This window comes from Cetorhinus maximus, chromosome 26, assembly GCF_964194155.1.
Source record: "Cetorhinus maximus chromosome 26, sCetMax3.hap1.1, whole genome shotgun sequence".
NCBI classification, from domain to species: Eukaryota; Metazoa; Chordata; class Chondrichthyes; order Lamniformes; family Cetorhinidae; genus Cetorhinus; species Cetorhinus maximus.
Window position 1 is genome coordinate 4,278,625 of NC_135904.1, and position 144,179 is coordinate 4,422,803.

At 41.4% G+C, this 144,179-nt stretch overlaps 2 protein-coding genes across 6 annotated transcripts in view; one reads left to right on the forward strand and one right to left on the reverse strand.

Moving 5' to 3' along the window:
* Positions 1-18,778: 18,778 nt before the first annotated feature.
* Positions 18,779-102,671, reverse strand: LOC144668230 (monoacylglycerol lipase ABHD2-like). 2 transcript variants are annotated; one of them, XM_078530000.1, is made up of 11 exons: positions 102,588-102,671; positions 87,319-87,408; positions 85,738-85,946; positions 67,848-68,023; positions 66,699-66,866; positions 58,069-58,252; positions 46,265-46,357; positions 44,775-44,888; positions 38,932-39,001; positions 37,153-37,237; positions 18,779-29,531 (listed from the first exon to the last, which is right to left on the reverse strand). In XM_078530000.1, the coding sequence occupies exons 3-11, from the start codon at positions 85,938-85,940 to the stop codon at positions 29,329-29,331; spliced, it is 1,296 nt and encodes a 431-aa protein (XP_078386126.1). In that variant the 5' UTR covers positions 85,941-85,946; positions 87,319-87,408; positions 102,588-102,671; the 3' UTR covers positions 18,779-29,328. The 2 variants fall into 2 exon arrangements, with proteins under 2 accessions (XP_078386126.1, XP_078386127.1); XM_078530001.1 differs by lacking the exons at positions 87,319-87,408; positions 102,588-102,671 and adding an exon at positions 78,221-78,333 and having other exon boundaries at positions 85,738-85,874.
* A 39,088-nt stretch (positions 102,672-141,759) lies between these two features.
* The window catches only part of mfge8b (milk fat globule EGF and factor V/VIII domain containing b), a 77,965-nt gene continuing 75,545 nt past the window's right edge, over positions 141,760-144,179 (forward strand). Inside the window, exon 1 of one of the 4 annotated variants that reach the window (XM_078530003.1) lies at positions 141,760-142,094. In XM_078530003.1, the coding sequence (XP_078386129.1) occupies positions 142,025-142,094 (70 nt within the window). In that variant the 5' untranslated portion in view covers positions 141,760-142,024. The remainder of the gene's footprint in view (positions 142,095-144,179) is intronic. The other 3 variants (XM_078530005.1, XM_078530002.1, XM_078530004.1) reach the window with 3 other exon arrangements.

Here is a 144,179-nt window from a genome sequence, read left to right on the forward strand (position 1 = left end):
CAGACATTTGGCTCAATAAAGCGCAAGACTAGATACTAATTATTCCTGGATACAGGGTGTTCAGGAAGGAAATGGAAGGAAAGAAAGTTGAAGGGGTGGCTGTATTGATTAAGGAGAATAATACAATGTACTGGAGAGAGAGGATACCCTGGAGAGGTCAAGGACAGAATCTATTTGGTTTGAGTTAAGAAACAGTAATGGTGCCATTACACTACAGGTGTCTTCCATTGGCTACCAACTAATATGAAAGGTATAGAGGAGCAAATTTGCAGGAAAATTAGAGGGAGGTGCAAAAGCTATAGATTAGTTATAAAGGGGGACATTAATTATCCTAAGGCAGCAACAGTGTACAGGGAAGAGTGGGAGATGAGTCTCTGAAATGTCTTCAGGAGAATTTTCTTGACCAGGATGTTTTTGTCTCAATGAGGAAGGAGGCTTTGCTCGATCTGGTTCTGGGGGATGAGGTGGGTCAAGAGGACCAACTGTCAGTTGGGGAACATTTAGGGAACAGTGATCATAGTGTCAAAAGGTTTAGATCAGCTATGGAAAAAAGACAGGGAGCAACCTAGAGTAAAAATATTTAGTTGAAGGACGGCCAATTAAAATGGATTGAGAGCAGATCTGTCCTGGGTAAATTGGAATGAACAATTGGCAAGCAAAACTGTAGCAGAACAATGGACTGCCTTTAAAGAGGCGATGGTTTGGGTACAGTTATGTTGCCACAAGGGGGAAAAGTGGTCAGAGCCAGAGTTACTTGGATGATGAAAGAAATAGAGATGTTAGGACAGGGAGAAGTAGATGCTAAGCAGCGTTCTGGATGATCTCTCACATTCTATATTCAGTAAACTTGAGGCCATCCAAAACTCTGTTTCCCGTATCTGAACTTGCACCAAGTCCTGTTCATCCTGTGTTTTCTGACCAACGCGGGTTTCCAGTTAAACAGCGCCTCGATTTTAAATATTTCATCCTCATTTTCCAATCCTTCCAGTTTATATTAGAGTAATTAAAATCTCTCTTAATCTATAGTTTTTGCACTTCTGTATAATTTTCCTGCTTCCCTATCTCTGTAATTTCTTCCACCTCCACAGCCCTGCAAGATCTTTGCACTCCTCCAATTCTGGCCTCATGAATGTCCCTGATTTTAATCATTTGCCACCATTGGAAGTGAGAGACCTTGGTGTGCATATCAACAGGTCCCTGAAGGTGGCAAGATAGGTGGATAAGGTGGTAAAGAAAGCATATGGAATGCTTTCCTTTATTGGGCGAGGTATAGAATACAAAAGCAGAGAAGTAATGATGGAACTGTATAAAACACTGGTTAGGCCACAGCTGGAATTTTGTATACAGTTCTGGTCACCACATTACAGGAAGGACATAATTGCTCTGGAATGAGTACAGAGGAGATTTACAACAATGTTCTCAGGGCTTGAAAATTGCAGCTAGAGGAAAGATTGGATAGGCTGGAGTTTTTTCCCTTGGAATTGAGGAGGCTGAGGGTTGACCTGATTGAGGTGTATTAGATTATGAGAGGCCTGGATAGAGTAGATAGGAATGCCCTGTTTCCACAAGCAGGGAGGTCAATTACCAGGGGGCACGCATTTAAGGTGATTGGGAGAAGGATTAGAGGGGACATGAGGAAAAGCTTCTTCACCCAGAGGGTGATGGGTGTTTGGAATTCACTGCCTGGTTTGGTGGTGGAGCCAGAAACCCTCAACTCATTTAAAAGATACCAGAATCTGCACCTAAAGGGCTGTAACCTGCAAAGCTACGGACCGGGTGCTGGAAGGGGAGGTCCCCATAATCACAGATGCCAGTCTTCGGCCAATTCGATTCACTCCACGCAAAATCAAGAAACAGCTGAAGGCACTGGATACTGCAAAGGCTATGGGCCCTGACAATATTCTAGGAATAGTACTGAAGACTTGTGCTCCAGAACTTGTCGCACCCCTAACCAAGCCGTTCCAGTACAGCTACAACACTAGCAGCTACCCGGCTATGTACAAGTATGTCCTGTACACAAAAAGCAGGTCAAATCCAACCCGGCCAATTACCGCCCCATCAGTCTACTCTCAATCATCACTAAAGAAATGGAAGGGATCATCAACAGTGCTATCAAGCGACACTTGCTTATGATGAGCTAGGGTTTCTGGTATTGATACCTGCTCATTGATGCCAAGTTTGGGTTCCGCCAGGGCCACTCAGCTCCTGACCTCATTACAGCCTTGGTTCAAACATGGACAAAAGAGCTGAACTCCCAAGGTGAGGTGAGGTTAGGAATCGTGTGACGAGTAACTCACCTCCTGACTCCCCAAAGCCTGTCCACCAGCTACAAGGCACAATTCAGGAGTGTGATGGAATACTCCCCACTTGCCTGGATGAGTGCAGCTTCCACAACACTGAAGAAGCTGGGCACCATCTAGGACAAAGCAGTCTGCTTGATTGGCACCACATCCACAAACATTCACTCCATCCACCACCGACGCACAATAGCAGCAGTGTGTACTATCTACAGGATGCACTGCAGAAATTCACCAAGGCTCCTTAGAGGAGTAGAGAGAGTAAAGAGACATAGGAGGGACTTCCAAAACTCGAGGCCTGGTGGGGCAATGGTGGGGCAAATGAAATTGGGGTGAACAATGTTCATTGGAGGAACACAGATTTCTTGGAAAGATGCAGGGCTGGAGGAAGTTAAAGAGGCAATAACAGCAGATATATTCACCTAAATTTTCACGTTTTAAGTCTGCAAATTTTCGATGGCATGGGATAAACGGCGCCTCAGAAGTATCTCAAAACATTTTATATTTTACTATAAAATATTGAGCGGTTTTATTTTCACTTATTTTGACCAGCAGTTTTGCAGGGAATCTTTCCAACAGGTTGTTCAGTAGTTGAGAACTGACCAACATCAAACAGTTCAGTGTTGGACCAATATTTTAGACGCACTTCTACTGAGCAGATTGATAGGTGCTAAACCGAGCAAATTCAATACTTTCAGAGACTTGCAGCTAAAATTAGCACCAGTTTTGAGATCACCTAAATGTGAGCTGTCCTGGCTGGTACATCAGTGTAGTACTGAGTCATGAGGGCCAGAATTTGCAGATTGGGGAGTGTGGAGGTAGGCAGTATAATTGTCCTCAGAGCCCCAGGGCCAGGGAGGGAAAAGATGAGCTAGGGTTTCTGGTATTGATACCTACTCAGTGACCTTCCCCTCCTCTGCTACTGGTAAGTCTATGTGAAAGTTCAGCAGTTGAGGACAGGATTGAAATTAGACAATCACTTGACATCTAGTCTCGCATATGAAGGCCAAACACTTGGATGAAGTACGAGACAGTGTTTGGTGGATTTGTAACCCAGCACGAGGCCAGTGGAAAAGAAGAAGGGAGAAGATCAACAGAGAATGTAGAGGACAGCAGTAACTAGAGAGAGGCTAAAGCTGCTCACACAATACTCAACCACAGAGAAAGTGTTAAATGTATTTGTTAGACTTGCTTGCTATTGGAAAAATAAATAGAATTTGACATGAAACAAATGCAAAAAATTTGAGTTTGCTGCCAAGTGCTTTTCAAATGCTTTTTAACCTTCTTTCCTTCCTCCAAGTGATGCACTCTTTTCTGTGCATACAGAATTGTAATGGGCACTTGTTGGGGCAGAGTTGAGGAAACTTTATTCTGTATCCAGCAGCAGTGAAGGAACGGTGATATAGTTCCAAGGCAGGATGGTGTGTGTCTTGGAGGGGAACTTGTAGGTGATGATGTTCCCATGCATCTGCTGTCAAAGAACAAAGAACAAAGAACAAAGAAAAGTACAGCACAGGAACAGACCCTTTGGCCCTCCAAGCCTGCGCCGATCATATTGCCTGTCAAACTAAAACATTTTGCACTTCCGGGGTCTGTATCTCTCTATTCCAACCTTACTCATGTATTTGTCAAGCTGCCTCTTAAACACCACTATCGTACCTGCTTCCACCACCTCCTCTGGCAGCAAATTCCAGACACTCACTACCCTCTGCGTAAAAAACTTGCCCCACACATCTCCTCTAAAGTTTTCTCCTCTCACCTTAAATCTATGTCCCCTAGTAATTGACTCTTCCACCCTGGGAAAAAGCTTCTGACTATCTACTCTGTCCATGCTACTCATAATTTTGTAAACTTCTATCAAGTCGCCCCTCAATTTCCGTCGCTCTAGTGAGAACAATCCGAGTTTCTCCAACCTCTCCTCATAGCTAATAACCTCCAGACCAGGCAGCATCCTGGTAAACCTCCTCTGCACCCTCTCCAATGCCTCCATATCCTTCTGGTAATGTGGTGACCAGAATTGCATGCAATATTCTAATATTCCGAGTGTGGCCTAACCAAGGTTCTATACAGCTGCAGCTTGGCTTCCCAGCTTTTATACTCATCTGCTACCCTTGTCCTTCTAGGTGGTAGAGGTCGCGGGTTTGTCGAAGGAACCTTGCTGAGTTGCTGCAGTGCATATTGTAGATGGTACACACTGCTGCCACTGTGTGTGGGTGGTGGAGGGAGTGAATATTTAAGGTGGTGAATGTGATACCAATCAAGTGGGGCTGCTTTGTCCTGGAAGGTGTTGAGCTTCTTTAGTGTTGTTGGAGATGCACTCACCCAGGCGACTACTTAATAGCGTTTACCACTTTTCACATGTGAGGGAGCTTCATACCCCTTCAGTATCACAATGGCCATAATTAGCACACATAACAAAGTCATTGAACCACTATTGTGATATGGTGCCAGCGCTGCTTCCACAGGGCGGAATATACCACCAGCTCTATCTCGATAGGCAACAAACAGAAACAGTTTTTTGTCCAAAATATTTACAATTTTCCCTCATCAATGCTCTAACTCTTACTGGCATGGAAATTCAGCAGGCACTGGCCACCTTCTGGTATCTCATAATGAGGCCTTCCATTACCTCAAGCCGAGAGGTTGATTGCCATCAGTCTATTCAACTGTGAGGAGAAGGATGTGCTTCACAGCGGAACTTGATTCTGTTCTTATTTAACTAGCCAAAATTGAATCTGGACAGACACAGAGGTTTCATGGACAGTGAGAGAGAGAGAGGGACAAATGTAGAGGGAGACAGGAAAACAGAAATAGAAGCATACCAGTGACAAATGCCTGAATTCATACAGCGTTGCATGGCACAACACAGAAACACCACGTTGGAGTTTATCCTCCCCATGAGCAAACTTCTAATTCCCTTATCCTCATTCCGTTCCCATATCCATCTGACCTTCTTTCCTTCAATCATCTATCTATTCTAAAATGTTGATAAGATCTTTGCTTCAATCATAAACCATTGACCAGAAACTGAACTGGACTAGCTGGACTGTGGCTACAAGAGCAGGACAGAGGCTAGGAATCCTACAGCGAGTAACTCACCTCCTGACTCCCCAAAGCCTGTCCACCATCAACAAGGCACAAGTCAGAAGTGTGATGGAATACTTCCTACTTGCCTGGATGAGTGCGGCTCCCACAACACTCAAGAAGCTCAACACCATCCAGGACAAACAGCCTACTTTACTAGCACCCCATCCCCAAACATTCACTCCTCCATCATCGACACACAGTGGCAGCAGTGTGTACCATCTACAAGATGCACTGCAGCAACTCACCAAGGCTCCTTTCGACAGCTCCTTCCAAACCCACGATCATTACCATCTAGAAGGACAAGGGTAGCAGATGCATGGGAACACCACCACCTGGAAGTTCCCCTCCAAGCCACACACCATCTTGACTTGGAAATATATCACCATTCCTTCACTGTCACTGGGTCAAAATCCTGGAACTCCCTTCCTAACAGCACTGTGGGTGTACCTACACCAAGTGGACTGCAGCGGTTCCAGAAGGCAGCTCACTGCCACCTTCTCAAGGGCAATTAGGGATGGCTAATATATGCTGGCCTAGCCAGCAAAGCCCACATCTCATGAATGAATAAAAAAAACACTCTGCTTGTGAATTCCACAGCCAAACCCATGTGTCAAAAAGATTTCTCTCCTCTCTGTCCTAAACCTTTTACATCCAATGTTCTACCCCTAACCACTCGTTCTAGACCTTTCAATCACTTCCAACCATTCATTGCTATCTACTCTGTTCCTTCCCTTCATAATTTTAAATACTTCCATCAAATCTCTCCTTAGGGTTTGGAGGGTTAAGTCTGTCCTGTTCGAATCCAGTCTCAGAGCTGAATACTCTCCCTGTAAGTGTGGATCCGGTGACCGTTATTTCAGAGAATTGCTTCTTGTGCTGTGTGGATGAAAGCTTCTGTATTTGCTGCACTTTCGGGCCAAGGGAATGGGGTAAGGTTCCTGTCAGGAAATGACCAGTGATGCAGTGGGACACTTGCCAACAGTTAAGAAATTTGCCCCAGACAGCAGAGCATTGAGGTGTTTAATAACATTATAATTGATCACTCTTCAGGGCCAGAGGTTTAATTTCAAAGAATTTGTTCAAATACGTTTGTGCTAACAGCATCTTCAACCCTCCACACGCCTCACCTCCAACATGTAGCATTTTCCCCTGCTCTGTTACTTGGCTACAAACAGTGATGGGAAAGGGGGGGAGTGGGGGGGTCATGTTGGTGGGGCAAGGCAATGTCTAATGACCCTTCCTACAAAATTCATCGACTTGTGTACTGTGCACCGCATGACAGAATATCCTTATGACACACATGGAGAATGGTCACTTGAATGAGTTCACCGGAGGCTGTATGGATCTGTACCCCAGCAACAGCCAGCAGAGAAGGGAATAAATGAGCTAAAAGTAAACAATTTATATTTTTATTACAAGCTATATCGGCATTTAAGTCTATCCTCAGTCACGGTGTTCAAAACACCCTCCTTACATTAACATCATAAACTACCCCGTTCAGAAAAGTATTTTTACTGGTTTTGTCTGAAAACAAAAGCGAACGCTTCAAATGTTTTTGCTGTTCGCCATATCCCAAAATCATGTTGGACATTCAAGCAGGACATGGCACATGCTCACAATAAAGCACAGCATGAAAAAACACCAGGGGGTGCTACAATCCCATCAGTTGTGAGAGAAAGGAGGCTGATTTTACAAAGGATTCAAAGTGTTCACTGGTCACCCTGTTGTAAACTTTTAAGCAAAGATTATAAACACATGTGTAGAGTGTTTGGAATGCAAGTTAGGGAGGTGTACTCATGCCCATCTCTTACGTAAAATCAGAAAATAATGAACGGAGGCTTCTCAGTATCTGAGAACAGAAAGGGCAGGTTAATATTTTGGATGTGAACTCATTGTTAGAATTGAAGACATAATCTAGGCTGATGCACTACTGAGTGCCATCCTTTGGGTAAGCTGCAAAACTGAAGCCCCGGCTACCTTTCCTGGTGGTTCAGGTGAATGTTAAGAGATGCCAGAGCACACTTTGAAGAGCAAGGAGTTCTCCCAGTATCCTGGTTGACCTAATTTCCTGTGCAGTTTGCTGTGTGCTGCGCTTGGGACTCTCCAAGAGATGTGATAAAGTGTTATATAAATAGATATTTTATTCCTCCTTCACAACATCCAAAGGATGCTCGGGAACACAAGTAAAGGCAATGACTAAAAAAAAGCTGATGGCACTAAGAATAGGAACACTTAGAAAAGCTTGGTAAAGAAGGTATTTAATTTGCCAGCACTAAGATCTCTCTTCTTGATTAACACAAAAATAGTTCAAAGAAAAATGATAGTTTTCACATTTTCAATAAGTTGTTAATGGGAATGACAGATTGAATTGTTACAATGAAGACACAGCGAGGTGAAGATGTATTAGGACTTTTAAAAACAGTCCCAATGAATGACTAACAATCTGAACCAAAGTTTTGATTGTTTTAAAAAAAATTCTTGACAGCTGTTGATTTAATTGGGGAGTTCACTGGAACAGTTGTTGATATAATAATGGGTGCAACAAAAGTGAATTTGTTTTTAAATACATTTTGTACAAGAAGCTTACATTCTCTTTCAGGTCGTGGTGTGATACCAGAGGATGTACTGGATGGTAATAACTGCAGGCACTTATAATAGCAGCTATACATAGTTACACAGATCTATACATTTGCACTGTTGTGCTCGTTCTCGAGGCCAGAGTCAATCTTAGTTGAGGGTCTGGGAGCTTGCAGGGAAAGATGAACGTGAGGGGCAGCAGGGAATGAACGTGCTTTAATCTGAAATAAATTGTCCAAGCGACGGAAAGCCTGGAATGAGTTAAGTCAATTCTTTCACACTGTTGAACTCTGTCACTCCTCCAGGTCTGATCAAGAAACAAATTGCCGTTGATTAATGGGAATTATTTAACAAGATCGATATGTTAAAAATGTATATCTTTTGACCAACTTTTTTTGCATTACTTTTTCTGATTTGCCTCACACCTATTTATTTATCTTCATGGTACAGGTTATGTGTCCTTATTTAAATATGTAGTTACTTTTGGACATGCCTATTTCTATTTTGGAGGGAGAAAGGTTGGGCAGAAAACAATACATTTAAGCAATAGGTGCTACATGGTGTCATATGATTCTGTGCCCTACTTAGGGATAGAAGCCTAACTCAGTGAGGTGTAACATTTTGGTTATTCACAGCTCTATTGTTTTCATTGTTTTGCTAAGGACTATTTAAGGACTGTAGAGATGCAGTTGGTTGCCAGGTACATATAACAATGCCAGTCACTAACCCCTACCAAATCCCTAGAGATTTTATTTCTGTACGGCCAACGAAGTTGGAACTCATTCACACAAAGTTGATGAACACAAGCTCAATTTCTTCCCCCTACTTCTCCAGACATTGTTGACTTCTGGGGTATAGTTGCATGGACACTGCCATCCTCCACTGCCTCATGCATTGCTTATGGGTCAGCATTGAGAGGATACTTGACAGAGGATCATTGCTGGACCAATCTTGCAATTCACCAACATGCCCACCTCTGCAGTTTGCAGCACAAGTCACAGGCCATCAGGTAACCTTTACAAAACATGAGTTACAACAATGACAATAGCAACTTGCATTTAGATAACATTTTTCATATAACAAATAGCTCAAGGCACTTTATGGGAGAGAAGGAGGTACTGTGCAGCATGTAGAAGTTACGGGCAGCAATAGTTAAAGAGGAAGGTTACAATGTGGTTTTGAAGGCATATGTATTTAGGAAGGGGATTCTAAGGTACTAACTTCTCTTCCACTGCTGGAGTGAGACCTGAATAAAGGGCATATTGGGATTCAGACTTAGGCAGACTGCAACAATGGCAGGTAAGGCCATCAATGGGTTTGAAAAGAATAACAATGTATTTCAAGTCAATTCACTAGGGATGAGGATGCAGTGGAAGTTGGCATGGGCATTGCTGACAGATGTGCAGAATAGGATGAGAGTTCTGGAGTGGGGAACACATGTAGGCTGTGTCTCAGGAGGCCAGGGTGAACCTTTTTTATTACATTGTGAGTGCAGCAATGTCAATCAGGGTCAACCTGTGTCAAAGCACAATAGGCTTGTAAAAAGGACTGTCGGATGTAAAAATCATCCCTTGGCATGTGAAGAATTTACATCTTTTAGCCAATAAATCACTTCACATCCTGGAGCCCTATCACCTTGAAAATGCTGCAATTGTCTCGGAACGTACAGCTGTCACAACACAGCAGGTAACAGTAATGTTAACAAAATGAATCATCCTTACCAACAGCACATGGTACAATGAGGAAAATGAAATACTGAGGACTCTCAGCAAAGAATGTTTCTGAACAAGAAACAAAAATGTTTCGATGTGAGATAACCTCACTACAACCTCCCTCTTTAAGACCCTTCTGGCTTCCATTCTATTGCTGCTATTCGTGCATCTCTGAAATGTCTTTTCTTGTTCTACCAAGAATAATCCCTTATCCTACCCCCTCTTCCTGCATATCAAGATTCATCACACCGTCTCCTATCATGATTCCCCCACCCCCCCCAAGAACCTGAAAACTACACCCAGCCAGCCATGAGGTACAATTGGGTGAGCCAAATGTGCAAAGCCCTCCTGACTAATGGGTAACAGCTGCTGTAGGAAGCCGTACTAACTGTATGAGATAGGAAGTCAAACTTTCGAATTAAGGATAAACAAAGAGCAGGATCCTAAGCTAAAAGCCTTGGTCTGAATCTAATAGAAAACAGAAACAGTGTGTGCAAGTGGGGCTGGTAAAATTTACAAGCTGACAATTATTACACGGCTCATTCCTGCCATTTAAATGTTTGTTTAAGTACAGAGCAGATGTTTGTGGAATAGTCTGAACAAATAACACCCAACATCTGGCAGACAGCTGGGGTGGGACATTCCTGAATTAACAAGTGCAGTGCACTGGTAGATAACAATGAGATTAAGTTCTGGTCACAGAATCCTAGGAAGGATAATGGCCTGGATTTTGCACTTATAAATGACAGAGAAACTATCAGCATTTGCTGTCAGTGCACTTTGAAACTGATAACTTCTGACATCCATCCGCACATGTGGCTAAACCTGGAAATCCAGAAGAACCTATAGATCTTTAAAAAACAAAAATGTTATATTAAAAGTTTATATTTCAGTTGCTCGTGCATGTGCCAATCTTTATTTTGCTCTCTCAAATTTATTTTAAAAAAGGATAGTCAGTGCATTTTGATTCCTGGTTTGCTGTCTGTGAGAATTCTTCAAAGTGATTGGCTGTTTACAATACTTGACGAAATTACTGTTTTTGATGCCCGGTGTTCCCTTAGCTTGGCACCAGATTCAAACTAACTTTAGGAAACGTGAAATTCACACCACAGAGATGGCTGGATCTTTGTGGGCTGCTTTCATTGAGGTCAGCATCGAATGCCCCTGCTTTGCCACAACCACAAAATCCAGGTCATTACAGCCCTTGGAGAGTGCCAATGGGGTAATGGCAAAGATTGCAGTATCATTAATTTAAGTTATAAGGAAAGATTAAAGATTTTTTAATGTGGAAATTGCAAGATTTTGAAGGAAATCAACTAAATTAATATAGCAAATTGTTCACTGTGGTGAAGGGTTCAAATCTCAGGGACACATTCAAAATTAAGAAGTTAGGGGAATGAAAGCAGGGGGGGGAATTATTTTTAACTGAGAGTTTTTAATAAACTGTTATGACTCCCATTTAGACTACATTTTAAAAAAAAATTTGAACCTCCAATGATTGACTGAAAAGATCATACAAGAAGATTTCAAGTGTTAAGACTTTTACTGTAACAAATTAAAGCAACATGGACTAAACACTATTTCAGTAGGTGACTTTTACTCTGAACCACAGAAAAGTTTCCCATTATCTTTTAAAATGAAGGATATATTTTACTCTGTCCTTAAGTGGGTATTTTATTCTCCAAGAACCAGTCCAAAGTGATTCTCAGCTTCTGCAGGCTTGCTACATTTATTTTCCTTTCCTAGCTGGGTAACTCCTAATCCCAAAACTGACTTTCACGGTGAGGGATGGATTGGAGATTCTTCCCTCTAGCCAAAACTAGGTGAATCTTCCAGCCTTATTTCAACCCTTCCAAACTTGGTCTCTTCAATCTGAGCTCGAGTTCCCATCTGCATTGTATGGGGAACAATAGAGACGTACAGCCTCTATCTCTTTTTTTGGCAGACTGCCCATATCTAAGGTGGTTCTAAGATCTTTAAGGAAAACATGCAACTCGATCCTACAAAGGCTTCCTAAGGATGTTTCCCCTCTCAAAAGCCATTCTCCATTGCAACATGAATCACATAGGCCAAGTATCCTGGGAGAAATGCTAATTAGCTATCCTCTAGACCCCCAAGTCCATTCTATCTTGGAATTAAATAGACAGTTTAAAATATAACCATTTATAAAACCTGACATTCCTAACACCTCCCTGTGACTTGAAAACTAACAATCTATCTACCGTCAACACAGCTGCTCAGGTCATTGTTTACAGGTGTAAGCCTTGCACCTTTGTCCCAGTAAAACAACCTGGGACCCCTTCTAACAAACAAAAAAAACTGCCCGGGCTTGTCGTCAGCAGAATTCAGAACAGGTCACATGACCCTTTCAGTCCTCCAACTTACCCTAAATTAAAGAAAATGTTCCAAAACAATAATTTTATTAACTTTGTATTTGTAACAAAACTATCATGGAAGGATCTTCATACAGGCGCTGTGGATGAGGGAAAGAAAACAAATTGGAAAGAGAGAAGGGAATGAGGAATACGGTCAAATGCTGCGTAATTGAGATTTGGGTCTATAAAGAAAATAGTTTAAGGGCTAAAAATTACATTCCCATTCATTTTTGGAGGTCCAAAAATGTCTGAATATTTCTAAAACCAGATCAAAACATTCATTCTTGATCATACCCTAGACAGCGAATCAACCCATACAACTCACTGACATAAATGTTCCAAATAGTAAAAGTCTAATTATAATTGCTGTGTTTAAAAAAAGAACTGCCCAGAACACTGAACAGACCAATTTTGCATATGCCCACAGGGCCACCTCTCAGCCATGTCTCCCCCTCCATCTGACACTTTGTTGGGTAAAAGCTCTCACCTCTAACTCTTTATTGGAACTGTTGGTGTGACTCTGTTTTACCAATACAGAGTCGTTGTATCTCGTTGCTTCTCCTAACTTTCCTCATGTTTTTCCTGATTTCTAAACGAATATTTTTTCCCCCAATGTTAAAAAGAAATCCAGCCAAACTTTGCCTCGATGGTAAGGCTGTTTGTTTTAGTACAGTATATTTCCTACGCTGTCCTCTGCTGATTTTTTGAGAGTGGACGGGAAGGAAAATAGTTTGGGTATAGTTTAACATAGTTTGGGTTTTCAGAAGTAACGAATGAATTGCATATGGGGCAAGGATAATTTTGATATTAAAAGGACACCTTGCTATTATTTGATGTATTCCTTGCCGCTATAGCAAACCCATGTTGGAACCTGGTATCTAACATTCTTGTTGTGATGAAAATAGGTTATTTAAGTTTAAATTCTATTAGGACAATGGATCACACACAAACTTACATTATCAAATCTGAAAACAATTTTGAAACTTTTACCAGCAGCACTGTGGCTGCCAACAACTTTACACTAACAATTCTCTACACCTCAATCCAGTTAGACTGGCCAGTGTAGACCGAGGAGCTCACTACAACTACATAAATGACTTAATGATTGAAAAATTGGCCAAGGTGGGGCATATCTCTGAGGTATGTGGAAGCCCCAAGATGCTGAAAACATGTCCCATTCTGCAAGAGAAAACCATCTTGATTCTAGATCACCAACTGATTTAATTTTGTGAAGGAAAAACTGTAGGGTTTGGTGATATGGTGATCAAACTGCACTGTCTTTGAATCCATCAGACACTAAGGTTCCTACATAAAACAAATTTGGAATGAACTCACAGCACAAAACCGTGCTAATACTAAACTGGCAAGCCCCATCACAGAAACCACAATGATAGTGCGGTCTCTGGCCTGGAACCACATAACAGGAGTGGAAAATGATTCAAAACCTCATCATAAACATAGCTTACTTTATAAACACATTTTATAAATATTCTAGCTGATCTCTCAATGTTGCTGATGGTAAATTGAAGGATAGTGTTTTGTAATGGGGGAGTTTTGATAAAATCTGGCAGCGAAACATGTTAAGTGCAGCACAGGAATTCTCACCGTTCAAGTATTTTTAAAAAATAGTTTAGGTTGTAGGAGTAAATAGATATTTTGGAATTTTGTTTATTTTTGGGGCTCAGGAACTAGTCAAACATAACTTTCCCTAAAATAGCTGGAGTAGAACCATCATTGGTGTACATTATATAAGGTTATAGAAGATAGAGATTTAGGTGATTTAATCAATTTTTTCCTCAGTCGGTTTTCTTATAATCTTAGCGAACACAAGTCGAGGTGCAGTGGGAAAATACTAGCCAGGGCAAGGTGACATTTTTCACTGAATTTTCCTCTGCTTCAGTCATAAACTGCGCCTATCTCAGGTGTGGTCCATCTCCACCTGGGCCATGAGGCATACCTTCTGTAATAAGCTTTTTCTTGGCTTGGTTTTTCCTGTTCTATGTATTTGTACAATGTGATAAAACACTTGTGTAAATTTTGTGCAACCAAGTGATTGTTCAAACTTAGGAGCTAATGTTAGTGAGGATAGAATGAAAATTCCAAGCAAATGAGGTCTCAACTGATCATTTCCTTTGAACAAATTTGAGTTTGTGTTCTCATGAATGGCCACAAGAAGCCTTTAGCAAAAAAAACTCTCATTTATTTCACTGCTTAAAGGTTAAGCCTCATCAGGAGAATGTTAAAATATATATAACATTAGAATTGTGATAACCAATGTATCGTTGATAAGGTTGAGATTTTTGCATTCCTTCCAAAAGTGACATACACTTCTCTAGCGGTTTTGTTTAAGTAATGAGAAAAATAGGTTGGTACCAGTTGTGGTGTGAAAAAAGCAAAATAAAAGTTCCAGCCTGTGCAACTTGCAGCCTCTATGTAGCTTATCAATAGCTCTTGAGGTCAACAGGGAGATACAGAACTTCCCTACATGGAGGGAAGGGTGGGAGGGATGGGCAGGAAATCAGCAAGTCACCAACTGCCATTCCTATCTGTTGGCTCCATGGAGCATTAACAAAAAGTGCTGGAAGCAGGGCTGCTGATTGTACTTGTGGCACGACAGTCCTTGCTCACTCAGGTTTAGAAATGTTATTCTTGAACATGAAACAGCGAGTTTTTGAGGTTTGCGAACAACCTCTCACTTTCAGAACATAAATCTCACTCTTAGTATTTTCCCTCCCATACCAACAACTCTCAGGCAGGGTAGTGCAGGGACATTTGAGGCAGAGGGGAAAAGAACACATCTCAAAACCAGGCCTGAGGAGGAGTATCATTACATTCTGATTTACAGTCCAACAGCTCTGCACTTCCCCACTGTGACATGCCTTCAATTTAGAGCTTAGCATCCAACAGATAATTTCCTGCCACTCTGGTGCGATGCAATGGTTACCCAAATGGTGCAGCAGTTATAATGGATTGTCTGAAAAATAAATCTGAAGGAAATAAATTTCATTCCTATAAATCCAAAGTCAAATAGGTTCCGATCCTTGTGAAACATTGCAATTCACTGGCAAGGCTTCAGTTTCAATACTCCATGAGAAGGTGCCATTGATTCAATTTTCTTTGGGAGGAGGTGGTAAATCATCAAGGGAATGTTAAGTTAAGGAAAAAACCAGCAAAGCGAGAATCTGGCCTTGGTAAAGCAAAATGCATAACATTTATTTCCTCTGGAATCTAGGGCAAGGGAATTGGTCAAAATGAAAGCACTTCTCTCAAACGTATTATCATGCTTTTAATTCCACCTCTCTCATATTTTGAGACATACAGTCTGAAACTTGATAATTGAAGGTTAGTTGGCTGCAGCTGGAATTAGGAGGAGCCAACATCAACATAGGTGGGATTGCTCACTTTGCTGGATCTCTTCCATCATGAAGGTATTTGCAGCCCAGCGAAGCTGCTGTTGCTATAACTACTGCAATCACAAACAACAACGGGTTAGAACTTCAGTGATCCACCTCGTTGCAGATGTTGCTTCACCAAATATACCTTGTTTTGACTCTCAATTCTTCAAATATGACTGATGCCGTCTTCTTCAAAGATGGTAAGCATACAATCTGTAATTGGAGTACTAAGTCCAAGCCATCCAAGTTGGGAAGTGATGGTTTTACTCAAGATCTGTTGGAACTTTAAAAAAAAATTGATGTGCAAATATTATTACGCTTCATCTACAGACTGTTCCCCTTGTCCGGAGAAAACATACTTGACCTCATCCTCACCAACCTGCCTGCCGCAGATGTATCTGTCCATGACAGTATCAGTAGGAGTGACCACCGCACAGTCCTTGTGGAGATGAAGTCCCGTCTTCATAATGAGGATGCCCTCCATTGTGTTGTGTAGCGCTACCACCGTGCTAAATGGGATGGATTTCAAACAGATCTAGGAACTGGAGACTGGGCATCCATGAGGCGCTGTGGGTCATCAGCAGCAACAAAATTGTACTCAGCCACAATCTGTAACCTCATGGCCCAGCATATCCCCCACTCTACCATTGTCATCAAGCCAGGGGATCAACCCTGGTTCAATGAAGAGTGGAGGGAATGCCAGGAACAGCACCAGGCATATCTAAAACTGAGGCGTCAACCTGGTGAAGCTACAACACAGGACTGATTGTGTGCCAAACAGCATAAGCAGCAAGTGATAGACAGAGCTAAGTGATTCCACAATCAACGGATCAAACCTAAGCTCTGCAATCCTGCCACATGCAGTCGTGAATGGTGATGGACAATTAAACAACTCACTGGAGGAGGCAGCTCCACAAATATCCCCATCCCCAATGATGGAGAAACCCATCACATCAGTGAAAAAGATAAGGCTGAAGAATCCGCAACAATCTTCAGCCAGAAGTACTGAGTGGGTGGATCCATGTCAGCCTCCTCTGGAGGTCCCCAGCATCACAGATAAGTCTTCAGCCAATTCAATTCACTCCACATGACATCAAGAAACAGCTGAAGGCACCAGATACTGCAAAGACTATGGGTCCTGACAATATCCCAGCAATAGTACTGAAGACTTGTGCTTCACAACTTGCCGCACCCCTAGACAAGCTGTTCCAGTGCAGCTACAACACTGGCATCTACCCGGCTATGTGGAAAATTGTCCAGGTATGCCCTGTACACAAAAAGCAGGACAAATCCAACCCGGCCAATTACCACCCCATCAGTCTACTCTCGATTATCAGTAAAGTGATTGAAGTAGTCATCAACAGTGCTATCAAGTGGCACTTGCTTAGCAATAACCTGGTCACTGATGCTCAGCTTGGGTTCCGCCAGGATCACTCAGCTTCTGACCTCATTACAGAGTTGGTTCAAACATGGACAAAAGAGCTGAACTGCCGAGGTGAGGTGAGAGTGACTGCCCTTGACATCAAGGCTGCATTTGACCAAGTGTGGCATCAAGGAGCCCTAGCAAAACTGGAGTCAATGGGAAATCAGGGAGGAAACTCTCCGCTGGTTGGAGTCATACCTAGCACAAAGGAAGATGGTTGTGGTTATTGGAGGTCAATCATCTCAGTTCCAGGGCATCACTGCAGGAGTTCCTCAGGGTAGTGTCCTCGGCCCATCTTCAGCTGCTTCATCAATGACCTTCCTTCCATCATGAGGTCAGAAGTGGGGATATTTGCTGACAATTGCACAAATGTTCAGCAGCATTTGCGACTCCTCTGATACCAAAGCAGTCCATGCCTAAATGCAGCAAGGCTTGGACAATATCCAGGCTTGATCTGACAAGTGGCAAGTAACATTCATGCCACACAAGTGCCAGGCAATGACCATCTTCAACAAGAGAGAATCTAACCATCATCACTTGACATTCAATAGCATTATCATCGCTGAATCCACCACTAACATCATCCTGGGGGTTACCATTGACCAGAAACTGAACTGGACTAGCCATATAAATACTATAGCTACAAGAGCAGGTCAGAGGCTAGGAATCCTGCGGTTTCAGGAGGTAACTCACCTCCTGACTCCCCAAAGCCCGTCCACCATCTACAAGTCAGGAGTGTGATGGAATGCTCTCCACTCTACTTACACCACAGAAGGCAACTCACCACCACCTTCTCAAGGGCAATTAGGGATGGGCAATAAATGCTAGCCTAGCCAGCAATGCCCACATCTGGTAAATGAATAAAAACAAACTGTACTTGCTGTCTGCCTAGTTACATTGTTTTGGAATTGAGTCAGTGAGGCACTGTCTCCAACTCTAACTCTTCCAGAACCTCAAAATTGTGGAACTGTTGATCTGCTTCTGTTTTTACCCCATTCTTCCACAAACTATAGGCTTTTAACTCCGCTTTCATCTAATCGCTACTTCTTGATCTAACATTGAAAAAATAGGAGGAAAATTGATATTGTTCTGCATTGTCATTCATCAAGGCTTAAAAAAAACTTCATTAAAGCATTATAGATGTCAGCATTCTAAGATATTTTTTCACCATCTCCTTTGCCAGGTATTTTCGGAAACTCCAAATCTTGAGATCTTAATTTAAGATCAGAACTGGAATAAATTTGTTCGTGTCTTAATTGATTGTGGGAATGTGTGGGCAACACACTTTTGTCCAACTAAAGTTTATAATGTCTAGTTAAAAACGCTCATACGGAGTAGTCTCAAGCAATGCCTATGGTTCCTACTTTGCTTGATGGTTGCACCCTTGTCTCAGAGTCAAAAGGTTAAGGATTCAAATCTAGGCTGACACTCCTGTGCAGTATTGAGGGAGCGCTGCATTATCAGAAATGTCATATTTCAAACAAGACCATAAACCAAGGTTCTGTCTGTCCTCTTATGCGGGATGTATTCAAAGAGTGGAATTCCCCCAGGTGTTGTATTTATCCCTCAACCAACATCCCGAAAATGCATCTGGTCATCATTTGCTGTTTGTGGAATTTTGCTATGTGTAATTCATCTGCTACCTGTCCCACATTGCAACAGTGACTTGTTTTTTTTTAAAAGAATAGCTACTTCTGGCTGTAAAGTGCTTAGGACCATCCTGAGGCTGTAAAAGGTGCTATATAATTGCAAATGTTTTTTCTTTTTAAACTAGCAACCTCGCTCAATCCAGAGGACAGTTGGCAAAAGGGTGTTTCTCAATAACAGCTTCAGACTTGATTAGAATCCAAGTCAAACACACAGCGTGAATGAATTTACTAAACAAGGAGGAAAGTTGAAACACGTATACCAATCAGATTTACAACTTTTATTTCAACAATTGAGAATTCAAACCAACAAATTCAGAAAAAAAGTTCTATAAAATTCTGCAACAGTTTTAACGCAATAAAGAAAATAGTGTAACTATTTAAATACATTGCACAATTCCACACAAGTCAATAAGCAAATTGTTTTTAAAAAATCAACACAAAGAACAAAATTCCAACTCGAACATGTAGGTAAACATTGTGATGTTCAGAACTTTGCATTGCTAGTTGCTTCTTGCTGTAATTCCCTATCGATTTTGTGGTACTGAATAAAACTCAGAATCTCATTTGATAGTTTGACTCTCCTGGAATGACGCATCAAAAAGGCCATTGTGCCAGTGGGTTTTCTAAGGGTCTCCAATACCAACTCTCCAAAATGAATACATGCTCTTCAGCATGAGAGGTACCCTCTGGTGGATGCAGCTAAGGCATCTATATGTTACAATCAGGACTGCAACTGTTTTATTTTGGGTGAATTGGAAACATGTCACCTAAAGTACTTAGAACTTTCTCCTCCTCATATGTAAACAAACTTTGAATTGGACAGATCTACATATTCAAATACCATCTTTTCTACATCCTGCCCACCTCCCCGCTGACACCTTTCCTCTGCCCAGTACATTGTATTTTACTTTGTATTGGTACTTTGGACACTCCTGCCCCTAAGTCTTCAAGTATCATTCTAACACCTGTACCCTCATCCAAGGTCCTTTTTACATGCATGTTGTTTGTTCAGAATCTGATAATTGGCACTCTGGTATTAGTCATCTTTAGCTCTGTTTCAAGTCTGTCCATTTACATACTCCACTGATGTTGTGCAAATGTCAAAGTGTGAGACAAATTAAATGCAGCCATGCATTCAAATCATGTGAACCCAGCAAACATGACCTCTGCTCCTTCTATATACTGGACTAAAAACTACAGCATTGGCCACAAGGAAAACTGGACAAAATGGAGTTAGTTTCTCATTAAATTACACATGGAAACACGAAGGACTACAAAGAAACAGATTTATACTGCCAGTTTTCAAAAGGCTGTAATATTTTCATTAGCATTTCTCAACTTCATTCTTAAGTGAATACCTTTCAACATGAATAGACTATCTTCCAACTACAAAGGCACAAGTTCAAGCCTCAGGGCAGCTCAATCACTTGAATTGCTTGTTTCAGTTAGGTGAGTTTCATCTATAGAGTCAAATACAAGGAGCATTACCTAGAGACACAGGGAAGGTCAGAGAGCATTGCTTTCTTTGTGTATTTATTTCATATTTTGCCCCAGTTTCTGGTGTCCTCAGGCCATGCAGCAAACATAACAATGAAGCACAAGGAGGCCCCACCCTCTCTAGTCTCTAACTGTGCTGCTCTGAACCAGTTGTTAGTAATGGTGATGGTTCTCTGGTGAGCCCTCTGAGGAACAGCATCTGGCCTCTGCTCAATGCTTCTATGCAGCAATTTGTGAATCTAGTGGTTAGAAATTACACTCAAACTGGATTCCACCCTGCCATCTCTCTGCACATATGCAGCAGAGATTGCCAATTCTGTCCCCACCTCATTTCCTGGTAGCCAGGCATAGTGTGCCAGGATCTGGCAGTGGAAGATTGTGCCTCAGGCTCTCTCCTGACTGGAGAAATGCATTTGGCAGTGAATAGCCTGTGAAAAGGATGAAAATAGGAGGCATCAAGAAAATAATCTTCTAATTCTGTTCTACAGTGTTGAACATTCCAATATAGAAATTTTAATGGCATGACAAAACATACTCAAGGTTCTAAAAATTAAATGGTAAGGATGTCCAACAACAATGCTAACTCAATATATCAGAATCCAGAACACATTTAAAAGGCAAGTTATTTGTATTTTTCAGGTTAGGAACCAGGCAGATCTTCAGTACCAAAATATAAAAAGGAGCAAGGAATAAAATCAGTCAGTCATTCATTCATGCTTACACCTGGGTTCAAATCCAGCCAAAGAATCAGAAAGCTGTTATGCATGAAGGGGATTTTTAGAAACACATCAAATCTCAACGGAAGAGGACTTACAAATCTTACAATTAGAGAAGACTCTCATTTCCAATTCTTAAAAAATTAGAAAATACTGGAAATGCAAAATGGCTAGTCAGCATCTGAAGGTGACATTTTAAATATTTCAGTACTCATCCAAAGTTTTCTCCTATCTTTGCCCTGTTCAGTTGCTGACATAGTTGGTATGCGTTTCCTGGTTTTATTTAATATTTTCTGCCATTAGCAGATTTTAGTTTCAACTCTTACAAAATTTAAAACAGGCAGAAGGTTTCAAAAAATTCAGTTAGATGCTCTGAAGCTTATCTTTAGTTTGCTGTGGTAGGGTTAAGTATATAAAAGATCCCTAAATCTCACAAGTGAACATTACTGCATTATTCAGAAAGCTTTATTGTGGAACCTTATATGGCACAGGCCAAGACAAGCCAAACAAAACAGTGTTTCCAACCATACTTGTAGAAAGATAGCTATATCAGTACATCAGGAACCAATTGGGAGCTGGTAAAGGTTTGCTTACTGTGGGGCACTGCCAAAAATGCACTCTGATTTCAAGAGATTTTTTTTTTTAAAAAGCTGGTGGTTTTGTTTTTTCTAAATATTATGGTTAATGATTCCTTGGGTTCCCACCAATATTCCTTATTTCATTGGATGATACTGCAGATCAGAGACGATCATGTATACAATGTAAAAGGAACATTCAACGTGCAAAAAGTACTAAAGCTGTACACCAATTTTGAGAAGGGCTGTGGGAATTTTTTAAATCTTAAAGCAGCACCAGTCATACAGCTCTAATAAAATCTTTGTATTCTCACATTAACAGGGTCACATCAAAAGGTTGTTTTATTTGAAATCTGCGATGTGTGACTTAAATTCATTTCAATCTACAACATACATATCTCCATACCTAGAGATGAATATGACAAGCTTTTCATTAATATATACTTAAAGCAAACCTTGAAATTGTGTGTGGGTTGTACTTGTAATTTACTAAGTGTAAATGAAGAGATGTGTCACAAGGACGACATTGCATTCTGTTCACTGTTGTGTGCAATTCTTTTCCCTCTATGGTAGCTTCCTAAATTAAGACGAGACATTTCACTTTGCAGTCAAAGACTGCCAAAATTAGGAAAGTGCAAAGAGAGATTGGTGTAGTCGGCAGGGTTCACCAAGATGCTGACTGCCCTCTCAAGTGGACATTAAAGACCCCATGGCATTATTTGAAGTGGGCGATGGGGAAATTTCTTCATTTCTTGGCCAGTATTTATCCCTCAACTAATATTACTAAAAATAGATCAATGCTAAATGTGGAATATTGTCGCGTGCAAACTGCTGTGATGTAGAGAAACAGCAGTTACTACACTTCAAAAGTACTTCATTTGCTGTGAAATATTCTGTGACATCCTGAGAATACAAAAGGCACTATACAAATGCAAGTTCTTTCTTTCTATCAAATGTTAGTGGGGATTTCTGTCTCTGGAATTTATATTTTCAGTGCAAGCTATTTTTTAAAGTTCTATTCTGTGATGTGATTCAGAAATAAAGTATGTTTTTTACAAATGAGGAAAAGGCAAACTGGAGTTATTAAATATATGCTCACTCGCTGAATAGAACAGCTCAAGTACAGTGCATTTCTTGGTGCATCTTCGAGACTTACTTTCATTACACAAAAACAATAAGAGCTGCAGGAAATAAAACACTGTTCAACAATAATCCCAGGAAACATAATATGAAGGTTGTGCAAGTGTGTGGAAAAATATTTGTGCAATTTTTGCATAATTAAGCCCACAATAATAATATTTTAAAAGTGCACAGATGGAAGGGAAGGGGGTGAGAGAGAGAGACAAAGAAAGAGTATAAGGTTTGAGAAATCTGTGTTACTATATAAATGTTCACTGTTCAACAATAAATTACTATAAATTTTCTTTGTGATGAAAAAAACACCATAATTAGTCTCCATATCCTAAAGAAAGCTCAAAGTGCTTCAACTATAATTACTTTTGAAGTGCAATGACAGTTGTAGAAAATGTTGTACCGTGGTCCTATCCCTAGGAGCAATAGACAAAAAATGAACACGGGTTGGGTGTTCTATTGAGCATACAAAAAGACAGCTTGTTGATGCACTGAACACAAAATAGAACAAATACCATTTAAGATGCAGAACCTTGCTAAAGTCATGCCTTTCCACAATGCTGTGCTCATGCCAGACATTGCAGATATTAGCCCTACTCACAATTACAAATTTATCAAAAATCTTAAAATGCAGTCACACTTTCATATAGAGAATTAATGATTAACTAAGGGCGACTAAATATTACGTTATTCTGTATTACTCTAGAACCTTCACACTGTTTAACAAGAATGTGTTGCTGGGTCTAAATAGTCACAGTGAATAATTAACATTACATTTTCTGATATGGTCTCAAAAGAAACTACAACTCCCTAAAAAGAAATTGGAACACACTACCTACAATATTTAATTAAATACAAGTGCATATAATCAATAAACTCTGCTTTTATCAAAATGCAGAGTGAATTTTGTTACCACATGGGTATCTAAAAGAGAATCCCTGAGACATGAGGATACAAATGACAAAGTTCTCAAGGAATTATAAGTTATTACAGGATTTAGAATATATTTTGGGTTTCTGACTTATGGTTACAAATAAGTCTGATACACAGGCAGCTAAAAAAATTTTCCCCTTTTTATTCAGGTGATATGGGTAAAGGTCCAAAGAAAAAAAAGAGGATTAATAATGGAGAATTCATTGGACATTTTCTTCAGTTGGATTCACACAATATCCTGGCAGCACTGCTCCAGGAGTCGGTTTACAAATTTCAACTAACTTCCAGCTATACCATTGCAATGGTGGCATGAAGATCAAACCTCACTGCAAACACTAAGGATACCTGCAATTATGTCATTTGTTATATCTAAGGATATGGATTTCCTTTGCTGAGGAAAAAAGTTTCAGCTCTCACCAGTTGGGGAGTAGAACATAAACACTCAAATTTAAAATATTTTTTTGAAGTGAAGACCCTCTGGTCAGGGCTAAGAAGTTAACAAAAGGTGCTTTGTACTATTAAACTTCACTTGAAACAAGGTGGAGCAGGTTTATAGATTCAGATTTTGAAGCCACTTTTATATTATGCTTGTGCTGCCAACTCCCAACATGCAGATCCTCTATGGCTGAGGTATTAGCAAACTGTAAAAGTGGTTTATACACAATTTGTAAAAAATGTCTTTACTTTTACCTTAGTCTCACTCATAAACCAAGTTTTCTATCAATATTAATAGAAAAGGGAAAAGCTGAAGTCTAAATATTAATGAGAATAATGGCCAAAATCAATAACAACTTAGTCAATAACTGATAATTCAAAGCAAAGCTCCAGTCATTGTTGCAAAACTTTGACTAGATAGGGCACATATAGCTAATGCATCACAGGATTTGTATGCACATAGGAAAATATTTAAGGATACTGCTGTGCTTAAACTGGGATTTATTTAGTACAAGCACAGCCGCATTTTATGCTAAAATGCTCGTATAATGCTCTTAATTCTTCAAATTGCTCCCAAGAAAATCTCACATGCCCAATATACTTGATTGAAATCTTAGGGCCAGCTTTACCTAGCCTTTAAAGCCACAAGTGAAAATTGTATTTTAAAATGAACTATGTTACACAAATACAGATCCTGAACTAATATGCATTTGGTTTACTCCCCTGAAGCAAGACTATGTATAAAAACAGCAAATAAAATCCTCTTCCTCATGCCTTAATTTTTAGCAATGAGCTCTGGAAGAAAGATCTTGCATTGGTAGGCTGGTCAAAACTCTGCATTTTTACTCTGCACAAAACTTCAGTAGTTGAATACAAGAAAAAAAAACACAAGCTCACTGGTTTTCTAACTACGGTTAAAGGTCTAACTCTTAAATAAAAGACAGTAAAGTGCACTCATGTACTGCACCCCATCTCTGGAATATGCTTACCGTACAGGAGCAATTCCAATGCAACACAATGATGAAATATCAAAGCCAATGGGGATACTGTAATTCTAAAGGAAGTTTTTCATAAAGGTATTTGTTTTAAATAATTAGCTCCTGGCACAATTGTTGAAAATTACAAACTACTTCTTCAAACATGGAAATAGCAATGCTATACACTCAAAGCCCTCACTAAAACAAAAACAGTTTTATTAAAACAAAATTAACAGCATCTTGCAGTGTATGCCCATGACCTATTGCAAACTCATTCTCCAACATATACTGAAAATGAGAAGATATCTAATTACAAGATATCCAATATCCAACTTTTAGCCTTAGTTACAGAGACTAAAGTCTCGCAGTGAATTATTCAAAAACAAAGTGTACAATGTAATGAGGGAAATGCGGCATCTGTTTCATAGATAAGTTATCAGTGGTCCTTACTGAGTGAAACAAAAACCGCATCTAATTCCCTAAGTATCATGGAAAAACTCTCAAGCTGCTGGTCTTGAGAGGGTACACTTCAACACAGTTGGCATTACTCTCAACTGGTCAAGTTACTACCGACTTATGCTGTCATTACATTTACTGAATCACTAACTACTAATCCTGAAGTACATTATATTCATCAAGACAACCTCAACACTCAATTTCTTGCCACTGGAGCACTGCATTGATCTGCAGTGAAACTGAGAATAGGAAAATGCAGCTGAAATACACTTTCATCACTTAATTAACAGTAAATGAAACCCTCTTATTGCCCTCATCTTTATCCATGAGCCTTGGGAAATAAGATCTTGCATAGGAAGGCTACACAAAAGCAAACAAAATTCTGCATGCAATTTTACCTAGACTAAAACATTGTGTACCAAATATGCTGGTTAAGTATCTTTGGATTGCCAACATAAACCATAAGTGTAACCATAAACCTCGCTGTACGACCTCAAAACTTGAGAATACACCCTATGCAAGAACTGAAAGTCATATTTGCATGGATACATTTCAAATGACAAACATCCCAATAGATGTCACTAAAACCTCAGACCTAGCTAATCGTATCCCACTTCTATGGCACATCCTATAACTCTCATTCAGATGCAGGTTCAACTGAAGGATGAAACTGCTAATCATAAGATAATGAAAGTATGTTTTCTTTGGTCTTCACTTAATATAGATGGTAGGGTCAATGTAATAAGTACAAATGAGAAGAGGCACCCAAAAAAACCTAGCAAGAAAGTATGATAACAAAAACATTAGGGACCAAGGACATCATAAGAGAATCCAGGGAATGAGGAGTTTGATTAGAGAATCTTAAAGTTTCTATGTCCCTTCATTTAAACAGATAACATTAAGCAAATTGGTAAACAACTTAAAAATGTTGAGAATTGTAATGATTTTGTAACAGGTGACGAAGTCTATCGTTACTCACACATAAATAGTTACATTTTCAAGCAGGTAAGTTGAGGTTTTAAACACTATTCAAACATCACCCAGATACAAACAGCTTGGCATGAAGTAGAGTTTTGTCAGTAACTGGCTGCCTGGATGCCACTTAACAGTATTTGAGGCACTAATTACCTGATCAGAAGCAATGTTTCTTATGGTATTAGCAGTTCTAGCTATAATGCTAAAAATGCTTCAGTTGACCTAGTTATTACCAATGCACTTTCCTGCCCTTCTCCACATTCCCCAAATATGACAATGACATTAACTTATGTATCTATAAACAGGTGTTTGTACTGTCTCTTATCTTATAAGGCTAAGCTGACAGCCTTGAAAACCAGGGATTGTGAATCATAAGATAAATGCAAAATACTGTGGATGCTGGAAACCTGAAACAAAAACAGAAAATGCTGGAAAAATTCAGCAGGTCTGACAGCATCTGTGGAGAGAGAAAAACAAAGTTAGCATTTTGAGTCTGTTTCGAGCTCTGAAGAAGGGTCATATGGACTTGAAACATTAACTTTGTTTTTCTTTCCACAGATGCTGTCAGACCTGCTGAGTTTTTCCAGCATTTTCTGTTTTTGTTTGTGACTGTGAATCATAATCTATTCTCATGTCTCAAAACACCAAGGTTCAAATGAATGAGTTTCCTTCTCAAGTTGGAGGCAGCCACCAGTGTAGAATTGTACATATTTTGAATTTAGTGAATGAGACCCTGTGCCACAAAGACTGCTGCTGGTATCATGAGGTGACTAAATACAAATGTACTCAACAGTCTCTCGTTTACTAACCTACTGACATTAGCAAGCTGTGGTTCATTCCACATGACAGATAAACATTATTAGATGCAGCACAAATACAAGTTGGATAGTTTTGCTTTTATAATGGCTAAATGTATCTGAATTGCATGACCATTACAATAATTGACAGAATTTCTAAAACAGCTTTGCAAGTCATAAGGGCTCAAAAATCTGGATTAACTTCAATTTGAATCCTACCTTTCACTGGATATAGTTTTAATAGTCAAAATTGAAGTTCAGGCCTTTGGTTTCCTTACTGCAAAGTGAGCTGGTACTGACTCAAGGGGATGAAAAAACACTTTTGGGAAACATGTACAGCTTAGTATTGAATCCAGAGGCAACAGTGTTTGGTTCAACCAGTCAAGAGGAGTGTTGAGAATATAAAATCAGTATGAATGGATATCAGTTCATTCAAAACAAAAATGTAATGTGGTTTATCTAGTGCTTATGTACATTATTCAAAGGGAGAATTATTTCTGGTGACGCGAACTGGGTAATTTTGTTTAAATACATTGGTTTAATGATTTAATAATAAATATATTTTCTGTAGCGTGCTAGAGAGCAATTAAGCCTTTAACTCAAGAATCTCTGATAAGAGCCAAGTTGACTCTCTAACCAATGTTATACATCTAGGAAGCACTGAAACCCCAAATCATAACAAGATGTTCAATAAATCTCATGCTTATCTGCTGTTGGTTGACAGACTAAATATTATACAGTTTGGAAATGGACAATATAGGATGGGTCTGTTTGGTAATGGAAAGGGATGAGCCATCAGTTGTTCAACATTGGATAACATCGGTTTCTCAATTTTGTCCTCTTCTGTGGTGCTACAAATCCACAGACAGCAACTGCATTCTTGTATCTCACAGGCCATTCCTAGATAATGGATGTTGGTTGGCTGCAGAAGCTATTGGAAAGCGATCAGAGAGGGGAAGGCAATGATTTTTCCATTTATCCCTCGGAATGCAGTGCCCAACTAAAGCATTTCCTATTGCTTCTCTGACTGAAATTAGCTAACTCAGCACCAATCAGGAATAAACCTAGGAAACAGTTCTATAGTACTGACAACAAATAAGCTTTAAGGACTGATCATGAGTCAGCAATGTAACAAACCTCTCTGCAACTTACACTATTTCTCATTTCTTTGATTTGAGCATATTAAGGGCTATGCATACACAAAATATTGACCAGGCAACAGAATAGGCCATCAATCAGAATAAGAAGATTTAGGGCTAATTTCATACTAGCTGGAATGACTGAGCATATACAAAGTTCTCCAGTGGAATGATCTCTATATAGGTCAGCATTTATAAATGGAGAATACATAACTTTTTAAAAATTATTTTTCAATAAATGTAGATCTATCCCACATTTATGCCATGAATCAGTTGCAGCAGCTTCCATACCACTGCATTTGCAAAAATTTTACAAAAAGGTAGAAATTTATGGGTTCAAATGGAAATTGCTTGCGATCAGTTTATTTCAAAACAATATCTATCGGACTGTGTTTTTCTTTTAAAAGGCTAAATTGTGATCAAACACTGCAGTAATAAGTGCCATGGAAATGCAAACAATTGAGTTTGAGAGAGACTCATTCCAGAGGCAAGTTGCACCACAGCTGCAGATCATACAGCTCAACTGTGAATCTGGGCTACCTGTCAAGGAGGAGCAAACAGAAGTAATAAAATAACTTTGCAAGAGTTTCCGCTGAGTGAGAATTCTACATTTTGTTTCTCTAAAAAGACAAAAGCCAATGGAAGTCTTCACTTCGCAAATTTATTTTTTTAACTTAAAACACTTTGCTGCTTTTAATCTGATCAAATGACCAAAACTGGATCTCTTGGTAGGGCAGAAAAATAAATGCCTTTTTTCATAAATTAAAAAATATATAAGAGAAGGCACAATTTTTAAACAAATGAGCTCCTGCAAAACACACAGTTAACTTCTGGGAATCCTAAATGTTGCTCATTTGCTCCAAACCTACTGGTACCAGATATAAGTGTGGTAACAGTAACTCTTGTCTCATGTTCTATTCACTACAAAACTGTGTTGTTGTGCAAACGTAGTGAGTCATCATTTTGTGTGTGCTCCAAGTTGCTTTTAGCGGAGAAAGGCATAGAAAAGGGTCTTGCAATCATATTTAAACAGTTGTGATAAAAGAGTATAATTCTGCTGGTTGAACTACATTAATAGCAGGGATTAGTTTTAAGGTAGTCAGAACCCAGATCAGGAATGTAACGATGATAAAGGGCTAAATGATTGGAGAGAGAGTTTGGCAAATCAGGTCTGTGCAATAGTTAATCACTGAGGTCCGAGCAGCTCTGGTCTCCAGCTGCTGTGCACTGGGGCTTGTTTTTCTCCCAGTGACAGATGGCATTTGTATATTCTATAATAAGCTTATCCATCCAAGTTAAAGGTTTTGGAAAGAGCACTGCTCCTTCAAAGAATCCAAGGTGACCACCATGCAGAGTTAACACAAACATGACATTTTCTTTTTTCTCTGAAAAGAAAGAGAGAGAGAGTGAAGTTAGAAATTGCCAGTTATTCATCAACAACTTGCTATACAAAAGTAAACACTAACATAAGCTAGTTCAAAATATTTGCAACCTTGAGCCTTTGTATGATTGTATGTAAAGAATTAACTTGGTTTCATATTGGCTTTATAGCTTCCTTGATGGTTCAGTTGGTAAGTGCACTGGTTAGTGAAGTATGGAGCCATGGAGCCATATCGACCATAAAGATTTAAGGTTCAACTCAATTCTGGGTTGAATTAGTTGGTTTGAGCCTAAGGAATGGTACGGTTGTCACAATGGGCCTCAGTGCCCATCTGCTGGGAAGGAGGGGGCAGGGGAGAGAGACGAAGAATAGCAGGAGAGAGGAGGGGGCAGGAAATCAGCAAGAGTTCGTGATCACTATCAAGTGACCTTTTCCTGGAATGCTCACATGTGGATGTTAGGTGAGGACAAGATTAGTCCTGGTTGTGATGTCCACACCACAACAGTCAGATGTTGCAATCCTATTAAAGATGTAGATTAAATCTCCACTAATGCTCTGCAGTTTATCAAGTGACAGCTATTTAAATAATCTAATTCATCTGAATCTCTGTGATACCCTACAAAATTAAACATAAAACATTTCTATTTAACTATAAAACTTGCCTTAGCTCATGAATACATACACTTTAGAGTATAAGGATAAAGGACAACAGTGTCAGTAAGTGCAGTGTATTTGCTCAGGAGATGGCGCCGTAGCCAAATATTTACCCAGTAGCACCTGCCGTACAGCTCATTAAACTGCAGCATCGCTTCATAGTCAATCGACATACTGTGAGTACAAGGTAACCAAACAAACATCAGAGGGCTTCTGAACTCTCCACTGCTGAATGGCTTTTTCACTAAGCAGGCCATGTTTTCTCGTACATAACAGGAAACCAGCAGCTTGACTGATGGTGCTAAGAAGCTTCAATGTCTTTTACGGTCTTCTGCTCCAAAGGGAGGTTTATATTTACATCAGGCAAAATTAAATTAGTAGATGAAAGATCCAACCAAAAGCAAAAAAAATATTTTCCACTAACTTTCAACAAGGATAAAAATACATGTTTGTGCTACACTTGCCAGTGTTTTTATCCATCAGCATACTGCAGGCACACCAAACTCAACACAGGGGTCTAATCTGTTTCTGATTTCCACAGTTTTCGAGCAATTTTGTTTTACTAGTCTATAACAATCATTGATATGAAAAAACATGGTGATTAGGATAAATATTTTTACAGATTACAATAACCTTAGAATCCCAGAGATTGCCCCAATATTATTTTGGGGTGAAAAACAAACTAAAACAGATCTTTATTGTACTGTAGTCACTAATCTCAAATCAAAGCCTTAGCTAGCAACACTTTTTCATATTGCCCAACTGCGAATCAAACTCTTAGACAGTGCTGCCAAGGTGAGAGGTATTTAACTGTTAAGGCTGCTCCTTATTTCACAAATATATTGGCAGCTTTTCCAATTTGTAAAATTGTTTCAGTTCTGACAGGTGGGGAGTGTAAATATATTTCAATTGATCCCGAGCACTTTTTTAAACTAGCCTGCACACCCCAGTGGAGGTATACTCTTATGCCACGTCAAACGCATGTGGCATAGCAGGACTCTCCTCCAGCGATAGCTACACTAATCCTATGACAAGTTTATGGAGTTATTTTGTTACTCTGCACTGCTGTAGAATAGAAACTTCAGCATAACTCATCCTAGGACACATTTTAAACAGCAAGTTTAACCTCTTGTTTGGAATATTTTAAACTCAAAAGACAGCAACATTGTACAATGAAATGTGCTGATAAGGACCGCCTTCAGATGGAGTTTACAGCAGGACTGTCTCTGCTCGCAGGCTCATTGTTGGATAAGCCTGCAGCCTGTCAGCAATAGAAACAAGAGCTCAAAGTTAATTTGGGCATCACCCTCAAACATGAGTCCATGCTTGAATTCAAAGTTTAGGGCTAGTATCCTTAAACTACACAAAATATTGCTTTTTTGTTTGTGAAGCTGAGGAACAGGAATATACAACCCGAGCCTGCTCCACCATTCAGTTAGATCATGGTTTATCTGTACCTCAATTCCATTTATACACCTTTACTCAATATTCGTTTTTACACTTTTCTGACCAAAAATGTAACACTCTTAAAGTTTCAATTGATCCAGCATTCACTGGCTTTTGGAAGACCACGTTCTAAATTTTCCATTACATTTTATCAAGTGTTTCCCAATTCTACTCCTAAATGACCTGCCTCCTATTTTAAGATTATACTCTCTTGTTTTGGATTCCTTAAACAAACAAAATAGATACTTTGTCCCTATTGAATCTCAAATCTTTTTAAACACCTCAATTAGGTAACCTCTCAATTTTGTAAATTTAAGAGAATACAAGTTTAGTTTGTGTAATGTATCTTCAATGTAATCCTTTAAACCCAGTATCATTCTGGTAAATTTGTTCTAAGGCTAATCAATATATCTTTCTTCAGGTTTGGTGCCCAAAACTCAAGGCAATACTCCACATGCAGTCTGACCAAGGCTCTGTACAACTGAAACAGCACTTCCTTAGTTTTTAATTCTGGCCCAATTGAGATAAAGGCCAGCAATCCATTTGATTCTTGATTATTTTTGTACTTGTGCACTAGCTTCCAGAGGGTTGTGCTCTTCCATAGCTCTTAGTGTCTCATCACCAAGAAAATATTCCAATTTGTCTTAGATTCAAACTGGATGACCTTGCACTGCTCCACATTGAACTCTATATGCTATTGTTTTGCCTACTTAGATAATCTATGTCCCTTTTAACTTCCTCCTCCATCTAAATAATTTATTGTGCCTTTGTCATGACAGCAGTTCACAGCCCCGAATTACTTATGAGCATATTGAACTTTTTAAAGGAAGATATATGTTAGAGACATACAAGCAAGAGCTGGCTGAGAATGTAAAGTAACCACTTTCTGGAAAATTTCTAACTGGATTACACTTGACTGACTAGTCCAGCGAAACTCTGGAATGTCACATCTAGGAGTCAAGACCTACTTCTGACAGATACACTTGAAATACAAAAGATTGAACTTTAATTTCCTGTGATTGCAGAGACAATGGAGACAGGCTACCACATCTCAGCAGTAACCATCTCCTGTTGAGTTATCTCTCAGAATGTGGAAATGATCGGAGTTGAAAGAAAGCAGAGTCTGGGCAAAAAGCATATTTGCTTTTCCCTTCCAGGAGTACACAAGAAAATGGGTTAAAAGGCTAGCTGCAAACCAGATCGGGTGTTCTAGTTCTGGTGTGCTAATATGTGCTGTGAAGGTCACAGCAGAAGATCATCAACTAGACATCCCTGCAACTTTGGTAAAAGTCTCTCTCTGGCTGGAGGCATGTCAGCAAAGCCACAGTCAAGGAGGAAACAAGACAGCTCCTTCAGCTAACCTGCAGAACCAAGTGGCTCCAAACCAACTGTTCAACTACCAAAGTCAGCTCTACTGGAATCATCCAACTTAACGGCCGCACCGTTTCACCAACTACTCCTCATGGACAAGCCAAAGACTGATTTATATATCTTTTTAAACTTTTACTTTTGGACTCAACTTCTCATTTCTGATCTGTGCGTATGTGTGTTGCACTTTTATTATTTTTTTCTCCTCGGGGTTTTAGTAACTATTAAACTTACTCCGATTCAAGAAAGCCTGGTTAAATTGACCCCTTCTAAGTCATAAATACATTTGGACTGGGAAAAGGTACCCATGAGGAAAAGGATCCCTCTTGAATTAACCTTGTTGCAACCAACCGAAGGGGTTGAATAAAGGGGCGCCAGCTTATTCATCCTCACCCAGGAGCATAGCAAAATTGGGGTCCCGCTTGTGAGGTTAACAATTTGGGGTACTTTGTCTGGGATCATAAATTGGGGGACTTCGTCCGGCGACTGGTCGAAACACCTTGTAACTTAGTGTTATCTGCAAACTCGAATATACAACTCTGTTCCTTCATCCAATTTATTAATATATATGGTGAAAAATTAAGGCCCTAATACAGATCCCAAGGAAAACACCACTTGTCACATCCTGCCAAAAAAGCTTCCCTTTATTCCAGTCTTTGCCACCTACCTCCCTGCACAAGTCACAACGTTATCTTCAATTCCTTGTGCTCTCAATTTTTGAGAAGAATCTCTTGTGCAGATCTAGAGACAATTCCCCTATCCATCAAGTGCCACAAAAAAAATCAACTAAATTAGTCAGACAAGACTGACACTACACAAATTTATGTTGACTCTCTTTGGTAAATTGAAACTTGGCCAAATGGTCAGTCATACTGTGTCCGATGATACATTTGAGTCACTTCAACAGACACGTTTGTAGTTCACTAGTTAGTCTCTCCCTCCCTTAATTTTTTTTATTCGTTCATGGGATGTGGTGTTGCTGGCTAGGCCAGCATTTATTGCCTATCCCTAATGGCCCTTGAGAATGTGGTGGTGAGTTGTCTTTTTGAACTGCTGCAGTCCATGTGGTGTAGGTACACCCACAGTGCCACTAGGGAGGGAGTTCCAGGATTTTAAGTGATTTTAAGGAACGGCGATGTAGTTCTAAGTCAGGCTTGGCTTGGCGAGCATGACATTTGCAATTTTCTAACCCAAAAGGCACAATTTCCGAATTCACAGAATTTTGGAAATTTAGGGTTAACACATCCGCAATTTACTCATCCAATTCTTTTAATATTCTTTGGCATTCACTTTCCTTCCATCTCCCAACCCCCACCTGAAAGAACCTGGAATAAAAAACTTCAACAGCACAGGTACAACTGCTTCACATCCATGCAAAATCAACAGTAGAATTCCAGAGCCAAGTCATATCTCATTCCTGAAAGTATTCGCAGTTCACTCAGGTTCAATGAAGTACATCTCCACTTCATAACCTTAACATGAGTTTTCTATTTTAGTGCTTTATGAAAACAGATGCTCCCATCTGTGCTCTCAAAATACTTAAAATTGATTGGACACAAGCAGAGTTCTCTGCTGTTTTTTAAAGTGTGATTCACAGCACACAGATTCAGGTTTTGCTAGCTATATAGCACACTGTGCAACTATCAGTCTCAGACTTGTAGTACACCATAACCATAGTAAAAGAGACACTCAGCCAATGATTAAGAATTGAACAAATTCATTCCATCAGTGCAAAGAAGAGGATTTCATGGCTGCCAAACTTCTCTGGTACTCAAGAGCATACACTAATCAATTTTGCTGCAGTCCAGAACTATTATAGTTTAGAGGTACACACCATGCTGATCTCACGCTTCAATCTGTAACAGCTGAAGAGACTTTCCCATAACTACTTTTGTATTAATCTAGCTTTTAAAACCTAAAAATCCATGTGTTTTATTGCTTACATCCCTCCTGCTAGCGTTTTGTACTTCAAATTGTGCTCCAGACGAAGTCATTTATCGTCCTTCTATGGCCCCCCAGTTAACCCTGGTCACAAACTGGTTTAGTGAGGGCTACTGACTAAGATATGGTTACTGAAAGTTAGTTATGTTTGATATCTGATTTATGGAACATTAGCTAATCTATTCAGTTCAATTTTTTGCTCTGCTGCATCCATTTCAGGCATATTTCATTGGCAGAATTCAACACAGATGAAAAACATAATTGACTTCTGGGTGTTAAAAAGTGGAACAAAGTAACTCAAACACAGGTCATGCCATCCTGAAACCATCTTCATTCTTATAAAGTAAAAGATGTGTGATTAAAAAGGTTACAGGGGCAGCTAGTTTCAAGACGACATAATTGTGGAGTTATTTCAAGTGTGAATATTGCAAGTGCTGATTCATAAACTGCTTTGATATTGCAACGGTACAACATGCTCCAGATGCAGAGGTCTTACACAGCTGGTAGTGATATGGAATACAAGCTTACCAGATTCCAGGTGCTGGATCTGTGCACTTGTCCTTAATGTATTCAAATAATAATAAGTCTAACTCAATTTTAAAACCGTAAACTATGTTGGTGTATTTGAAAAGTAATTTTCTCAACATTAGTAAAATATTTAACCAGCTTTTAAATCCCAGAAATGGCATCAACAAAATCAAATATCCCAATCTTCAATGATTTGCTAGACTGAAGATCTAAACCCTTGTCTTCTAAGTTACTCAAAAATAGCTCCCACACAATTTTTCATACTATGCTAAAACATTAAGAATTAAGTTATGCATTAGATAGATAATTAGCACTACTTCTGAGCTGCAAGTATTTGCACCATGCAATCAATAGAAGATATGCACAGGCCACGACAGTAGGAAAATCGAACTAATTTTAAGTATGGTGCCATCTTTGTATGGAAACAATACATGTATAAATTACATTAGTTCAGAAAACAATGTTGAATAGTGTTGGGCCTCTACCTATTCAATATTACAGCCTCTGAAATTATTTTGCACACTATATGTACAGAATTTGTAAACAATGAGGACATTTTTGTACTTCCCTCTAGCCCAAAGAAACTCAACACTGCAATGAATTGTATGAAATCCTTATCCCTCATTCTATGTGGTGCTTCAGGCTACCTAAGTAGCTTTAACTCAAGTCCACAGTCTAATCAAGGACTATTAGAAGTCTTTTAACAGGTAAGGCCTTATGGAATCCTCATTTGATTTTCTTGGAAAGGTTTTAAAAGTGGGGTGGAGAAAGATATCTGGCCTCATCCATGGCTGGGGAACTTGACATCACACATCCCAGTGGAGTGGGAGTTTGAGCTCACAGCCCTTTGTTCCATGGCAACAGGCCTGCCATGCTTACCATCATTACTGTTTTTTCATAATCCCCAAAATACAGTTGGATTTTAAAATGATCAGAAGTTGAATCTGAGCTAGGCAGCACCAAAACATTTTGGCACTTAGGTTTAAAGGGAGATGTAAATTGCTTGAATCCAGAGGATGAGCTGGATCCAGAACATAGCTGCAACATTGTAGTCACTTCATGTGAATTGATTCCAAAATTATTTCATTTTAAGTTTTCAATTTTGTATCTCTAATATTCTTCATCCTCTCCTACAAGGGTATGGTGCCATAGGCAACAAGGGCTCTCCAGTGCCAATTCTTCAAGTACCTAGACAAGTACTTAGGCATCATGTACCAAAGCCTGAACCCTGTCCTCGGTAGACATCTACAAATTAATTTTTCCAGCCATTGTCACTGGAAGGCAATCAAGAGCAGGAAACCATGCTGATTTTCCCCTCCTTAGCAGAGGAACAATGAGATAGTTGTGTGTTAGTTACTCTCAGTGAAGGCAGAGACTTAAAACTGAAGACTGAACCCTGCAGCTTTCTGATCAGTGCAACAATTGGCAGAGAATTTAATCAAAGGGCAGCATTCTACGCAAAGATATTTATAAGAGGAAAGAAGAAACAATGAATCAACAAAGCAAGTTGGTTGAGGCCATGGATTGAACCTGGGGTGAATTTTAGAATTGAAACAGCTGTCAAACATTTTTAGCTGGTAAGCAAAAAACACTTAAATAAACAATTGTTTGAATGTAAAAGTATTAAAGATGGATGGGGACTTTGCTTTTTGTTTCTAACATGCAAAAGGTATAATTATTAAACTCACCTGCAAGTGAACGAGGGATGGTCAGCAAGCTTTCGTGCACTAGGGGGTCATCAGAAGCATTCACTAGTAGAAGGGGAATCTGGATCTGCGTCAGCAGGTAAAACAGTCATTACATTACAAACAGATGCCATCTACTGACAGGAATAGCAAAGGCAAGCCTTTCAAATAATTTCAACTTCTTAGTTACATGAAGTTTGCCTTCCTAGTTTGACTAACTTGCCCCTACCCCACTCCCAAGTATTCTTACTGTAAATATGTTGGCACAGGGATTTCAGAAAAGCTTCATGGCAGTTAAGTCAATGTTTTATGGAAAGGACTATAAATTTAATCTCCTCTTCCTTCCCATAATCTTTCCACTGCCCCCGCCACCCGCCACCCCCCCGCCCCCCCAAAAATACAACTGAAATTTCTGTAAAGGAGAATGGTGGATGTATGAAAAGTGTTTGCACTTTGTCTTCCTTAACGGTGGAAAATGCCCAGTATAGTTAGTTTTTTAAAAAAAAAAATTGGGGTTGTCCTGAGAGAACAATTTGCTCACGGTAGCAGTGGTTTCAGTCCTATGATGTATGGGAATGGTTTGGGAGAGAAAAGAATGGACACAACTTTAAAGTGAACTGACTTGTGCAATTCTAACATGTTAAATAATCCCAGCAACAATGTATAGTGTTTGAAGGACAAAAGCATGCTATAACTATTTTAATTAATTACTCTGATGGATCAGTTAAGAGTTCCCACATTCACTATGAAGTGCAGATGTTTAAAGTGTAGCTACTGAAATCAACATTAGTAGCATTTACAAATAAGAATATGCATTCCTCAGATGCACAAGCTTATTTTGTTACCAACAAAATCAATATTTTAGAAGTCAAGCAATACACCCTTGTTGATCAACCTGCAAGTATTTTATAAAAAATAAAAAAAGAATTGGGAAGTGGGGAAAAACACACCCTCTGTTCTCCTCATTGGACACCCCGCAATACTGACTACTTCATCTTTCTGTAAGATATAAATCTCAAGTCCAAAAAATATGCTGGGAGACAGAGATTTGCTTGCATCACAATATCAAGCAAGGGAAGGCCTTCTGACACTGTGGAATTTAGCTTTCTTGCCACATGACCCACAATAGAGTGGATTTTCAATACAGTCTAAAACCACAAGCATTTGGACAGGGGAGAAGCGGGAGAAACAAGACGACAGGCTAGAAAGCCAAAGCATCTGTACATATATAATGCAACTCAAACTCTGTGGGTTCTAATTAAGTTCTGTTGCCATGGTGATGTTTTGGGGCAAAATCAAAACCCTTCTGATTGCATTAATTTGCACTGGAACACAATACAGCTCAATAGCAATTTTAAATTTACCTACAAAACGAACGGTGAACTCATCTGTCTCCAATGTGTCAGATTGTTTGTCCTGTGAAAGTATTGTCTTTAAACAATTGAGGCTAAACTGCACCTGATGTGCATCCTCCAGTAACTCATTCCAAGCTGAGTGATATAACTCTTACACAGACAAACTGAATGCAGTGCTTGGTCTTTGAAACTAAACAAGGCCATTTCCATCACTTGAGTATTAATAGGAAGGGATATGGAAGCTACTGCAGCTGGCATTCCAGGAAGGTCAATTTGACCACATGCAATGTTTCATCCTTTATAGTGATACCTGCGCTTTTTGGTTGCCAATGGTTTTTTTTGAAGCTGGATAAAGTTAATACAAATCACACTGCAGTGAGGTGCAAAGAAATGGATTACAATTTAAACCCGAATTGAGATCACTTACATTGTGAAGATAGTGCATACAGCTTTCTTTTTCATAATATTCTTTCAGCGTGTCATACCCATGGAACTTTCTGAAATAGACCGATATTGCTGTAAATCCGAGATATGTTAGAGATAGGCTCAAATGGATGAAAAGAATAAGGTTTTGAACAAACATGCATGTTACACTCACTTTACAGTCATGCATTAAGTACAATAGCTACATATGTATTTCCAATGTAAAAAAAGTTGAATTACCAGAACATTTCAAATCAACATTGCTCACGTGACCATAACTCATGTATTTGCTCGAACAAAGGTTAAGGGGTGATCTAACAGAAGATCTAAAGTTATGAGGGTGTGGTGACTGGATGTATAGTCACACCTCCTGTCAATCATGGGACATGTGATGTACTACAGGGGCCCTGACCAGTGAGCTCTTAGGACGGGGCTTTTCCGGTGAGATCTGGTCGAGCGTGCAAGCACTAAAAATGTCTCTGTAATAAAGTTTAACTGTTTATTGACAAAACCAGTCTGCTCCAGAGTCATTGTATTTGGCGACGAGGTCAAATCAACTTCGACTCTGCACCTTGCCCTGTTACTGTGGGTAAATCGAATTTAAAAAAACTACTCACCAGCCATGCCGCTGTTTGGAAGAATTGACTCATGTGATGCTAATATTGAATATTGGAGCCAGTATGTTGATCACCTCGGGTTTTACTTTGTAGTGAATGAAATAACTGAAGAAAAGCTGAAAGCAATCCTCTTAAGTGTATGCAGCAGTAAAACATATCACTTGACTGCCAGGAGCACATCCAATTCCAAGTCATATAGTGAATTAGTGGACCTGGTGAAAGTGCACTTTCAGCCAAAGCCATCCGTGTTATTGCAGGGCTTTAAATTCAGTTCAAGAGATCGGGTCCTGGGAAAGTCCCTTGCAACCTATGCAGCAAACCTCAAGCAGTTAACAGAATACTGCGATTTCGGAGGCGTTTTGAACAATATGCTGTGGAACCCATTGGTATGTGGAGTCAAGGATGACGCCATTCAGCGCCAATTGCTAACCGAGGTCAATATTGATTTTAAACGTGCCCTAGAAATCTCCCTCGCCATAGAAAGTGTCATGAGAGACTTGCAGGCTTTGTGACACATGGCAATAAATGCTGGCCTAGCCAGCTACGCCCACATCCCATGAACGATAAAAAAAATAATAGCACCATACTTCCATGTTGGGTGGGAACCTGCCACTGAGTGTGGCACGAAAGCCAGATCTGCAGAATTAAAGCATGATTCAATGGCCACTCTGAAAAATATTAAGAAGCCTAACAGAAATGCTTCATCACCGGTTTTAAGACCAAAGTGCTATAGATGTGGAGGTGAACACAGAGCAGATACCTATAAATTCAAAGAGGCAGAATGCCATTACTGTCATAAGAAGGGTCACGTGGTTAGGCAATGCCGGACAAAGTTGAAGCAGTTTGCAAAACAGCAAACAAACATGATAGAAGTAATGGGTACAACAAAGACTGAAGCTGCTGCTCCTGACGCTTACTCCTTATATAATATGACTGTTGTGAAGACTGAACCTATTAAGGCGACACTACAAGCAAATGAGATGCCACTGACAATGGAAGTGGATACTGGTGCCTCAACTACAGTGGTAGGAGAGCATACTTTCAGATACCTTAATGAAGGAAGATGGCCAATAAACTTGGAGCGGACAACCGCTAAATTAAGAACTTACACAGGAGAATCTATTCAAGTAAAGGGCATCGCCACTGTCCCAGTCTCTTACAAGTGACAGACAGCCCAACTGCTGTAATAATATTGAAAGGTGAGGGACCCAGTCTTTTAGTCGGGATTGGCTACAGAGGTCAAACACGACTGGTCTGAGATATTTCACTTAAAATCAGATGGAGTGCAAAGGGACTTGGGAGTCCTAGTCCAGGATTCTCTTAAGGTTAACTTGCAGGTTGAATCAGTAGTTAGGAAGGCAAATACAATGTTGGCATTTATTTCAAGAGAGCTAGAATATAAAAGCAGGGATGTGCTGCTGAGACTTATAAGGCTCTGGTTAGACTACAATTTTGGACCCCGTATCTCAGGAAGGACGTGCTGACCCTGGAGAGGGTTCTGAGAAGGTTCACGAGAATGATCCCAGGAATGAAAGGCTTAACATATGAGGAACGTTTGAGGACTCTGGGTCTATACTCGATGGAGTTTAGAAGGATGAGGGGGGGATCTGATTGAAACTTACAGAATACTGAAAGGCCTGGATAGAGCGGACATGGGGAAGATGTTTCCATCAGTGGGAGAGACTAGGACCCGAGGGCACAGCCTCAGAGTAAAGGGAAGACCTTTTAGAACAGAGATGAGGAGAAACTTTAGCCAGAGAGTGGTGAATCTATGGAATTCATTGCCACAGAAGGCTGTGGAGGCCAGGTCATTGAGTGTATTTAAGAGCGAGATAGATAGGTTCTTGATTGGTAAGGGGATCAAAGGTTACAGGGAGAAGGCGGGAGAATGGGGTTGAGAAACTTATCAGCCATGATTGAAAGGCGGAGCAGACTTGATGGGCCGAATGGCCTAATTTCTGCTCCTACGTCTCATGGTCTTTTGGAATCCCAAAACTTCTAAGGAAATACAACATGGTTTTTCAGGATGAATTAGGGAAGTTAAAAAGGCATGCATGTCATGATATATGTTGATCCACAGGTGACACCATGTTTCTTTAAGGTCAGACCTATGCCTTATACTTTGAAAGAAAAGGTGGATGCAGAGCTGTGCAGGTTAGAAAAACTGGGCAGCATCCAACCCGTCCAATTCTGAGTGGGTCGTACACATAGTTCCAGTGGTTAAGCCTGATCACACCATACGCATCTCTGGAGATTATAAATTGACTGTAAATAAGGCAGCAAAAGTAGACAAGTACCCCAGTCCAAGGACAAGCGACTTATATGCCAAGTTGGCTGGAGGCAAGTCCTTAACAAAACTGGATATGAACCACGCCTACCAACAATTAGAACTGGATAGCACATCGAGAAAAAGCGTGACCATTAACACACACAAGGGTCTCTCTCTGTACACTTGTCTACCCTTTGGAGTCTCGTCAGCATGCACTATTTTCCAGAGAACAATGGAAAGCCTTTCGCAAGGAATCCCACGAGTGGTAGTATATTGAGATGATGTTCTTATCATTGGGTCAACCAAGACTGCACACTTGGCTCTACTTGGAGGAGGTATTAAGAAGGTTCATGGAAGCCAGTGTACGGTTAAAGCAGGAAAAATGCACATTGCAAGCACCTGAAATTACTTATCTAGGTCACAAGGTGGATGCCATTGGTTTGCATCTGGTAGAAGATAAAATTCAGGCAAGAAAAGATGCACAATCACCATCCAATGTAACATAACTCAAGTCCTTCCTGGGTATGATGAACTACTATAGCCACTTCTTACCCAAACTGTCAACTGTTTTGGCACCATTACACTTGCTGCTAAAAAAGAACCACCATTGGTACTGGGGTTCACAACAGGAAGAAGCCTTTGTGAAAGCAAAAAAATTGCTGCATCCGTCATGTTTATTGGTACACTCCGACCCATCGAAAGAGCTGGTATTAACATGTGATGCCTCTCCTTAGGGTGAGAAGCTGTGTTATCACAAATTGGAAAATGGATCAGAAAGACCTAGTGGCTATGTCTTGAGAACCCTTTTCCAAGCCGAGAAGGGCCATTCTCAGTTAGAAAAAGGATTATCAGTAGTATTCAGTGTAAAACAGTTTCATTAGTACCTACATGGACCACATTTCACCATTGTGTCAGACCATAAACCATTAACAAGGTTATTGAGTGAGGATAAGGCTATTCTGCCAACAGCATCAGCAAGAATACAACGCTGGGCTCTGGCATTATCTGCGTATGAGTATACTTTTACGTACCGCCTTGGCCAACACATCGCAAATGCAGATGCACTCGCCTCCCAGGTAGTATTGTAAATGCCAGATGGTATTGTAAATACTTCTGTTCCACAAGAATAGTGCTATTACTGAATTTCTTAGATTCTCCGCCTGTGTGTGTGAAACAAATTAGAAATTGGACAAAGAGATCCAATATTGTCGAAAGTCAGAGACTTTGTTTTGCAAGGATGGCCAAACTCGCCTGTATCTGAAGAATTGAGACCATTCCATGCCAAAAACACGGAATTAAGCTGTCAAGATGGAATTGTGTTGTGGGATCCAAGAGTTGTCGTACCATCACAAGGTAGCGAGCCACTCTTGACAGAGCTCCACAGTGCGTATCCAGGCATATCAAAGATGAAAATGCTTGCGCGAAGCTATGTATGATGGCCAGGCATTGACAGCGACATTGAGAGCATGGTCAAGCACTGTCTCCACTGTCAGCAACAACAGAAGTTGCCTGTTTCAGCTCCCCTGCATCTGTGAGAGTGGCCTGATCGACCCTGGGCTTGATTACATTTGATTATGTAGGACCATTCTTTGGTACCATGTTCTTGTTAATTGTAGATGCACATTCAAAATGTATAGATGTGTATGAAGTCAAATCGCCAATTTCGAACACAACTATTGGAAGCTACGTCATTGTTTCAGCATGCATGGCCTACCTGAAATTGTCGTTTCTGATAAAGATACAGCCTTTACTAGCACTGAGTTTCAGAAATTTATGGATCTGAATGTAATTCAACATACCTCATCGAATGGTCTAGCCGAGAGGGCAATATAAACTTTTAAGTCTGGTAAGAAAATCTCTTTGGTTCTGTGCTCATTTATTTTGACTACACCTCTGAAATGCCATGGAGTATTTTCCACATTAAATGTGTTATATAGATGCAAGTTGTTGATGCCTATTTGTCTGTTTTAAATGTAGGATTCTTCTGGGTGAAGACCATGAAGACAGAAAATGAGTAAGCAAATTTAGCAGAAATATTGAAGATTAGCTGAAAAATAACAGATTTGAGATCTAATGTAATCCACAGTTGTCACCTACATGTAAGGAAAATACAAAGCATCTTCAAATCATAACATTTTTGACAAAACAAAAATCTGTAATCCCGCTGCATCGATAAACACAGAAAAAGGAAGGTGAGAAGACAATTCAGAATTGACCGTCTAACACAAGAGGGCAAATACATGCCACAGACTGCCCAGCAAGGCAGACAATCATGGCAAATTCAAAAGCTGAACAGATATTTGGCAGAAGCAGTAATCAAGAATATGAAAGACAAATAGAGTGCATGGTATTTTTTGTTTTAAATTTGGTATCAATCAGTCTGGTCTCTTCTGGTCCTATACATTAGAAGAAAGCCTACAGCAATAGCACTGTTAAAGCATCTATGTGTTAGATTCCCATGAACCGAAACACCCTTACCAAAATTTTTTTTCCCCTTTCAAATGAACACAATATGAAGTATTTTGAATTAACACAAAACTGGGTCAAAATCCTGGAACTCCCCTCCTAACAGCACAATGGGTGTACCTACACAACATGGAAGCAGCAGTTCAAGAAGGCAGCTCACCACCACCTTCTCAAGGGCAACTAGGGATGGGCAATAAATGCTGGCCCAGCCAGCGAAGCCCACATCCCATGAATGAATTAAAAAAAAAATAGCCAAACAAGCAAGACTAAGAGAATCATCCTCTCAAACATGTATGGATTGAAACATAGATGAAATATTTGACAAGTTAATCTACCTAAATAGGTACCATTCAAAGAACAGTAGTAGCACTCCCTCAGTACTTTGCTGGAGCGTAACTTAGACTAAGAGATTAAACTCCTCGCAAAGTGCTGGAAACCACAACTTCTAAGAAGCAATATTACTATCAGAAACCAAGATGACATACTGCCACTTACCTCATGATGTTATCATCAATGTGCATCAGGGAAGTTGCTGTATAAAGTTTGCTAAGGTCTACATCTGCCAGAGGATTTGGTGTTCTGAACTCATTTTCTCCAAATAGCATTTTTCTGCAACATATAAAATGTTATCAACACCAACAAAATTATACCTATTTCTAATATTTACTCATGCCAATTGGAAGAGGACCTACCATTATGAAAAGTAACTACAGGCAAACACATGCAATGTTGACTGACATCAATTATAGCAGCCATGGCCGTCTCTTCTGTCCTTGAAAAGCAAGACTTCAACATTAAGCATGAGAAGACAATTTCTCACCCTTGCTTCGGGGAACTCAACCTATTAGTTATTTTCCTTAGCGAGAGAAGGAGAGGGTGCATGGAATGAATAGCAAATGACTAACAATGTCTTTTTTTTTTAAAGTATAGAATATTTGTCTTTAACAAAATATTAAAATCCAATTTCTGTTCTGTGAAATACAGTCAGCTCATATAAATGAGCATTAACAACCATATCTGTACTAAAATAATAGAACACACCTTGTCTTGTAAAGATTTGCCCCAAATTGTTAGTGGTAACAAGTCATATATACATCGCAGGTAAAAATGCAAGAATGAACAAAACATCTCGGTTGCCCCAGTCTCCACACTTCTGAATTTAACAGAACAAAATTCTAAGCAAGTAATGGACTATTTTATATGGCACCTAGGATACTGAGGAAGAGCATAGATTTCACAGCCTCAGTTCTATTAGGCCTACTGGAGAGTTAACAGGAAGGAGGCCCACATCTTCAAGTTCTCAGAAGCCATAGAAAATTAGTTCTGGAAACTGTTAGATGTGCAAAATTTCTCTCCCTATACTACTGGATTCTGGCAGCAAGATTATCCTCCACCTGCAGCTGACAATGCATCAATACAAAAGTGACATTATAAATTTGAGAAACAATTTGCCTTCAAGTAATATTAAAATCTTGCATTGGCCAATCGACAAGGGTTACTTTTATATGGCAATGAGTGCTAGCACATCGAACACAACTAGCATAGCAGCATCAAAGTAAATCTCCCTGGGCCAGTGATTTAGGAATACACAAGCACTGGTATTAGCAAATCCAACAAGTTTATTTTGGCATTGTGCAAGACCCAAATATCAAAGGCTCGGGGCATCACAATCGTAGCAAACACGATATTAAATCAGCTTATGTTTTCGCGTGTGCATGCTTGCATATGACGGTGCAATGAATGTTGCATAAGAAAGCACAAAGAGGTGCATAATAAGGGTAAGAATGAAAAGAATTCAATAAACCGCTTCATCGAGCACACAGTTATGACAAAAAAAGTTAAACATTCGTCGTTATTACTATGCAGCGGTTTATACGGCCAGTCTTGATCTCTAAATAGAACTCCAAATCCTTGGCAACATCTTTTACAGAATATATTCTACAATCACAACAAGCAAATGAATGACCAACAGAAATAAAAGTCACCTGTGAAACAATATAATCTTTTTCATGTTGTCTGCCATTAGAAAGTTATAAAACCTTCGACATTGATCCCATTGGAGGAATGTTTCCTGTGCCCTAAGCAAAAACAAAAGAAAATACCTTAGATACATGGCATCAAAATATAAAGCATAATTTGTGGAGAGCTGTGAAAACCTGTTTCTTCCAATGAGTAAGAAGTCAGCATTACAAATGTAAAATAAAATGAAGCAGTGATATTTTATCTCCACTGAAACACTTTGCTAAAGATTCTAATCCCATCTTTTAGGAAGCTCTTGCAACACCATTCTGATATTCTTAGTCTGGAGATAAGCAGCAACTTCCTGTCCAGTAGGCAATCCTTCAACTTATCTCTCCCTCAAGTTTTCTATGGTATATCTATTCTACTAATTGTCATTTGGTAGCACAGAACTTGAGCATTGCTGAAAAAGAGACATGTCGAAGCTTTTTGTCCTGCACGCATCAGGACACTTCGCAAGAATACCAACATAAGCTTTGTGTTTTGAATTTTGCAAGCATGGGCTGGTTGGGTATGGTTGCAAACAATGGCTGGGACATGCTGTTTGCAAAATTAAAAACACAGTGTCCAACATTAGATGTGATTCTGCGATTTGACAACATTTGCTGAATAATCCTCAATGTGCGAAGAATTATGCTGACAACCAACTTAAGGTAGTCAGTCAGGCTCGCAGTGTAGTGCGTGTGTGTGTGTACTGGAAGAGTAATACACAGATACCCTGTTCTTGCAGACAGAAAGAACATGTACACACACTGCACCTGTTTTAGCTAAACAAAATAAGCGACAGCCATTTGTTAACTCATTCCTCAGGGTATTGCTTTGACCAATCAGGGTCAAGCTGTAAATTTCAACCACGCTTGGCAGTTAATTTTGTCATTTGTTGTGCAAGGCCCATATATCAAAGGCTCGGGCATCACAATCATAGCAAGCACAATATTAAACCAACTTATGTTTTCGTTTGTGTGCGCTTGCATATGAGGGTGCAATGAATGTTGCATAAGAAAGCACAAACAGGTGCATAAGGGTAAGAATGAAAATTTTGTCACCATTACTGGTGCATTCTCCATGGCAACGCCTCTACCAAAGTCCACTTGGCAACCAATCAGCACATTCTTCTCAGTATAAATTGTTGCTTTTCCCTTACATTGGTATTCTTGCGAAGTGTCCTGATGAGTGCAAGATGAAAAGCTTTGACATGTCTCTTTTTTCCAGCAATATTCTACTAATCCTACTGTGTTCATTACTGGTCCAAACATAGTGAACAGTGCTACTTCTTTCAACCTGATTATACCACAAAATTAAGAGTCATTGCAGAGTTTTCTGCTTAAAGTCATTCCTTCTAGAGGCTAAAAACTATGGAACTCTTTCCATCACATACCAAACCATGCCCCATAAAGTATCCAGGTGTCAAGATCTGAAGATTTGCATTATTTAGTCACTAGACTTCCATTCACCTCATCTCTTTTCAACCTTAGTGGTGTTCTGCATAAATGGCGATTGGCCCTCAATCCAGGTAAACACTGCACTGAGTCCACACAACAGGTTTAATAAAACAAGTTCAGTAGGTGCCTTCAATAAATGCCTTGCAACAACAGCTCAACAGCTCCACTATAAATAGTAAATTACTGACACTCCTGGGCGATAGTAGTAAAGTGAAAAAATACATCTAAAATGATCTATTAACTGGATTCATAATGCAGCAGTAATTTTCACCATTAACCAAAAACTTTTAACTGATACAACTAGCTAATGAAACCAACAAAAGACAGTTTAAACCTGCTAATACAAAATGTGGCAATATTCAAAAGCCAGACAACAGGAGAGGTTCAAAGGTGGTGCATGAAGTGCCTTGGGAGAAACTGCTTCCTTGAAAGAAGGTTTAAAATCCATTTATGTTATCCAAGCAGTTCCTCATTCAATCATTCTAGAGACATGCTCAGTTTATACTAAAGCAGGAAAAAATAAATCTGTATATCTGCACGCTTGCAGCCATTTTTGTGATTGAATAAGTTCCAAAAGGGGTTAACATTCCTGTCTGCATTTCATCAGTTTTTACCCCAATTTTAAAAAGGACAATTCTCACAGCATATGATCCACCTTTATAGAAGTCAAGTCAGAAATTTATACAATTCTGGAGTAGCTTGGAGACACAGAGTAAGGAGTAAGCTATCACTGCTCTACATCAAGCATGGCAGCTGCTTGAGTGTATTGCATTAGTCTTCTAGTTTTGTTGAGTCAAAGGGGAATAAACTCTGGTTTTAGGTTCATGTTTTGATGTAATAATTGTTGTGTAAACACAAGAGAACTACAGTCACTAACACCAACACTAAGTGAAGTCACCCAACATGATACAGCAGACTTGTCAAGGTGCGCCTCAGGTCTATGAATGATTGTAATGCTAAATGTCTTATTTTATTGCAAACAACATAACAATATAGTTATTTCTGCAAATGATCAGAAGCTGGGGGGGGGGCGGAAAAAGAGAGAACACCCCTGCTCTTTTTTGTAATAGTACCATGGGACTCATCCGTTCACCTAAGGAGGCAGACAGGGGCCTTAATTTAACATCCCCTCCAAAAGGTAGCATTTCTAACAGTCCAGCATTGGAGTGTCAGACAGATGTTGTGCTCAAGGCTCTGGAATGAGACTGGAATCCACAGATCGAGAGGCAAGAATACTACCACTGAGCCACAGTAATATGGAAATCATACAAGGATTTAACATGATTGGTTTTCTCATGCTACAGCAACAGAGGAGCTTTACCTTGAACATCCATCTAATTACGCTTTATAGGAATATTGGGTGTAAAGAATGAAATGTTACCTTCTCCAATGCATATAGATGAGCAAAATAGAAACTAATGCCTAACATTCCAATTCTGAGAAGCACAAACATTTCTGTTGTTATAGGCCAAACAAATGCCCAGGGGGTAGGTTTTATTACCTGTTTATCCAGCGCAATGAATCATACTGAAAAGCCATTAAGGCCAAGTGTTATAGATCAACTGTTCATTAAAAATACTAGCCAGTAAGCTTACATTCTAGTACATGATTTTCATATTTAATTATTGAAGAGCTGTAAGCAGGAACTATTCCCTGGGAGTTCATAAAGTTTAAGGTCAATCATTACAAATTAGAGGGACAAACAGTTCCTTTGTAATGCCCAATCTTTGCTTGTATGAAACAAGGGTATGCTCGCTCAGTAAAACGGAAACCCATTTAGCTTGTATAACGAAAGGAAAAGACTGACACTAGTACAGTAATCAAATTGTAGGTGTAATTGGTACTAAAAGGATGCAGTACACTCATTCAATCACAAGAGATCTTATCGTGCTATGTACCAACAACATTTTATGGCATGAATTGCAGAAAATTTTCCTTTTGGGATTGTTAAGCAAACATCTCCTAGGGAAACTGTGTGATAGAGGTAAAGACTAGGAAGTGCACCATTTTGAAAATTCTCAATATGAACTTTGACAAAAATGTACTAATAAAGCTACCTCCAGTTTTGTACAGTTGACAAATTGTATTTAACATTGATAAAATCTGCTGGGGAGACGGTGGTGATTGGACTAGTAATCCAGAGGTCCAAGCTAATTCCCTGGGGACAAAGGTCCAAATCCCACCACGGCAGTTGGTGGAGTTTGAATTTAGTTAATAAAATCTGGAATTAAAAGCTAGTCTCAGTAATGGTGACCATGAAACCATTGTCAATTGTCGTTAAAACACCATCTGCTTCACTAATGTCCTTTAGGGAAGGAAATCGGTCATCCTTACTTGGTCTGGCTTATATGCGACTCCAAACTCTCAGTAATGCAGTTGACTCATAACTGCCCTCTGAAATAGCCTAGCAAATCACTCAAGGGCAATTAGGGATGGACAACAAATGCTGGCCTTGCCAGTGACGCCTGCATCCCATGAAAGAATAAATAAAAAGAAATAAGAATCAGCACTTTAAGGAGCAGGGGCGTAAAGAGAGGAAATCCTAAGCGGAGAATTGTGTCAACTGAAGAATTAGGTTAGGGAACAAGTTGACACTGCGTATTTGCTCCAGTTGCAACCTCTTATTTTACAATTTGTTCTTTCCTCAGGAACTTGCACATTCGCTGCTAAAGGCTACTCTGTAACCAGATTCTTAAGCAATGTGTTTAAGGAAGACTTTATAAACTTTCTCTTCCAATCCTGTGGGAAACTGCTAAGCATGAGCAAAACAGTTTTCCCTCAAAGGCCAGACCCATGCAGGAAATCACAGGCACAAAGTCACAATCTATTATTTTGTGGCACAATGATTTAGAGCACCATGATTCCTCGCTACACACTTTCTAAAAGTGTGACATTTTAAATCACCTAATTTACCGTTTTAATTTGGATTCGACCATGAAGTCGATATCTTTTGTCACACTTAGTTTAGGATAAATAACTCAAGAGCTGCTGTGCAAAACATTATCTCAACCAAATTCAATTAAGCTTCTGATGAATCAAATAATCTTAAATGTAACAATCCACAACACTCCAAGGAACAGCTGGGATGTAACTTTAAATTAAATGCCACCTCAGCAGGGATTGAAGGTTAGCACTGAAACATAATTGTACTTGTTCTATGCTTGGATTAAATTAACTTGCTTTCATTTAGTGTCCTACTTTGAGTGAAATAAACTCAGTTTAATTAATTTGTGCTCCCCATCCCCTTTCCCACATTAACTGCTCAAGACATGGCTTGTTTCAGTGCTGCAGTCCGGAACTAGTTAAACACTGAAGTAGTTAGTGTCAGCTCAGTATCACTTGTCTCAGTCAGAAAGGCTGTGGATTGTAGCCCCAATTTAAAAAAATTCTTTCATGGGATGCGTGCGTCGCTGGCTAGGACAGCATATACTTCCCACGCCTAATCTCGAGATGGTCATGGTGAGCCACCATCTTGAACCGCCGCAGTCCATGTGGTGTAGGTACACCACAGTGCTATTAGGAAGAGAGTTCCAGAATTTTGATCCAGCGACAGCGAAGAAACGGTGTTATAGTTCCAATTCTGTACGGCATGTAGTTTGGTGGGGAGCCTCAAGCATGTAATGTCCACATGCATCTGCTGCCTTTGTCCTTCTTGATTGTACAGGTCATAGGTTTGGAAGATGCTGTCGAAAGAGTCTAAGTGAGTTGCTTCAGTGCATCTTGTAGATGGTACAATCTAATCACATCTGACGTTCGAGTGAAGTACTGAAGTCTGTTGTTTAAGTTCCAGAATTGAGATACAGTAGAACTGTAGTCCTGTCTGCCCTGCCTGTTTCCATACTTTAAAACATAGCACTGTTCACACACAACAGATTATTTTGAGATGCAGTGACCATTATGTAGACAAATGTAGCAGCCATTTTGCACACAGCAGGATCTCAGAACGAAATGAAATTTAGTTGATGGAACAATGCAGTCAGCACAGCAGGAGAACCCTCTTTATCAAACAGTGGAACAATAATGGAATCACAGAATCGTAAAGGCACAGAGGGAGGCCATTCGGCCCATCGTGTCTGCACCGGCTCCTCAAATGAGCATTATGACCTAGTGCCATTGCCCTGCCTTTTCCCCATACCCCTCTACCTTGTTTCTATTTAAATAATCATCTAATGCCCTCCTGAATGCCTCGATTGAACCTGCTTCCACCACACCCGAACTACTCATTGTGTGAAAATGCTTTTTCTCACATCACATTTGCTTCTTTTGCAAATCACTTTAAATCTGTGCCCTCTCGTTCTTGATCCTTTTACAAGTGGGGACAGCTTCTCCCTATCTACTCTGTCCGGCCCCTTCATGATTTTGAAAACTTCTATCAAATTGTTTAATATCCACTGCAAAAGGAATACAATCTATCATATCAACCAAAGATCAAACTTTCACCAATGCAGCACTCGAAGAACTGCACTGAAATGGCAGTAAGTCCTAAAGAGACTTGAACTTACAACCCTATGACTGCAAGGCAAGTGTACTAACAGTGAGTCAACCTGACACTAAAATAGTGAAAATTGGGCATAGTCTGTTGGAACAAGATGGTTGGAGGGGCCAAATGATAACATTACATTCCATATTTTCAAAACATCCTATATATTGTCCACTGCTATGGCAGGGATATCTGTACAACTAACAACAGGGGCTCTAGACCAATCCTGGGATTACCATTGACCAGAAACTTAACTGCACTGGCCATATAAATACTGTGGCTACAAGAGCAGGTCAGAAGCTCGGAATCCTGCGGCGAATGACTCACCTCCCCTGACTCCCCAAACCCTGTCCACCATCTACAAGGCACAAGTCAGGAGTGTGATGGAATACTCTCCACTTGCCTGAATGAGTGCAGCTCCAACAACACTCAAGAAGCTTGACACCATCCAGGACAAAGCAGTCCGCTTGATTGACACCGCATCCACAAACATTCACTCCCTCCACCACCGACACACAGTGGCAGCACTGTGTACCATCTGCAAGTGCACTGCAGGAACTCACCAAGCCTCCTTAGACAGCACCTTCCAAACCCACAACTATTACCATCTAGAAGGACAAGGGCAGCAGACACATGGGAACACTACCACCGGGAAGTTCCCCCCAAGCCACTCACCATCTTGACTCGAAAATATATCGCCAAAAATGCGTCAAAATCCTGGAACTCCCTCCCTAACAGTGGGTGCGCCTACACCACACGACTGCAGCTGTTTAAGAAAGTAGCTCACCAGCATCTTCTCAAGAGCAACTAGGGATGGGCAATAAATGCTGGCCTAGTCAGCAATGCCCACATCCCATGAATGAATTTTTAAAAAGTTATCGTACCTGAAGTAACAAAGCTGCATCAGTACTGCTACTTTGTAACATTAGTGCTGAATAAAGAACAGGAATTAACTTATAATGCCAAAGCTGGTACAGAATTAGTTGCCCTTTGTAATCCTTGGTTTATTCCATCTTTCAAAGGGTTTTGAGAATCCTCTCAAAATCTTTTGAATTGTATTACAAAGAAAAAACTTGAGATCTAATTGAAAAAGAAACCCAAGCATAAAGGCATGAGAGGGACAACTTGAACTACAAATTAAATAACTGCAAATTTCAGAAATACCCAAACAAACCTTAAAAAGACCTTGAGTCTGCAGAACAGTATTCTGAACTAACCAGATTTTAAAGTGAAATTTTCCCAATGACTAGAAAAGGTTTACTGTGGAAACTCCCCCATACCCCCAACATCCTATTGGACTTTGTCATCCCTATATTGTTACAATCAGGAGGTTTATAGAATTATCATATTTTGGGACTGTAACTTTTAATTTAGGGTAAATGAAGGGGGCCATCCAATCTGTTTTCAAGCCTGTCTGACAATAGTCCTTGGGTGTTTGATTGTTAGAGATCAAAGGAGGGTCCAGGTTGTTTTTGCTGAGAAGGTGCAACATATTTATGCTTGGAGACCATGTAGCAGTCTGAGTTTACCATAAGTAGACCCTGCGTTTCCTAAGGTCTCAGAAAATAGCTGTAGGTTATCAGGCTGCAAACAGTTGTGCTGTAAATCATCAATTTCCTTTCTTCTAACAAGTAAATGGAGGTCAAGATAACTAATTAACAGTTCTACCTGAATGCAAGGTTAATGCGTTTCACGCTGCCATGGGGAAAGAGGGAAGTGGAAACCACTTTGAGATCAGGTTACAGGCTCCCTTATAAGTCAATGAATAGCACAGACAGCAACGGTTGTATGGCCAGCAGAGAGAAAGGCCACTTGATTTTTCAAGCCAACACAGCATGACGTGGAAGGGAGATAGTCTCTGGTTGAAGTGACGTTTTCTGCAGCCTTCTATTGTTTCTCACAGATTTGTTCTGGCCAGGGGAAAGAATAATTATCAGAACAGGCTTTAAGGTGGATTTAAGGAAAAAAACAAATAGTTTGGAGACAGTCACTTGAAGTTACTATTGGGGCAAAGTGAGGATACAGGAACCCACCGAAAACCGAGAGCAACTGCGGACTGTTTGCTAAAAAGACTAATTCTGTGGAGAGTGCAATGGGTGATAAGTACACAAAGGGAATGTCACTTTGTAGGTAAAGTATAAATTGCTTACAAAAAGAAAATACTGTTGTGTTTCAAAGTCATTTGTTAGAGTAAAAGTTTTAAAACGTGAAAGCATGTCAGGTCATTCTTTCAGCTAATAACTGGAAGTTTGAATCTCTTTTTTTAAGAAGTTATCTGTCTCTATGGAGTTTGTCAAAATGCTGTATTAAAATTATCGCACCATTGAGCTCACAACACATTGTGTCGGGACTTTGAGCCGTAAAACTCCTCACTGCCCTTGGTTTCCTCTATCAACTTGCTCAAAACTCAAGCTTGCCAACACTTAGTCACTTTCTGACTCACCCTATCTTCTCTATTCTTTTCACTTGGTGTATCCTATAAAATAGTCTTTAGCTTTCTACCAAGGTTCTCAAAACAAAAAGTATAGTACAATGTACTTGTATTAAAATATAAAACCAAATGAGAAATGCAGAAATCATATGTGTTCCATTTCTGTCCTAGATTGATGAGTTAATTCATAACTTCTGTATTCTTATCTGAGGTTCTACTACATTATCTAATCTGTAGTATAAAGTCTTTAATTTAGTACTAAGTGCATAAGGCCCACTAAATATACTCTCTTTAACTACAGTTCTTTGATTTACCAGAACCTTTGATACACCATGCTTTGCTTGCTTGCGATTACAGACTGTGATTTTATTTACAGAGCAAAACGTAATGTAAAAAATGGATCCAACACAGCATGAGAGGTAGGGCAATTAACATTAAAATTTTTGAATTGGCGTCTGCATCTTTTTTGTAACTTGCTCTTCACAATTAATTGATAAATTTCTGGAACAATTGCTGCGCAAAGTATCAATGCACAAGTCAGGAATGTGACGGAATGCTCTACACTTGCCTGGATGAGTGAAGCTCCAACAACACTCAAGAAGCTCAACACCATCCAGGACAAAGTAGCCCGCTTGATTAGTACCCCATTCACCACCTTCAACATTCACTCCCTCCACCACCAACACACTGTGGCAGCAGTGTGTACCATCTACAGGATGCACTGCAGCAACTGACCAAGGCTCCTTCAATAACACCTTCCAAACCCATGATCTTCATCACCTCGCAGGACAAGGGCAGCAGATGCATGGGAACACCACCACTTGCAAGTTACCCTCCAAGCCACTCACCATCCTGACTTGGAACTATATTGCCATTCCTTCATTGTCTCTGGTCAAAACCATGGAAGTCTCTTCCTAACAGCACTGTGGGTGTGCCTACACCACATGGACTGCAGCAGTTCAAGAAGGCAGCTCACCACTACCTTCGCAAGGGCAATTAGGGATAGACAATAAATGCTGGCCTAGCCAGTAACGTACACATGCCTTGAAAGAATTAAAAAATTACAACTTTAAGCCAGGAGTTATTCACATTTAACAATTTATATGAAATTCAGATTCCTATGAGAAACACATGCATCTTAAAACGATTTTTTTCCCCCCTCTCTCCTGAAGGGACGGGGGTGTATTCCCAGAGTGCTGGAAGTCATATGGTTCCTTCTACAAAGCACCATTCGTTATGCCTTGCTTTAAACACAAGTGTAAGCTTGCTATTCAAAAGTATGAGCCCTGACCTTTTCCTTAACTGATATCCTTAGCCACTGTCTGTTGAGTCATGTTACAGAGAGGTGGTTTGTTTGGTTTTCTTCCATTCTTATCTATTCAGCAATAGCCAGAGAATCACTTGCACAGGATATTTTCTTACTCGCTGGTGTCCCCCAAAGATCTGTGGCCCCCTCCTGCTTCTCTAATGCATACTATTGCCCAGCAACATCATCCAAAAACAGTTAGTTTGCATATGCACGCTGATAACACCAGCTCTACCTCACCACATCTCTCAACCCCTCCACTGTCTTTTAAATTGTCAAAACCTCTTGTCTGAGGTGAGATGAGCAGAGATTTCCTTAAACTAAATATTAGGAACACAAAGCCATCATCTTTGGTACCTGCTGTAATTTATGTTCCACCGATTCCATCCCTCTCCCTGGCAACTGTGTGAAGCTGAACCACTGTTTACAACCTTGATCTCATATTTGACCCCCAATTCTAGCTGCACACTAGGACCATCTATTTCCACCTCTGTGATATTGCTAACACTCCCCAACCTCAGTTCATCTGCTACTGAAACCTTGACCCATATGTTTTTCAGACCTCTAGTCTTGACTTTTCTAATGCACTCCTTAGCAGTCTTTCACATTTTATCCTTCGTAAACTTAAGGTCATACAAAACTTTGCTACCCATATCCTGACATCTTTACCCATCATCCTGTGCTCACTGACAGATATAAACTCCCAGTCCAGCAATATTTGATATTAAAATTCTCATCCTTGTTTACAAACCCCTCCATGGCTTCATCCCTCCCCATCTCCAATTTCCTCCAGCTGTACAACCCTCCAAGATACCTGCTAATCTCAGGTTCTGGCTTCTCACACACACCCCCGATTTTAATCTCTCCACTACTGATGGCTGTGCCTTCAGCTGCCAAGGCTCTGAGCTTTGGAATTCCCTCCCTCTTCTCCTTTAAGATATTCCTTTAAACCCATCTCTTTGACAAACCTTTGGCCATTTGCCCCAAAACGTCATGAGGCTTGGTGCCAAATTTTGTTTTTCTATAACTCTACCATTTAGAGTCATAGTGTCATAGAGGTCTACAGCACAGAAAAAGGCCCTTCGGCCCATTGAGTCTACACCAGTCAAACAAGTACCTAACTATTCTAATCCCATTTTCCAGCACTAGGCCCATAGTCTTGTATGCCATGGCATCGCAAGTGCACATCCAAATACTTCTTAAATGTTATGAGAGTTTCTGCCTCTACCACCCTTTCAGGCAGTGAGTTCCAGATTCCCACCACCCTCTGGGTGAAAAAATTCTTCCTCACATCCCCTCTAAGCCTCCTGCCCCTTACCTTAAATCTATGCCCCCTGGTTATTGATCCCTCCACTAAGGGGAAAAATTCCTTCCTGTCTACTCTATCTAAGCCCCTCATAATTTTACACACCTCAATCATGTCCCCCCTCAATCTCCTCTGCTCCAGGGAAAATAACCCGTCTATCCAATCTCTCCTCATAACTAAAACTCTCTAGCCCAGGCAACATCCTGGTAAATCTCCTCTGCACTCCCTCTATCCTTCCTATATTGCAGATTCCAGAACTGCACGCGATACTCTAGCTGTGGCCAAACCAGCGTTTTATACAGTTCCAGCATAACCTCCCTGCTCTTATATTCTATGCCTCGGCTAATAAAGGCAAGCATCCCATATGCCTTCTTAACCACCTATCTACCTGTCCCGCTACCTTAAGGGACCGGTGGACATGCACACCAAGGTCCCTCTGATCCTTGATACTTCCCAGCGTCCTACCATTCATTGTGTATTCCCGTGCCTTGTTTGTCCTGCCCAAGCGCATCACCTCACACTTATGTAATTACACGTTTGTATAATAATGTTTTATTATGTTAAAGGTGCTGTATACATGTTGTTAGTATTCTCCAGTCATAGACCACTGAAGCCAACTGTAGCAGTCCAAATGCTGTCTTCCCTGAACAATTGGGCATTGTACTGGAAAACATCTGGTCTGTTTGGCTCAGCATTACACTATATGGTACATTTAGCCTCACTGAATTCAATTGAGCATTTCAAGCTAAATTTTATTGCACACTGGAATGAATATGTGTGCATCCTTCATTTTAAAACAACTTACCGCAGCGCACTGTAGCCTTGACAGACACTGATGCAACAAAGCACCTTCTCCTGATTTGCTCGATTCTCTCCAAGGTACTTGCAAACAATGTTTCCACCCAGACTGAAGCCCACGACAACCAGCTGGGTCTGAGGGAAGGTTTTCCTTATGTAATTTACCATGGCGCCAAACTCCCATGTACAACCTATATAAAAAAATACCAGTTAACTTTCAAAGCACCAAAATGAGGCACCAAAATGACTGAAGGGAAAACAGATTTTAAAACAATTTGTACTAACACTTAAACCCACATTAATTCTATTCTACCTGAGCTCTTCTACAGATTCTACCACTTGGGCCCTAGCAATCTGACCAATTGAGAGGTGCAAGTAGTATTCTGAAACAAGTTAGAAACATATACATTTAAGGAAGCCCATTAATTGTCAGAATTATAATACTGCTTGAGTTAGGAAGTCACTTACAGGGCTTTTGAGTCTACTTACTTCAGGTGACCAAAATACAAACCACCAGAAAAAAAACCCACCAGGAGCAGCTTCGATCTTTCCGTTTTGGAAGCTGCACACAGCATGCCCTAGTAATGCAGACCAGATTGTATCAACATTAATTCTGAGCAAATATTTTCCCTGTCAGTAATAGGTCAACATATTCTGAAATTCAAAGATTTCTTACTCCAGATTGCAGGCTGTGCTGCTGAAAATGGGCAGATTTGCAGTTTAGACAAGTGCACAGTCTATGGAAACTATTATAATTGTGCCAATGGCCGTTGGCATAATTCTTAGCCACACTCTAACCATCTAGTCAACTGATACCTACACATATGTAATTGTTAAAATGTGAATGTAAAACAAAAAAACTCTTGACAACCCACTGCAGGCAAAGTTGTGCATATACTTCCTTCCAGTCGCGAACAGCATACCTGTCATTGTGCCACAATATTGTCACCCTTGTGCTAGTGCAATAGAAACTGTTAACTTTAAAAAGACTTAAAAAGAAAACAAACAACATTTTAGAGATACACAGTCAAAGGGAAAGATATTAAACAAGCACAAACCCTTTGTTTGAATACGTCAGAAAGTCTTTGCTCGAGTGTGCCTTTCCAATTTCAGAGTGGACATACAGAACAGATTAGTAGAATTTCCAGAAGTCTGCATGAAAGACAGCTGGGCAGGCTTGCACTGAGAGTGTCTGATCACATCACTGATAATAAACAGAAGTGATTCACAGAGTGAATTACTTTAAGAGTGCTGTGATCATTGTATGGGTAAAAATAGTTATTTAGTATCACCAATACCTCACAAAGCATTGAGGTGCCAATTTGTTTCAGTGATGTGTTGAGAATATATATGAAACTTGAAAGGGGTGCTGGAAATTTCCCTGTTCTTCATCAAATACTGTCAAGGAATCTCAAAATAATAGATGGAGAAGGCCGTTTGGTTTATTTTAGTTCATCCATACAGAACAACCTCAATGTCATCTTTTCCCCATGCACATCTTTATCCTCCACCCAAACAGGAAGATGGGACTTCAGTTTATCATCATATTTAAAGAATAGGATTGCTGCCAGAGGTGATAGTACGACCAATTAAGCTAATATATTTCCCTGTATATGAACGCAATAATTTGATTCAGGACAACTTGTCTTGCAGAAATAATACAAAAAGAGTTCCCTCGAGTCATGAACACTTCTAAACTAGATAATCTGGTCATTTTAAAAAAGGACTTAGAACCCAGTCAAGGCACTTGGAGCAGGACACCAGAGTAGGAGATAAAGGGGGAAATCAAATGCCATTTCAGTTGTTGAGATTTGAAAACCTTATAATTAGAGGAAGGGAAGGCTAAAATAGATAAAAAGAGTTCCAAAACTTTGAGTTCTGAAAAAGTGCAGAATCTGAGATGGTGCAATGAGAGTCTTGATTATTTTTAAAAATCAGTGAAGTGCAGGGAGGAGGAACCAAGTACATAACACCCTCAAGTGCCCTTTATTTAGCAAGTGACTTACTACCAAAGCATTCAACTGACATTGTGGGAAGGAATTACTAAGAAAATTTATGATTACAGCTTCAGTCCCATCCCCCATAGTAATAAGAGGCACTTCTGAACTATTGCAGGAGAATCAAGGCTATTCAGCCATTACCTATGTATTGGAAAAAGGAATGTTTGGGTGCACCAGGCCTGTAGGGATTAGGTTCATCAAACACTGGGGTAGGGGAATGTATTCAGAACACACATGTACTTTTGTGGCCAATTTCTTTCCATCTCTTCCAAGTCTACCTTTGATGTTGCAATTTCACAAATGACCAGTCCTTATCAAAGTAGCAATTCTTGAAAGGAGTGTAGTTGACAATCACAGTGACTGAAGAGCTATACAAAATATAATTTGCTACAAGAAAAATTTGTAAATGAAATGGGCATGTGTTCTAAATTTGTAACAAAATTAAGAGGTTCTGATGGCAAACTATCCAAGGCTTTGTAGTTTATATCAGAATCTTACAATTATCTGCAAGCTTTGTAACATAGAATTTAAAAACAGTTGGGTGTGTGCTAAGTGCAATGTGTTCACAACTGCTAACCTTGATTTAAGAATTATCATTTTATTTAGTCTTATGCTCATCCATCAGCATTATGTTAGACGACTGTATATTTACACTTGGCTGCTCTGCTGACCTGTAATGGAAATCAGTACACTTTTGTGGGATAGGGATGGTATGGAGTCGAGAGTTAAAATATCTGAAAATGAGAAGTTATTGGGAGCGGGCAGAATACCCTTATTGGAATTGCATTGTAACTTCAGAAACGGGATTTCTCTTCCCCAACTCTAATCAGAAGAGGTACATTGATCACAATAAAACTACATCAATACAATTATTCACCTGTTAAGAGATATTTGATTAGCATTTGGCTAAATTAATCTGGACAATGCATGAGCGGGCTATTGAAATGTTAATTTTTATTTTTATAAAGCAGGAAAAAAGTATTAAATAACTTCCAAGAAACAAAAGAAGCTAACAGGACTTTGATATGCAGAAATATCTGCAGCTAACAAAGTAGAAATTAAATATGCTACAGCCATAAGAGACACAGCATTACACTTCCATTCTGCTACTATGCTCCATGTGCGTGTTAATATTTTAGGCCAGTTCACTGCAGCGGTTATTATCCATTTGATTAAGAAATAATACACAGCTGAACACTGATCTTAATAATAATATTGTTCAGACATCAAGTTGGCCCTGGCAGTAGCATTAAAAAATTTACTTGAAGACTAAAAACAAATGGGCTGAAACTTGAACAATTGATTAATGTTAAATCTTTGAATAGTTAAACTCAGCGTCAAAACAAAGTTCAAACAGATTTGAAACCGTAGGAGCTTTTCAACTGATGAAGTGTTGCCAATAGTAGAAGCACTGTAATCAGATAGCTCCAGCAACTGACAAACAACACCTCCAGTGGCACGGAGGATTCAATTGATCTTGGATCTCCACAGTTGTCAAAAGCCTAGGAAACAGTGTTTTTCCTTTTAAAAACATTTATGAGATGTGGACATCACTCATAAGGCTAGCATTTATTGTCCATCCTTAATTGCCCTTGAGAAGGCAGTGGTGAGCCACCTTCTTGAGCTGCTGCAGTCAGTGTTGTGTAGGGTAGAGAAATTCCAGCAGCAATGCCTCTGCTGCATCCTCCACATCCAATGGAAGGACCGTTGAACAAACACTAATGTCCTTCTTGCAGCCAGGTCCACAAACTCCTGCAAAATTAACTTTGATAGACTGGGCAGTGTGTCTGGATGGCTGCAAACTGTATCCTCCACCAAGTCTTTTTCTTTCAACTTTTGAATGGTCAACATTCTTGAGGAGGACAAAGAAAACGCTTCAATGTCACCATCAAGCTCTCCTTGAAGTGCGGCAACACTGAACTTAAACAACTGGGAAGAGCTTGCTACCAATCATTCAGAATGACAACAACTGCATCATGCTTCAAGTCCCAACGTCTTCAGGATGAGGCAGAGTAGTGGCAGAGAAGGAAAGAAAAGGAAGCAAGTCTTGCACTCCAGATCCCACTACCTTGAGGGACGTCCTGCTCCGTGTGCCAAGATCCGTGGGTTGAGAATTGGCCTGTTCAATCACACGAAGACGCGTGCAGAAACTCGCGACTCACTAAATATCATCCTTGAATCAAGGGGCAGCTGACAAAGACAGTGTACAGCACGTCCAACAGATAGATAGGGAGTTCCAGGATTTTTACTCAGTGATGAACAAATGGTGATATTTCAAAGTCAGGGCAGTGTGTGACTTGGAGGGGAACTTGCAGGTGATGTTCCCTTTCACTTGCTGCCCTTGTTTTCCTAGGCAGTAGAGATCACAAGTATGGAAGGTGCTGTTGTAGATTGGTCTTGCATGCACTGTTGATGCATAGGTTGAAGTTTAACAAAAAAGGTCCTCGATTTTCCCTTGGTGCCCATGCACCTTATAAAGACAATTCATATTTCAGTTTGCACCAGCATATATGTAGCACAGATCTCAGATGAGATCAAATTTGGCAGTAACCACATCCCCGATTCCTTCCAGAAACACAAAGCACTTGCATTCATAATATCATGGCCTTTTTGCAATTGTAACCTACTTGCAATCAACATTGGTCATTTACCACAAATGAAAAATTTCAAACTATAAGAGCCCACTGTTTAAAGTGAGATTGTTATGCAGCATGATCAACTTTTGGAGTTAAACTATGTTGTAAAAAAAATAAAATGAGAAGCTGAGGTGGGAAGCCAAAGGATCAGAATGCAGGACACAAACAAGATTGCAGAGGTAGAAAGGGAAAAGAGGTAAGTAGTAGGTATCATGAAAGCTCTCAGCACAGTAGGAAGTCATGTGGTCTTGCCAGCTTTCTAGACAATCTTAAACAAATGTATCGTTTTCTTTCTCTCTATTTCCCATTAACTTCCAATAATGCGAATATTTATTAATACTTGAAAAGATGCAAAAGTTCTATCTATTTAACTATAAAATCCTTAATATTTTGAAAACACCTTTATTAAATCACCTCTTAGATTTTATTGCAATGGAATTAGTCCCAATATCTCAAGTCTCTCCTCAACCCAAATGTCACCCTGACAAATTTATGTTGAACACTCACTATAATTTTAGTGCATTTTCTATAATAAATTTCTCAAAACTGCACAATATCATCAGGCCTAATGACTGTCATGTGCAAATTTAGCATCATCTTGCTCTTCTTGAATTGTATACCTGATTTATAAAATCTAAAATGCTTATGGTTTAATGCACCTCCAATTGCACTCAAGGAATTTTGTCTTTCAACCTCTAGATTTCTTGCTGTTTACACCCTTTCATTTCCACTCCTTATTTTCCTCTCAAAATGTGTAACCTTATGCTCTTTCCAAAACTGTATTATAGTTATATTTCCTGAAGTCCAGTCTTCGTCCTCATTTTCCAAACTCCCTACTTTTGCACTAGCAACCAATCTTTAGACTTCAAAAGCCTGGAGATTATAAAATAGGATAGGATTATAGGAAGATGAAGGCATTCTTCTGGGAAAGACTAAAATTGGAGCAGCAGATTAGTTTGCTGCAATGAGTCTTAATTTCAACAATGAGAATGCAAGGAGGATTAAGAACATGCAGAACAAAATAAGTTCATAGGAGCAACACCCATCAATAAAATATAAACAAGGAAGATTGAAATAGGTTGTGGAAACACCTTTACTATTGTGGCAGGGAGGAAAAAAAACCCTATGTGCTGCAGGATTCATGTCTTGATAGACTGGGGCTTCTAAAGAGAGTTTTCTAATAGAAAGGGGCATTGTCAACAGTGGCACCAACTCTCCACCCTGCCCCTAATCACCAGTATTCAAATATGAAGATGGCGATCTCTGGATAACCAACGGCATCAAACACCTATATTTTTCTGGGAGTTGTCATCAGATCTTCAATTACCTCTGATCTCCAGTATCTTAACCACTATCAGTAACAACAAACGAGAAAAAGACACACAGTGATCACTGATCTCTATTTGAGCATCACTAGCCTGGTACCACATGACTTAATACAAAGCTTCTTAAAGAGGAATTTTTTTTTTCAGTTTCATATGGAACTCTGAAACAAAGTTACAGCAGGGAAGACCAACACTTCTGTAAAATCCATGCCGATTTAAATGAGAAACTCAACTACCAGAACACATGCAACACAGTTAGGAGCAGCATCAGGTATAAATACTATGGGTCATCTCCAACTTGGCAATCTTGAAAAGATGAATAAAATCTTTAGAAAAATGAAATATTGCCAGCGCTTTTGTCAACTTCTCTCCATCAGAAAGCATTAATGACTCCTTGTTGTGCAGCAAGGTTCCATGCATAATATAAAGATACTGAACCATAGTAATGGGCTTTAAGTTTGCTGCTTCTGTCTTATCACATTCCATTACACTATTTTTAATTGCTAACACATTTAACTGTTGCTATTTTTCACACATCAGCTGCTAGAAGTGTTCTCTGCAAGTTAAACAAAGCCAGCTGAATTCTTCCCAAGTAAAGAGGCTAACCAGTAAAAAAAACTGAGAAAGGAAGCAAACACAAACCAAGGTTGATAGTTACTGTTCGCTAGCTCCTTCTATAAGAAAGCACAATAATAAACTCTCTGAAGGTGTTGCTTATCTTAAGTATCCAAAGATGATCTCTGAACACTAACAATCAAGTTCATGTAAATGATCACACATTTTTTCCCCTGTTTTTTGTCCACATCTCTCCTCAGTGTGCTCTCGCTGAGATACACCTCTTGGTACCTCCTCCAAGCACCACTCCATGTACAGTATGAGCCTAAACAAGTGAGGTCAGGCAGATTATTCCACCATGGGAGAGATCAGTGCAATTCTCCATAGCAATGCCAGAACAGTTGTAATCCACCACTCAAGAAACTTTCAGGGCATGCACTTTCCACCAGGATAGCAGGTTTGACTCTTGGCTAATTTTCTTCCCTTGCCTAATGCACTGGTAGAGGCCAATTTGCCCATTGAGATCATCTCACCCAGCACAGATTAGGGATGGAACATTAGAACTTCTGATCTGCATATCCTGGCACTACACTGGAAGCTACCAGTTGAACCATTGGCAAGGCCATGGAAGATTCTGGTCACATTTTTAGAATCACTGAATCTGAGCAAATCATCCCTTGTCCAAAAATTGCCTCTGCTTCACTTCACAATCCTTTCCTCAAAGCTTCTACCCAATAATGCTGCTGCGCCAAGGGATTGAGCTGCATAGCCTGCTGTGCAGCACAAAACAGCAAAATCAGGATTTCTGCCCAATATGCAGCTGTGCTTGATTTGCCCGTGTAGCAGGTAGGAACTGGGAATGGTAGTGGTGGTGGTGGGGGTGACAGGGGAAAGGGTTTGGAAAGAAAAAGAAGAAAAGAGTACCAACATGAATTAGAGCAGGGGGCATTGGGGTTGGGTGGGGAAAGAAGGGAAAGAGTCGTTTCATCAACTGGGAAGAGAAGCGGAGGTTTCCTTTTTAAAAATCAATTTAAGAAGTTAAACAAATCAGATTTAGTAGCAAAGAGCAAAGATCCACAACAGACTAATTTTTCCACGAGAAATGGAAAATACCTGCAAATTTTAATCATATTGGACTGGCACTGGAAGAGCATTACTAGAAATTAAACAGAGCCTTGGCATATAAATCATTAAGTCTTATCTGTGCTTTCATTGTGGACTACAAACCCCATTTTTGCAGTACCCCGCAGTGTAGGGATTAAGCAAACATGGTATTATTAGCACTGTAATAAAATGTGGGCTTTCTGGCAAATGCAACGAGCCATTGAAAAGGTTAAACTATTTCAATTTTTTTATTGCACGTTTATTTTATGAACAATCCGAGTTAACAGAATGTTAGCTGTACCATCAAAATCTAGCATAAAACACAAATAGGAATTAACATTAAATCTGTGGGAAAAATAACACCATGACAATAGCACCTTCTGTCCAGTACACAAAGTTCTCTCCACATGAAATTCTGCCTCTCAGCTACAAACCTATCAGGAAGACACAATGATGCTGCTATCTTAAACCTCCTTTCCTCAAGGTCACTCCAAAATCATCATTGAAGGAAAGCAGCCATTAGAGTCTCCCAACGGTTTAATGGGGCATACTTTGAAATGCCCTCAGAGTTGATCTAGGCATGAAAACCCAAAAACATGTATGCGGTCTAGTTTGCTAGTAGCACTAGCTGGTTGCATTTCACCAAACAGGTGACTGGATCAGCTCTTGGTCTGAAGTTGTGGTACCTGGCATTCTTCCAGGGCTCTGCCTGTGACAACATCACCATGGCCTCAAGGCTGATTACTCTCCCAAGAGGCAGCTTGGGCCGCTTTAATATGTTAAAGCAATTATATAAATGCAATTAGTTGTTGCTGTTGAAGTGAAATAGGACTGAGATAATTAGCTTCTGTTGAAATGGAAAATTTACTTATGGTTATGGAATATTAGGATAAGTTTGTTTTACATAAACTGTTTAATTCTCCTGTACCTATGTCCATTACTGTATCGTATACTCATGACCACTGTATAATAAACCTTTTCCTCCTACTCAAAAATTCAGAATGAAAACTTCCTTACCGTACGTAAACATACGAGGAGAAGTGAGCTCAATGTTTGGCAATGCACCAAGATGGTTGAGAACAGCACATCGGTAGCCATGCTTCTGGGCATAGTCAACAAATGTTCGTATATACTGCTTTTCACTGTGATTAGCTATCCCAGGGCAAATCACCATAGTAATATCATCTAGCAAACATAGGAATATAGCAGCATTAACATAAATACAGTGAATTTCATTTAAGCATCAATTCACAATCATTTTATCCAATGTCGCAATTCTTAAGAGAAGATTCTTGTTTAAATCAGGAAAGCCATTTGGCATAATCAACCTCTTTCAGCTACACCACCTTAATTCCAAAGTTCTTTCTCCAGAACTCATTTGGACTGTACTTCAATGCCCTTCACTGGTAAATAATTCCACAATTCTAGTACCCTTTGAATGTAAATATTTTGCTCAACTTCCCTTCATACTCTTAACTTCTCAATGGCAATTTGAGATGAGTAATAAATGCTGACCTTGCCAGCGGCACCCACGTTCTTTGAATTAATAAAGAAAACTTCTTAACTTTTAATGTGTGTTCTTGATATTAGACCCTGCATCAATGAATAATTGATCTCCTTCAACCTCATCAATTCCCTTTGCAACCTTGCAAACGTAATGCCAACCTCCACTTTTCTAAAACATAAAAGCCCAATTTCACTAAACCTTCCTTATAAAATTTAACTTCCTGCTTTTATGAAACTTCTGTATCCTTTTGATTGGGTGACCAGAATTATAAGATGGAGTTCTCAAGATGGAGCCTGACCAATGCCTTATACAGCACTGTAAATCAGCCTAGCATGCACATTCTATTTTCATGTAGATTGCAGCACAGTGAGCTGAATACTGTCCTCACTCAATGTTCCTACATGAACATTTGAAGAGAGTTGCTGGATTGCAAACAAGAGCAGAAACCAATGCCAATTTCCCCTCACTTTCCCCAAACTCAGCTCTGCAAAGAGCAGTATAATGCCTTTGCCATTTCTGCTGTAGAGGTCAATTAAATAAACAGACTAGAAATTGAACCTTCCTGCCTTCACACCCATGTACAAAAGATGACAATATCAAGAAAGCTTCTTTGCAACGAATCTTCAAATTTACATTCACCACAATGTTGTTTCACTTACCTCCAGTGTTATGTTCTGCCAAACGCTCAAAAAGATCCCAAGTAGCAGTTGCCCCATCAGGCATAGAGATATATTTGCGGAGACCATAGGGATGAGGAGAGCTTACACGCCCCATTTTACCATATAATGCAGTCTGTACATGTCCACTCTTTCCCCAGATCAGGGGTGGGATGTATCTATTAATTAAAACAGATTTCAAAAGTACTAGTTACATGATATGTCCTAGTAAGTCACTTTAAGAATGCTTTATTCCTCACCCCACTTATAAGACCTTTATCCCTTTCCTTCCTGTCTACCCTCCAAACCAAAGACCAGGACCTCTGTAGCTGAGCGGGTGCTGTAGGCAGCTCTAATGATTCTAATAATCCTATCAGATTTTTAACATTCTCTCCCTCTCCATTCACAGCAGCTGTGACAAGGAACTTGGCAGGGGCCCTACAAAAACAACACTAAAACATTGCACACATACTTAAGTATTTGCTTTTCTTCAGTTTCCACTGCCTAAGTTTTGAATTAATCTTTTAACCTGGTTCTCCTTCCTGTTACACTAGGGGCAGAATCTTGCCCTTGATGGGCGGGTGGGCCCGACCAAATCGCCGGCAGGTGGGCAGCCGATTGCCGCCGCCGAAACAGGCTGCGCCGCTATTTTGTGCGGACGGGCCAATTAAGGCCCGCCCAGCGGGTTAGTGATTCCCGTGCAGAACGGGAAAATCGTCGCGGAGGTGGGCGTGCTCAGACCGCTGGTTCCAATGGGGAACCGGCAGTCTGTATAAAGAGTGGCCAGGCAGCCTCGAAGAGACAGAGAGGCCGCTCTCAGAGGACAGCAGCAGGAGCAGGAGGAGGTGGGGGGCAGGCTGCAGGAGGGGCCAGCAGGGGGCCACTGTGCCCCTCGCTTCTCTGATGCACGCCTTGCTTCCTCCTCGAAGAGGTGTCCAGCCGTCAGGGTATTTTGTATCTGGAGGATGAGAGGAAGAGGGCCCCCCATGTCACCAGGCAGTCGTGAGAGGAGGTGGGTGACGGAGTAAGCGCCCATGATGATGTGCGGCGCACAGGAACGCAGTGCCGCAAACAATTCAATGATTTGCTGCGCTCTGGAAGGGTAAGTACCATGTCGCCTTGGCCATTTGACTTCGGCAGGTAGCTTTAGCCTTTGAGTCCCCCCCCAACCATGTCTTAGTGTCGTTACTGCAATGGGGCATTTGGCGCATGCTGGGTGGGCAAACAGATAGTGACCATGCTTAATTAGCCTTAGTGGTTAAGGAGAAGATGAGTTCTCCCCGCAGCATATGTCAGTGCTTGTCGCATTTGAGTAGTCTGAGGGCAACCTGGGAGATAGCTAGGCACATACTCAGAACTCCAACACATGTCATATTGATGGTGATGAGATGGTGGAAGGGGAGCCTCAAGGTGTCATGGCCAAGTGCCATCTGCTGGCCTCAGCGCCGCACCTAGTTGCGCCTCCTTGCCATGGGCGCTAAGACCCGCGTGTTATTCAAAGTGATGGACGCCAAATGTGTCCAAGGTGGCTAATGGGGGAGGGGGTTGGGACCAGCAGTACTATCTTCAGGGGACTGATCACCAGTAGTGTGGACTTGGAGCTGCTGGAGGCCTCAGATAGGCCACTGTGGTTGTGGTGCGGCGTGCGCGTGCAGAGTACATGAGCGATCAGCCCCAATAAATCCTCTTCTCTGTTCTGCAGGCAAAAACTGAGCACAATCAAAGGGAGCGCCAGAGGACTGGTGGTGGGCACGCCCTGCTCCAGCGCCTCATTACCTTGGAGGGGCAGGCCATAGAGCTGGGGAAGAGGCAGGCGGCCAGGGCGGCAGTGAGGCTGGGGTCCAGTGGCCAGATATTTGAGGTCCACAGTCCCATCCACTCTGTCTGCCCACCATCCAAACCACTGATGGTTGCTGCAATCGTTAATGCTGCCACACTGCTCTGACTGAGACACTCTGACGTGTGGGTCATACACAAAGGTCTCTTGTCCCCTTGAGGATGCTCATCTCCAGCACCTTCCAAAGTCGCCTTATCCCATTTGTGACCACTATCCCCATGGCCTAACATGCCATGGCATCGCTGCTGCACAGCCAAAGGCATTTTGCATCTTAGGGGGGTTAGTACATCCACCACCCTTTCAGCCAGTGCGCCCCACATTACTCTGTCCAAAAGGTCCTCACCTGTGAACCTCATGGCACTCAACTTAAGTAAGTGCCACCACGTTACTCATCCCTGCACCAAGGGGAAATGTTGCCTTCTGCCCACCCATTCCATGCCCCTCATAACGGTATGAAGGTCAATAAATGTGACCTGTCAAACTCCTGTGCTCCACGGCAAATGTCGCAAGTGTTTGCAATGTTTCCTCAGCACCGCCACTATCCAGGCCAGCATGCATCCAGGTCAGGTACCTCTGCACTCTTCCCACTCCAATGGCACATAACATGCCATGTGGCATTCCTGAGGCCATCTGACCAGCCTGTCTGCATGCACATCTAATGTTTGGGCCTCCTCTTGACTCTTTTCCACCCCACCAATGTCCATCTCCTCGGGGTCTTGAAGGGTGAGTGACTTAAGAGGCTTGGGGGGGGGGGAAGGGATGAAAGGTTTAACTGATTGTATGCTAACTGATGCACTGTCCTTTTTGCTAATTTCAGCATCATCACCGCATGGCCGCACCCAACGACACCGGAGCCCCCCCTCCACACCTGAGGGCCAAGACGTGCAACTTGTGGCACATCATTTCAGCCAGCCAGGCACCAGTGCAGACACACACACCTCAGTGGGGAATTTAACGTCGGCTAGTGTCCCAGGTCACAGTGAAGAGGGGACTTCACAATCGCTGGAGGAGATGGCAGGGACAGAGTGCCGATGGCGCCAGCAGCTGGAGGGCTGCAAGGGACCAGGCACATGCTGAGTACTGATGAGGTGCCTCTGGACTTGTCACCAATGCAGCAGCTGAAGGCAAGCGGCAGGAATCGTGTTTGCATCTGGCAGGGTTGCATGAGGGTATACTTCAGTTGGTCTCTGCGATGGAGGAGTCCAGGCAGAGTGCAAGTGAAGGCATGAACCTTAGGGCAGAGCTTCACGCTTCCTCCATTGAGAGATTGGCGACTCTCATGGAGGGGGGCTTCAATCGGATGGAGGCTCTTCTGATTGGGTTACGCTCTGACCTGCAAACCCTCACAACGGTAATGGCCATGGATGGTCATTCCCAATGTGGGAGATGTCCTGGGCACCAAGTGTCAACGCTTGGTGCCCATGCATCTGCGGTGAGCAGGGAGGTCCAATGTGACCTCACGTTGGCGCAGCAGCTACCTGTCGTCGCTGCAAGCTCCTCTCAGGGCGCTCCGGATGAGGGCAGCAGCTCCTCTGCCCCTCTGCCAGTCAACGTTGCATCCATTGAGGTTGCAACAACTGGGGAGGTGCCAGTTCTGGAACTGGCCACTCCCTCCCAGGCGGGGCCATCACAGGCTCCATGGGCCAGAGGACACCCGCCAAGGTCATCGAGGCCAACAGGACAGCAGAGTCAGCAGGCTGTCTCACAAGTCACTCCGAGTGATGGGGCGGCACCTAGACGTAGCACCCGCAAACGAAAGCATAAGGCACGTTAGGCACTCCAAGGGTATGTCACTGGTGATTTTGTGTTGGCCTTAGATTAGGGAACAAATACTTATGCTTGTCATAGAGACGTTTCTGTTTTATGTTGGACAGAATAAAGTCTACTTTTCTGACCATGGCTGAGGGTGTTTCCTTTGTGCTGCATTTGTATTTTTCACAGACATCTCGTGAGTGTTTGAGTGGACATTGATGTTTCTGTACTAAGCCCTTAGTTACAGCTGATGAGCTGGAAGATGTAGCACCTAAGTGCCACGTGTGGAAGCGCCAGGCAATGCTGGTCCTGCTGATCCATGTGTGTGGAGTGAGCTGAAGGTTCGTTGGGTTAAATTGTCCCGGGTGTCCCTGCCTCCTTGGTGTAATAGCGGGCCGGCGTGCTGCCCCTCATCATTGCCCTGTGCTTCCTCATCCTGAGCCACTGCTGGATTCATCATGTGCAGCCTCATCCACTGCGTCAAGGTCTTCACCGTCAACTGCATCCCCCCTTTCCAGCGCAAGACTGTGCAGAGCACAGCATGCTACTATGCTATCACAGAGACGCGATCTGGGAGGTACTGGAGTGCGCCCCTTGAGCGGTCCAGGAAATGGAAGCACATCTTGAGAAGACCGATGGCTCTCTCCACCACAGCCCTTGTGATGCCCTGGCTCCTATTGTAGCGCTGCTCAGCTTCTGTTCTTGGACAGTGGTGTGGTGTCATGAGCCATCTTCGGAGGGGATAGCCCTCGTCACCCACCAGCCAACCATCCAGCCGAGCCAGAGCACTAAAGAGCCCCGGCACCTGGGAGTGTCTGGGGATGTAGGCATCGTGGGAGCTGCCTGGGTACCTTGCACAAACTTGCAGAATCTGCATCCTGTGATCACACACTATCTGCACGTTCATGGAGTGGAAGCCCTTCCTGTTGATGAAGGCACCGGGCTCACCTGCTGGCGCTTTGATGGCTACACGTGTGCAGTCTATAGCACCCTGGACGCAGGGGAAGCCAGCAATGGCCGCGAAGCCTCTGGCTCGCTGTGCCTGACTTGCCTGATTGCAGCGGAAGTGGATGAAGGTATGAAGGTCAATGCCCGTCTGAACAGAGTGTCTGTAACCTGCTCGACACGTGTGGACAGCTGATTGGAGACACCGTAAAGATCACCCACCGAGCCCTGGAAGGAGCCAGAGGCATAGAAGTGGAGGGCAACTGTGAGCTTCAGAGCCACTGGCATGAGGTGTCCACCCACACAGTTAGGGGAGATCTCAGGGCCAATCATCTGACAGATATAGTTGACTGTCTCCCTTGAGAGATGGAGCCTCCTTCGGCACTGCACCTCAGTCATATTGAGGTAGTTGCTTTGCCGCTTGTATACCCTGGCAGCAGGATAGTGGCGGCTTCTGCGGCCCTTTCACCTTGGACAACCTCTTGGCTCTGTGCCCCTTGTGCCTGGCCTCCCGAAGGTGGCTCCCCTGGAGACTGATTGACCACTCCTGGCCTCCTCCTTATTCTATCCCTCCTTTCCTCCTCAGAGGAGCTGCCTCCAGTGGAGATGTCAGAACCCATACCCAGGCTAAATGGAGGCCTCCGGAAAGCTGCAGGCCCGATAAAAATAACTGTCTGCAGACTGGTTTCAAAGTACACAAAAAGCTCTTGGAAATCGATGTGAACTGCTAACAATCACACAGGCAAGTTTAAAACACTTTCTGCATTAGGTACTTCATGAAAAACATGAGCAACCCCTCTGAGTCCACAGATCCCGCCAGTGCATGAGTTTTAATAAAAAATCTCCTACCCGCCTGTCCGTTGGGCCCGTGCACTGAGCCAAAGTTCACACGGGCCCCTCAAAATCGTTGACAATTGGCAAGTTAAGGGCCTTAACAAGGCCTTTAATTAATGGCGGACGCGCATGCCGCTGCTGTGCGCGCCCGCCGACCTAAATATCGCAATGCCACGTGTTGACGTCGGGACGCTCGCGCGACATTTTAAGCGCTGACGTGCGGGCCCGCCACCCGCACGTCAGCCAGAAAATTCTGCCCTAGGTGTTGGCAAGACCACACCCAGAATACTGCATACAGTTTTGGTATCCTTACTTAAGGAGGGAAATAATTGCTGTGGAGGCAGTTTAGAGAAGGTTCACTAGGTTGATTCCTCAGGTGAAGGGATTGTCTAATGAGGAAAGGTTAAGCCAGGTTGGGCTTATACTCATTGGAGTTTAGAAGAATGAATGGTGACCTTATTGAAACATATGATCATAATGGGGCTTGACAGGGTAGATGCTGAGAGGATCCTTCTCCTCATGAGGAAAATCTAGAACTAGGGGCTGTAGTTTCCAGCACAAGGGATCAATAATTTAAGACTGAGATGAGGGGAAATTTCTTCTTATACCAGCGTGAATCTTTGGAATTCGCGACCACAACTTTCCTTGAATATACTCAAGATAGGCAGATTCTTGAACTTATCAATGACAATTTGAGATGAAGAATAAATGGGGAGTCAAGGGTTATGGGTAACAAGCAAGAAAGTGGAGTTGAGGCCAAGATCAGCCATGCTCCAATTTCTTATATTCTTATGCTCTTAAACTGATTGCCCATTTCACTGGGAAAAAGTTTTACATTCACCCGAATGCTGTGTAACACTACTACAGTTGGTCCACAAAATAAAACTTCTTTTACCATTATCCTGATTTACCAATGAGGCTGCAAGTCTCAAAACCAAAAGCAACACTGCAAAGCAATACAAATTTACTGAACTGAGGGTCAAAAAAATTACTTGTTTCTTCAGGGAATGCCTTTTATGATTTGTATCAAAGTCCGAACAGCTACAATTAAGCTGATAAGTAATTTTTGTAGTCGAGAACATCTCCATTTCCCAGGCATCATTTTGTGTGCAACATACGCAAAATTAAAATCAGTTTTCTTTGGGGAAACCAGTGACCGAATTGGTGTTTTATACACAGAAGCCCTTTTTCTTTGAAAGTAGAGAGGTTGCTTTATATATAATTTCCTTTTGTGTATACTATATTAGAAATACGCCTCCCGTGAACAGAAGTCATATAGCACTCAGGATGGGGCTTGCTCCTCAAACTAATGACTGAACAAATGAAAACCTTTTTTTTAACTCTTCAGGTAAAGTTACTGACAGCATCCCCTATGTATCAGTTTTTACATAATTTTCTACACTCTATCCATCTGGTTACTTGACAATTTCAATCAAACCTCCAGTACAAAAAAAATGTACAACACCTATAAAACCAGGTCACATTTTGCTTTTATGTGAAACATTAGACTCAAGTTTTAGTATCAAGCGCCATTTGTTGAGTCAGCTAGAATTCAGGTCACATGAACACTGGGTCAGACTGTTTTAGACCTAATAATTGCTTTGATCTTCTGGAGTTTTTAATTTGTGCTATACTTCAAGGACATTATCTTCTACCTCTCTAAATAATAAATGCTGCATCACATACTGTTGACAGAAGCAATGCAATTAAAGTTAATTTAATACACAACTGCAATGCTGTCAACAGTTAGGTATATCTTCTAAATTCCTTCCATTCAGTGTAAAATGAAGTAGGGTTGGCACATTGCACTTACACTGCTGGCTCTTATAATACTTTACTCACGGACAACATAGGTGTACTCAAAGTAGATTCAATTGTAATGTTAGGAGAGAGTTGATTATTTGATGGCTGCCTAATGTTAAAAAAAAATCAAAGTTAAAAGTTTGAACCACAATTGCCTTGGACCAATGTAAAACATAAAGCCAGTTCCTGGAAGTAGTCGTGCACTCCTTGCCATAGTGCAGTCTATAGTTATGATTAATTACATCTTGCAATCGGGGTCATCGAACAAAAACAGAAAATGCTAGAAATATTTAGTCAGCACCTAAAAAGATGGTGTCTTTTTTGGGTGGAGACTGAATTTTGAAACCTGCTGCATATTTGCAACATTTTTGATTTTTATATTTCACATTTTGGTCATTCACCATTTATCTTTCCAGTTATATGAAATGCTTTGTCTGAACATTGAATTCAAAACAATTTACACTGACAGAAAAGCAGTACAATATAACTGACCATTAAAACCATGGCAGGTCACAATATAACACTGCACAAATTAGAAGTTGGTTTATAAACTACTACAGTAATTACACAGCCTGAGTTGTCAAGGTCTAAGTCACTAAGAGCAGTATCGAAATGTCATTTTGTCTAAGACGTTACAGGATTTAAAGAAAAAAAAAAATCGGAAAAAGCTCTTCAATTACACGATTTTAAGGTTAAACGGGAAATATATGGTATATCGCAAAATGCACAATTATCAGCAAACAAAGTTAATGGGAAAGGATATTAAAAGTTTGTCAGCCATGTGGGATTGTGTTGAACAGTATTCGAAGACCACAAAGCTCAATGACCTCTCTCCTCCTTTTATGAAACCCGGACATAAAATGGGGCAGAAGGTGAAGAAGGAAACAAGGTTGCAGATTTTACAAGGCATCAGGTTAATTTAGTGTGATTAAACATTTACCTTCAGAAACATAAAAAAATGAAATTTTGTAGGGTGTCACAAATGAAAATCCTGAATCTGTAAATATTGCATGGTCTTAGAATAGAAAGAATAGACTCCTTTAAAAGAGCATGTTTCCCAGGAGTGCAAAATTGAAAACTAGCTCCTGTACTACTTAACTGTGGTGAACGCAGGCATCAATATGTAAAAATTGAAGAAGAAGCATCACCATAAAATGAGCAAGTACTATGATTTAGTAATAAGCTCATATTTAAAGGGGAACCAATGTTAACATTTTAGGTGATCATGAGACAAATCTACTCTTGGGTTTTAGTAAAGTCGAATGGTAGCGATTAAAATTTTCATACTATGTGCACATACCTAAGAGTACAGTTACAGATTTGGTCCTTGCAATCTTGGGTCATTTCTGGGGCGTTCTACTCTGTACAACAGCAGAGTTGCAGGTCAGCCATTGCTAACTGGTGGTATTTTGAGGTAGTGAATGAATTACATTGACTTAAATGCAATTTTACAGTCTATGGTCTTGTCACATAAAAGCTATTCAACAACACTTATATGTCAAGGCAATTTATACATTATTTGTCAAGTTTATTAAACCAGGCTCTGGTCTATGATTGGCTTTCATTTGTAAATGATTGTCCACATGTCTAACATGTAAAATTGTCGAACTACCACTGAAAATATTTTTGATTTTGGCTGGAAAAGAACAGTCTGAAACTGACAATTATTTCTGCTTTCTTGCAAATCACACCAAAAAAATCCACCAGTATAGCTGGCAATGTAAACACAAAAAAGAAAATATTCCTCTCTTTGGCAGATTAAATTGCCCCTTCTCATTTTACTTTTCATATGGTCCAAAATTTGTGAAGCTGGATCTCCCAACAGGAACTAACCCTGCTATTAGAACATATGCTCATCTCTGCCATAGTTATGGGCCTGATTCAAGAGGAAGCTGTTAATTCCAACCTACTGTCCTTATGAAGCCTTAACAGTAGTTTCTCACATAGTCAACATCACAAAAAATCCTACTGGGTGGTTGAAAACCAATGTCTACATCCATAATTCTCCTTCTGAAAAGCTTCCAATATAGATTGGTCAACTATCAAATTAAAATCTTTTTCCCTCAATCATGAATTTACATTTGTGCAAATATAGTTCTCAAAACACAACTTTAGGTTATAGTCAGTTATGAAGTCATTTACATTACATGAGGCTGCCATTTGGCCCAAGAGGATTACATCACTTGAAATCTGTTCCAAGAAAGACTGGTATTAACAAAGCAAACTATTGTGTCTCTCAGGAAAACTAAAGTGTTTCATGTACACCAAGTTACTCTGAAGTACCATTATAAGCATTTAGAAATGTGGCAGCCATTTTTACACCAAGCTCGACAAAAAGCAATTAGATGAATGATCTATTTGTCTGTTTTTGAAGATATTGATTGAGGAGAGAATGTTGCCCAGGGTTCAGAAAGCTTCCTCCTCTTCAAAAATTGACCTAACCCAAAAAGAATAGCCTAGTAGAGCCTCCGTTTAACATCTTGCCTAAAGAATAGCACCTCTGACAGTCCACTATTTCAGTGGTGTGCAAGAATGTTTGCTTGGATTGCATGTTTGAACTGACAGCTTCTGACTACAAATTGAGAGTCTACAAGAAGAGACGCAAATGTAATACACAAATAGACCAACCTTTTTAAAAAAGGAATTTAAAAATTCTTCCTGCCATGTCTCAATATGTTAGACAGATTTTTATCTACAAGAGAATGAAGGATTATGGGGGGCAGGCAGGAACAGAGTTAAGGCCACAATCAGAACAACCACAACTTTATTGGGTGGCGGAGCACGCTCAATGGGCTGAGTCGCCTACTCGAATTCCTATTTCTTATGACCATATGAACAACAGTTACTAAACCTAAGAATTTTGTATAAAAATTCTACACTGTTGTATTGGTTCAGGTTGTACCTGAGCCCAAAGGTCACATACACCTCACACAGCCTTCAGCTATTCTCTATACAAATAAACGTTGCACACAACACTACCCCACTGGAACCATTACATCATTCACATAAACAATGATTCCACAGGATATTCTGTTACTGGCTACTGAAAAATTTAATGCAGACAGTAAAGAGAAGCAACACAATGGATAATTCAAGTTTGTTGGACGTCAAATCATTAACCAGCTATGCAAGTTAACACATTAATGAAATATTCAGATTAAAGCTTTGACGTTGGCTCAGTGTGTAAAGAGACAATGTAGCACACCCATTTAAATTGGAGATTCAAGGAAGAAGGCTCCATTTCTTGCCTGTGCCGAATTAGCTGATCTCAGCCAGGACAGCAGATGTGGCATACTTGTTGGTCCCAATGACCTTGTGCTAGGGAAATTAACAGAAGAAAGGAAAAATAGAACTCTTTCCATGTTTAAATATGAAGCAGTTGATAACACTAAATGGAAGGTGGAATAAGTTACAATCTTGCATGTCATTCCATACCTTAACTTTGTGTATATTGTATTGCTATTGTACTGATGATATAAACATTTCAATACAGGCTCTGTTGAGCCACCATTTTAAAAGCAAATATTTATATAAACTCTGATGCAATACAAACATAGTAACTGTGTACATAATGTTCAATGAACCACAGAGAGCATCAATGCAAATAGCAGCTGGCAGCAAGAGAGAAATCGATGAGGGCTGGCCTCTCGAAAATTCAGACTTGCATTTTGACAGTGCTTTTCGTGTGCTCTGACATCAAAACTGCTTTAAAGCCAAAGTAATTCTTTTGAAGCAAAGGCAAATGAGACAGCCAAGGTTCCAACAACAGCAAATTAGATAAATGATCAGTTAAACCGTGTTGGCTGAGAGATATGTGTTGGTTCGGACACTGGGAGAACTCCCTTGCTCTTTTCAAATAGTGCCATAGGCTCTTGCATCCACTAATACACAAACGGGGTTGGATTTAACATCTCATCTGTAAGTTGACAATACACTACCCCTTTAGTATTGCATACAAACGAAGAAAATAGGAGGTGTAGGTCATTCAGCCCTTCGAACCTGCTCTGCCATTCAATATGATCATGGCTGATCCTCTATCTCAATGCCATATTCCCATACGTCTTGAAGCCTTTAGAGTCTAGAAATCTATTTCCTTCTTAAATATATTCAGTGACTTGGCCTCCACAGCCTTCTGTGGTAGAGAATTCCACAGGTTCACCAGCTTCTGAGTGCTGCGCTGAGGTATTAAACTAGATTATGTGCTCAAATCCATAATATAGCTTGAACCCTAAACGTTCTGACTCAAAGGTGAGTCAACTACCTAATCATCCGATCTGAGACTCCATAGGGTGGTGTGCAATGTCATTAACTGTGTCCTCACCCAGAATCCATGATAACTGAGGATAAGAAAGAAGTTACTGTTTTTCCTTTAGTAATGGATAAACGCAAACGGCTTGCCAATAATTTATGGTAAAAAATTTCAAAACATCTGAATCACATGCAGAAATGGTTTTATACCATCCTCAAAAGGGTTAAATTGAATAGTTAACTACAAAGCCCAAGTTGCTTTTCATTCTTCTGCATTTCAAGTTTACAGAAGAAAATTTAAGATTTTCTCAGAAGTGTCTCACAGAAAGAGAACTGCTACTTCTGCTTTAAGCAACTAAGTAACTCAAAATTTCGTTCAGAAATCTGTGGCATGCAACTTTCCATGCAAAGTAACATGCAATGTAAAACACTGTCATAATTCTGTTAATGAAATACAGTTCAGCAAATATCTCAGAGCATGAGTGCAGGATTTAAATTCTTGAACCCAGACAGACAAGCGGAAATCAATCCAACATATTCCTGTCTACCCAAGCGTCTCCTGTCAGCTCTACATGGTTCATGTTTATTTAAGAGAGTAAAGGCTAAATATATGTCAATGCTAGCCTCAGTTTATTTTGAAAAAGATGAAGTTTTCAATTCAGCTTTTCAATTCCAGCAGAAAGTCGTCTTTGTTTTCAAAACAGCCAATTTTCATTCTCATGGTTAAATCCCTTCATGGCCTTGCTTCTCCCCATCTTTAACCTTTATCAGCCCCGCAGCCCTTCAGGAGCTCTCTATCCTCTTGTGCATCCTCCACTCCCTTCACCTCAACACCAGCAGCCAAGACTCCAACTATCTCAGCTCTACACTCTGGAATTCCTCCCTAAAATGCTCCATCATTAAGAACTTATTTAAAATCCATTTCTTTGCCCTAGCTTTTAGCCACGCTCTTAATATGGCTTTGTCTTGGAGACGTTTCTACAAAGTGCCTTAGGATGAGAGCTAGTGAAACAATGAAACTCAAAAGCGTGAGCAATCATTTTCAGAGAGATAGAGCATGAATTTGCACCGACAATTTTCCACATCAGGTTGTCAGTTAGCTGTGAAAAGAATATGCCAAGTTAAGGCTAGGTGCTTTAGCTAAGGAAGGGAGGGGCTTTAGGAGCTCAAATGAGCTAGGATACCCCCATTCTCCTTAGAAAAATCACATCGCATTTACTTTACTTATAACAACAAGAGCACCAATGCCAAAACCATTCTTGGGAGGGTACAATATTTTCCAATAACTTATTAGTTTAAAATCAATACAGTTTGACAGTTCATACTGCTCATCTGTCAGAATGAATATTTGGAAAAATATAAGCAGCCAAAAAGGTATTTGCAAAATATGTCCTGAAAACATAGCTAAAGTATGGGTTCGCTTGGTAATATTCCTGTGTTGGAGTCAGGAGATTGTGAGTTCAAGTAGGACTTGAGCACATAAATCAGATTGTCATGCCAGTGATCCATCAAATATACTGCACTGCTGAAGTGCTGTGCTTCAGATGAGATGGTAAACTGACATGCCTGTTCTCAGTTAAAGATTCCTTGGCACTAAGCAAGAATCATGGGGAGTTCTGTGTCCTGGCTGACATTACTCTCTCAAGCACCCCCATAAGAGCAACAGGCCATTCATTTCATTACAAATTATGCAATCTTGCTGTGCACTAAATAGCTTCCAGCATTTGCTGCCAGGTGTTTTTCTTAAAAGGTTAATAATCCAAAGGATCACAGGCCGTGGTCTAAACTGGTCTAAATTAGTCAGTTACTCAAGTTTCCCACCTCACTTTAATGGAACTCTGACAGATGATCTTTAATTGCATTTTGTTGCGTGGGACTAATTTTGTCTCTGCCTCTACAAGGCATTGCTTAAAAGTGAATGTCAAGTATCCAAAAAGGCTTGATCCTGGGAAGCTTTTTTTAACCCTTATGATCTAACTAACAGGGGAAAGAGCAGGGTTACAAGATTGGAACAGAGCTCCAGTGTGGGAACTAACATCAGCAGAGGTACAAATCAGCCAAATGGATTACTTCTGCATCAAAATGTCAGATCTTTTAAAAAGCCAGACATAAAACAGTAAATTATTTAGGATTTCAATTTATAATTGCACAGTTTAAAATTATAACATAGAAAAGAAAGCAGAATGTAGAACAAAAATTATAGATAGAGTTCAAAACATAAAGCTACCAGTGCTATAAATTTGAAATAAAAATAGACAATGCTGGCCAGAGAAAGCAAGTTCACCTACAGTCTATATCCAGCATTGCTGTTTTTATTAAAGGTCTACAAATACAGCACACTTCAATGCTGAAAAATCCCAAATTATACATTTGGATATACTGAAATGCTAATGGTCCTAAAAATCTGCAAGAACTAAACTACCCTGCTTGAAAGGTAAACATTTACAATACTGATATCTGCACTGGAGCAGAGCTGAAATTAGAGCAGCTGAGATGCTGAGTCACCACCATGATAACAGTGAACTCTATCAACAGGAAGTTTAGCCCCAGGGTTTCACAATGTCTTTACGTCAAACAGTGAGCAGCATGATTACCCACAACCAATTAGCTTCAAAAAAAAAGTTCGCTCATTTGGAGCTTCCAAAATATACTGCGTTTTGTGATACACTTTAGGCTCTCATCGCCAGACAGTAATTTCCTCATTTTCTATCCACATACCTTTATATTTAACATAATAATTGTTTCAGCAATAATCAAAGTTATTATCCCATTAATGTTCTTAAACCTTGCTTCATGGGTTTAAAAGTCAAAACAAAAGCATCAGGTAACTCAACTGGTGAACAGCATAGGTACTTGAAATGGGAGCAAAACAGTAGGTCTCTCTCTTTAATCCTGAGACAGAGGAAAAGAATGTAAATAAAGAAGAAACAGCAATAAACAGAAGAGAAAATAGAGGCAAGCCATAGTATCAAATCATTACTCTTAAAAGAAAAAAAACATTCACCACACAATGGAAATAGATTGTGTCTGCCTATTTCTCTTGGCTTGGCAACACAGTCAACAGTAAAATGGAGGGGTCAGGTGGAAAGAACAGGGCATAAAGGCATGGCCAGCTTGTAGGAAATTCTGCTAACAGCATGGAGGCACTGAAACTGTAATATTTACATCAGTGATGGACATTTACAATAATAACAGCATGAAAAACTAAGTATATGTATGCAGAATAGCCTGAACTATAATTCAAACCTATATTATATGATTGAAAAAGGAATTGACTTATGTCAAACTGCCTTTTCTGGATCATAAACTTGTTTTCTTTTAGAAATTGCCTATTTCTTTAGCACTTATTGTTACAATGGTATAGCTTTCCTTTTGTGCTCAGCACTATGGGGGCACCAACATCACAGACTGCAAGGCAGCTCACCCCAACCTTCTCAAGGGCAATTAGAAACGGAAATAAATGCTGACCTTGCTAGCACTCATCACATGAATGAATAAAAAATATTAGCATTACAAAAACAATGGTGGGCCTGATTTCAAATCTGTGCACATGAATGGGTCTTGCTCAAGTCAAAATCTCACTTACTGCCTCACAACTAGTATTTTATTGCAATAAAACCACCAAATTCCTCCTTTTCCCTCCCCAAAAAAGAACCATCCTGCTCTTTATACATTTTTATGTGCACTGATCATAGCATTACAAACAATGTAGCCTTTTGACATGCTGTCATAGTGAACATTGTAAAGTTTCTGGTGCATCTTTGTAGTAGTAGCAAATGAGTAAAGATGAATCATTGTTATTGGGTGGAGAGGTGGAAAGCAATTTTTTTTATCTCCCTGTGAAGGGAGAAATGCAAGAAATTTATACATCTGAGTCAATTACAGTAGCACAGTCCTCTGTCAAAGGTTTCCAATTTGCTTCATACAAAAAGGAGTCAGGGATTTGATAAAAGATTTTCTTGCATCAATTGTGGCAAAAATTTATTTAATTATAGTGTGAAAGCACAGGACATTTAGGCATATAGTTTAAATTAAACCTAGATACAAATGGAACCGAAGGATTTAGAAAGGAAAGCACTTGTTGAGTCTGGTAAAATTCCGGACCTTACATTATTGAGGCAATAAACTGCTTCTTACGGATGAACAGATGTGGATTGTTTTGATTATGTATATTTCTTGGAAAAAACCTTACTTTTAATATGGAGGGGTCATATCATTTTGGATGAAATTTGATGTATTTATAGGTTATGGATGTGATAGGTTTGTGTTAACTGAAAGATGCTTTTAACTTATCCATGGTAAATGGTGGTGGTGCTTAGCTGAACACCAGGAAGCCTTTTAAACACACACAGAAAGTTGGCAGGAAAAGATGGGGGGTTTATTAAAACAAAAAAAAAATCACTGTTCTGTAGAATGATCCATCACCTGCAAAACATTTTATATCAGAAGTAGTATAATACATAACCAAAAGGCAGCGCTGTAATAATAAACTTGTTGGCCTCGCCAAGCATCTATGTATCAACATACTGGTGCCCACTATAGAAATAACCATTTATACTCAGCCAGGAAACACAATGTTGGAAGATTTCAATATAGTAGAAGTTTTATTTCTGTCTCCAAATCTAAACCAGATGGTTTACATCTTTCAAATGTTTTATTTTAATTAAAGTGCTTTTTCTTTAATTATTTTAATGAAAAGCTTGATACAAACTTATACAAATTCAGAAAGAAAGCCCCCCCTCCACCCATTAGTTACAAGTTGAACCAGTCGCGATCCGGGTTAATTCAATCTGTAGTGTTTGGACATATCTCTTGGAAAATTCTCATAAATGTTGTGTGTCTCAAGCACTTAGAGAAAGCACATGGAATTAAACCCAAAATGGATTCAGTCAGGTTCAAAATTGGTTGAGAAAAAAGGAAGGCAAGAAAAACAGGTGGTGGTAAGTGAAAGAGGCTCTGTCCAACGTCAACAGCACATTTTATATTAGTGGAAGCAATCTAATTTAATAATCTAAGTAGTAAGTGAGTTGGAAAAAACTCCTCCAGACCACAAGTAACCATGGCCCTTCCATTCCCTTCCCACCTTTCACAGCCCGATTAATTATTATCCGCTTGCATTGCTAAACCCACTTTCAAGTCAATTGGCTAACGTTAAATTAATGCATTAATCTGTGATTTTTTAAGTGCTAGATATATCTGCTCAGCTGTTTTACTGTCAAATTCTGATTCTGCAGAATTTAAGCTGTTAAATCTGCCTCCCTTACCCGAGAAGCACATTCAATCATCCACAAAAAAAACTGGGTCCACAAGACTCTTATCAGAATAACGGATTTAAAATCGAGGGATCTGGGGGACATGGCTCAGAAACTGGTTTTGCTTTAATGTGGATTCCAAGTGACTAATGTTAAAAGAGCTTTTATTAAAATGTTTGCTGGAAGTTCAAGTTATATCCTCAGAAATTGGTCTTGTTCATTAACTGCATTACCTCCTCAAAAGAATTCCACTAGATTAGGGAACTGTGAAATGTTGCTTCTAAGACTATATTAACTTCCCTGTACACACACTATTGGGAAAGCACTGAAGCATTTGACAGGAGCCACCAAAATTAGACTAGCTGATGCATGACTTGGGTCCCACCAACTTTTTATACTATTTTATGCATTATTCTAAAATAATAATGGTTGCATAGATAAAAAATACATTAGAAATATTTAGACAGAAAAACACGAGTGCAATTCAAACAAACTTCCAAACAGCCTGGATAACCCACTTAGGATCTGATGCGTTCAAATGTTTTATAAAAATTGAGATTATGGAAGTGATTGAACCCTTTAATTCTGAATATATCAAAGAATGCGCAGAGTGCAACACAAGGCAATTTGAAATGGTGTTTTACATTGGTACTCTAATTGAAAATGTGGATAAAAACTCGGTTACAGGTCAGCTGCTCATCTACAAAAAACAGTTTTAACAGCCTGTTGCAAAGGTCAAGAACCAGACATAGATACTGGGGTCCCAAAATCTGAAGGAAGAGACTAATATGAAAGCAGCTTAACAGAAGACAGATGACTCACTTCTAATCATTTCTTGCAACACCTTAGCAATAAATGTAATTTGAGCAAAAATGCTGGAAAGGCTCAGCGGGTCAAGAGAACAATTCTGACAGAGTTTACCTGAAATATTAACATTGTTCACTTTCTTACAGATGTTGGCTGCCCTGCTAAGTAATAATAGCATTTTCTGCTTTTGTTTCAGATATCTAGCATCTGCCGTATTTGACATTTTGTTACAATTAGTTTTGAATCTATTACTGTGCAAACACTGACAGCCAATCATGCTGCAAAATTAAGCGATTTCTTTACAATTCTACAAAATGCATTTTTGTGTCTTTCTCGTTAGGTGTTGCATCTGTACCGCCAACAATGCACTTATCTCTGTACCAATAATAGCTGATAAGCGACTCAATTTACTTACTCTTTGGTCAGCAGTGGGCATGATTTCAGCAAGAATCGTGTAAGTGGGGTATCTTGGAAAGTCAGCTCTGGAGAAGCAGTTGGGCTCTTAAGATTCAGACATCTTACAATGATGTATAGCACTGCGGCGACTGCAGCCAACTTCATCCCATCAAACATGGCTGGCATTTCAGGAGCAATCCTTACAGTCTCAGAGTCAGCCATTGTTACCTACAGGTAATTTAAAAAAAACAGTTGGTCAAGTACAAATATCATTAAAACAACAGTTCAAAGCTTTCAAATAGATGACCATCAAGCAGGTGCAAGGATCAAGGTTTCCCAACTCAAATCAGTTTTACTTGATTCCAAAATAGTCCCCAGAAAGATTGTGGGGGTGGTGGGGTTAGGGAACAGATGCGAAAACTTGCTTTTGACCAATATTAGTGGCCGTCAAGAGGGTGATGGCATAGTGGTATTGTCGCTGGACTAGTAACCCAGAGGCCCAGGGTAATGCTCTGGGGAATCTGGTTCGAATTCCACCACGGCAGATGGGGGAATTCAATAAAAAATACGGAATTAAAAGTCTAATGATGACCTTGAAACCATTGTTGATTGTTGTAAAAACCCATCTGGTTCACTAATGCCCTTTAGAAAAGGAAATCTGCTGTCCTACATGGCCCACAGCAATGTGGTTGACTCTTAAATGCCCTCTGAACAAAGGCAATTAGGGATGGGGCAATAAAGTCCAGCAACGCCACATCCCATGAAAAGAAAAATCAGGGTGGGGTGTGGTTATGAAAAAGGGAAGCCAAGAAAGACAGGAATATTTTCATCCTGGCAGAAACTTACAAGGCATTAGGACTCAAAATGTTCACTTGTTTCATTATTTCTAACAACACTGTGGACGCAACGGTTCAAGAAGGTCGCTCACCACCACCTTCCCAAGGGCAATAAAGGATGGGCAATAAATGTTGGCCAAGCCAGCAATGCCCACATCCCATGAACAAATATAAAAACAAATTATGCAACCAGCATGTGTGATGTGCAAGATTGCCTATTGCAAAATGACTTACGACCTATGAGAGAAAAGGGGAAAAGAAAGAACCGGAACATGATTTGCAAAGCTGGCTACACATCAGCTGCAGCAAGTCACGGGGGTTTTCAACCTCAAATTCTTCAGACAGCAAATTCCTGATCCAAAAAACAGTCCATCCAGACTGACAAGATAATGTAACCCATTTTTCACTTACATACCTTTATGCGGTCGACTGACATGAAACATATTAGTCTCTCTTCCTTCCAATATTTAGAGATTTTAAACCCAACTTGGCATTATCGAATCAGCATTTCGTAATTTACCTCCCGTTCTGCTGTTTTCAGTTTTGGTGGTGTCCTGCATGCTGGGTTTTGCTTCATCTGGATTTCTCGTGTTTAAAACAAGTACAGAAACAGTTCTAACGAGACCCCTGTCCACTCATCGGAGAACTTCAAGTATTGGGTGGGGGGAGGAAATCTTAAAGCCAATTTATCTAACTTTTTAAACAATCCTTTTCTACAATACAGTGCAAAAGTAAGAAAAAATTAAGGAAGGGGCAGAACTTACCAATTTGGTTATTCACTCTAGTAAAAAAATAACTTCAGTCATCAGACTAATTTTGTTCTGGTAACAAGATTCAGTTCTCTAATTCCCAATCTAAAAAACAAACAATAACTATATTATAACATGTACAAAATTGCAAAAGTACGCTAACTGTGTGAAGGCATCCGTAGCTTGGAGTTAAAAAGATCCTGTAAATTATTAAGTCAGTGCAAGGTAACCTTGCATTTTAGAATTATGGTTTAGTTTTAGGTTTAAATAAACAGCAAATCAAATAATGTCTTATGCCTTTGTAACTACTTACCCATTGACTTTATAGTTACATTTTCTAAAGCTGCCAAAGCTGTTGTTAATTCTCAAATTATCCATTGGTTTGAAAGTTCTGGCCTAATCTAAAATTTGCTATATACTTCTTGCCATGAGTGTTCTACTGGTGTTCCTAATTTAATGCAGAAAAATGCCTTTAGGTGCTTTAAAGTTAAGGTCACACTAAAGTGGAAGGAGTATTATGAGAACTGGCTGAAAACAGTACTGAAAAAGCAGGTTTTAAAAGGAAGGTTTTGAAAGTGTGGAGAAATGTAGCAAGACAAAGAGAAAGTTCCATAGTGTTGATGTAAGAAGCCTGAAAACATTGCCATTGATTATACAGAGAGGGAGAGGAGCATATTTTGGAATGGAGTGTACTAGCTGGACAAAGGACTGGAAGAGAATGCAACGTTAGGGAGGATGAGGTTGTGAACAAATTTGAAGGCCATCAGGTAAAATAATCAATAATAAATCCAATAAGGAATTCAGGAGAAATCTTACCCAGATCATGGTTAAAATGTGCAATTTTCTACTGCATAGAGTAGTGGAGACAAATAGCATAAATGCATTTAAGGGGAAGCTAGACAAGTGCAGGAGGGGGAAAGCAATAGAAGGATATCTTGATAGAGCGAGATCAAGAAAGATGAGAGGAGGCCCATGTGGAGTATAAACACTGGCATAGAATTGTGGTGCTGAACTGCCAGTTCTATGCAGTGTAATTTTGAAGTCAATGAATTGGAGACAAGGAAACAGGGATTATAACCATTGCTGCACCATCTCTCACACTGCTCTATCGATAACAGCTAACCCTTTGTCTTTCCATTAGCACACAAGTCTGCAAGTGCTTTATCCTCTTATTTTTTTCCACTTTACAACAATTATCTCCATTGCATATCAATTTCACAATTTATTTTGCTGCTTTGTTTCAATATTTATCAACTTCCTTTCCAAATAAGCAACACCTCAATGCTCTCAATCTACATTATTGAAAAATCTCTTTAGAGCAATAAGAGTAATGTTCACTGAAGCATTGCTCTTTGCACTGCTTGCCGATAAAATAAAAAAAACTTGCATCAATCATGTGCCTCAAAGCATCTCTTATGTGCCCATCCTGGAGTGCAGCTTGAATGCACAATCTTTTGCACAAGGGTCAAATGTTATCAACCAAGCCTGGTTAACAAACACCTCTCAAAACCAACAAAAATTAAACTACTGGCTTTAAAAGACCTAATGCTCTTTAAGTTTTAAATGATTAATGTGGCTTTTACACATCCCTTTTCCATTGGTGCAATCATTATTTACAGCAGCCTGCCCCAGCCAATACACAACTTGTTTACATTGATGGAGACAGTTAAAGCAACTTACACATTACACTGTGGTGGGCGATATTGAGAACAAACCTATGTTATTCGATCAGCTTTGCAGTCAAGCTATTAAAACTGACAAACGGGAATTTGATTAAATATTCAAAAAGTAGAAGTCAATAGCAATCTGCTAAATCTCAACCATCATTCAGGAAGGAGTTATAACATGGAATGCCAAAGTCAAGCATCAGTTTTTTCCTAGCTGCCCACTTCTTTTAGTAAATACATGAGTGTGGTGGGGAGGAGAGTGGAAGTGAAATGTAATTTCATACCAAAATTTCTAAAAGCAGTTTATTGATAGATACTCTTAATCCTAGTTTTCGAACGCCAGGAGATAGACCAAACAATTTTGGAGATTGAACAAGGGGAATATTTTCCCCCCAAAACTAACAGCTTCCACCAACGTCTTCGGCTCTTGCTACAAGTAGAGTACCTAAAATCTGTCACCTCATCCTCAGGATAGCAAAGCTTATCAAGTCAAGCTCTGAACCTGAACCTTTAGATTTGCACTTTGCAATTTAGACTGGATCATAAAATGTTATGATGAAATATCACTATTGGCAAATACTTTATCAGAACACTTGGAATACAGTCAAACCTGTATTTATAACACAAAGTCCAAAGTAATTTCCATACAAACACAGTGGACTGAAAAATCTTATTTTCTAATTTTTAACCTTCGAGCATTTAGAAAAGAACAGGCACGTGGAACGAATGCGATAAAATCTCAACCAATGATTTAAAATATTTTTAAAAATCACAAGAGTTTAGTTCAAGTGGTAAGAGGGCAGAACAAGTGCATGCTTCCACGCTAACAGTTCAACCAGAGAAATCTGATCTAAATCCTACTCTCCTGCTATTTCCCCACATTCTTTGAAATTCCTTTTCAAATATTTACCAGCTGCCTTTTAAAGTTTCTGCCTAATAGCCAATGTGGTTAAACACTTCATGATTCAATAACCATTTGCGCGAAAACATTTCATTTAGCTTCCTCCTTCCTTGTTCTTGTCATTATTATCAATCTGTATGCCACACATTTGTCAACCAGCACAACCAGTCTTTCACTATTTACCTTCTCAAAATTCTTCACAGGTTTTGAAAACATCTTGATAAAAATGCTTCTTTTGTTGAGAGGTTAAGTTTGAGTAATTTGAACCTTAAATCAGCAATATATTATTGGAAACCACTCATGGCATTGTTTTTTTATACACCAGTTATTTATATTCAAAAACAGTAACTGCCATTGTTAATGGTAGAATCCACAAGCTGGATTTTCTGTCTGGGAACAGGAAACAGCAGTGAGAACTGCTTCCGGGTTGTTACGGAGGTGGGTTGTCAAACGTTAGATTTCAATTTCATCTGCAGGACTCACATATGGAACTTTTTTCAAAAAACGGCAGTTTCAGCTGCTAAAAACAAAGACACTGACTTAAATGGCTACCACAGGACAAGCTTCTGGAAGTTTCTAAAAGGTGGATTACAATGAACATGCCTAAACCACATCCTTGTTCCTTCGCCTCCATCGCATCTGTTCTGATGATGACACTTTCAAAAACAGTTCATCTGACATGTCTTCCTTCTTCCTTGACCGAGGTTTTCCACCCACTGTGGTTGACAGGGCCCTCAACCATGTCCAGACCATCTCCCGCGCATCCACCCTCCTCTCCCTCCCAGAACCATGATAGAGTCCCCCTTGACCTCACTTATCACCCCACCAGCCTCTGCGTTCAAAGGATCATCCTCCACCATTTCCGCCAATTCCAGCATGATGCCACTACCAAACACATCTTCCCTTCACCCCCCGGTGGCTTTCCGCAAGGATCGTTCCCTCCGGGACACCCTGGTCCACTCCTCCATCACCCCCTACACCTCAACCCCCACCCATGGCACCTTCCCATGCAACCGCAGAAGGTGCAACACCTGCCCCTTTACTTCCTTCCTCCTCACCATCCAAGGGCCCAAACACTCCTTTCAAGTGAAGCAGCACTTCACTTGCACTTCCCTCAATTTAGTCTACTGCATTCACTGCTCCCAATGTGGTCTCCTCTACATTGGAGAGACCAAATGCAGATTGGGTGACCGCTTTGCGGAACACCTTCGGACTGTCTGCAAGCATGACCCAGACCTCCCTGTCGCTTGCCATTTCAACACACCACCCTGCTCTCATGCCCACATGTCCATCCTTGGCCTGCTGCAATGTTCCAGTGAAGCTCAACGCAAACTGGAGGAATAGCACCTCATCTTCCGACTAGGCACTTTAAAGTCTTCTGGACTTAATATTGAGTTCAACAATTTCAGATCATGAACTCTCTCCTCCATCCCTACCCCCTTTCCGATCCTCCTTTTTCCAATAATTTATAATTTTATTACAACTATATTTTTTTCTTTTCCTTTCTATTTTTAAAGTTATTTCGATCTATTGTTTCATCTCCAGCTTTTAGCCCATTTCGATCCCTTCCCCCTACCCCACCCACACTAGGGCCATCTGCCACATCTGCTTCCCTTAATGTCCCCAATTGCACATTATTTAGATAATATCACCACTGTCAACACCCCTTTGTCCTTTTGTCTATGACATCTTTGGCAGTCTCTTCTTGGCCTCCACCTATCACTGGCCCCCTATCGAGCTCTTCTGTCCCACTCCCTTCTACCAGCTTATATTTCATCTCACTTCTATATGCCTTAGTTCTGATGAAGGGTCATACGGACTTGAAGCATCAACTGTATCCCTCTCCGCAGATGCTGTCAGACCTGCTGAGTTTTTCCAGGTATTTTTGTTTTTGTTCTAGATTTCCAGCATCCGCAGTATTTTGCTTCTATCCTTGTGGAATGTACCACCTATCTTTGTCAGGGTTTATCGCAAACCAGCAAGGCCAATAAGGCTTTAACTTTGTACAAATCTGGGACTATTCTGCCCAAGTGCTGTAGCGGGTAGGAAAAAGTTTTACCCACCTGCCGCAATGGTGGGTTTTTGTGCTGTATCATCCCATTCCTGGCACGTTCCATCTCATTAATAAGGCATTCAAAGGAAGAATCCAGGTCACTGGCAGGACTGCTTGGATTTACCTGCCACACCGTGACCTCAGCGCTTGCTTGCTCCAGGTGCCATATTTAAAGCGCATGTCTACAGACCAGGACTGCTCCAGGTGACAGATGGCCCCAAAAGCAAAGAAGATGGCTGCCCCCAAATTTAGTGACGCCAGCTGGATGCAGTGACAGGCTGCTGCGATATCCTCTACCTCCACTCTGGCTGCAGGAGGTCCACCAGAGTCATCAAACTGGCCTGCGAGGCTGTGGCAGCGGTGGTCAGCGCCACTGGTGCACAGAACAGGTCAAATATCCAGTGCAGGAAGAGGGTGAATGCTCTCATCTGATCCGCTAGGGTAAGTCAACCACCTCATCACTCTTAACTTTCACACTCAAACCCATTGCACATCCACAGGGATATCACACCTCAAGGGACAACACTAACACTCACACACATCCTCACATTTCCATCAGGCTAATATCCTCTGGAGTTTGCGTCCTCATCCCGTTCATGGCTCCACTCACCACATAAACATTCCACATGCAGCCTTTCACCATCTGTTTTCATGCAGTAGCTGGCTGGGATTGGAGTGGCTTATATTAGGCCCCTCACTCACTTTTGAGGAGTGTGCCATCATGCTGGCTGATTTTGACTCTGCTGCCATGCACTAATTATTTCTACTTTGGTTCACAGGGAGTTCTGTCAAGCAACCGATGACCTCAGCCAGCCAGTCCCTCGGCTCCATCCAGGTCCTCACCTCCAGCAAAGATGACACCTCCTCCATCGAAGAGCTGGAAATAAGCAGCCTGGAAGATCCGTCACAACGCTTACCCACAACCTCCAACAGTGCAGAGATGCACACCTCGGAAGGACCTAGATCTAGAGCAGGGTTGGGTTCACATTGGTGGTCACTGCACAGACACCTGTCCACAGCAGGAGGAGGCAGGTTCAGCCGAGCTCCTAGGCACTCGGAGGATTACTGGGAAAGAGGCAACTGTGAGGTCCAAGTCAGATGACAAGCCTCTGGATTCGGCGTTCCAACTCAGCGTGGAGAGTCAGCAGAAGGCGGAGGAACATCAGGCAGAGCTGTTGGAAGCCAACAGAGTGGCACATGAGTCGGAGGAGTGCGTCCACCTGCTCTCTGAAGTGGTGCCCACATGGATCTCCATGGGAAGGATGGTGGATGCCATGGAGACGCTGGTCCAGCAGAGTGAGGACATGTGCGCAGACTTGCACTCCATCATGGTAGCCATGGGCGAGTTCCTGCAGTAGCAGTGCGAGAGTGTAATGGGGCACCTCAACCTCCCTCCAGAGGCTCCTGCCCCTCAAGGAGTCAGGCTGGGGCCCTTGGGCACCCAAAGGAAGGAACAGCAGCAGCTGGACACCCCTGGGTCATCCACTGAGGAATCTCAGAAGCTGCCCGTTCCCTCGGAGTCCCCTTTGCCTGTGACCCCCCTCAACCTCTGTCACCGCAGAGGGCCCTCAAGGCCTCGGCTCTCCAAAGGATGCACGCCAAAGTCATTAGAGGCAATAGAGCCAACCATTGTACAGGCTGTCTCAACCCTTGCTGCGGATGTCGGGGCAGCACCTAGACGAAGTGATAGGCCTAGAAAAGTTAAGAAATTCTAATCACAAGTGGTTGCATGGGTGAATACATTTTGTCACTTTATAATCTGAAAATATATTCACTTTCATTGAACATCGTGTAATGTTGTCTTTCAGCTTCATTGGCAGGCTTCCCGAGTCCTCCCACTGCATTCCCCCCACCAGCAGTTCAGCTGCATGCAGCCAGACCACGAATGACTCTGGAGGGAGAAATGCGTACGTGGCAGGGCCTCTTGAAGCCTCCTACATACGCGGAGCCTTCATTCATCACACTCATTTTACTGTCCTGAGTATTTTCAATGCTGCCTGCTGGGGTTCCCTTTCAGTTGTCCATCTAAGCGACTTGCATCTCAGCCCACCCACTGATCGCACTCCCATGCAGCACCTGTGCCCATCCAACACGAGGCTCCGCTCGCTTTCAATTTTGACAACGATGATCGTAGTCAAGTTTTTGATCAGCTTCCCGGTCCTTTTCCCTCCCCCAGTCACCCATCTTTCCCCAGTGTCGACCCCCACAGACATCACCTTCCACCTGCCAACCATCACCTACCAGCCCGAATCCTTGTCTTTCTAGGACATCCAGGTGAGCTTGCACGTTCCCTACCTTTCTGAGAATCCCACCCCCATCCACATTGACCTCCCTGAACCTTCCCAGCTCCTCGCTGATCATCCGTGACAGCCCAAGGCCAATAGCCTGATGTTCCGAAGCAGACTGGAGACATCAACGGAGACTTCACACCTTCTGTGAGCTGCTTTGCTGCAAAGCCATGTCCATGAGAATCCACCCAGTATGCAATGCACGTGCTCCTCCAGGGTCTAGTAGCTGTAGGGCTCCAGCATCTTCTGCTCCTTGGATGTCTGTGATTGAGCAAGGCCCTAAAGGTCCTGACTTCTGCACGGCACATTTGTCCAGACGTGTTCTGGGCCAGCGTGTTTTCCAGTCAGCTTAACAGTAAATCTGGCGTGGGAGGTCAATTCCAGTCAGGCCTTGCTTTGCATCCTATTGCCAGGATGCAAATCGGGTTCACGACAACCTCCAGCAGGACTGGCGTTCCATCATGGTGGACACCAATGGATGATCCCATTGTGCTTTCATGCTGGCGTGAAACTGAGTTTTGGCCTTCTCGCCATTTTGTCCCCGCCCGCCCACCTGCCATGACACCCGGCGCCAATGCCTCCAGGACTACCAGGTAACAAAGGGGAACTAACAAACCTGTTATCTACAAGGGGAGTGCTAAGGGCCCCTAATTGCATCTATTGTATGTTGACTGTTTTGACCATGGCAGGTGGAAACTCCTTTGTTAACATGAATCGACTGTCAATCATTTTCCATCGCTCATCAATGGCTAATTGTCACTCATTGGGATTTTCATGGAGGTGATTCCTTAATTGGCATGGAACAGGTTCTCACAGCTGGAGGGCCAATCAGAGGCCTTCCAGCTCAAAAGAAGCAGCAGGCTGTGATGGCAGGTAAATAACAGAGGGTACGTCAACATGGAAGCATCATCTCACCAACTTTTAAAACTTTAATTTAAAAATTATTCTTCCAGCCAGGCCACCACTGTAGTATGCAGGGAGGGTGGGGTGTGGTTGAAAAGAGAGACAGACATTTTACAGGGCAGCTTAAACTGTTCTTACACTCAAGCAGAAAGAGCCTCCCAGCCTGCTCCAGGTGCCAGCCTCCAGCCATCTAAACAGTTTCCAAACTGGAGGCTGACTGGAAAATTTCAATCATCCTCTAGTATTAACAAGGCTTCTTAATGATCCTAAATCAGCTACGCACTGTATGCAGGTGGGTAGCCCTGCCTGATCCAAATCCACCACCTTTAAAATGGCTGGAGCTGGGAAGCGAGCACGCTGGCTGCCATCAGTACTTTTGGGCCCCACTGCCTCAGTTTCCACTCCCAGTGAAGCCCAAAAATTCTCTCCTATGTTGCTACACTTCTACCAATTTTCCAAATACAAATGCTGTTTCTGCCACTATCTCCTCCCCAGTGCAGCAACACTTTGTTACCCTTGCAAGGTCCTCATCTTGTGTATGTTAACTGTACATTCCTGTATCTTTGCATCATGACCATGTTTACCAGATGGTACACTGACAGACATCATAAGCTAATTATCACATCTGGCAACCTAACTAATGCAGAGTCTTTGGGGGAAAAAAGCAGTGGAGACAGACCATTTACGATGTACTCCATTTCCCCATTCTTACTTCCACAATGTATTATTCCATATTTCACTAAATTGAACAGTATCTACCAACTCTCAGCCAATCTTTATGGCCCTGCAGTCTTTCGCAGTACTCATCACAATTTTCCTTCTCCCCACGCACACCCAAACCTTATCCCACAATTTGATGCCATCAAATCTTGGGGTCTAATTGACTGTACACTTGAATAATCTCTACTCAACTCTTAAGGACAGATCATTTCTCCATATGGTAAATAGGAATAGGTCCAATACCTCTTTATGCAGCTTTCCAATCCAATGACCTTGAATCTTTATTTCCTGCCCTTCAACCACCTTTCTAACCCCAGGACTATGTTTCCCTTTAACTCTAGGTGCCAATACTTGAAATCTTATGGGACCTTGCCTTTGGAGCTTTTCTTCCTGTTAAATCAGAACACTGTTTAAGAGTCCAGTGTTTGAGAGCCAGAAGAAAAACTGGGTTAAAATCTGCAACAGGGTTCAAAGTCAGAACATCTTAGGAGAAGCAATGACGTTGAGACTGTGCTCTGGGGAGCTTTGCAGAGTGTTATTCACTTCTCGCACTGTACTTGTGGGAATCTCAAGCTGAGATACTTCTGTTGAGTCAGGACTCAAAGGCAATTATACCATAGAGCTTCAAACTACACATATGGTACAAGAGAGAACAGGAGCTACCCAAGAGACAACTCAGTTCCAGCAGCTGTATCTTTAGCAAAAACAAAGCAAATAAGATGGCTATCATGTCAACAATTTCCTCTTCCAGTGGACCTGCAGACTCCCCAGCTGCAAGTAAATTGAGCAAACAAGGTGCTGGTCAATAAGATTTCAATAATATCTGCTTCCAGTCTCATGTTACCTTGCTTCCAATATTTTTAACTGATCATAGAATCATACAGCACAGGAGGAGGACGTTCAGCCCATCATGTCTGAACTGGCTTGTTGAAAGAGCTATCCATACAGTCCCACTGCTTTGCTCTTTCCCCATAGCCCTGCATTTTTTTTCTTTTTAAAAAGGGAATTGAATTTATATTTGCAAAGTTACTAAGCAATCTGCATCTACCATCCTTTCCAGCAGTGCATTTCATATAACAACTCACTGCAAAAAAAATGTTCTCATCTCCCTCAGATATAAGATAATTGGCAAAAAAACAATGTCCTCTGGTTAATGGCTCTCCTGCCAGTGCTTATATGCTTATTCTAATCAAGAACTCAAAAATTAACACCTTTTTAAAATTTCCCCTTAACCTTCTCTGCTACAAGGAAAACAATTCGAGCTTCTCTACTTTCTCCACACTGAAGCTCCTCATCTAGTACCATTCTAATAAATCTCCTCTACACCCACCACAAGGCCTTGACGTCCTAAAGAGTGCTGCTCAGAATTCGACAAAATACTCCAGCTAAGGCCTAACCAGTGACTTACAAAGGTTTAACATAGCTTCCTTATTTTTGTACACTATGCCTCTATTTATAAATCCAAGGTTTTTTTAAAAGAAAAAAGCAGAACATATTGTGTCACCTTCAAAGATGTGTGTGCAACTACTAGATCTTGCACGTCATTTAAAATTGCACCATTTTAGTTTATTTCACCCTGCCTAATTCTTCATCTCAAGATGCAAATGATTGTTGCGGAGAAATCATTACTCATTCCCTTCTAATTCTACATTGTGACTGTGATAGCTCCTTCAATTCACAGCAAACACTACATTTCTCAGATGGACCAACACTGAAACCAGTTACTGAACAATTGTGGATTTTTTTTAAAGTCTATACATACAGAACCATTGTATAATTTTTGGTGACTATCTGCACACATTTGATACCACCTGTAAAGCAACAAGGTGCTTTTGTTTCACCTACAATTTTAATGTAGTATTTAACAAATATTAGGTTGCCACAGAAGCAAAAAAGATTGGGCTAAGTCAAGTTGAGGTAAACCCCTCCAAAAAAAGTTATCCATTTATAAGACTAAACCACACAATATATCCCTTTCCAAAAATGAATTAAATACAGAGAAAATGCTGAATTATACCACATATATACACAGGTCACTGTTATCTAAAATTGGACTTTAAAACTCAACTGATACAGTACGTTGGGAGACAGAAGCTCTAGATTCTTGTCATACAAAATATCTAAAATTTCTGCACGGCTATGGGGAGGTGGCAAGCTGAAACCAGGTACCTTCCTATAGGAAAAACTATCCCCAGAAAGCTCTCTTGCTTTTTGCAGCCAGCTTCAGGAAGTAACTGGCAGAATGTTAGTGTAGGTCACGTCTGCCCTCCCACACAGATTGTAGCATAGCAACATCAAATAGCATCGGCCATCTTGCCTGCCCATCCTATTATAATCTTCCATTTCTGTGAGTTATCTTTACCCATATTCATTTATAAAATGTAATCATCACAAATCCTTTCACTTAGGAATTTGTCTACTCCCTAAAGTTTCTTCCTCTCCACCCACAAAAGGAAAAAATGCAGGAAAAGGAAGCAAATGTGGAAAAGGTGGAAAATTCTTTAGAACGAGTGGAATTCTCAGCCTAAATTTAAAACCAAAAGACAAAGTTTTTTTTTTAAAAATCCCCTACTACAAATCTGACAATTTAAAAATCTTTCAGAAGCCTTTACAAATGAGAAGCCCTGCATTGCTGGGTTATCCCAAATGACCTGTGGGTCACATCACCTACAAACCCCATCAGATAGTTGAATCTTATTTGTGCTCAAATTTTTTCTTCAGTTTTGTTCCATTTGAATTTCTCAGACCTGAAGGTTTGCAAAGAGCAGTGGTGGATTTGTACTAATCAGGTCCTGGAGATGTGTTGTTATCAGCAACTTAGAATATAGGTAAATGTATTGGAATATTGATTTAATACGTGGCCCTAAGAAATCTAACAAAAACAAGAGACTTAGATTAACTTGTTTTACGTGCTTCTAAATGTAATTTATGCACTTTTGGTACCCTTTTCTTAAACCATCAATTCTGAGCTTTGGATTAGCAAAAGTTTTATTTTCAGATCAAAACTTACTTTTCCCCAAGTCTGTTTTGGCACCTACACTTTGATCCAATTGTAAGCAATGTACAAGCAACTGAAACAACAGGTTGATTCAGCTTATATAAACAGAGGTCACTTCCACAGTGAAATCTGTACATTGCCTTCACAAGTAACCGCGACTTGCTCTTGGCCATTATTTCACCTTTGCATTTGGTCCTTAGTATCAATTACAACATAGAATTGCAAAGCAATATACAGTAACTGTAAATATCCATTAATGTTTGCAATTATTGTCAAATAGGTGCCCAACAGAGGTCTTTAAAATTATGTAGGGGTTTGATAGGGTAGACTTAGAGAAGATGCTTCCATTTTGGACAAAATGTAAGACAGACAGTCATCAATAAATGCAATAAAGATTTCTGGAGAAAACTTCTTTACTCAAAGGATTGAGAGAATGTGGAACATTTAGTAGTTCTGGCAAATAGCATAGACGGATATAAGGGGAAACCAGGTAAATCCACGAGGAACAAAGAAATAAATAGATGGATATGACAAAGTTAAGATAGCAGGGGGCTTGTGTGGGGCATAAATACCAGCACAGACCACTTGGACTGTGTGGATTATTTTAATGCTGTAAATTAAATGCAATTCAGTAACGATGTGGTACACAAGATTACCAATAACCAACATGCTCTGCTTGTATGTTTCAATAATGTTCTCCAGATCTCTTGAAATTGGTTTACTGCCCTGAAGTCACTATATATTGGTTCATTATTCATCGTGTACAAATCTCAAAAGTGACAGTTGTGCACTGAAACATAAAACAAACATTATATATGATTAACAATGATACCTTTTGAGCAATTTCACAGCTGACAACTAGTCTCCAGTTTCATCTGACAATACCAACTGATGATTTCACCACAGTAACCTGAGACTTGCTGGACCAACCTTTAAAGTGTGGGTGTATGCAAACCACACTTCCAAATGAATGGGCCTCAGGATAGATTAGAGATTATGTATATATAAAAAATCACCCCCTTCTCCCAAACCCCCACAAATAATGGGTATGTGGAACTGACATCAACAAAATCAACTGATGTGGTGTTAGTTATTCTGTCAAAAAGATCTGGTTAGGAACTGAAATGAAATTACAAAGATAGATACCGATTTATGATTAAATATTCCATCAAGACAAGGTGGGGCCAGTAGCATGGCTTGCGAAGAGGTGCAGGCTAAGAGTAAATATAGGCAAAAGAATGATATATACTTCAGGATTTCTCTTTGGGGATCAGGGCTTATTTATGCAAAACTTAATGCAGTGGGATATTAACTCTGTTGTGCTGACTGTGCAGTAGGTTAGACAGTACTGGGTCTGTGGAAGGAGCCAATTTGAACATCCTAATTGAATTTCTTATTTTAAACCTATACATAAATCCAAGTTCCTTGATTAAATCTGTGCTCAATATGCAGCTATTTACCACGTAAAAATAGATGAAACTAATGTCTTTTATGCAGCATCACTCACAGCAAAACAGAAGGTATGATCAAAGTTTCAGGGATGCAATGCAAGTCAGGAGAGTGGATGACAGTAGTGTTTTCGTCTTTGATTTCTAGCTAGGAAACATGAACTATTTTCCAAACAAGCATGGTTTTTCTGCTCAACTTTTCAATTTCCCACTTCCTACAGGTACCTACCAGCTTTAAGTATAGAAAATAGGAATACAGCATTTTAGGATCATGTTACATAACATGCAAGTGACGAACTGCAAAGCAGCAACAAGATATCTGCTTGCAGTACACATCTCAATAGTTGAAAATAGTCTATAAAAGTGCCATCAGTGTTCCTGAGACAACAGCTAGAAAATTCCCAGTAACAGAAACAAAAATCACTGCAGTTCAAATCAGTGGGGAAGGGAAAGGGAAGAAATTCTTCTGAATTCACACTAAGGTGAAAGCTTTTGCTTCAGTACTTCAACAAAATTAACTCTGTAAATGGTTAAAAAACTTCATGGATTATGTATTTCCTTAATATTTATCTGAAGTTAAAGCATCGCCTTGTAGTAAGCATTTGAATTTTGCATGCATTAATGAAACACATGCAGTGAAGCAGGTTTCAGGTCAGAAGAATTTAGACGATTGATGAAACCATTTGAGCTTCACTTGGAATTAAAGCATCACCTACGGCTTTGCTATAATGGGCACGATATGTACTATCTTGCAGAGAGTTATGGTAAGTTGCATCTGGAATAATAAAAAATGTTTTGGGTGCAGCAATTCAAGGCAGTGGCTTATCACTTCCTTCTCAAGGGCTTCTAGGGTTGGGCGATGTTGACTTTGTTAGCATTTTTTTTGGTACAAAGTTGTCAGCATTTTTACAGAGATATTACCAACCTTGTTTGACATTTCCCAGATGCCACAAATCAAATTAAGTACTTTATTAAGTAAATATGATAAATATCCTGACCATTAGATTCAGTTTCCACCCTTCTATAAAAGGTTTTAAATTTCTTACCCCTTCTTTAATTAGTTCCTTTACTTTTTAAACAATTCAAGGCTTCAAATGACCAAACGTTCATTTTATCAGCAAAAGAACTATCAAACTATAGGGGATCCACAGTTCCGGAAACTGGCATTCATTTATATGGACAATCTACCTTTGTACCTCCAATTCCATAAACAAAATATTTAGTGCAAAGATTACTTGAGCTGCTGACATATATTAATTCCACAATGGCAAGGTATATCATGTTTGTTTTTACAATATATTATCAATTTTCATTTGCAAAATTCCCACCTTACCAATGTAGCATCCACAAACAATATAACATAAAACATTCTGGAATGGAGAAGCATTATCTTCGCTGCAATTTCAATTATGTTAGCGTTTGAAACAACATATATCCATATTAGCGTGAAATCATAAAATTCCAGGTGAGACTTAGCTATAGATTGAAAGCAAACTTTAGAAAAAGAATCAACTACTTCAGGATGGGTCCTTCAATCCTGGAGGCAGAAATTTACAAGCAACTACAAATGGTCTCAGATAAACTGCAGTCGTTTACATAGGCCATTTCCCCAGTGAGAGACAACTTTCTGACAAGGTGTATACCTGAGCAGTTAACTGTAAAAGGGTAGGCCACATTCAAGGCCCAAATATTAAGGCCGGGGGTTTTGTACTTTAACACTTGACAGGTGACCACCTCCCACCAGCTGACTTTGACAGGCAGAAGAAAAAAATCACAATGAACCATAAGTCAAAAGTGGGAAGCAGAATGGTTTTCTGCCCCAGGCCACACATGATGAATACCCAAGGCACATGGTCACAAGGATAATATATAGTTACATTCTATAGAACTCCCAGAGAAGGAAAACGAATTTTAACCAAATAACATTTTTTAAATGATCATAAATTCTTAATTTAAATGCTTCAAAACGTCCAGAAATGTAATATCAACAGACACAAATGGATCTAAGATGGTGAGTACACTGGGCCTGCGGTTTCTTTCACCCAATTTATATTGTTCCTATATTATTGTAAAGTTGTTGTGAGGGAAGCTGAGGCCGGTGGCCACAGGGGGTTTGGGGGCGGGGGGGGAAGAAGCGGCGCTTCGTCCTCTTGACAACCCACAGGCCGCTCCCACCCCGCCCGTCAGCCCCACCGGCCGCTCAACCGGGAGGTGAAGACCCCGCCGCCGCCGCTCCCTAAACCCACCCCCCACCACCGCCGCCGCCCCTGCCCTTTTCCCCTCACACATTCGAGCTCTTTCCTCACCTCCAACCGGCCCCAAGCAGCAGCAGCGGCAGCACCAACAACACCTTCCCCTCCCGGCAACCGTTAAGCCCCGCCCAACCGCCGTCTCCCGCTCTCACTGGGCAGCCTCGGGGCCCGCCCAATCCACGCTCAATCCGCCGCTTACTATTGGACAGCGCGGACGTCCATCACTCCGCCGAGGCTTTTGTGCGCGTCGCCCCTCTACGTCTTGCGTCTCAAGTATAGCTCCCGCCCGCTACCTTTCCTCATTGGTCTGGCCGTCGCCATGACAGTTCCTGAACATCATACTGATTGACAATGCAATGAGCCAATGAGATGTCAGACTCTTGACTTCTCGAGTTGTCCATCTCTGAAGAAGTCATAGACTCGAAACGTTAACTGTCTTTCTTTCCTGCTGAGTTTTTCCAGCATTTTCTGCTTTTATACACCATGAATCTTCTTCAGGTGGTCATTTTTTCTCCCCATTATACTATAATTCTTTTAGTTTACCAATTAGGTTGATTAATCCTTAAGCAGAAACCCTTAATTCCTCAAATCATAATTTCCACCTTTTTTAAAGGTTCACAATGAATTCCAAATTCTGATACAAATCTTTTCAAATTATAATATTGTTCTTTCATTTACACTCCAGTCCATCTGCTGCCCACCAGTCGCAGAAAGCCTCAAGTGTACTAGCGGACACTGTGTGACTAACCAGGCCAGTATCTTGTCCAGTTCTGGGCATTATGCTTGATGCTCGTAGGGGAGGTATATTTGAATGGTACCAGGGGTGAGTGACTTCAGTTATGTGAAGAGACTAGGAGAAGCTAGGATTGTTCTCCTTAAAGCAGGGGACGTTAAGGGAACATTTTTAAAAGTGTTCAAAATCATGAAAGGTTTTGGTTGAGGAAATAAAGACAAACTTTTCACTGCGTGGCAGGAGGCTAAGCAACTCTGATCATACTGATTACACTGTACATTTAATTTGCCGTGGAATAATGCAGTTTAATATTTGAACCAAATTTGCTCGGTCTTCCTTCAGAGAGATTGAAGGTACAAATGTGCAAAAGATAATTGTGGCTAAACCAAATCACAAGGGGCTGCTTTTGTTAGATTCCTGGATTATGCAATCATACAAATAAATATCCAACTCTCTTAAACTTAAGACTTCACAACATAATGGGAGATATACTGACGCCACTGAACCTTCAAAGGTACCTTACCACGAATCTAAATTCATAACATTCCCCTTTTTTTTAAAATCTGATTACCTTAAATTTACTTCTTGTTATTGCCGTGCTAACCATTGGAAACAAACTTATCACTGTTTAACTTAACATGACTATTCAAAAACTTGAAAATTCCTATCAGGTCATCCTATCTCCTTCTCAGACTTAGTGAAAACTCCTAACTTCTCAAATCTGTCAGGAGACTAAGATCCCACACTGGATATTTATATATAGAAATAATATATATATAATTTATATAATATATATATATAATACCTCATGGCTAATTTCTAAAATTTTAAAAACTGGATAAAGACCTTTCAAAATGGCTTAAGCTATGTCTGTCTGTGACCCTCTAGTAAAAGGAGCTACCATGGCAGTATCGCAGAAACCTGCACCTTGTTATCTCTGAAGAGACATGAATGACCCCCTGTGGGCTACAGAGACCAAATTCAAAGAGAACTATACAAAGGCCATCTGCATTTCAGAAGCCAAGCTGGCCAACTGGGGCCTATTTGTCTGCCAGGACAAAGGACCCCACAACCTTCCTTTCAATTCTTAATGGTTGGAACATTTAAGAATCTCAGGGACTCAGACAGAGGGAGATACCCACATTGTGGTGGGAGAGGTGGGAGTCATGTGACATGAACCTCTAGCTGGTGAAACCAGTTATATTGCCTTGCTATACAGAAAATTCAGTCTGCCATTTTAAAATCTACAAGCAGCAGCAGCACAGAAAATGGGCCCAGCCCAGATTGAATACCTGGTCCCATCTATACTGTTTCTACTGGAACTTCTGTACCTTCACCTACAAGACTGACTCCTCTCTGCATGCCTATCTCCTTGTGTGAAGTTAACTCCATTGGAAAAGTGAATTATACAGCATTGGTTTTCAACCTGCTGACTCCCATGAAGGAATACCTCATTGGGCTCTGATTCTGGACTCATGTGAAACAATCATTCTTTTATCTGTGGTTTTTGCTCTGTAAATATTTCTTTCTCTATCCCTCTTTTACTCTATGAGTGAAAAAGAAGCAACATTGCTACCCTTTGAGTTCATCCTATTATGAGTTTGCTGTGGGATTATTAATAGAAATTGGATTACACCAAAACTGAGGGGTTGGGAAATACACCACCGCTTATAAAGGGGGAAGCCAAATCATAACAGCTGTCTGTTTATGGACTGGTCGTGAGAGGAGAACTCAAGGCTATTTAAATTAGCCTCCTCCCTTTCTGTAACAAATCTTTGTAACCCCATGATAAAAGCAAAATACTGCAGATGCTGGAAACAGAAAATGCTGGAAAAGCTTAGCAGGTCTAACATCATCTGTGGAGAGAAAAAAAACAGAGTTAACATTTCGAGTCCATATGACTCTTCTTCAGAGGTAACCCCATCATCTTTTTTAAGTCTATGCTGGACTTTCCCCATTGATTTTACATCTTTCCCCTAAATCTAAAACTGTACCTAATACTTCAGTTGGAGCCTAAATAAGGTTTTACACAAGTTCTACATTATCTTCTTGCTTCTAAGTTCCATGTTTCTAGGTCCTAAACCAATGGTTTCCAATTATCATGGCTTTATCTGCTTGCACGTTTTATTGACCTGTATATCGATCCACCAAGGTCCCTTTCCTCTACTCCATTTAAAGTCTTTTAATTCAATTTGTATGTCCTTTCCCTGACCTTGTTTCTAAATGTACTGCTGTGCATTGTTCTACATTGAACTGTATCTGTTACATGCCTGTCAAGGTTGTAGTTTTTCACAATCCTTGCCAAAATTTCCATATAACCAATTCGGTGTCATTAGCAAATTTAAATTGTATTCCCTCATTTTGCAAGTGCAGATCATGTATTTGCAAAAAAATATTTATTATATTTATATGTTATATATATAAAATATTTATTTGTAAATAAAACTGGGCCCAATATTAACCTCATTTGACTATAGTGTTCTCAGTCCTAGAAGCTTACTAATACGTCTCGCCATTGCTTTCTTCCATTCAATAATCGCTGTATCCATATGGCTCCAATTCCCTGAAATCCATGGTTCATTATTTTTGACATAGCTCTTTTAATTGGTAACTTATGAAATGCTTTTTGAAGATCTATATAAGCCACATTCACTGCATTTATTTAATCTATCTTTCCTATTATTTCTTCAAAGATTTTTTTTTCGGTCAAGCATGACCAGCCTTATGGAAATTCATTCTGACTGCCAGTAATTAACTTGATTCACAAAATGCTTAGTAATTTCATGTCTTTTATAAATTCCAGTAGTTTATCAGCCACTGAAGTAAGACTAAATGACATATAATTTCCTGGCCTATTTTTGTCTTTTTTTTGTAGAAGGCTGTTGTGTTTGTCACTTTCTAATCCTTTGGCATAATTTTCATTTCCACAGAACTTTGGAAAATTATACTTCAACCCTGGTGCTATTTCTCTCCTACTTTTCCCAGGATCCTTGAATGTAAACCATCAGGTCAAAGCGATTTATCAACTGGAAATTTGGGTAACTTCTATTGTCTCTCTTTGAATAACAACTGTTCTACATCCACATCATGTGCTATTACAATACACAGCTCTTCAGTGAAAAATAAGGCAAAATATTTATTTATTGGCCCAGATATTGTGATAATAACTATAAAACTAACAGTGTTTGCCATCATAACTCCTCTGAAACTGACAGTAACTCCTGAAGTCCGCAGATGCACAATTAAACTTGAAATTCCAGAAATTGCAGTCAGTGATTCTATGGGCTGGATTTTTTAGTTGGCGTACGGGAGCGGGCCCGACACACTGGTGCGTAAATCGACGCGTGATGAAATCGGGCGTAAGTCCCAACGTCATCGTGCTCTCTCGCGATGTTTCATTCGGCGGGCATATACCGGAATCGGTTGCGCACCCACCAATAATTGAAAGGCCTATTAAGGCCATTAACTAGGTAATTAATTTCAAGTTTACGCTGTCCGTCCAACCTTACGATTGATGGGCAGCCTAAAAGGCCAAGTGGCCTTTACATTTTTTAGGAAACCTCATCCATGAGCGGGATGAGGTTTCCTAAAGCTTTTACGAATGAAATAAAAAGTTTTTCAGAAAAATAAAAATATGTCGTATCTCATGTGACACAGTCACATGAGGGGACATGTTTCAATAAATTTTTATTACATTTATTTATGTTTTTCAAAAGCACTTCAATCTCCCCGAGGCAGCTCCGTGCCTCAGGGAGATTAAAGCACTCTTTCATGCACAAATGCCAAAGACCGTTGGCCCTGACTCTCCCTCCTCCCCCCGCCTGCACAGGTAATGCTGAGCGCTACTGCTCGCATCTTATGCTGGGCGGGCCTTAATTGGCCCGCCCGTGCAAAATGGTGGCGCGGAGCCGATCGCGGGTGGCGGTTAACTCTGCGACCACCCCCACCCAGTCCCGCCAAGTCCGCCCAACGCGGGAAAAAATCTGGCCAATGCTTTTCCAGAGGGTGTACTGCTAAGGTCGCCAAGACTGCAAACAATGATAATCATTGGACTGAAGAGACTCTTATGCTCTTAATCTCACTGTAAAAAAACCTTTAAAAAGTTACACCTTGTTGTTTGAGGTGTAATTGTGTTTTTAATGGTGTACTAAGTTCGTAATTAGAGCAAAAGATCCTTACTGGCCCTGAAAGAGTAATTTAGTATTTGTTGAATGTCAGATTTCTTCATTGGGATGGCATTGCTCTAGCAAAGACCCAGCCCATGTTTCTATGTCACCATGTAATAGCATGTAAATGAGGAAGAGGAAAGGACCAAGGATAGACTCTCAAGGGTAACAAAAGCAGGAATAGAAGTAATGTCTGGAGATGCCCCTGCTATGATCAGAAGATAAGAGTGGAACCAAGTATGGGCAGTCAAATCAAACCGGCCAACAACGGAGAGAACTTTAAGGAAGATGGCAACTAATAGAAAAGTTATGAATGATTAGTTTGCCAAAGGCTGCAGGGAAATTGAGGAGGATGAGAAAAAATAATGCACCTTGGTTATAGTTATCAAAGAAAATATATTTGTGTCTTTAGTTAGTACCAATTCAGTGCTGTAGCTGTAGGGGTGAAGTGATTCAAACAGGAATCAGGATGTGGGAAAAGTAGGTTTAGGTTTGGGAGTTAACAACACAATCAAACACTTTGGAGAGGAGTCAAGGTGGGTTTTTTGAGGAAGACAATGATAACATCGCTTCTTTGTTTTCTGACTGGTGCTTTAATCATACAATAATTTAATCTACTCATACTAAATCTCTCTGTGTGTATTTTTAACTTGGGCATTAACTCAAAGCAAGTTAATAATGCATTAGGAAGCGTTAAAAAGATTGCATTACAAATAGAATAAGCAATTGTATTGCATTAATTGGAAAACATTGATTTAAACACTATATTTGACAGAAGTTTCAGCTCTCTATTGAGATTAAAGAGGCACTTTATACAAAAAAGTGTTTGCTATATTTCTTTTGTTGGAGAATGGAGAAGGGCTATGTATCACTTTAATCATCATGGATGTGGGTATTCCCCAACCATGTGATGCAGAAAAGTTACAAATACGTTCATGTTTTTACAACCAGTATACAGCGGAAATCTTCTGCTCCATAAACCCAGACCAGAATATATTCCAATATGTTTTACATCACTAGGAGAGCATTGGTATAGCCTGAAGGTGACAAAGGCAAGAATGAAAGTTTCGACAGCAGATGGGCAGTGGTACAGGCAGAGTTGAGTGATATCAAAGAAATGGAAGTAGGTGGGCTTTGTGATGGAGAGGATATAGGATACAAAGCTCAGCTCAAATTGAATAAGTCTCCGAAGTTGGAAATAACCTGGTTCAACCAAGACAGTAGCCTTGGGAGAGGGATAGGGTCAGTAGCAAGGACACAGAGTTGTAGTGTGAGCCGAAGGCAATGGCTTTCATCTTTCCAATGCTCAGCTGAAGAAAACTGAGGCTCATCCAAGACTGGATGTTGGACAAGCACTCTGATCAAAAAGAGGCAGCGGAGGTGTCGAGACAGATGGTGGTGGGGTAGAGCTGCTTTGAAAGTGTGATCTATTTTGATGTATACGTCTCTTAAAAATAAACACAGTTCCATGTCTTTCACTCAGTAGCCACTAGAAAAACAGATTAACTGTTCATTCATCTCAATTCGTGCATGGGATTTTGTCTGCAAAATAGCTGCTTTGTTTGCCTACACAACTTTATTGCAAAAGTAATTCAATGTATGAGAAGTATTTTTGAGACATTTTGATAGTGAAATTGTGCAATAGAAAATCAAATATATTGGTCCAGATCTTCCGGTTGGTCTTTGCACATTGACGCTGCCAGCGAAGATTTCTGCAACTTGACCCTGTTTTGATTTTTGAGCCGTGACTTCTGATCCAGGCTGAAGCGTCGATGGGTCAGCACAGACATCCATGGGGAAGACTGTCGAGTACAAGAAAAGATGGACAAAGACAGCACAGCCCCTTTTCACAACAGCAGCTGCCGTATTCAGGAAAGTTCTTAAAGGTCTCATGTCCGTAAATGAGTGGGTTAGTGAATGGGTGAGTTGGTGAATGGGTAAGTGGCTGAATGGGTGAGTGGGTGAATCGATGAATGGGTGAGTGGGTGAAAGGATGAGTGAGTGAATGGATGAGTGGGTTAGTGAATGGATGAGTGAGTGAGTGGGTGAATAGGTGAATGGGTGAGTGAGTGAATAGGTGAATGGGTGAGTGAGTGAGTGGGTGAATGGGTGAGTGAGTGAGTGGGTGAGTGGGTGAATGGATGAGAGGGTGAGTGTGTAGCGTGGTTGGGTCAGGGCAATAGTTGGGTCTGGTTGGAGGGGTGTAGTGTGGTCGGGAGAGTAGTTGGGTGGTCGGGGTGGGGGATGGGTACTCGGGTAATCAGGGAGGTGGTTGGGCCGAGTCAAAGGGTAGTCAGGTCAGGGAAATACTTAGGTGGTCTGAGTGGGTGGTTGAAGGGGTAGTCAGGTGGTTGGAGTGGTAATTGGGTTGGGTCAGATATAGTTGGGTGGGGAGGTATTCGGTTCAGAGGGGTAGTCGGGTTGGGGGGTTTAGTCGAGTTGGGTCGGGGAGATGATATGGGGGGTCGGCTGTGGTGCTAAGTTCAGTTACACTGGCTAATCATTGAGTTAGATCAGGTATTAACCAGCGTAACATTTCAAAGGTAAGTAAGCAGGTAATTCCCACATATTTGGCCACTGACACTGAGCTCAGTGTTGGAGACTTTTGCGGACAGCATAAATGCCCCAGGCAGCATAAATTAGCCACCCAGAAGTTTAAACTTCCTGGGCAATTTCAGCACGTGTGTGCATCAGGATTTCTGCGGGGTCCTGACACACATCTCCCAAATGGCGTCCAATCTCCAATGATCTGGATACCAGAAAATTTGGGCCATTATTCACTGAAACATCATTTGTTTGTAATGCACTTTGGCTCTTACCTTTTTAATAGGGAAATTATGAAAACATTCTTATGTTTTCTCACATTACTAAGGAGTGCAATTTGTATATTTTGTTTATAAATAGACAGGAGGCGAATTCCATGATCCAGTGCTACCTGTGGGAATGCATTTTCACAGGAAATAAGGGTTAGAAAATCAAGGCTACAGTGCAGTAATCTTATCTCCAAATAATGCTCCCTTTGAGTGTGACAGAGAATGCAGAAGTGTGGAATTTTCTCTGGAAACATGCTGAGGAATGCAGCCAGGTATAGCATGCTTAGATGTACAGTAAAGCTCTCTCTGTAGTGACACTGCAGCTCATCCCCAACTAGGGTTGCCAGCCCTCCAGGATTGGTCTGGAATCTCCAGGAATTGAAAATCAATCTCCAGGACACTGCTTTGAGCAACCCTGCAGAAAAATCATTGTGACATTAAAAAAGATTGTTGTTTTTTGTCATTTTCTTTCAATATTTCTCTTTAACAGATATAAAAACGTTGAAAATGGGAGAAGTAACTGTTTGGCTGCCAGTCAAGCATTATTCAATTGGTTAATGAGTCTTTTTACTTTCTAATTGGCATAGGGAGGCAATATGCCAGAAGGATGGATGTGTTGGCCAACTAATGGAAAGAGCATGGGGGCAAGTCATGTGATGAAACCTCAAGGAATACATTTAATCACAGTTGGAAACCCTGGGTGGAATTCTCCCATCCTGCCCAAGGCGGGTTTCGTGGCGAGCGGGAGCGGAGAATCCAGCGGCAGGCAAAAGTTGCAAATTTGCCATCGTAAAAATAGGCTGCAATTCTCCCGATGGTGTGTTTAAGGCGGGCCAGTTATCCTGGCGACTAGCGGCATGAATGACATTTGCATTCTTTAACATGTCATGGATGCTCATTAAAACGGCTGCCAAGCCTTCCAATCTTGCGTCACGCCAGCGGGAATTTACGTCGACCTCAAATCCATTTGAAAAGGGGCGACGCACACAAGTTGGACCTCAGTTCGCTGGTAACTTCGAGGCGAGTGGAACATACATAGCCTCCCAGCCATAGCGTTGTGCCGGTCTTGTTGCGATGAACGTCACTCGGCTGGGGCTGTAGGGTTGGTCTGCTCCTGCTCTTTGCCTACATTGCCCCAAGGAATACCACTGTACTATGGTACTCATGCAAGCCTCCACTCACCCATTTACCCTCACTCACTCACTCACCCACTCACCTCTTCACCCACTCACCCATTCATCCATTCACCCACTCACTCACTCATCCTTTCCAGAAACTAGCATTTCAACGGGGAAGTGGGCTGTGAGGCAAGGGTGAGGTTGATGAACATGAATGGAGCGATGGGGAGGGAAGGCTATGGAATGGCAGTCAGGGTGAAGGGCGAACACAAGAGGGGCCTTTCTGGGGTCACCCTCTAACTTCTTATTGCTGCAAGAGTGAGCAGGAGGCTTAGAAAGAAAGGAGGAAGACCTCCTTGCGATGGAAGCCACTGAAAGCCAATGGCTTCATTAGCACTGTTAAAGGGCTACTCACAGCCATTGCGTCGTAAGAGTAACATATAGGAATGTTGCATTTGGGAATGTAGGCAATAGTGAAGGAAGCACAGCTGTATCATAAATGGCATTCCATCAATGAAGGCCTGTCACGTATTCACCAGAATTGACACTCCTAACAGGCCAAAGGGCATCCACTCATTGACCATGAGCAACTGATTGACCATTAATATACCATATCAAAGATTGGAGCACAGAGCTAGTTGGGTCATTCATCTCACTGAAACTTTGGCATCCCACACAGAGCTCAAGATGTTACATATCTGCGATGCCATCTTGGTCACCTCGATGTGTGTGCTTGTGTCTCAGGGACAAGGTGACATCAGCCACCATGCAAGTAGGGCAGGAAAAACCATGGACCCTTACAGTTTCCAAAGGTGTCATCTTTTGAGCTTCATTTTCTTGCCCCTTGAATCATTAATATCTTCAATATTTCCTTTCAGAGAGAAGGCAAAAGCAGATATGGATCCAGGGCTCAATGCTGCCTTTGTCAGGGTCCTGATGCAATGGGGAGGCGAAGGAGGGGAGGCCAACTCTGCGCCCAGCTCTAGCAGGAGGGACATGGTTAAGCAGAGTCAGAGCATGAACAGGAGGGCCAGGAGGAGAGACCCAAACAACCGGGGTGACGTGCCAGACCTAGGGTTTATCGTAGAAGAGTCTCTTATTTACAAATGAGTGAGAGGCAAAGCCGTGTATGTCTGCGCTTGTCCCGAGCTCTGGTACATCACATATGCCACATTCTTCGTGAAGACCTGATATCACATGGAGTTGGAGGGTCTCCCCTGCCAGTGGCTTTGATGGTGACAGCAGCACTCAATTTCTTGGCCTCTGATTCTTTCCAAGGTTTAACAGGGAACCTGTGTGGCATCTCTCAGTCTACAACACATCGATCCATAAAGGAGGTCACAGATGCCCTTTACAGGAAGGCTCATCATTATGTCAGGCTTGCTCTGGACGAAGATAGCCAGGCTTTACCGCCATCTCAGGCTTTCTAAGAGCGCAAGGTGCAATAGACAGCACCTCTGTGGCTATACGGGCTCCATGGCAGCAGGCCCTAATGTTTATAAACCGCAAGGGCTATCATGCCATCAATGTACAACTGGTGTGTGATCACCGAAAGCACATACTGCACCTTTGTGCACAGGACCCTGGGAGTTGCCATGACTCCTACATCCTGAGTTACTCCCAGGGGCCTGAGATTTTCAAGGAGCCATTATATCTGCAGGGATGATTGCCTGGGGTTAAGGGGTAACCACTGAAACACTGGCTAATGACACAAGTGCGTCGCCCTCAGAGTAGTTCTGAGGAGAGGTACAATGCTGCTCACAGCTCCACCCGCTCCCTTATAGAGCAGACCATAGGACTTCTGAAGATACGTTTCAGATGCTTGGACCGCTCAGGTGGCTCACGACAATACACTCATGACAGGGTTTTCCGCATCATCGCCCTTCAAAATCTGGCAATGCAAAGAGGTGAAACCCTGCCAGAGGATGAACTGTAGGAAGATGAGAGCTCATTGGAGGATGAAGATCTGGAGGGCCAGGAACCTCACGAGGCTGCTGAGGGTCAGTATGAGTGTGATCACACCATGGAGGAAGGAAGACATGGGAGATGTGTCTGTGATACGTTAATTGCAGACAGGTTTCAGGAAGAGTAAAGTTAAGTAAGGGAATATGGCCACATCTCTTCTCGCCCTCAATGCCATTTTCTTTCAATTCAAGGGATGCCCGTCCACTTGCAGAGAGAACGAGTCCTGCATTCACACTTGTGCATTCTGACCTCATGAATCACCAGGGCATTATCTTTGCTTTGGTCCGTGGGGCCCTGAGATTGAGCTCACTCTGGGAACTGAGAGTGCACTTAGGAACAAGAGCGATGTGAGAGAAGACTTGAACTCTTTGCTGCCATCTAATGATGCGAACACTGCTGCAACTAAGATGTGGACATACCTAGGGATCGCCTCCTTCTATGCTTGTCTTGCCTTCTGCCACTGAGGAGACACAAATACCACTAGAATATCAACGCTGATGAGCTGCCCTCAGTGGTGTTCCTTAAGGAAGAAGGGTTAGAAACACTTACATCACACACTTCCAATAAAGATTTAAACACATCTCCCTGACATCACACAAGGGAATGGAGACTAGTTCAACTGAATTTGACATCACAAGAATATGAATCTCACTGTGTGACACTATCACTGAGTGGGAGGAAGGCTAAACCTCAAAATAAGAGGATTCCAAAGTACAAAATCACAACTCCTTCAGTTGACAGGAACATTCACATAACCATCAAATGTACTGATAAAAGTGAAATTTATTTACATGTCTAGCACACCCGTGACCCAAAAGTGACATCAATTTTTCTTAACTTTCTTAACTCCACAGCTAGGTCTGTGCAGGCCCGATATCCACAGCAGAGGTGAAGGCAGCCTGCTGACTGCTACCTCCTGATGTCTGTGATGACCTTGGCGGACGTCCTCTGGTGGCCCAAGGCCTGGAGAACCCCGGCCTGATAAGGGTCGCCTATTCAGGGACAGAAGCGTTCTTGGTGGCCTGAGAAGCTGGAGTGAATGGGGTTACAGGCAGAGGGGGCTGTGAATGGCTGAACACCCTTGGAGTGTCCTGAGAGGAGCCCCTGGGGTGTCCAGCAAACGGTCATCCTCCCTGTGGGTGCCCAAGGGCCCCGCCCTGATTCCTGCAGGAGATGGTGCATCTGAAGGTGCCTCGTCCCCATGTCACCTACATCTTGATGGTGCCCACCGGGGTGTGTGGCCATGGAGTGCAGGGCCGAGCGCAAATCTGGCAAGAGCTGCTAGACCAAGGTCTCCACAGAGGTCACCAGCCTTCCCATGGTGACCTTGAGGCACTCGCATGTCAGAGCCACGACATCAGACAGAACATGGATAGTCTCCTCCATTGTTTGCTTTAGTCTGCTGAATGACTGTTGATTCTCTGCCTGATGTTCCACTGCCTGTCATTGCATCTCCAGCATTGATTTGGTGGCTGCTTCCAGAGGCTCATCACCTGACTCGGACCGAGTGGGTGGTTGGTCTCTAGCAGCCCTCCAAGTGAACCTGCCTCCGACTGTTGTGGGGACGTGTCAGTAAGGCGTTCCCCAGAAAGTGAGCCTGAGCCTAATCTACGGCTGTGCCCCACCAACGTGTGTGTCTCTGAGCTGGTGGAGGGTGTGTGTGAGTGCTGTGACGGTTTTTCTGGAGCTTCCTCTTCAGATGAAGTCTGTGGGCTTGCACGAGTGCTGGACTGGCTTGGGGGGTCTCAATCTTCTGGTGCCTATAAAATAGAAAAGAGAGTTTCAGTTAATGAGCATGAGCTAGATAAGACTGCAAGTGACTCACTGTGATTGTCAGGATTTGATGAAGTGATGGAGCTGTGATCCGTACTAGGTTGGTGGGAGAGACCAATCTCCCCGTCTCCACAGGAGCGACTCCTGTCCTCCCCAGCCAGCTCAGCTGCAGCCCCCTCGAACTCAGTGAGGGCAATGATGTTGGCCGTCCCTCCCCGGTCTGCGATCTCTTGTGACTGTTGTGCATCAGCTTAGCCTGTCTGAAGAAAAAAGAAAGGCACGTGATGAGAAGGGTTGGAGCAGAAGTTGGGTGAGATGCATGTCCCCTGTGAGTGGTGAGCCCTCCCCAGAGGGCCAAGGATGGAGTGTGAGCAACTTGATTGATAGGATGGTGGTGATGATGTGAAAGCCTTAGTGAGAAAATGAGTGTTGATTTGTGTCCCCTGCTAATGGTTGTGTGAGACCCCTGAAGAGAGTAGCCATTTGAATGCATGGTGTCATGATGAGAGTTTGATATTGGAGGGAGTTGAAGGATGGCTTACCCTGATGGAGCAAATGAGATCATTCATCTTCTTCCTGCACTGGGTGGCATTTCGGGCGTGGTTACCAGCAGCACTGACCTGCTCTGTGATGGCCGCCCAGGCCAGAGAGGTGATGCTGCTGTGCTTCCTTCTGCCTTCCCTGGGATGGAGCGCACGCTTTTTCACCCCTGCCCCTCTGATCAAGGCCTGGAGGGCCTGGTGCGTGAAGTGGGATGCCGCCTTCTTCTTCAGGCTCTTGGCCTTCCTCTTCTGGTGCCAGACACCTCTGGTGGACTGTAGAGAGTGAAATTGTGTGTTGGACTGGCTCTTAAATATGGTGCCCGGACCTTCGAACCCGCCAGCTGATGGCAGCTGCACAAACCAACTCCCGACACGCCAGGTGATTCGGACCGATATGCACCTTTGCATAATTAATGAGCCTCCAAGCGCAGAATTGGGTGCCAGTTCCCACCATTCCGGGCAGCGAGGTGGGCACTGCCAAAAACGCCCACCACCGCACTTAATCTCATTTATGGAAAGTTCTGCCCCCTATCCCCAACCTAAGGAGACCACGCAGCATTATGTTACTGCCATTCCTATTTCCCACATCAGTCATCATGTGGCCTTTCTGAGTGAAGAAAACCAATTTTGTGCCAAATTAGCAGCAGTTTGTGTTGTGGGTCCATCCCAACTATGAAATGGGGCAAAATGATCCAAGCCCATTTCACATAGGCCTCTTACAGCCAGCAGAAAGCATTTTTTTCTGGCTGATCATTTTTTTAGGTCTCCTTTTCTAATTGCTAAATGTGGATAAGTGCTTTGAAGTCACCAATGATTGTCTGTAATTCAAACCCATGTCAGAGGGCAGGAAGTGGGAGGAGCTGAATTATCATAATCACAGAGATAAAAGCAAAGAACTGCGGATGCTGGAAATCCAAAACAAAAACAAAAACAAAAATACCTGGAAAAACTCAGCAGGTCTGGCAGCATCGGTGGAGAGGAGTACAGTTGACGTTTCAAGTCCTCATGACCCTTCAACAGAACTAAGTAAAAATAGAAAAGGGGTGAAATATAAGCTGGTTTAAGGGGGGGAGGTTGGGACAAGAAGAGGTCTGTCCGCAAGCATTACCCAGACCTCCCTGTCGCTTGCCATTTCAACACTCCACCCTGCTCTCATGCCCACGTGTCCGTCCTTGGCTTGCTGCATTGTTCCAGTGAAGCTCAACGCAAACTGGAGGAACAGCACCTCATCTTCCAACTAGGCACTTTACAGCCTTCCGGACTGAATATTGAGTTCAACAATTTTAGATCATGAACTCTCTCCTCCATCCACACCCCCTTTCCGATTTTTCCCCCTCCTTTTTGTTTTTTCCAATAATTTATATAGATTTTTCTTTTCCCACCTATTTTCATTATTTTTAAATGTATTTCCATCCATTGTTTTATCTCTACCTTTTAGCCTTTTTCGATTCCTTCACCCCACCCCACCCCCACTAGGGCTATCTGTACCTTGCTCATCCTGCTTTCTACCCTTAATTAGCACATTCCTCAGATAATATCACCACCTTCAACACCTCTTTGTCCTTTTGTCTGTGACATCTTTTGGTTATCTCCACCTATCACTGGCCCTCTACCCAGCTCTTCTTGTCCCAACCCCCCCCCCACCTCCTTAAACCAGCTTATATTTCACCCCTTTTCTATTTTGACTTAGTTCTGTTGAAGGGTCATGAGGACTCGAAACGTCAACTGTGCTCCTCTCCACCAATGCTGCCAGACCTGCTGAGTTTTTCCAGGTATTTTTGTTTTTGTTTTTGTTATCATAATCACAGTTCTGTAACCTTACACTATAGAAAGGGAAAAACAATAAATAGAACCAGCGTAAGTCTTTGAAACCAAGAATAAACAATCACAAAACGCAATTAATATAGCAAGAAGCAAAATGGAAAGAAATGGGTCAAGCAAAGAAAAATGTCAGCAAGAAAAATAACGAGATCTTTCCTCCATACAGGGTGTCAGTGAAGCACTAATTAATCCCTTAGAACAAACTTAGGACATGTTTAGACTGAGCCAGGGCTGAAAGGTAAACGTGCTAGGTGGTGTGGTACCGAGTCCCACAGAGCAAAAGTGCCCAAAATCCTTGGTGTGTACTGAGTTAGCTGATTCTAGCCAGCAGAGGGAGGTACCAACAGTCAGGAAAAGACAAACTGTCCACAGTAACTGTGTGAGAGACATCAGGCTTCTAGGGTACAAATTAAACGGATAATATAAAGGGCCCTATTCAAAAGAAATGCAGCAATTGATAGTTTAAAAATATTTTTGAAGCAGTTTCATGCTATCCTGTGATTAGTATTTTCCACCAAAATGACCGCAAGTGAAAATGATGCTGCAGTCAAGCTTTATGAATGGTATGATGCCAAAATCCGTCTTTTATGTATGGTTTATGGAGTTTTTAAGTTTTTATGTAGACTGGACATAATTTGAGATCATTATGGCTTGGGTCTGGAATGTCCTAATGCTTTCATTTGTGATCCCCCCCTACAGAGAAAACAGATAAAAATGTTATCTTAAATGAACGTCTATAATACTCATGTTGACATTTCTGGAAAAAGATGACTTAAAAAATGTTGACAGCAGCCTTAAAACAATAACTCATGCAGCATCCTGGAGCTGCATCACAGCTTTTCGGATGCTAAGGGAATCAGGGTTAGGGTGAGAAAGTGTGGTTGAGATGGAAGATCAACCACGAACTTATCGAATGGTGGAGCAGGTTGGAGAAGCCACATGGCTTACACCTGCTTCTATTTCTTATGATCTCACCTCCTCAACAAAGCCTCTTTCTCAGCCATGGCACCTTGGTGAGTTACTGAGCTAAAGAGAGAATGGGCGTTTGGGCAGACGTTCATTTGCAAGTACCTGCCAGTGGTCAGTTCAGGCTTGGTAAGGTATGGGGCAAGTCTCCCAGTCACCTTAAAAACTAAAAGAAATGGGAATGTGCCACAATGCTGAACAATTGAAATGAGGAAAGATGAATTACATATACTCATTAATACCGAGATTCAAAATGTAAAAATAAACCCATAAATGTATTGCTGACAACTTTGTAGCAACTTCACCATAAAATCCTATTTGTCTCTTCACTATCTCTACGGCAATAACACCTAATCTGAAATTATTGTGAGAACCAATTCCTACCCTTCAGCATTTTCCAACGTGAAAAATCAGTAGCAGCTACACAAATGAGGTTGAGTGAGGCCATATGATTGATGGGTTCATTCTTTCTACACTATAGCAGTCAACAAGTCACATAACCAACCACTCACTCAGATACTGGTTACTGCCAATCACTGAATTAATTAGTGACTCAACTATCCTCCAACCATTTTCTCAAATAATTGCACGCTCAAATACTCACTCAATTAACCAACCACTTACTTAACTAGCCTCTCAATAAAGTAACTACTCACTCAACTCGCAGTCATTACAGCAAACAATTGCTGAACTGACACAGGAATGTACAGAATTGGAAAGAACAATCTATCTTACTCCAGAGTTCATAAACAGAATATACAATCCAGAATTCTACTGCCCTTTGCATGTAAAAGTGCTTCCTGACCTTGATTCTGAATGACCTAGTGCGAATTTTAAGAGTATTTCCCTTGTTGTTGATTGCACAGCCAGGGAAACCCTTCTTCTTAGGCGGTCCCTTGGGATCGAGGATGATTTGCTTCCAGTCCAGCTCGATGGGTTCTGAGATGGCTGATAAGTTCATTGCCCGATCTGCAGACTCTGCAACATGCAGAACAGGTGGTGTTTGAAGGGCCAGGTACATGTTGGTTTGAAGGCTTGTGCGCTCCCTCCGCGCCTCAACTTTGCCTCTGCACATTCCTGACAAAATCTCTCGATGTGTGTGGTGCCTTCTCAAATGAGCCTTCCCCATTTTGGTTATCACAAGCCACGTCTCCCATGAGTCAGCAGACATGTTTAATACCTTTAGGGATGCTTTGAGTACATCCCTGGAGCGTTTCTGCTATCCTCTTGGGAGTTTCCACCAATGACTGAGTTCTGAATAGAGCAGTTGCTTCAGGAGTCTGGTGTCAGGGATACAAATGACATGTCCCACCCATCGGAGCTGGTTTTGAGTCATTGACCCCTCAATGCCGGACAAATTGGCTGGGGCGAGGATGCCATGGTTTCTCTGTACCAACACTAATCAATCAGTCAATCACCCAGCCACTCAATCAGTCTATCATTCAACCACTAAGATAAAAGCAAAACACTGCGGATGGTAGAAATCGGAAACAAAAACAGAAATGCTGGAAAAATTCAGCAGGCCTAGCAGCATCTGTGGAGAGAGAAACAGAGTTAATGTGTTGAGTCAGTATGAATCGAAAGCCATATGGCTCCGAAGAAGAGGCAAACAAACTTAAAACATTAACTCTGTTTCTCTCTCTCCACAGATGCTACCAGACCAGCTGAGTTTTTCCAGCATTTTCTGTTTTTATATCGTTCAACCACTTGGCCATTCAAACGCTTCAATTTATTTATATAATCACCTCAGCTAATCAATTCAATTATTAGTTTCTCTGCTTTTATTTGAAAAGTAAACACTTACATAACATAAACACAATTGGGGGAACTCTAATTATCATAATAATAATAATTCCAAAAATAGGTGGGTTTCGGTCAGATGGGATGCAAAAATGTTAAAAATCTCAAACCCGAACACAAACCTTGAACCCACGCACTTTGGGCATTTAACAATCTGCTCCCCAGAGTTGGGTTGTTTATTTAATTATATTAATGCCTCAGATTTGATCTCTCTTCCAGGTTTAACCCTGGCCAGCCAGCGAGGCATGGACTGCTGCATGGAAGTAGTAAATAGTTTTCCAGTATTGTTTGTGATCCAAGAGGAAAAAGAATGCTTCCACACCTGCCCGTGACTCCCCCCCAAAAAAACCTGCTGACCCCGCCTTGATTAGACCCCTCCCCCCACCCCCACCAAATTCAATCAGATTTTTTTTATACATTCAAGGGATGTGGGCGTCGCTGGCTAGGCCAACATTTATTGCCCATCCCTAATTGCCCTTGAGAAGGTGGTGGTGAGCTGCCTTCTTGAACCACTGCAGTCCACGTGGTGTAGGTACACCCACAGTGCTGTTAGGGAAGGAGTTCCAGGATTTTGACCCAGCGACAGTGAAGGAATGGCGATATATTTCCAAGCCAGGATGGTGAGTGGCTTGGAGGGGAACTTGCAACTGCCACTATACGTCGGTGGTGGAGGGAGTGAATGTTTATGGTTCCAATCAAGCAGGCTGCTTTGTCCTGGATGATGTCAAGCTTCTTGAGTGTTGTTGGAGCTGCACCCATCCTGCCACCTGAGGCCACAATCAAACCACCTGCCCCCCATAAACAGACACCATCCCTCATGATTGCACCCTGCCCCATGATCACCAGCCTCTCACAGATCCTCCCCTATAATCAGACCCTCTCCAGGACTGATCATCCCCCACCCCCACTGACTCACATTCTCTGCCCTTGCTCTTTCTCCAATACCCCTGCGATCACACCACCCCCACCACCACCCGCCCTTTCGACCCTACATGCTATGGTGCACCACCCCAGCCTTGCAATCTCTACCACAGCAGCATGAAGTATTCCTACCTGCTTCTGGGCTGCGACCTCTTCTGCAGCATTCCCCACCAAACAGGGAGCCAAGCCTGTGTACAAGGCTGGCTTCAGGGCTCCCAGAGTTCAGTTGGAAATCATGCTCTAGTAAATTTTGGAGCCAATCTCTAGATATTTTCTATCTGTTTTTCATTTGTTTTTATGCTTTTCATAAAGAGTTTTATGGCCGAGGAAGGCAAAGAATGTCAGCTGCTCACAACTGAACTCCTTCCATTTCAGTACAGGTATCAGACTGTTCCAGCTGAGGTACAGTATGGGCCAGGGTGAAAAGATTCATTTACCATTTCTGGAATCAGATGTCGTGTGTTTGTGTTTCTCAATTTCAAATTCAAATTCAAATTTCATTTCTATTTCAACTTCAATTTCAGTTTCAAATTCAATTTCAAATACAAATTAAATTTCAAATTCAAATTCATTTCCATCCAATTTCAATTTGAAATTTAATGTGGCATTGCATTTCCTACCTGGGCAGAACTGTTGTGGAGCTTGGGGCATAAATTTGATGCAAGGGGAGTTGAGTAGAAATCCTTAGGGGATCTTGGAGGTAATAATGTGGGGGAAGGAAGGGAAGCCTTTGCTGTTGGTCATACGAACATACAAACATACATACGAACATACGCATTAGGAGCAGGAGTAGGCCAGTCAGCCCCTCGAACCTGCTCCGCCATTCAATAAGATCATGGCTGATCTGATTATAATCTCAACCCCACATTCCTGCCTACCCCAGATAACCTCTCACCCCCTTGTTAATCAAGAATCTATATAGCTCTGCCTTAAAATTATACAAGGACTCTGTTTCCATCGTTTTTTGAGGAAGAGTTCTAAAGATTCACAATGCTCTGAGAGAAAAAAATTTCCACTCATCTCTGTCTTAAATGAGCGCCCCCTCATTTTTATACCCCTAGTTCTAGATTCTCCCACAGGAGGAAACATCCTCTCCACATCCACTCTATCAAGACTCCTCAGGATCTTAAAGGTTACAATCAAGTTGCCTCTTACTCTTCTAAATTCCAGTGGATACAACCCTAACCTATCCAACCTTTCCTCATAAGACACCCCTCCCATTCCTGATATTAGTCTAGTAAACCTTCTCTGAACTGCTTCTAATGCATTTACATCTTGCCTTAGATAAGGAGATTGGTACTGTACACAATACTCCAGATTTGGAGCCCTGGCTCCATTATTCTCCATCCCTAATTGCCCTTGAGAAGGTGGTGGTGAGCTGCCTTCTTGAACCACTGCAGTCCATGTAGTGTAAGTACACCCACAGTGCTGTTAGGGAGGGAGTTCCAGGATTTTGACCCAGAAACAGTGAAGCAACAGCAATTCTGGTCAATGGTAACCTCCAGGATGTTGATAGTGGGGGATTCAGCGGTGGTAATGCCATTGAATGTCAAGGGACGATGGTTAGATTCTCTCTTAAAAAATATATTTCCAAGTCAGGATGGTAAGTGGCTTAGATGGGAACTTGCAGGTGGCTGTGTTCCCATTTATCTGCTGCTCTTATCCTTCTAAATGGCCATGGGTTTGGAAGGTGTTGTCTAAAGAGTCTTGGTGAGTTCCTGCAGTGAATCTTATAGACGGTACACACTGCTGCCACTGTGCATTGGCGGTGGTGGAAGTCAATGTTTGTGGATGGGAGTGACAATCAAGCAGGCTGCTTTGTCCTGGATGGTGTCAAGCTGCTTGAGTGTTGTTGGAGCTGCACTCATTCAGGCAAGTGGAGAGCATTCCATCACACTCCTGACTTGAGTCTTGTAGATGGTGGACAGGCTTTCGGGAGTCAGGAGGTGAGTTACTCACCACAGGATTCTTAGACTCTGACCTGGTCTTGTCACCATTGTATTTATATGGCTAATTTTTTCTGGTCAATGGTAACCTCCAGGATGTTGATAGTGGGGGATTCAGCGGTGGTAATGCCATTGAATGTCAAGGGACGATGGTTAGATTCTCTCTTGTTGGAGATGGTCAATGCCTGGAACTTGTGTGGCACAAATGTTACTTGCCACTTGTCAGCCCAAGCTGGGATATTGTCCAGGTCTTGCTGCATTTGAACATGGACTGCTTCGGTATCTGAGGAGTCGTGAATGGTGCTGAACAGTATGCAATCATCAGCGAACATCCCCACTTCTGACCTTATGATGGGGGGAAGGTCATTGATGAAGCAGCTGAAGATGGTTGGGCCAAGGACGTTACCCTGAGGAGCCTGGATTAACATACCTCAGAATGTTTATAGTATAGACAAACAGAACCACGATTCCTGTGTTTCCACTTTCCTTCAATATTTCAATTCGTTCCTTCATTTTTTCTGTCAATTTTCTCATCTTCTCTTGAGGATGCATCGACCCCTTACCAGTTTACAATTCAACAGGCCACTGGCCACCTGCCACTATTCCATTTTAACAGTCCCCATGTTTCTCGCTCGAAAGGAAGATGTTGGTAAAAAAACTGATCAGGAGCTGAGAGCTTTGCCTTTGGTGTTGTTACTCCCTCTCAATAACAGGTCATTCTAGTGCACATATAATTATCAAAATAACACTTGTAATGCATGCCTTCCAGCATCATGTTTCTGAAATGATTTGCTCTAATACTGGGGTTAAGCGGTCAGGAGACAGGAATCGACGGGCACATCTCAGCCTTCTTCTGAAGTGTTCCCTGCAGGGTGTGAGGGTGTATGAATAATCACCTCCTCTGATCTGGGACAATAATCAGGATGGAAAGAGACAGAATTCATGGCACCACAAATATTAAACTTTTACTTTAAAGGTACTATATAAATATTAGTTGTTATTACGTATGACTCACTAGGCCAATCATTTACCAACTGAGCCATCGGAGAGTTTACAAATTTATCATGGGATGATCATTTCACTTTGAAGAAGTTAAGGATTACATATAAAAGCATTTTCCAATTTATGGACCAGCTCTTGTAACAGGGAACTCATGTTACAATCCTAGTTTCATACTGCAGATTGACTGCTATCTGTAACAGTGCTTAAAACCACTGTTTAAACAATTGCATGGAGAGAACATTTTTAAGTTTGCAAGTTAATCACATAGAAACCAGTCTGACTCATTACCATATCTTGTGACTGTGTTTTTAGTTCTTTCCATTACAGTAAAACCTGGTACTTCTAGCAGGGTTAGATGGTTCATTCAAGTGAAGTTGATGTAATGGGCCTTCAGGCCTCAGGCTGGAGCTGTTCCCGGGTGTCTACATCTCAAAAAAGACATTCATGGCTTTACCTACAAAGTGCTTTTAGAAACGCAAATAAATCACAGGCCAGCACTTGTTCACCTTCCACTCACAAGTGATTTGTGTTTGAGCATACATGGAGAGAAAATACCTTTCTCAAAGCGTAAATGATGGTTATTTGCAGGCTGTGCTTGTACATTAACTTTTGTAAAAATATATAATTAGATAAGAGGAAAAATGACCAGGGCAGAGGAGAACCTTGTTATAACGAGAAACATTATTAGTGTGCATGCTTTAAACTTAGCAGCAGACACTCTTGGTGTTCCAGTAAAGGACTGAGATTCACCAACGTTCCTGGCTAGGCCTGAGTTAGCTGATCTCAGGCAGGGAAACAGTAGGAGCGCTAAATTTGAACTCAACTGAAGCACCCCAATTGTGGCTCAGTGGTAGCAGTGTCTTGCCTCTGCAGATCAGAGTTGAAGTCGCAGTCCAGAGGCTTGAGCAGTTAATCCAAGCTGACACTCTGGTTCTGTATGCAGGGAATGATACACTATCAAGGGTGCCATCTTTCAGATGAGATATAAACCAACGGCCCTTCTGCCCTCTCAGGTTGTTGTAAAGAATCCATAGCACTATTCGAAGAAGAGCAGGAGAGTCCTCCCTGGTGGTCTGGTAAACATTTACCACCAACATCACTAGAATTAGATTATCTGATCATTATCACAATGCTGTTTGTAAGATCTTGTGTGCAGTTAGTGGCCTCGCTTTTTATATCACAACAGTAACTACACTTCAAAAGTACCTTCTTGGCTGAAAAGCTCTTAGAGATATCTTTAGGCCAAGAAGATGCTGGAAAGCATGTACCTTAAACATTGAGTGAGGGCAGGGTCATCAAGGTCAGCAGTGTTGTCCCTACTAACTGACAAGGCTGATTTATGAGAGATGGTTGCATTGGTGCAACTATACCGGAGCAGGAGATAGGGAAGGAGACAGATCTTTTTTTAAGGAAAGAGTTGCATAAAAATAATGACTTTGAGTTTTCTTCTAATAGTTTTATGGTGTTTTGAATCAGAAGGTACAAGTCAGAGAAAGAGTTATTATTCCTTCTGCACTGTTGCTCCTTGTGAGTTCTAAGGCAACCTCAAAGCATCTGACTACTTTTAGCTGGTCACATTTGAGATTCTGCCCCAGGGAGGGAATAAACAGAGTGTACACATCAGCAGTGCCAGCAAGGTTCATTAAATGTGTAGGATAATAATGTCAGTGAGTGTTTTTTTTCATATTTAAATTCTATTTTCTATTTCTTTTATCTAAAAATTATGTTAGTTGAGTTTTATTTAGATTTTTAACTAACAACATCTTGCATATCTGTTTGTCTGAGCCACATGATGGGTGGGATCAGTTTCCATTCACCGTGGAATAGTGTTCAGCAAAACCAGACATGTGGTATAAATAGAGGTGTCCACAGGGAGCAGCGAGGCTTATGGTTCATTAAAGGAGTGAGGAAGGCATTTGTTAACCACATATGAGTTCATCATTCACTTGTCTTCCTCTCAAATTGAGAAAATTAAGTATTTTGATTCCCATTGGCAGCACAAGCCCTTATTGAGATGTTATACTAGCAAGGACTTGATTATAAACTGAGGATAGCTCAGGATAAAAGTAACTTAAGCAGTGACTGCCTCATATATATATTTACCTCCTTATGGAAAAGGTTATGGTGAATGTTGGTCCCATTGAAGCACTCAAATAAAAGACAGATTCTGATTAAGTAGAGAGTGAAGCGATATGGGATTAAGTCCAAGATAAGACCAGAATTACAATAGTCTGCACATCTGCGTGTGAACCAGAAGAAGACAAATCTTTATAGCATGGATACATTTAAGGTAAAGCTAGATAAGTACATGGGAAAGGACGGAATAGAAGGTTATGCTGATAGGACTAGATGAAGTAAGGCTGGAGGAGACTTGTATGGAGCATAGACACCAGCATAGATCTCGAGTATCAAATGGCCTATTCCTGGTTGAGTATTTCCAGCATTTTTTGTTTTTAGTAAACATTGTTTCTGTATAGCATTTGCTATATACAGTATTCTCCTTCTGTTTATTTGTACTTGAGAACCACGAAGAATTTGTGACATAGCCACAAGCCATTTGATTTGTCACATCTTCCCTCCTAATCACTTCAACCTTGGCGGTGTCCTGTGACATGAGCCTCGAACCATCACCTAGCTTTCTCAATAAGAAAAGCAAATCAGGCTGGTTAGAGGGAGGGCCAGTAGTGCTTAGGAAGTGAATATGAAGCTGAAACATGATGGAATAGGGATAGAGTGAATTACAGTGACAATATATTACTTTGCAAACCAAGTAAATGTTGACATTGTGCGATTTTTAAAAACAGAAATAGAAATCAAGTGATGTAGAGTGAACTGCCAATTTGCTATCATCTGTTTTATATTATCACATAGCATCAGAATCTACCCCAATGTGTTATGGAAAAAATGTTATAAAGAATCAGAGAGTCATAGAGTTATACAGCACAGAAACAGGCCCTTTGGTCCATCGTGTCCATGCCGGCCATCAAGCACCTATCTATTCTAATCTCATTTTCCAGCATTTGGCCCATAGCCCTGTATGCTATGGTGTTTCAAGTACTCATCGAAATAATTCTTAAATGTTGTGAGGGTTTCTGCCTCAACCACTCCCTCAGGCAGCGTGTTCCGGATTCCAAACACCCTCTGGGTGAAAGAGAATTCCCTCAAATCGCCGCTAAATCTCCTGCCCCTTACCTTAAATCTATGCCCCCTGGTTATTGACACCTCCGCTAAGGGGAAAAGTTTCTTCCTATCAACCCTGTCTATGCCCCTCATAATTTTGGACACCTCTATCAGCCTTCTCTGCTGTAAGGAAAACAATCCAGTCTCTCTTCATAGCTGAAACGCTCCAACCCAGGGAACATCCTGGTGAATCTCCTCTGCAACCTCTCCAGAGCAATCACATCCTTCCTATAGTGTGGCGACCAGAACTGCACACAGTACTCCAGCTGTGGCCTAACTAGTGTTTTATACAGCTCCAACACAACCTCCCTGCTCTTATATTCTATGCCTCGGCTAATAAAGGCAAGTATTCCACATGCCTTCTTAACTACCTTATCTACCTGTGCTGCTGCCTTCAGAGATTTATGGACATGTACACCAAGGTCCCTCTGATCCCCTGTTCTGCCTAGGGTCTTATCATTCATTGTGTATTCCCTTGCCGTGTTAGTCCTCCCAAAATGCATCACCTGGCACTCCTCAGGATTAAATTCCATTGCCACTGCTCTGCTCATCTTACCAGCCCATCTATATCATCCTGTAATCTAAAGCTTTCCTCCTCACTATTCATGACCCCACCAATTTTCGTGTCATCTGCAAACTTACTGATCATATCTTCTACTTTCACATCTAAATCATTAATCTGCACTACAAACAGCAAGGGTCCCAGCACCGATCCCTGCAGTACACCACTCATCACAGTCTTCCAATCACAAAAACAACCTTCGACCATCACCCTCTGCCTCCTGCCACTAAGCCAATTTTGGATCCAATTTGCCAAATTGCCCTGGATCCCATGAGCTCTTACGTTCTTGACCATTCTCCCATGCCGCACCTTGTCAAAAGCCTTACTGAAGTCCATGTAGACTACATTAACTGCACTACCCTCATTTACACAACTAGTCACCTCAATGAAAAGTGCAATCAAATTTGTTAGGCATGATCTCCCCTTGACAAAGCCAAGCTGACGATCCCTGATTAATCCCTGCCTCTCCAAGTGGAGATTAATCCTGTACCTCAGAATTTTTTCCAGTTGTTTCCCTACCATTGATGTTAGACTCACCGGTCTGTAATTACCTATTTTTATCCCTATTACCCTTCTTGAATAATGGTACCACATTCGTTGACCTCCAGTCTTCTGGCACCTCCCCTGGGGCCAGAAAGGATTTGAAAATTAGTGTCAGAGCCCCTGCAATCTCCTCCCTTGCCTCACATAGCAGCCTGGGATACATCTCATCTGGGCGTGGGGATTTATCCACTTTTAATCCCACTAAAACTGCTAATATGTCCTTCCCTTTCAATGCTAATTTGTTCAAGTATATCACAGTTCTTCTCCCTGATTTCTACAACTAAAACATAGTGAACACAGATGAAAAGTAATCATTTAAAACTTTACCTACGTCCTCCGGCTCCAGGCACAGATTGCCACTTTGATCCCTAATGGGCCCCACTCTTTCCCTGGTTATCCTCTTGCCCTCAATATATTTATAAAATGCCTTGAGACTTCCCTTTATCTTTCCTGTCGGTGTTTTCTCATGCCCCCTCTTCGGTCTCCTAATTACTTTTTTAGGTACTCCTCTACACTTTCTATACTCCTTTCGGGCTTCCGCTGTTTTCAGCCCTCTGTAACTGCCATAAGCCTCCTTTTTTTCCCTTATCCAATCCTCTATATCCCTTGACATCCAGGGTTCCCTGGACTTTTTGGTCCTACCCTTCACCTTTACGGGAACATGTTGGCCCTGAACTCTCACTGTTTCCTTTTTGAATGACTCCCACTGGTCTGATGTAGACTTTCCTACAAGTAGCTGCTCCCAGTCCACTTTGGCCAGATCCTGTCTTATCGTATTGAAATCGGCCTTCCCCAATTCAGGACCTTTTATTTCTAGTCCATCTTTGTCCTTTTCCATAACTACCTTAAATTAGTTTGGCATCACACTGTCACTGTGCATGCCAGAAACAGACCCAGTGATCCAGGAAACTAAAGCCCTCCATCCTGCACCATCTCTTCATCCTCTCTATCCTCCTATTCCTATACTCTTAGCGTGCAGTTACAAGAACCATGTGTTAAAGGAACAAAGTGTTCTCAAAAGAATGTGTCCACTTGGTTGCTGCCCCTGTCACTGAACTGGTGTGCTGTGGCTGTAGTGCCTATTGGATGCATGTAGTAAGTTGCTGAGCTTACTTCAACACAACTTATACCACCAAGAAAGACAAGAGCAGCAAAATCATGGGAACATCATCACTTCCAAGTTTCCCTGCAAGCCACAAGTTATCCTAACTAGGATATGTAACATCAAAAGCAAAAAGAGAGACATTTATATAGCACCTTTCACAAGCTCAGAATGTCCCAAAGCACTTTACAACCAATGAAGTACGACTGAAATGCAGTCACTTTTGTAATGTAGGAAACACAGCAGCCAATTTGTGCACAGCAAGGTTCTGCTAACAGTAATAAGATAATGACCAGATAATATGTGTTGATGGATGTATATTGGCCAGGACACAGGAATCATTCATTCACTGTCACTGAGTCACAATTCTGGAACTCCCTACTTAATATTTTTGCAGGAGCAGCACTGCCACAAAGCAAAGAGAAGGACAACTATCATCTTCTGTTACAAAAGGATAATAATTTTCATAATATATATTTCTGGTTTATTGCAAAACAGGTTTATGCGTGGAAATGTAAACGGTTCTGTCTGTGTAATGTAATTACATTTGGAGTCAAGTAGGCTACAGACTTAAAATCATCAAAAAAAGCTAGGTGTAGAAATGCGCTTGATATGCTAATAAGTAAACACGGATGCTGGCACACATCATCTGCCACGTCATAGCAATTCTCAGAGCTGTGATAAATGAGCAATGCGTCCAGGCTTGCCAGTATTTTCCACATCGGAAGATTAATTGAAAAAATAAAAGAACGAGAAAGAGAAAAAGAAGCAAAGAAACAGAAGTAACAGGAAACAGAGATATGCTGCTGCTGACAGGGTTAATGGTGAATCTCTAGTTGTTTCTGTTGAGCTGGCTTTGTGGCATTGCTGACAGGAGAGTATTGTATGTTTTGCTGTCAGCTGCTTGGTCTGTGGCTGGTGTTCAACTTTTTCTGCAACATAGAAATTGTTAGTTATGCTGAGAACAGATATTTTCATGAAAATCTCCAAAACAAATTAGAAACATTGCATTATAGATCACTAATGTGGTTTGGTCTCAAATTTTGTTTTTCAACATTCTTGTGAATCACCTTGAAGAGCTTTATTATGAAAAAGTTGCTAAAAAAATTACAAGTTGTTGTTATTTCCAGAATTGTGCAAATATTGAAGCCAATAATTTTAAAGGTTGACTTACACTACTAACCCAGCATGTGTTATAATGCTGAAAGCTGATCAACAATTCAGGTCACTTCTGTAACCTCAACTCCCCTTTCATGCAAATTTAATGTAAAATTGTAAATCAGTTTTAAATAGTTAAGAACTGGTATTAACCCCAGGGGAATGGTTAGGTGCAAGAGAACTCAATTTTTTGGGGTCAGTTCGCTGGGATAATAGTCATAGTTGCAGGCGTAGATTTGGACAGGTGCAGGGAGCGTATGAATGAAGGAAGTGGAAAATTTCATATCAGTGAAACTTGAAGGGAATCAGATAATTACAAGGAAGTTGCAGAATAGGGAGACAACAAATTCTGCAGCCATACAAGCTGTGCGTAAACCCTTGGTACGTAAACACCAAGTGTCACTACGTGCTGAGGTTCTACCTCTCCCTGGTGTTGCGAAGGATGGGTCTGGCCACGCTGCCGCAGAACGCTCCAAGTAGTTGGACCGTGCAGTGCCGCCTATCCCTCGTGGAAAAATTTATGCAGAGAAACACCTTTGACCACAAGTCCATCAGGCAGTGGTTGGCACAAAACGTCCTACAGGCCCTGCGGGGAAAGGAGACGGTGGGTCCTGTCGGATGGTTCCCCAAGCAGATTGTCAAAGTCATTTTTCAGAATGCCTCATCGCCAGAACTTTCCAACAAGCACCAAGATGTAGCTTGGCTAGTGTTGAGAAAGGCCCTCCCCGTCAGATCCTTCCAACACGCCAGGGGTCTCACCCCCTCTGCACATTGTCCTTGAGGTGGCTGTGGTGGGGAAGAGATCGTTGTTCACCTCCTTGTGGAATGTGCCTTCGCAAAGAAGGTCTGGAGAGAGATACAGTGGTTTCTGTCGAGGTTCATCCTGAGCAATTCTGTGACACAGGACTCTGTGCTCTATGGGCTGTTCCCAGGAACACACACCGAGACAAACATCAACTGTAACTCGGTAAAAGACGCTCTTTGGTCTGCCCAAAACTTGTTGGTCTTCCAGTGCAAAGAGTTGTCCCCGACCGAGTGTTGCAAACTGACACATTCCAAGGTCAGGACTATGTGCTGAGGGACGAGTAAAGCTTGGGTCAGCCACCGCAAAGGCCCAATGGGGAAAGGTCGCTGTCTATGACCTTTCTGCCATGGTGCGTTGAGGGGCTGGGAAAGGTATAGACCCCTCGGGCTGTACGGCTCACAATAAATGTGAGCATTGAATAATAATTGTATTATAATTGTATTGAAGCACCTCAGAGCGCAACATGATGTATGTTGATAACTCCAATACCATTGCACTGTCTGTAATGGCCATATTGAAATGATTGTAATATTCATTGATTGTATTGAAGCACCTCGTGATCCATGTGTAAAAGTTGAATCTGATTGCACTTTTTGTGATGGCAATTTAGAAATGTTTTGTAATGTTCTTTCAGATATTTTATGAATAAAGTATATTTTTCAAAAAAAACCAAATCCTGCAGCCTCACTACCATCTCATGCAGCATCACCTCCATCTCAGCAACCATCAAGCAGTGGTGGGAGCGCTGGGCTGCACCAATACTTGGCAGGCTCTGGATTGCACGTTGGGTTTCTTTTCCTTCAGATTTGACTGTCAGTCCTTAGCTCTCCCCTTTTATTGTCCTCAGCAGAGGTTGCCTGCGGGTTGTAATGCCTTTTCAGTCTTTCAAAGGCTTTAAGAATTTTTGCCTCCTTTTCCTGCCACTTCTCTTTAATTATCTGATTCTCTTTAAGTATCACTGAGTGGCTGTGAGGGTATGAATGAGCCAACACAAAACATCCTTCATGCAGGCTGGCCTGCCTTTTGCTAGTCTTCATCTTACATCTGGAAACAGCTCACACATAAGGGCATTTGCATTTGAAACTCATCAGCAGTTTCCTAGTCCAAGGGCATAATTGTAGTACCCTCATCAGTGTATTGTTAACTAAAGCAACCTCTCACCAGTGCCCTGGCTGACATTAACTAATCAGGATCATGTAGCGTGTACAACCTACTGAGTCAACAGTTTAATCTAGGAGTTCAGGTCACATCCCAAAAAACTCCAGCATCACTCTCACAGGTTATGATATAATCTAAGTTTTGTCCTTGCTGAAATTACACTGTAATAACTCACTTCCAGCCATTGGTACTGCTATTTTTAACACAACTGAGTGCTTCAGATGACAGCTTTTCAACTGGTAAACAAAAACTGTGCAAAAAGCAAAAAATAATGCCACGCATTATCATGAATGTTGTTCAGAGCAAATTCCCAGATATTTTTGAGTAGGGAAAAATGTGAATACTGCCAAATTTCTGGTGAGTAAAGGTACAAACACTGTGAGGTTATTGGAAGTCAGTGCAGGGACTGACTGAAGCAATTGCAGTGCAGCTATCTCAGCACTGAAATGGCTCTTATGAAAGTCACAAGTGGCATCATCTGTGACTGGGTCCATGTTCCGCTCTTCCTCCTCAAAATTCTGCAAGCTTCCACATGGTTGACTACACCATCCTATCTTCATAACCTCCTCCAGCCTGACAATCCTCCAAGATGTCCTGCAAAGCTGGATGCATGTGCATCTCCCAATCCCGTCACCTCACCATCGGCGGTCATGGCTTCAGCTGTCTAGGCCCTAAACTCCGAAATTCCTTTCCTAAAGCTCTTTTTCTCCTTAAAACTTTGACCAAGCTTTTAGTCATCCGTCCTAACCTTTCTTTTGGACTGATGTTCATCTTTGGTCTGATTACACTCCTGTGAAGCAACTTGCCATGTTTTCCTATATGTAAACGCAAATTGTTGTTGTTGCAGGAACTGACTGAGACTCATTTCTTCACAGCACATAGATTTCAGAATATGGGGTAGATTTTCTACCTGTTTGTTGTTCTGTTGACTTGCATCAATGGGTTTTTATTAGTTAAAAATAAAATACTACAGATCCTGGAAACCTGAAATAAAAACAGAAAATGCTGGAAAAGTTCAGCAGGTCTGGCAGCATCTGTGGAGAGAGAAACAGAGTTAACATTTCAAGTCCATATGACTCTTCTTCAGAGCTAAAGAGAAGTAGAAATGTGCTGGCTTTTATACTGTTTAAGAGGGGGTGGAGCAGGTGGAGCAAAATAGAAGATCAGGGATAGTTGGGAGCTAAGGAGAAATTTGACAAAGATGTCATGGACACAGGACAAAGGGAGTGTTAATGGTAATGTTAAAGATTAAAGAAGGTGCTGATGGTGGCATAAAGGTAAGATAGCAGAATGTGTTCATGGCAGAACAAATGTCAGTGCTCTGTGAAAGCAAAACATAAAAACAAGTGACAGATGGTCCTGTTGGTGGGGAGGGATTTGTGGAAAAAGGATAAAAAATGAATTGAAAAATGAATAAATAATAAAAAAAACTGGCTTTAAAAAAAAGGGTAAAGATGGAGGAGAGAGTTCATGGTCTGAAGCTGTTGAGCTCAATGTTAAGTCCGGAAGGCCGTAAAGTGCCTAATCGGAAGATGAGGTGCTGTTCCTTCAGTTTGCGTTTGGCTTCGCTAGAATGTTGTAGCAGGCCAAGGATGGACATGTCAGTTATTATTAGTTGATGTTTTGTGTCTTGTCAGCTGGTTATGATTGACTGCAAAATGCATTCTAAATTAGAGTAAGTGAGGAAACGCTGCTGAATGGGCCAGCTCAAGAGGAGGTAATTTGAGCCTGGTTGAGCAGTTGGCTAACATACTGGAAAGATGAGCTTATTGAAACACATAAGATCCTGAGGGGACTTGACAAGATGGATGCTGAAAGGATGTTTCCCCTTGTAGGAGAGACTATAACTGGACACAATAAGGGGTCCCCCATTTAGGACGGCAGTAAGGAGATTTATTTTTCTCAGAGAGTAGTGAGTCTGAACTCTCTTCCCCAGAGAGCATTGGAGACAGGTTCATTGAATATTTTTAAGGCTGAGTTAGATAGATTCTTGATTGACAAGGGTATAGGGAGTAGGAAGGAAAGTGGAGTTGAGGCCACAATCAGATCAGCCATGATCTTTTTGAATGGTAGAGCAGGCTTGAGGGACTGAATGGCTACTCCTGCTCCTAATTTGTATGTTCATACTATATTTGTACTTCAAACATCAGGCCTGGGTAAATGCAAACCCTGGAAAGAGTTTTTTATTGTGTTTTTCTCAGATTTGTCTCCTCCTTGCTAGAAGATGCTGATTCTTGTTGGGGAAGAGTACAAGAGGCTACCCTCACCTCAGGGGCAGGAACCCTGAAAATTCTAACTTTTCCCCCAGACTGTTGGAAATTATAGCATCTACACCAATTGGTATCAACCAACTCAGTACAGATCAGATATCTAATCATGGACATTCCTGGCCCACATGACGCTGTACCACACCGGATTGGACATTATCAAGATTGAGATAGTTGAATCCCAGCTCAGTTCTTAGAGCAGTAACTTTAATGCACCAAATTTACTATAATTTAGCATAATTTGCTAAATTACTAGCAAACTCACTCACAACAGCCTTAATAATGAGCGGTGTGGGAAACAAAAATGTCACATTGGTGTGGTAACAGGAAACATTTCTGAGGCTGGGGTTAAATCAATTTTATGGGCAAGAGTAGGAGGAGTTTTATACTCTTTCAAGTTACCAACAGTCACAGATTGCAACTCTTTCGAGTACAATCACAGTTCTTGGTTTCCGGGAGTGGGACATGAACCCACAACCCTCTGATTCAAAGGCGAGGGTGCTATGAACTGAGCCACAGCTGACACCTCCAAGGAGGAGTTTTATATTGCACCTAAGCTGTATTACGGATGATGTGGGAGTGTTTGATGAGGGGTTGCAATGGGATCATTACCCTCTTTATAATCTGTTCTGATCTAGGGACCACTTGACCGATAAATGTAAAGGAATCATGTTTATGCTTTTAACCTGTGCTGCATTTCACAAGTATCCAATCTGTGGCTTACAAGCCCTTGGCAATCTGGCCCTTCAAACCCATGCAACTCATTTCTATTTGCAGCTTTATTCTCTTGTTTCTTTGGTTTAAATTTCATGAACCTGAAAGTTCGGCGAGGGTTGTTCTTAGTGTTGTTGCCTCATTGGTGAATAAATCCTAAATCAAAAGATCAAAATAAGCTAGTATCAGCAGCTTAAAGTGTATGCAAATCAATAGGAACATGGATTTACATTTGTTGTCCAGTGACTGATGCTCCAGTGTTTGCACCTATGCGGTCCATGAAGGCAAAATAAGCTCTGGTACACCTTTTATACTGGACATGGGGCCTGCGTGCTTGAGGTGGCAGTGTACAGAGAGCTTTCCCTCACTGGAAAATTCCTAGGGTCCCCTTCCGGATGGAATCCCATCTACCTGGGATCATTTGCACAGCCAAAATGTACTATTGTTAACCACCCTCAGTTAATCAAGTCCATCCCCCTAAGGATGATCTGAGCCCTTCTGTGACCCAAATGAGCTGAAGATTTTTTCCCTCAGTAATCTTCAGCTCCCATTGCAGCTACTCCAGTTGGAGAAGGTAATTAAGTTAATGATCTTATCTGGTAAAGTTTTGGGACTTTTAGAAAGCCATGGAAGTGTTCAGCTGATGTGAGCTCCACTGAGGTCTTTCAAAGGGTGTCAAAAGAGTAATTATCTAGGAAAGCCTAGGAATCCTCCTGACAGACCCACTGACATAAAGCGTGGGAGAGAAGATCTCTCCAATCTTCAATGAATGCCTGGTCCAAATGGGATGGAATCCTGGCAGAACCAGGATCTAACTGGGCACCCCTCCTTGCACTGTCCGAGTGCAAATGAGACTTACTCCTTCTCTGCATCATTCCTGTGTTTTTCTGAATAATTGAAACAGGAGTGCTTGATCAGTCAGTATAGAGGCATTCATTCTCTATCATAACTATGGTGTACATACCATCTACAAGATTCACAACTTGCCAAGGCTCCTTTGACGGTACCTTCCAAACCTGTGGCCTCTATCACCTAGAACAGGGGTGTCCAATCTTGAAATATGGCCTCTCACATGACAAATTTTATTCTCTCATGGGCACGGTGAGCAAATTTTGGAAAGATAAGGCATTTGAAATTTACCTTGTTACTATCAAAACAACAGAAAATGTGTGTTTTTATGACCAAGCTTCAAATGAAAAGACTAATTTATTAGCTTACCTTTTTGTCACTATATTGAACACTAATCTGGTGAGATATCTGCCATTGTAGAAGATTCCTAAATGACCTGACACCTGCTAAAACAATTGCCCATCACATATTTGAATCACCTCTCATTTACCTATTGTCACAGACAGAATTTATGTATTTCCTTTACTGCCAATGATCAATATTTTTGTATGTAAGAGTTATGTGTTTTCTTAAACTCAGAGGCCAGAATTTTGACCTGGATGGGTGGGTGGGCCCCACCGGCTCGGCAGTGGGCGGGGAGCCGAACTCCGCCGCCGAAGCAGGGCCGGCTGCCATTTTGAGTGGGCGGGCCAATTAAGGCCTGCCCGACGGGAAGCGGGAAGCGCTATGCACTTCCTGTGCGGTGGGTGGGCGGGGGGTGGGGGGGGGGGGGTGGTGAAGGATTCCCCATCTGTCAAAGTGTGCTCTTTTGCGCATGCGCGCGCTGCTCCCTGAGACTAAGTGCTGTCTCAGGGAGAGCGCTGAATGTTTAAAAAAGCTTTAAAAATAGAAAAAGAAAAACATCATTAACACGTCCCCCTCATGTGACACTGTCACACGAGATGGAACATGTTGATAAATATGAGTGAAACTTAAATAAACTTTTTAAAAATTGAGATGAAACCTCATCCCGCCAGTGGATGAGGTTTTATCTTTTTTCAGAAGCCCGCTGGGGCTCCTGGCCTGCCCACCAGCCTTAAGGTTGGACGGGCAGGTCTTTCAATGAGCTTAATGATCCTGTCAATGGCTTCCATTGGCCACTGACAGGTCGGCGGGTGAACAGCTGATTTCGCTGTCCGCCCACCTTCCTAAGAATTTAAATGGACCGGGATAACATCGGGGGTTCTTCCAGACGTCATTCCATGTCATTTTCCCATCGGCGAGCGGGCCCTGCCCCCAAATCGCTGACGGGAAAATTCTGGCCAGAGTGTGGACTCCAAATTAAAAAATTCTAGCAGCAAGCTTTTGTGAGTTTAAAACAAAAAGGTTATTCTCAATTACTTATCCCGAAAATAACACAAATTTTCACTCACTCGTCTCACATGACCTCTCACACACACTCAAAGATTAGATACAGATGAGGATAATATACTGTAGCTTATAATTATCTCAGTCTCATTTATGGCAGACATGTAGTTTCTTGGATGAAGTTGATGCTTTAAGGTTGAATTGAAGGTCTGGTAAGACAAAGGATTCTCAGCAGGCTGTGAGGTTGCTTTCTAGTTGAATCCTAGGAGGTTGGTTCTCAGGTGAACTTTAACCGGAACAGGTTGGGGACTCCTTTTCTCTGTTAGGAACTCCTACTTTCAAGGTATTGCTGTTTATTATCTTGGCTGCTTGGATGACTTGCAGCTAATTCAATGGCTTTCGATGGAGCTCTCTGTCTGGAAACAGCTTCTTGCTGATTTAAAAGCAGACTACAAACATGGCTATCTCATCATGTGACCTTTTACATATTCTATGCACTTTTCCAAATAAGGTGGGTGGTTAAGCTGATTATGCAATCTGGTGTTGTGAGTTTAACACCATGAGTGTTTGAGACAGCCTGTGTCTTGTGTTTGAATGACCCATTCAATTTGATAATACCTTTTTGGAATAGTTTTAGTAAAGGGCATTGGTTCAAGATCAGTCTGGAATGTTCTTTTTGTTTCCTGTTGAGACAAGGGAGTATAAATGCATAACCCAGCATGATGGCTTTCTGGGGATAAATCAGAACAACACCCCCAAAGCACATGCTGAGATTTAGGAATTCCCTCCCAAAACCTCTCTTCCTCTTTTAAGACAACATATCTAGGTGTTAATCAGGAAATAAATAAATACATGGTCGCAGAGACCCAAATGGTGATAAATTTCAGGGTATAACTGTATTGAAACAGTTCTCTGTTAACAACAGGGGCTTCTTTTCCATCCTTCCTACAGCATTAGTTGCTAGTTTTGCACCATACATTCAGGTTTTCAAAGGTGTGCACAAACAGATTACACTATTCTGCCACCTAGCAATCAAAGGCAGAGTCAATTTAGACACTGACTGCAACAAAAAGGACAAGCATCCAGATATCACCTATTACAAACCAACATCAGTAAAACCTTACCTCTTGTCTTATCATGCTATCACATTTTGTGCTACAGATCACTCATTTTATGAAAATAATGTATTACTCCATGCCATGCATATATTCCCAAGACAGTTCTTATTACATTTCAGGCTGGTATAGACAGATTTTTGGGGTCTCAGGGAATCAAGGGATATTGGGAATGTGCAGGAAGTCAAGTTGAAATCCAAAATCAGCCATGATCGTATTGAATGGCAGAGAGGGCTCAATGGGTCACATAGTCTACTCTTGCTCCTATTTCTTGTGTTCTTGTATTCTTAGTACAGAAGAAAACTACTTTAAGGCTCAAAGCTAAAGGCGCTGAAAAGTTGGGAGCCAACCCATGTAAACCAGGAAGATTCCACAATGAAGTGCTGACTAGATGGCCTTAAAAAGGCTGGAAATTGGCCTTATCACTCCTGACTTGGTGAAGTGAAAGAAGATATCATTCTTTTTTTGATCATTGTTCAGTGACCCTTGCTGGAAAGTGTGCGGTACAGGATAGGATTGGGTTTGGCTGCGAGATTCTTGATGGCTGAATACTATGCCACCATTCACTACCTAGACAGAAGATCATAGAGGACACTATCAACTTCCTGACTGCTTCCACCAACACCCACCCTCCCTCACCCCCCACCCCTCAGCAGACAGCCTCTCTCTCACTGCCTCATCCACACCACCCCTCACCCCGGCAGACATCCTCCCCTTCTCTACTGCAGACTCACTGCCACCACCACTACCGCTCCAGTCCTTAGGCTGGGCGCCGCACTCCTTGCTGGTTCTCCAGTCGCAGACTGTTTCTCTCCCACATTTGCTGCTGATAGGCTCACCAGTGAGCCTATCAGCAACAAATGTGGGAGAGAGACAGCATGTGATTGGAGGCGCAGCTCCTTGCAGAATCTGTCACTTCCACAGGTGTATTTTGGACGCCGGGGGTCAGATGGAAACCCTTGACAGGTTGGACTCTGGCCTGCAGGCCATATGTTGGACAACCCTGAGAAGAGCAAGGACATTGGGCACATGGGAACAACACCACCTGCAAGTTCCCTTCCAATCCACACAGCATCCTGACTTGGAAGTATATCACCATTCCTTCACTGTTGCTGGGTCAAATTCCTGGGACTCCCTCATTAACAGCACTCTGGGTGTGGCTACACCACGATAACTGCATCAGTTCAAGAAGATGGGTCACCACCAACTTCTCAGTGCAATTAGGAATGGGCAATAAATGCTGGCCTTGACAGCGATGCTCACCTCCCATGACTGAATAAAAGGAGGTCTGATTGGAGAGTGATCTTGGTATTGCATGCCCAAAGTGGAAAAACATTTCATTTTACAACACTAAGATGCCTCATCAACATGAGCACAAAATTCCTCCTCACCACCCTCACCCCCCTCCACTTCAACACTGATGAAGTGTCCACCTACAACGCTACCATCATTTTGTTTCAACATCAAATATGGTGAAATCACACTATGTGATATTAGCAAACAGCATATTAATACCATTGTGTGAAATTTCTTTGCTAATTTAGAGTAGGATTTAACCAATTTAAACATGTATATGGCGCCTTTCCTGATTACAGGACAAAGCTCTTTACAGCCAATGAAGTACTTTTTAAGTGTACAGCAAATAAAAGCAAAATACTGCAGATGCTGGAAATCTGATATAACATCAAAAAATGCTGGAAATACTCAGCAGGTCAGGTGGTATCTGTGGAGAGGAATAGATTTAACATTTCTACTCAATATTCAGTCCGGAAGGCTGTAAACTGAATATTGAGTTCAACAATTTTAGATCATGAACTCCCTCCTCCATCCCCACCCACTTTCCGATCCCCCTTTTTCCCAATAATTTATATAGATTTTTCTTTTCCCACCTATTTCCATTATTTTTAAGTGTATTTCCATCCTTTGCTTTATCTCTACCTTTTAGCCTATTTTGATCCCTTCCCCCCACCCCACCCCCACTAGGGCTATCTGTACCTGCTCGTCCTGCTTTCTACCCTTAATGTCACCTATTAGCACATTTCTTAGCTAATATCACCACCATCAACACCTCGTTGTCCTTTTGTCTATGACATCTTTTGGCAATCTCCACCTATCACTGGCCCTCTATCCAGCTCTACTTGTCCCACACCCCCTTAAACCAGTTTATATTTCACCTCTCTTCTATTTTTCCTTCGTTCTATTGAAGAGTCATATGGACTCGAAACGTTAACTGTGTTCCTCTCCGCAGATGCTGTCAGACCTGCTGAGTTTTTCCAGGTATTTTTATTTTTATTTTGTTATTAATCCAGGGACCCTAGCCAATCCTTGTGGTGTGAGTTCAAGTCCCAGTATAGCAGCTGGTGAATTTTAAATTCAATTAATAAAATGTAGAATTGTAAAATAGTTCAACTGTTGCAAAAAAAAACCCCACCTGTTTTACTGATGCCCTTACCTGGCCTGGCCTACATGTTGTCTCTGCAATGGCCTCATGTTGAACTCAGTACAAGGGCAACAAATACTGGCTTTGTCAGTGATGTCCACAGCCCAAGAAAGAATTTTTAAAAACTTGCAAGTATCGCTTTCAAAAATCACTTGCCGGAGATTTTCAAGTAATTACGGGATGCAGTCTCCAAAATACTGATTTAAAAAAATTCTGGAATCCCATGTAATAAAAACAGACTTTTATTCATCATGCAGGAGCCCTAATTATTTGTAATTAAATCAGCTGTTATGTTAAGTATATATTATCTTAATAACAGTGCAGACAGAAACAACACTCTGGGGAATGAGATACATAAAGGACCCCCTCCCCTCCTTTCCAAAAAAACACGATGGAAGAAAAGTCATAAAAGTCGAATGAGAAAGAGCGAGAAAGGGAGAGTGAGACGGAAAGTAGAGCGAGTTGCAGACAGAGGAAACCTCCCCCTCTGTCTGAAAGCAGCTCCCACTTTGACGCATTGGGCTGGTGCCCGAGGCAGAGTTTCCAATTCGGCGAAATAATTGGATGCACAGAAAGGCACGTGTCCTCTAATCTGCGATATCAGCTCTTGACAGCTCCAGCTTCTTTCCACCTTTCCCTTAACAACTTCCGAGGACAAAGCCGAGAGACAAGTAGGGGGAAAAGGATGAGACCCCACAGCCCGAAGTTCTGCGCTGCTTTGCTCATCACTTACTGCTTCGCCCTGGGATCAAGTGGTAAGGATCAGCTGGACTTTACAAACTTGAAGAGACGCCTGAGAATTTTTGCTGCCATAGATAACTTCAGATTTCTATTGAGTTCTTTCCGAGTGTTAACTCCCAGATTGTACTTCGTGATAGGGAATTTTACTAGGGTAATCTCGACTAAAACCTACCCATTCCCCCCCTCGTCCCCTCCCTTTTTAATTCCACGTATTATTCACCCTGTGAGATGAGATCATTTCTTAACTGGTAGAATAACAAGAAGCTGTTTGAAAAACGCAGCCCTGGTGAGACTCACCTCTGCCAGTTTTTTCTTATTTTGCTTTACAATCATTTTACAAGGAGTTGTGCTCCGTTCCAGGGAGATGTAAACAAGTGGTTCACTGCAGTGAATTGATCCCCCGTTGCTAATTCGGATTTACAGGCTATAAAAAGTTAGGATAAGCCACATGTCAACTGCGAATGACGGTTCTATTCCAACTCAGCTGAAGTGAATATAGTGTTTTCTTTCTCTAGTTTGCTTTGGGAGAGTTTAAAGATGAATCAGGGATTCCTAACTAACAAGAACATATGGAATGATTCACTTCCTGGGAAATTATTGCTAGGTCTACTGACTTTATGTTACTGCAAGAGACCGGGTCTGTTTTTACTTCTTGGGATGTAGGAATATTTTCTGTTGTTTTGAGAATCACATTCCACAATCTTCCTGCTTTGTTTTCAAATTGAGAAAGCGACAGTCTTACCCCAATACACAAAAGGGGTTGCTATTTCTGAAAATTAGGACCTCTGGTTTACAATGACAGAGGAAAATATCCACATCTGTTTCATGGTATGTGAATCCGGAACCTTCACTTGGTGTTGTAGGGATTCTGAAAATTGTAAACTGGTGGTCTTGGCTATTGCCTCTGTAACTAAACTGAGCTTCTTGGGTTTGACTGTACTAATCATTTGAATGGGCAGTATTGAGATGTGCCTGCACTATAGCATGCTGGATGACTAAGGGTTAGAATTTGTACAATGCCTAATAAAGTGTATTTTAATTAGCTGTCATCAGTTCACAACAAAACATTTATAATCACTAAAAGTGAAGAAAAAATGTAAATATTTACACAATTAACATTTGGCCTGAAAGAAAGTAAGTTGGGCATTTTTAAGCATCTTTCACAACCTCAGCTTGCCCCAAAGTGCAATCGAGTGCTTTTGAAGTGAAATTACTGTTGTGATGTAGGAATCGCATCAGTCAATTTGCACACAGCAAGCTCCCACAAACAGCAATGTGATGATGATGAGAAAATCTGTTTTAGTGATGTTGATCGAGGGATGAATATTGGCCAGAACTCCCTAGGTTGTCTTGAACATAGTACTGTGGGATCATTTATGTTCATCTGAGAGGACAGACAGGGCATCGGTTTAACGTCTCATCTGAAAGAAAGCATCTCACATACTGGAGCACATCCTCAGTACTGCACTTGAGTGTCATCCTAATTGTTTGTGTTCAAGCCTCTGAAGTGAGGCTTGAACATCTGACTCAGAGGTAAGAGTATTACTGAGTTATGGCTGACACTGTTCTATGGGATTGAAACCATCCAGGGCTCCTTCTGTCTATTCTACGGTAACAACTTTTGGAAAATGGCTGTGTGTGAATGTCAACAAGGACAACATGCTTTCATGTAGTATCTTTATTGGAACAAAACACCCCAAGTGTTTCACAAGGGAAAGGGGTGGAGGATGGGAGGCGGAGCTGGTTGTCAGACATCAAGTAGGGGTTGATTAAACAGTTTCATAAGGTGATCAATGGCATCATAGCCCAGATATTCCGGTCTCTGGATCCCTGGACACAGAATGTACCCCCACAAGTTCTGCCTTGGGACTCCTTGGAGTCCCAATGCACTGACTCCATGGGAATTGCCTGGAAGTTTGAAGTTCTAATGGGCAATTCCCCTCTTCCCCGGGATGCTTCGAAAAAATATTCGGCAATGAGTTAGAGTCGGAGATTTCGAACAGTTCTGACATACTAACTGGATAGTTAGCCAGGAAATGTTAAACAGAAAAATCCTAGTCTAACTCCTGGGTAACCATACAACTGGAGAACAGATGGTT

Coding starts and splice junctions, on each gene's coding strand:
- LOC144668230 (XM_078530000.1), bottom strand. CDS start 85,940: ATGGCTGACTCTGAGACTGTAAGGATTGCTCCTGAAATGCCAGCCATG. Junction 46,358..58,068: donor CAAGGCTACAGTGCGCTGCG/GTAAGTTGTTTT, acceptor GTTTTTGCTTAG/GGCACAGGAAACATTCCTCC. Junction 37,238..38,931: donor GTATGCACTATCTTCACAAT/GTAAGTGATCTC, acceptor CTGCTGACGCAG/ATCCAGATTCCCCTTCTACT.